Here is a 121,896-nt window from a genome sequence, read left to right as displayed (position 1 = left end):
TGAAGCCCACAGGCATTGTCTTCCGGGGCACAGTCCTCCTAAACTCCCATCATGCACCGCCCCTATGAGCTGCGATCTTGCGCATGTGCAGATCAATCCGCTCGAGCGCTGACAACCACTCAGGTCGCGCGAGATCTCGAGCCTGGGCGCCGTACAGACTCCTGAGAAATAAAAACAACGATCCCAGGAGCCCCTGCGGCCAACAGGAAGAAGTGACCTGCCATTGAAGCCCCGCCCATTTCCGCAGCGGCTCCGCCCCTTTCCGGAATCTCCAGAGGCAGAAAATTTGAAATAAGAAGAAAACAGAAGAAGACAGCAGAAAGGTAAGGGGGTTACCTAGCAATTAGGGAAGGGGGGATCACATACTGTAGACCTAGGACTGTTAATTAGGGTGGACCTCCGCTTTAAAAAGAGATCTGGTCAGCTGGTAAGCCTCAGTGGATCTATTGGTGGAGGATTTTCTCTTTGATGTACCTTTCTCACAGTTTGAGGGTGTATCACCTAACAGGACTGAAGTTTTATCTCCGTATCCTCCTGCTTCTACAATTTAATTGTGGATTTCCCATATATTTGTGGACTATGTGCACTTGGTTTTCACTATTGTCATTTCACTTTACTTAAATTTATGATTTTCTATATAGCTTACTACATGTGGAAAATGTATGTATTTTTGGCACGTTAGTAGTGAATTAATTCAGTATAATTTATAACATTATTTGTCATATGAATGTATATCACGTATCTTTATGGTTTTTCATTGCAGCTTCTTTTTTGATTAGTATGGAGGGGGAGAGGAGGGCGGAGAGGAGTATGCAGGGCGGAGAGGAGGATGGAGAGGAGTATGGAGGACGGAGAGGAGTATGAAGAGGAGTATGGAGAGTAGTATAGAGGACAGAAGATGGAGAGTAGTATGGGGGATGGAGAGTAGTATGGAGGATGGAGAGGAGTGGGGAGGGTGGAGAAGAGGATGGAGAGGAGTAGGACAGCAGTAAGAGGAAGATGCGATCTCTTTCTCTATATTAGTGATTGCTCCAGTCAGCTTTTATTAATGAGAAACTTTAGCAAATGTATTTTTCCCGCCATGAATGAGTCCTAATAATGAGTCGGATCCTCATCACCATCATAGTAAGTATTGATAATATTGGAAAGTGCGGAATCCCACAGAGGGGAGAAGAGGGAATTCACAATGGGAGGCGACCATTATATCCATGAAGAGTAGAAGACTTTCCTTTAGAGGGTTGCAGAGAAGTCCGAGGTGTCGGTGAGGAGATCCTCTATACATGGAAGAGGTCCAGCAGACCCAACACCGGGACACAATCACCAGACAAATCTCTGGCCGTCTACAGGAGATAATTGTACAATTACACAGAGATATTACATTGTATACATTCCATGAAATGTGTCATCAATACATATATACAGTGGTGTGAAAAAGTGTTTGCCCCCTTCCTCATTTTCCTGTTCCTTTACATGTTTGTCACACTTGTTTCAGAACATCAAACCAATTTAAACAATAGTCAAGGACAACACAATTAAACACAAAATGCAATTTGTAAATGAAGGTGTTTATTATTAAAGGTGAAAAAAAAAATCCAAACCATCATGGCCCTGTGTGAAAAAGTGATTGCCCCCCTTGTTAAAACATACTATAACTGTGGTTGTCCACACCTGAGTTCAATTTCTCTAGCCACACCCAGGCCTGATTATTGCCACACCTGTTCACAATCAAGGCATCACTTAAATAGGAGCTGCTTGACACAGTAAGGTCCACCAGAAGATCCTTAAAAGCTACACATCATGCCGAGACCCAAAGAAATTCAGGAACAATTGAGAAAGAAAGTAATTGAGATCTATCAGTCTGGAAAGGGTTATAAAGCCATTTCCAAAGCTTTGGGAATCCAGCGAACCACAGTGAGAGCCATTATCCACAAATGGCGAAGACATGGAACAGTGGTGAACCTTCCCAGGAGTGGCCGGCCGCCCAAAATTACCCCAAGAGCGCAGCGACGACTCATCCAAGAGGTCACAAAAGACCCCACAACAACGTCCAAGGAACTTCAGGCCTCACTTGCCTCCACCATCAGGAAAAGACTGGGCAAAAATGGCCTGCATGGCAGAGTTCCAAGGAGAAAACCACTGCTGAGCAAAAAGAACATCAAAGCTCATCTCAATTTCTCCACAACACATCTTGATGATCCCCAAGACTTTTGGGACAACATTCTGTGGACCGATGAGACAAAAGTGGAACTCTTTGGAAGGTGTGTGTCCAAGTATATCTGGCGTAGAAGGAACACTGCATTTCATAAAAAGAACATTATACCAACAGTAAAATATGGTGGTGGTAGTGTGATGGTCTGGGGCTGTTTTGCTGCTTCAGGACCTGGAAGACTTGCTGTGATAAAAGGAACTATGAATTCTGCTGTCTACCAAGAGATCCTGAAGGAGAATGTCCGACCATCTGTTCGTGTACTCAAGCTGAAACGAACTTGGGTTCTGCAGCAGGACAATGATCCTAAACACACCAGCAAGTCCACCACCGAATGGCTGAAGAAAAACAAAATGAAGACTTTGGAGTGGCCTAGCCAAAGTCCTGACCTGAATCCTATTGAGATGTTCTGGTATGACCTTAAAAAGGCCGTTCATGCTCGAAATCCCTCTAATGTAACTGAATTAGGACAATTCTGCAAAGATGAGTGGGCCAAAATTCCCCCAGGACGCTGTAAAAGCCTCATTGCACGTTATCGCAAACGCTTGGTTGCAGTTGTTGCTGCTAAGGGTGGCCCAACCAGTTATTAGGTTTAGGGGCAATCACTTTTTCACACAGGGCCATGATGGTTTGGAGTTTTTTTCACCTTTAATAATAAACACCTTCATTTACAAATTGCATTTTGTGTTTACTTGTGTTGTCCTTGACTATTGTTTAAATTGGTTTGATGTTCCGAAACACTTAAGTGTGACAAACATGCAAAGGAACAGGAAATGAGGAAGGGGGCAAACACTTTTTCACACCACTGTATATGTGAATGTGATGTGAATATCATTCCATGTTACACAGGGACTCGTCATATCAGTAATTTGGCTACTTTCCATCCACAGAAGAATTGGGATCATGTGACCTGAGGAAGATCTGCAGATCCCAATATCAGCAGCAGAGCCGACTGAGGAGACGATTGTATTCAGAATATTGAAGGTCGGCCCCATTCCCATCCCTGGAACAGCCAGGACGGGTTTTATTATTTTCTGTTAGGAAGTGATCCAGATTTATAGAGAGGAGAAGCGGGATCCAGGAACTGGACTTATCAGCACTAGAGATGGGCCAACAGTTCTATCCGAGCAAAAGTTCCCCCCGAACATCACCTGCTCACCCGTTCGCCAAACTAGCTTGGCGGGATGTTCGCCTGCTGAGCGCCCCACAATGCACTATGCCCTTCGCACTGCATTCTAGAGGACCTAATTGGATGAAGCCAGCGGTCAGGTGCAAGGCTTTGCCAATCAGCACTGTCAGGGCCCTGATTGGACAAAGTGATGATGACTTTCTCCAATCAGGGCTCAGTGCTCATAGTCCCACCCCCACTATAAATGATTCCTTCTCATAGGAAGCCTTTGCAGTGGCGATAGATAGAGCCGGACTCAGTTTACTGCTAGTGAGTTAGTGTGCTAATTTATTGTGACTCCGAGTGTAGAGTGTGAGTACAGTGTAGTGTGTGTGTATACTGTTAGTATAGTGTGTGAGTATAGTATAGTGTCAGTGTAGAGTGTGAGTGGATTATTAGTATAGTGTAGTGTCAGTGTAGAGTGTGAGTATAGTGTAGTGTCAGTATAGTGTAGTATACTGTTAGTATAGTGTGTGAGTATAGTGTTGTGTAGTGAAGTGTTTAACACCACATAACATTTAGTGCTGTATATCCTTCTTCTTGGTTGCTGCATGTTTTTTTTTTTCCTGTCCCCTTTTTTGTCAGCTGTAGTTTTTCTGACTGTGACGTTGATGTTCCCTTTTTTATTTTATTTTTTATAGTTTTTACATTTCTGTCAGCGGAAGTCCTCAATTTAAAGTGCACCAAACACCACTTCTCATTGAATAAAGTGCATCCAATCACACATTTCCCAGTTTATAATAAGTTTGGGTAATAATTCCCCATCATGTCTGGGAGGACAACAAGGAGAGGCAGACGTTCCCCATGGCACTGTGAGGGGTCCAGCAGCGTATGTGACCACAGGCAAAGGTGGACGTGGTCAGTCCTCAGGCAGGACATCATTTCCTCTGTATAGTGATGGTGCCCGTGCTATCCAGCCACAGCATGCAGAGGAGGTGGTGAAATGGCTTACTAAACCCTCCTCATCCTCTGTCATCCTCCTCATTATCATCATCCTCCGTCACCCTAGCAGAGACTAGTGCACAGTCCCCTGCAGCTGCCAGAGCAGCTTATTCTGCCTCCTTGTCCACATCTATTCCTGCCCTAGCCCCAGCATCAGGCATGGAGGAGTCAGCAGAGTTATTTGAACACAGCGTCAGCCACTTGCTCCTTGATGATGCACAGCCATTACTGGATTCAGATGTTGGTTCTGAGGTTGAGGAAGGCAGGAACATGAGCCTACAGAGAGGGGAGAACACTGGTACACAAATTGGCAGTCATGTTCCCCCAGCTGCAGCGTATTGCCAAGTTGTCTCCGGTGGTAATGAGGATGGAGGAGATGATGATGATGAGGTCACTGATGTGACTTGGGTGCCGGATAGAGCAAAGGAGGAAAGTGAGGGTGGAGCACAACCCTAACAAGGCAGCCATCATGGAAGAGTAGAGAGCAGCCGCCCTATTCCATCACATTGTGGAGCTGTTATCCCCTGGCCCACTTCCCACAGCTCAGATGTCTGGACGTTTTTTTAGCAGCCGATCGCACTGTTCCAATTTGCAAACTTTGCCTCAAGCACATTGAGCGTGGCAAAAACTCCAACCATTTGGGTACCACATGCTTAACAAAGGAATTTACCCTCCCACCTAAAATCCACATAAAAGGGGCACAAATCTGCCCCTCCTCCTCACCTCAGTCTGTCCGCACATCTGCCAGCAGCACACCACCAGATGCAGAGTAGTAAGGCTTGCTCAAAGTGGTGAAACAAATTTGTTATTTCCATCCAAAGTCTGCCAAAGAGACACCAGAATGTATCCAACAATCCTCTAATCTTGTTCCCAGTGCACTGCATTGTGACCTCATCATACAGACTGGCCCCAAGCCATTATTTATAAAAGAAAGCTTGCAGGAAAAAAATATTTAAATTACATTTTCTTTATTTATAAAGTAGTACAGTTTTGCTGCAGCAGGTTCTATACATGGTACAGATGTGCCACTTTACAGGCAGAGTAAAGACACCCCCGGCACTATATTTAAAGGAATTTTTCATTTTTTTTTTTTTTTTTGAAAAATGTTTATTCGGTTTTACAAACAAACAAAGATCACATTAAATAACCAGATTGTTTGACAGAAACAAAAAAAAAAAAAAATCTACACAATAAAGCAGCTGACAATACCCGTACACCAGTTCAACATGTTAACAGAGTAACCCTTGGAAGACATACAGTTATAGAAAGTGAGACAGATGATAGAAAATAGTCAAAATAAAACAAATATCAGCACAGTAGAAAGTTGAAGTCCTCAAGGAGGCTTGAAGATAGCCGGGTCTCCGCTTGAAAGTAATTTAAGTCTACCCAAAGAATCTGTTAGGTCGTGTCGGAGGTACCATTCCGTGTAGCGAAACGGTTGCATGGCCCCCTGAAGATCTGAGTGGGACAGCGTGGTTTCCATGTAATTGCGCCACCTCGCAAAAAAGTGGCGGGTGGGTTTAGGATTTCTGGTAATGGTGTCCAGTCTCTCCATGTAGAAAAGCGATTCAATGGCCTTTTGAACCATTGATAGTGAAGGTGGTGTCTTGGAGATCCATGTTTGCATTATGGTTCTGCGGGCAACAAGGAGGCTCAGTTGGGCCCATTTTGAAACTGGGGTCCAACTCTGATCCCCCGGCGGAGCAGTTTGAGGAATATAACCAAATAGGCATAGTGTAATCTCTCTCGGAATCCGTTGGTGAGAGACAGAGCTAATATAGTCAGTAACATCAGTCCAGTAGGTATCAATGGTAGGACAGACCCAAAGACGATGCAACAACGTTGGGTGAGGCTCAGAACACCAAGGACAAATTTTCAAATTGCCATTATCCTTATCTATGTATACAGGATAGTACGCTCTGTGAAGCAGCTTAAATTGCGTCTCACGCCATGTTTCAGAAAGGGTAAGTTTCCGTACCCGTCTGTATCCCTCCAATAATTTATCTGGAATATCTTCGTCTTGCAGAAGGGTCGCCCACTGCCGGAATGGAGTGAGATGATATTTGTCAGCCTGATGTTGAATGAGGTGAGAGTAAAGATTGGTGATCGAGTAGTCTCCAGAGGCCACCGCCGTATCGATGAAAGACTTCTGAAAGGGGTCCGTTTGCGGACCGCAAAGGGAGCCCAAGTAGTCAATCAGCTGATAATAGTAAAAAAGATGGGTCGGTGGAAGCGAAAATTCCCGAGATAGGACTGCAAATGATTTAAACTTGCGAGAACCAGTGTTAAAGACAGCTTTGGTAGATGTAAGACCCTTTATTCTCCACTGCTCAAAGATAACATGTAGCGTGGACGGTAAAAACATGGGATTCCCCTGAATAGGAAGATAACTTGACACGGATGTTGGCAATCCCAGTAGTTTGCGGATCTCCCTCCAGGCAACAACAGTATCCCTAATCAGCAGGTTAGATTTCAGATGAGACGGTAAAGCCTGTATTTTGGAGTGAAGAATTGCTGCCAATGAATATGGTGCCGTCATAGCCTCTTCCAGTCTAACATTGCAGTACCTAGAGTTGCCTGACAACCAATCTAGACCCTGACGTAGGAGGCATGCAAGGTTATAAAAGCGAAGGTTAGGTACCCCTGCCCCGCCATCAGTCTTCGGGAGGCACAGTTTGCGGAGAGCTATACGTGCTCTTTTACGAGACCACAAAAAGGCCGACAGTGCCTTGTAAATTTTCTGGACATCAGTGTGTTTCAGCAGAAGGGGTATAGTTTGCATGGGGTATAGCAGTCTAGCAAATGATATCATTTTAAACAAATGGCATCTCCCGAAGAGTGATATAGGCAAAGCTGTCCATAGATCTAATTCCTGCACTATTTTGGAAATAAGTGGAGGGTAATTCAACCCGTATAACGACGTCGGTTCCCGTCCAATGTGTATACCGAGATATGTGATGTGATGTTTGGCTATAGTGAACGGGGAGTAATGTATCCATTTATGGGACATCCTGGGGTTCAGGGGTAATATTTCACTCTTGTCAAAATTAACTCGAAACCCCGAGCATTCCCGAAAGGTGGCAAGGGTTTTTTGCAGCTTGTCAAAATCCGAAGTGGGATCAGTGGTGAACAACAGGACATCGTCCGCAAAAAGAGCGGATCGCAGTGTGTGCTGACCTATCGGTAGACCACTGATCCCAGCCTCCGAGTTGAGCCAGCGAGAGAGAGGTTCAATCGCCAAGTTAAACAGTAGTGGTGACAGTGGGCACCCCTGTCTGGTTCCCTTGGATAGAGGTATGAAGTCAGACATGGAATCTGGGGTAACCAACCGTGCTGTGGGGGACAAATACATCAGGCGTAAAAATTGCAGGACGGGGCCCCGAAAGCCAAATTGCTCTAGCACCCTGAACAGCCAAGGTAGACTCACGTTATCGAATGCTTTTTCCGCGTCTAGAGAGATTATGGCTACGTCTTGTGTGGGGTGACTTTTGGCATAGTGAAGGGCTAGAAGGACTTTGCGAATGTTAAGGGTAGCAGAACGTCCAGACACAAATCCTGATTGGGCCGAGTGGAGCAGCGAAGGGAGAAATTTGGCTAGTCTAGCGGCAATTATTTTAGATAAAATTTTCACGTCTACATTTATAAGTGAAATTGGCCGATAGGAGCCAGGCATAGTGGGATCCTTGCCTTTTTTGGAGATCAGTTTTATGTGAGCATGCGAACCCGTGGGCAAATAAGGACCTCCCTGCCACATGCCCGCATAAACAGTCTGGAGGGTATCCGGCAAGTATTCCACTGTAGATTTGTAAAATTCCACCGAATAGCCATCCGGACCAGGCGCCTTGCCCGCGGACATGATCGATATAGTGCGTTTGACCTCTTCGAGAGTAATGGGGGCATTGAGTTCAGTAAGGTGGTCATCCTGTATGGTCGGTAGATTAACGGAGGACAAAAAAGCGTCGGCCATATCTATATTAGTTAAGTCAGCTTTGTATAAATTAGAGTAGTAGTTGGTAAGAATGGCATTAATTCTATCCGCGTCTGATGTAACTGAGCCGTCTAAATCTCGCATAGAATGGATGCGAGTGGTTTTCCTGGGTCCCGCGCATAATTTCGCAAGGAGTTTGCCTGATTTGTTCCCGTATCTATGAAAGTATAGTTTGGAGTATGCCAGTTGAGACAACTCCTGTTGCTCAGCCCAAAGGTCAAATTCCCTTTTGGCTTGGGTCCAGTCCTGAATGTGCTTCGGCGTGCGGTGTGTGAGCAGGCGCTCATGAGCTGCTTTAAGCACTCTACTAGAGGCCTCATACTGGCGTCGATTGTGTTTTTTCAGTTGCGCAGTGTATGATAATATTCTGCCTCTCATGAAAGCTTTACCCGTGTCCCAAAAAAGATTAGGATCCGAGACGTGCGCGCTATTCGTGGTCGAGTAGTCAGTCCATGCAGTCCTAAGCATGTCTTGAAAGTCCGGGCTGTCAGCCAAATAGGAGGGAAACCTCCATAACTTCGGCCCTCGAAGGGTACCTGTGAGTGATAACTGCACTACTACCGGACTGTGATCCGATATCCTGGCATCTAGAATTTCTGAATCTCTAATGAATGGCGTCAATGCGGGTGATGCAAAGAAATAATCAATGCGTGAGAAAGACTGGTGCGGAGGAGAGAAAAAGGTATATTCTTGGCTCGTAGGGTGTTGTAAGCGCCATATATCAGTGAAGCTTATGGAAGACAGGGCTTGGGCTAATGGAGTAGGTTTGGGTGCAGTAGAAGTCAGTGCAGTCCCACTACCGGTGCCAGTCTTAGAACGGTCAGTTATGACGGACATCACCGAGTTGAAGTCTCCTCCAACCAGATGCTGTGAGTCAGGGAAGGCTAAAATCCATTGAATGACATCCTGGTAGAATGGCGAACTCGGAGAGTTAGGTGCGTAAATATTCGTGATGGCCATGGGGGTTGAGTCAATGATCAACTGTACTGTCACCTTACGACCCTCATTGTCAGCTTTAACAGATACTATTTCGTGCGGGAGACGTTTATGTATTAGGATGGCTACACCAGCCTTACGTCCAGTGGCAGGCGAGCCATAAACCTCACCCACCCATAATTTACGTAGCCGTTGTAAATCCTCTACCGTGAGGTGAGTCTCCTGCAGTAAAGCTATGTCCGCTCGGAGGCGTTTCAGGTGCCTCAGTACAGCCATGCGCTTACACGGAGATCTAAGCCCCTTGACATTCCACGAGATAACTTTCACGTCACATCCACCAGTGATTGATGGGACAGGAAAGATAGCCGGGTAGAAATACTAGTGGTTAGTGCAAGGACAGTCTTGCTGTGCTCAAGAGTCCCCGCGTTCGTATGTCTCAATATACAATCAACAGGCCTCAAAGGTCTAGAAACTAAAACAGGTGTCAGCATCTGGTGTACAACTACAAAAACTAGGTATCTATGCATCGATAAGGAACACAATGTGTGTGGTAACATCCCAACATATATGAACTTTCCTTTTTTCCACATGAGTCACAACTTTCAGACTCGGCTACCAGCCCCGTCCCGTCCCTCCCCAGATGGCAGTAAAGGGGCCAAAAAGGGAGACAGTGGAACTCAGAGAGAATGAATCGGATTTAAGGGTGATAAAAAGAGAAAACAAAAGATAAACAGGGTAGCGAGTGTACCCAGTACCCCACAGGGACACAAGACTGAGTGAATTGAGAGGAGAAGCAAAACCCTAGGGAGGGCAAATATACCAGCAATGAAACCCCAATTTCGCAGGGTAGGGGTAGAGGGTGAGGGAGCCGAGGTGAAAACTGCGATCCCCATTTACATAAAACGTACAACTTTTTAGCAAACAGTAGTGACAGTAAAAAGTGGCAATCAACAAGGCAACCTGTGGTGTATGCAGCCTCTGCTTGTCCAAGCAGAGCGGAAACAGAAAAAACTAGAAGCAGAAGAAAAAGTGCAAGTCCAAAATCAAAGGCGGGCTGAAGTCATGAAGCCGTCATTGGGGCACTAGGCGTTCAGACGGCATCCCTTCGTATGCATAGGCTAGTTCCACGACTTTTTAAAAGGGTCGAAGAGAAAGAGGGGGGGGAGCTCAATTGAACATAGAGTCTCACCATAAGGTCCTCCCATATTCGGCGAAACGAAGAACTTGTCAGCGGTTTCCGGAACGATCGTCCTTGGGTGTGACCCTTATGCGCTTGTGTGGAGGGTTAATGGTACTGCGGTGAGACTTAGGAGATGCAGTCGACCTGTTCCCTAAGTTTGGAGAAGATGCGTCTGACACGTTCGATTGATCCATGGCAGAGCCCAACGATTCAACGTACCGTTCGGCTGCTCCCGGCGTAGTAAAGGTGAGCTGCTCTCCTTCGTTGCTTTGGAGGCGTAGCGTGGCTGGATACGCCAAAGAGAACTTGACACGAAGGTTGTAGAGAGTCGTACAGACCGGTGAAAAGGCTTTGCGTCTGTGCATAACATCCACAGAATAGTCAGCGAATAGGAGCAGTTTGACCCCGTCGATCACTAACGAACGTGAAGTACGAAATTTCTGCATAATAGCCGTCTTGTCGGCGTAATTGAGATATTTCACGATGACATGCCGGGGCTTGGAGCGTGATTCAGACGGCTGACCGATACGATGCGCTCGTTCGACTGTGCACGGCGTACGAAGGCCCAGTTGTTCGGGAATCATAATGGCGCATAAAGCTGATAATTGGGCCGAGGAAACCGATTCCGGGAGGCCGATTATGCGTAAATTGTTCCTTCTGGATCTATTCTCCAAATCGTCCAGCTTCTCCCAGATCTCCTTCTGGGTATGAAGGACCCTGTTTAGCGTAGCAGAGGTACCTGCAGCTTCATCCTCCAGGGCCGAAATACGATCCTCAGCCTGTTGGAGTCTCTGAGCCTGGGCCCGTACTTCCAGGTGAAGCTGCTCCAGCCCCCTATTGACTGCTGCATCCACTGTGGCTGTGAGCGTGGGACCCAGTAGGAGGACAACGGCGTGAGCTATGCCCTCCGGTGATGCTGGGTCTGCCTGTGGTGGCGCCGCGGCAATCGGCGAGTCAGAAGGCATCGGGGCCTGTTCAGTCAGGTGCGGCGCGGCCGCCATGTTGGCCGCGTGTGTCTCTCCCCCAGGCGGGAGCCCCGCCGAGGCTGCTTTAGCGTAGGATCGCTCCACAAAACGATCCATGAGGGGTCACCCTGCCGCAGGTAAGGGGTCGGTTCTCTCCGAGGTCCGTAGCGGAATTTAGAGCAGTATTGGCGAGGAGGGACACGGGAGCTGAGGGTGATCACCTCCTCCTCATGTGGCGCCGGAACCGGAAGTCGGAATTTTTCATTTTTATTGTTTCACTTTAAGCATCATTAAAATCATTGCTCCTTTAAAAAAAGATTGTTTTTTTAAAAAAATGTTCATTGATCTCCCCCAGGGGAGTACCCGGGCCCCATACCCTCTTTATGGCCAATTACTTGCATATAAGCCTTCAAAATTGGGACAATGGGGTTTGCCATTTAGGCCGAATTTTTTGTGTTGTTCAAAAGTTCTGATATTGAATGAGCAAGGGGGTGTTCAGCCCATCACTACACGTAATGCTCTGCAGTGGGATGGGTGACACGTAATGCTCTGCAGTGGGATGGGTGACATGTAATGTTCTGCAGTGGGATGGGTGACATGTAATACTCTTCAGTGGGATGGGTGACATGTAATGCTGCTAGAATAGATGGGTCACACACAATGCCCTGGGGGGTGACACAGAATCTTCCTGGGGGGTGGCACGGAATCTTCTGGGGGGTGACAGATAATCTTCCTGGGGGTGACGCAATCTTCCTGGGGGGCAAAGAATCTTCCTAGGGGTGACACAGAATCTTCCTGGGGGGTGACAGATAATCTTCCTGGGGGGGTGACGCAATCTTCCTGGGGGTGACACAGAATCTTCCTAGGGGTGACACAGAATGATTGGAGGTGATGGTTAAAATAAAACTTTTTTTCCAATGAAAATTAAGTCAGTAAAATGTATTGTCAGTAAATTTGACACAACAGGACAGTGTCTTGTATGAATAAAGTTTGTTGTAATGTTTGTTCCTTGTGCCATTGTCACAGAACATCATGCAGGAGCCAATCCACCTGCAGCTCTGAAAGTGCGGGGGGCCGCTGTCACTCATAGAGAGGAGGTGGGGCAGAGGTGGGGCTCCAATCAGATGACAATGGAGGCGGAGCTGTAGCAGTGATGTGATGGGCGGTGCAGCCAGTGTGTCACCGCAGGCTTGTAGTACAATAGATGGGAGCGCGCATGCGCGGGTGCCCCTATCAGATCAGTGCTGTGAAGGGGGCACTGGTCACACAACAACACAGGAAGTGGGCAAGACTGAGCAGAAATGACGCCATTTAGAAGAGGAAAAGAAGAGAAAGATTACTGTAACGGCACCCCTAATATAAAGGGGTTAACGCCGTTTACGATGTTCCCTCTCCTAGACACACATCCACTCGCGACCAATATCCACAGCTAAACGACCCTTTCCTATAGGAGCCGACCCCTCTGACAAAAAGACGAGACGCACTCTGTCTCTTCTGTAGTAGGAATGACTTTATTTTTGAGAAACATTGTAACTTTATACACAATTCAAGGCATATGCTTTAACATGAACAAGGGCCCAGCTCCACCCACACATCCCAAGAATCAACACCTCATCCTGACGTCTGCTAGGCTTCAAACGATCCCACCCAATACACATCTTTTCACAAAGGGTTGGCAGCCAGTCTGTCTGGCACTTTACAATACACACAAGGACAGACTTAAATGAACAATAGAAATGCAAAACAACTTAATTCCTCACAGCAATGATACTTAACCCCCACATACAATATACATCCAATCTATATACAATGTATATACAGCCTTGAATATGGCTATCACAGACCATATCGGGGGTTTCTTTTATTCACCCTGTGTCCAAAGTGACCCCACTGTCACAATTACTATTACTGGAATTCTATATTTAAGGATCAGAAAGAGAAAATAAAAGCTGAGAGTTGATGTGACTTTACTCTGATATCATCCATTCCGGACATTCTCTTCATATCCGGATCCGTGTATTACCTGAGAGGGGGAGGGGCTCCCACACACCATCTTCTTATCTTCTCTCTATAGATACACTCCAGCCTCTTCCTTCATACCTTCATAGAAGAATAAAATGAGAGTGTTAGAGGAGGAAATGTTGCTGTGATGATGGAAGGGGGAGGGGCTCATACTGAGCTCTGTAAGAAATGATGGAAAAGTGAGGGGCCCTCACCATGGCAGGGGCCACACACTCATCTCCATCCAACCATTGGGATAGCAGACTGTATGCCGGGTGTGCTGGGCTGTCATGTGTACAGCCTGAGAACACACATCTGATTGGCTCAGTTATACTGACACATTGGATGGACCTCGGGGGATGGGGGGTATTTTTCTGTAAAGGTAAAACCTTGTGGAAGATTGTAGGACCTGACTAAGATTATTATTGGTGGATCTGATTTTCCCATCCCCCATCTGTAATGATAAAACTTGGGATGAGGAATAAATTCTCCATCATCTGGGAAATCTGTGACTGGCACAGGAAATCTCAATCATCTCTCTCATTATCTGTATAACTACAGAGACCTCCAATGGGCTCTACAGAAATTGTATAGAATGTTTGTCACCCGTCCTTCCATCTTCATTACAGAGCAGCCCGGGTGTCAGAAGACCTCCCAACAACGTCCCACCCCATCATCTCATCTCCATCATCTCATCTCCATCTCACCCCCATCATCTCATCTCCATCGTCTCACCCCCATCATCTCATCTCCATCGTCTCACCTCCATCATCTCATCTCCATCATCTCATCCTCATCATCTCATCTCCATCTCACCCCCATCATCTCATCTCCATCGTCTCACCCCCATCATCTCATCTCCATCGTCTCACCTCCATCATCTCATCTCCATCATCTCATCTCCATCATCTCATCTCCATCATCTCACCCCCATCATCTCATCCCCATCATCTCACCTCCATCACCTCATCCAGCATCACCTCATCCAGCATCATCTCACCCCCATCATCTCACCCCCATCATCTCACCTCCATTATCTCACCTCCATCATCTCATCTCATCCCCATCATCTCATCCCCATCATCTCATCACTGTCATCTCACCCCCATCATCTCATCTCCATCATCTCACCTCCATCACCTCATCCAGCATCATCTCACCCCCATCATCTCATCCCCATCATCTCATCCCCAACATCTCATCCCCATCATCTCATCATTGTCATCTCACCCCGGTCATCTCACCTCCATCATCTCACCCCCATCATCTCACCCCCATCATCTCACCCCCATCATCTCATCCCCATCATCTCATCTCCATCACCTCATCCAGCATCACCTCATCCAGCATCATCTCACCCCCATCATCTCACCCCCTTCATCTCATCCTCATCATCTCACCCCCATCATCTCACCTCCATCATCTCACCTCCATCATCTCATCTCATCCCCATCATCTCATCACTGTCATCTCACCCCCATCATCTCACCCCCATCATCTCACCTCCATCATCTCACCTCCATCATCTCATCTCATCCCCATCATCTCATCCCCATCATCTCATCACTGTCATCTCACCCCCATCATCTCATCTCCATCATCTCATCTCCATTATCTCATCTCCATCATCTCATCTCCATCATCTCATCCCCATCATCTCATCCCCATCATCTCACCTCCATCATCTCACCTCCATCACCTCATCCAGCATCACCTCATCCAGCATCACCTCATCCAGCATCATCTCACCCCCATCATCTCATCACTGTCATCTCACCCCGGTCATCTCACCTCCATCATCTCATCACTGTCATCTCACCCCGGTCATCTCACCTCCATCATCTCATCACTGTCATCTCACCCCGGTCATCTCACCTCCATCATCTCATCCCCATCCAATGTTGTCTACATTTTACTATTCACATTCTAAGACTTAGTATGTGTGTTACCTCCATTATAACAGATCTTACCCTCTATCCACAGAGAAGCCGGCATTCCGGACGACCTCACAACGTCGTCTCACTTCTGACTCCGACATCTTCTCATCATCCTCCAATGATATCAACAGATCGGTCAGAGTTCGGTTTGTGGAGATAACGGAACAAAGATCATCACAGCACCGTAATGTCACTTTACAGTCCCAAACACTGGAGGGAGAAGCAGGAAAGAGGTGAAATGTTCTTCCAGGGAGGGACAGAAGTAGACACATCCAATGAATAATCAGTGGGCGGGGTCTGAGAAAATGAAATGCAAAGCCACCTCATATGTGCCCTCAGTGCCCATTAATCAGTGCCCACCAATCAGTGGTGCCAATCAGTGTAGCCTCATCAGGCAATTTGATGGGGCATTTTTAATGATGGCAGTATAATGGTGCAATAGAATGGGGCCGTTTTATGAGGCAATTTTGATGGGAAAATTTGATGGAGCAGTTTTGATGGAGCAATTTTGATGGTGGCAGTATAATGGGGCAATTTTGATGGTGGCAGTATAATGGGGCAATTTCATAGGGCAGTTTTAATGAGGCAATTTTGATGGGGCAATTTCATGGCACAATTTTGATTGTGCCAGTATAATAGGACATTTTGATGGGGGCAATATGATGGGGCAATTTTGATGGTGGCAGCATGATTGGGCAGTTTTTGTGGGGCAATTTTGATGGTGGCAGAATAATGGGGCAATTTTGATGGGAGCAATTTCATGGGGAAGTTTGATGGGGGCAATTTTGATAGGGCATTTTTGATTGTGGCAGTATGATAGGGCAATTTTATGGGGGTCATTTTAAGGGGGAAATTTGATGGGGCAATAGGATGAGGCAGTTTTGATTGTGGCAATTTTGATGGTGACAGTATAATGGGGCAATTTTGATGGGGGCAATAGGATGGGGTAGTTTTGATTGTGTCAGTAAGATGGGGCAATTTTGATGGGGACAATACGATTGGGCAATTTTCATGGTGGCAGTATGATGGGGAAATTTTGATGGGACAATAGGATGGGGCAATTTCGATAGGGGCAATTTCATGGGGCAATAGGATGAGGCAGTTTTGATGGGGCAATTTTGGTGGTGGTAGGATAATCGGGCAATTTTGATGGGGGCAATAAGATGGGACAATTTTAATGGGGCATTTGTGATGGGGCAGTTTTGATGGGGCAATAGAATGGGGCAATTTTGGTGGTGGCAGTATAATGGGGAAATTTTGATGGGGCAATTTTTATGGGGGCAATTTTGATTGTGGCAGTATGATGGGGAAATTTTGATGGGACAATAGGATGGGGCAGTTTTGATGGGGCAATTTCGATAGGGGCAATCGGATGAGGCAGTTTTGATGGGGCAATTTTGGCGGTGGCAGTATAATAGGGAAAATCTGATGGGGCAATTTGATGGTGGCAGTATAATGGGGCAATTTTGATGGGGCAATTTCATGGGGAAATTTGATAGGGTAGTTTTGATGGGGCAATTTTGATGGTGGCAATGTGATGGGGCAATTTTGGTACTGGCAGTAAAATGGGGCAATTTTGATGGTGGCAGTATGATGGGGCAATTTTGATGGTGGCAGTATGATGGGGCAATTTTGATGGTGGCAGTATAATGGGGAAATTTTGATAGGGCAATAGGATGGGGCCATTTCGATGGGGGCAATAGGATGGGGCAATTTTGGTGGTGGCAGTATAATTGGGCAATTTTGATTGTGGCCATTTTGATGGTGGCATTATGATGGGGCAACATTAAGGGGGCAATTTTGATGATGGCAGTATGATGGGGAAATTTTGATAGTGGCAGTATTATGGGGAAATTATGATGGTGGCAGTTTGATGGGCCAAATTTGATGGTGGCAGTATGATGGGGCAATTTTGATGGTAGCATTATGATGGGGCCATTTTGATGGTGGCAGTATAATGGGACAATTTTGAGGGGGCAATAGTATGGGACAGCTTTTATGGGGCAATAGGATAAGGCAATATTTGTGGTGGCTGTATAATCAGGTAATTTTGATGGGTCAATAGGATGAAGCAGTTTTGATGGGGCAATTTTGATTGTGGGAATTTTTATGGTGGCAGTATGATGGGGCAATATGATGGGGCAGTTTTGATTGTGGCAGTATGATGGGGCAATTTTGATGGTGGCAGTATGATGGGGCAATTATGATGGGGTCGTTTTTTTTGGGGGTAACTTTAAGGGGGCAATAGGATGAGACAGTTTTGATGAGGTCATTTTGATTGTGGCCATTTTGATGTTGGCAGTATGATGGGGCAATATAATGGGGAAATTTTGATTGTGACAATATGATGGGGCAATTTTGATGGGGGCAATTTTGATGGTGGCAGTATGATGGGGCAATTTTGATGGTGGCAGTATGATGGGACAGTTTTGATTGAGGCAATAGGATGGGGCAATTTTGACGGTGGAAGTATAATGGGGCAAATTTGATGGGGCAATTTTAATGGTGCAATAGGATGGGACAGTTTTTTTATGGGGCAATTGTGGTGGTGGCAGTATGATGGGGCAGTTATGATGGGGCAGCATCTGGAAAAAAGTAAGTACTTTATAACCACTTTCAGACCGGACCAATTTGCTGGTCAAAGACCAGACCACTTTTTGCGATTCGGCACTGACAATTGCGCGGTCGTGCGACGTGGCTCCCAAACAAAATTGACATCCTTTTTTTCCCACAAATAGAGCTTTCTTTTGGTGGTATTTGATCACCCCTGCGTTTTTTATTTTTTGCGCTATAAACAAAAATAGAGCGACAATTTTGAAAAAAACGCATTATTTTTTACTTTTTGTTATAATAAATATCCCCCAAAAACATATAAAAAAAACATTTTTTTCCCTCAGTTTAGGCCGATACGTATTCTTCTACATATTTTTGGTAAAAAAAAAATCGCAATAAGCGATTATTGATTGGTTTGCTCAAAAGTTATAGTGTTTACAAAATAGGGATAGTTTTATAGCATTTTTATTAATAATTTTTTTAATATTATTTTTTTTTACTAGTAATGGCGGCGATCAGCGATTTTTATTGTGACTGCGACATTGTGGGGGACCCATCGGACATTTTTGACACATTTTTGGGAACATTGTCATTTATACAGTAATCACTGCTATACAAATGCAGTGGTTCCTGTGTAAATGACACTGGCAGTAAAGGGGTTAACCAGTGGGTGGCAGTGTAGGGGTTAAGTGTTCCTAGGGGTGTGCTACTAACTGTGGGGGGGTTGGGCTTTCATTTAGTGAACACTGATCTCTGCTCCAATCACATGGAGCAGAGATCAGCGTCACTAGTTGCTAGGCAGAATGAAGAAATGCTGTTTACAACGGCATTTCTTCATTTGGCCGCTCCGTGAGACCATTGAGGGTATGCCCGCAGTGATCAAGTCCGCGGGTCCCGCGACCGGACTCACGGGAGTCCCGACCAGCGCGGGAGCGCGCTGCCTGCGGCGCGCTCCCGATGGCAGGGCGGCAAATTTAAAGGGACGTACATGTACGCCCATTTGCCTGTCCGTGCCATTCTGTTGATGTACATCGTCGTGCGCTGGTTGGCAAGTGGTTAAACAATGCTAATTGTAAATGATATCCCTCTTTCTGTGTAGATGTTATATACACACACACATCTGCACATAAACAAGGGATATCATTTACAATTATCATCTTTTATAAAGTAATTTCCTTTTGCAGATTTTTGTATTTCTAGATTTATAATCTTTGTAAATGTAGATAAACTTCCTGCTTCCTGGAGGGGGAGGGGAGGTTTCCATAGCTAAGGGGCGGGAACTTCCTCTGGCATGGCTGTTGCTCTGGAGACCCGACCTATAACCTATTACATGGCTTGTGCTGCTCTGAGCATGTGCGAGATCTGGAGGTGCATGCTGGGTAACCATGGAATACAGGAAAAGATACAGTCTGGCTTCAGATGCCCACACATGAGATGGCGGCGGCCTGCTGGGACTTACAGAAGTAAGAAATCAATGCTGCAAAAATAGAAAGCGGCCCTTGGATTACAGCGTAACCTTTACTAGAATACATGAATCATGAGGATTATAGGGGGAGATTTATCTACAAAGTCACATTTCTCCGGAGCACCACTTTATATATACAAGTGCCATAAAAGCCCCCCTTAGGGGTATTTATTTTGCTTCTAACAAGTTTTTGGATGTGGCACTACTGAGAGGAAATCCTCAGCGACTCCATTTCTACAATTACCGGGATAAAGTTGTTAGTTTTCTGTATAAAGTGTATTAATAGCAATTCATTATTGTGCAGCACATTGTTCCAGCACTGAGGTTGTGGTAGTAGCAGACATATATTCTATGTAGTATTTGCTTTGTATTATCATTTTTGTTGTGTAATTATTATTTGGAAGTATCAGGATCAGGTGGTTAGGTGGTTTGTTACATAGTTACACAGCCGTATAGTAACACTGGGGTTGTGGTAACACTTACCTCTGTCTGCAGGTAGGTTGTCTGTCTGTGTAATATAGAGCAGAGCTACACTAGTTTGTTATTTAGTGTATAAAATATGTAGAAAGATAAAGAATGAGAGAAAATACAACAAAGACAAAAGGACAGACACAGTCTGGCTGTGAGAATAAAACAGAAATAAACTTTGTGAGGATTATCCTGTGACAGGAACATGTCAGCAATAGGGATGAGCTTCGTGTTCGAGTCGAACATACGTTCGGCGAATTCCGAACGTTATGGGCTGTTCGCGCCAAATTCGTGTGGCGCTCACGGCCCACAATGCACTGCGTCATCGCAGTGCATTGCTGGCTCATGATTGGCCAAGCATGCACTGTGACCCCGCATGCTTGGCCAATCACAGCGCCAGCAGCGAAGAGAGCCATGATTGGCCACAGGATGCCTGTGGCCAATCATAGCTCAGGCTGTATAATACACGCCCCACACTATATAAGGCCGCCAGCGTAGCGGCCTTGTGTAGTGTGTTGGCGTCTGAAGCAGTTAGTGGGTGTTCTGTGTACCTTCAACACAGTACACACCAATCGTTATCGGCCGATTTTCGATCTTGCTCTTCTGTAGTGGTTGTTGTCTGCGTGCACTGACCGCAGTATACACCGCTATATTCACCTCACCTATATAGCTAGTGATCTATCTTTTATAATAGAGCTTGCAGTCAGTAGTGTTAGGAGATAGTGCGTGCTGTCTGCGTGCTCTGTACCCAGTACACACCGCTATATCCACCTACATAGCTGTTCTGTATTTGAGCCCACTTGCCATCTGCAGGAGTTATTGGAAGTTGTGTGTGCCTCCAGCACAGCACAGTATACATCTGTATATACCCCTTTATCTCTGGTGTTCTAAAATAAAGGCATCTGCAGGAGTTAGTGGGTGTTTTGTGCCTCCAGTACAATATACACCTGTATCTACCCTTTATTGCTGTTCTCTAATAGAGCCATCTGCAGGGCTTAGTGGGTGTTGTGTGCCTCCAGTTCAGTATACCCCTTTATCTCTGGTGTTCTATAATAATGGCATCTGCAGGAGTTAGTGGGTGTTGTGTGCCTCCAGCACAATATACACTACCCAACTGCTGTTTTACCCAACTCCCTTCAGGCCATTACCATGTCTGGAAGGCCAGCAAGGAGAGGCAGACAGGCGCGAGACGATAAGAGATCAGCAGGCTCTGTGTCTAGAGACAACATTGCTGGTCGTGAACGCGGTGCATTGTCATCAGCACGTGGCCATGGGACACGCTTGTCCTTCTTTTTTCGGCAGCTGGACATGTTGAACCGCAACATGCCAACGACTTGGTAGAGTGGATGACCAAGCCCTCTTCATCCTCCTCATCCTCTCTCACCCAGTCTCAGGGTACTAGCAAAGCAGCTGCCAATGCATCGTCTTCCCTCGTCTCAATGTCATCATCAGTGACTCCTTCCCTAGACCCACCACGTCCTCCTGAGGAGTCTCCTGAACTCTTTCAGCACAGTGTTGGGTACATGCTCCAGGAGGATGCCCAGTGTTTTGTAGCCTCTGATGATGACACTCAGCTAGAGGAAGGCAGTAGCGTGAGTGCAGAGACAGGGGATGCTCAAGAAGGACAGCAATCTGGCAGTCATGTTCCACAAGCTGCAGCATATTGCCCGGTTTGCTACAGCGATGAAGAGGGAGGGGATGATGAGGGCACTGACTCCACGTGGGTGCCTGGTAGGAGGGAGGCCGGGGGCCAGCTTAGGGGCAGCACACCGACTGAATCACACCGCAGAGCTCCGCCTGTGCAGGGCGCTGCCTCTGCGCGTTATTCTAAAAGTTCTTTGGTGTGAGCCTTTTTTGAGACGAGTGCATCAGATCGCACCGCTGCTATTTGCAACATATGTCACCACATGCTTGACCAGACATATGTTGACCTGCCATGCAGCTCGTTGGCAAGCGTACCTCAAAGACCCACACCAAAGAACAAAGCGGACATCTCCTTGCTCCTCATCAGCTGGCATCTCCAACCCCACTAGACCTTCAGTCCTCTCTGAAACCTGCGCTGAGAGGAATGAAGGTGTAGAATTAGGTGTGTCACAGCCAAGTGCTTCCGGGCACTCTGCTAGCAGTACACCCACATCCGATTATAGCAGGCAAATGTCCCTGCCCCAGCTGCTGGACCGGCGAAAGAAGTTCACTCCCAGCCATCCACATGCCCAGCGGTTGAATGCTAGCTTGGCTAAATTGCTAGCACTTCAACTGCTGCCTTTTCAGTTGGTAGACTCGGCCCCCTTCCGTGAGTTTGTACAATGTGTGGTTCCTCAGTGGCAGGTCCCCAAACGCCACTTTTTCTCACGGAAGGCGATTCCGGCTCTCTACCGGCATGTGGAAGGCAATGTCCTTGCCTCGCTGGACAGGGCAGTCAGCGGTAAGGTGCATATTACCGCTGACGCATGGACAGGGACGTTACCTGTCTTTCACGGTCCATTGGGTCACTCTTCTGGCAGCTGGGAAGGATGCAGGACAAGGTGCAGTGGTGTTGGAGGTTGTTCCGCCATCACGCCTCCAAAATGCTACTATTGGTTGTGACACACCTCTCTTCTCCACCCCCTCCTCTTCTTCTTCCTCCATGGCCTCTTCCAGTGCTCTGTCCTCAGAACCAGCGGTGCTCCGTAGGCGTTCCAGGGGCTACGCAAGTACGCAGGCAAAATGATGCCATGCCGTGCTTGCGCTGGTTTGTTTGAGGGACAGGAGCCACACTGGGGCGGATGTTTTGTCAGCTCTGCAGGGGCAGGCCGAGAGGTGGTTGACGCCACGCCAGCTTAAGCCAGGAATGGTGGTTTGCGACAATGGCACCAACCTCCTCTCCGCCCTCCGACAGGGACAACTGACCCATGTGCCCTGTGTAGCTCACGTCCTTAACCTGGTGGTGCAGCGGTTCTTGGGCAGGTACCTGGGCTTACAGGATGTCCTGAAGCAGGCCAGGAAAGTCTGTGTGCATTTCCGCCGATCATTTAATGCCTGTGCTCGGCTGGCTGAGCTCCAAAAGGAGTTGAACCTGCCCAAGAACCGCCTTATATGTGACATGCCCACCAGGTGGAACTCAACTTTGGCCATGCTGCAGCAGCTGCACACGCAGCAGAGGGCCATCAATGAGTACCTGTGCGACTACGGCACCAGGACAGGGTCAGGGGAGCTCGGTTTTTTCTCACCACGCCAGTGGGGCATGATCAGGGATGCTTGCACTGTCCTGTCACCGTTTGAGGAGACCACAAGGATGGTGAGCAGTGACAGTGCATGCATCAGTGACACTGTACCTCTTGCCCACCTCTTGGAGCATACGCTGCCTGGAATAATGGACAGGGCACTTGAGGCAGAACAGAGGCAGGAAGAGGAGGACTTCCTTGCCTCTCAAGGCCCCCTTTATCCAGACAGTGTTCCTGCTGTGCCACCCATCACACAGGAAGAGGATGAGGAGGAGGAGGAGGATGATTGTGTCAGCATGGAGGTGGAGGCTGGCACTCAGCATCAGCAGCAGCAATCTTGTAGGGATGATTTACAGTCCCAAGAAACACGTGAACTTGTACGTGGCTGGTAGGAGGTAGCTGCGGATCATGTTGCCCTTAGTGACCCAGAGGACTCCGGACCGAATGCCTCAGCTAACCTAGGCTGCATGGCCTCCCTGATCCTGCAAAGCCTGCGGAAGGATCCTCGTATTCTTCGGATCAAGGAGAGGGACCATTACTGGCTGGCCACTCTCCTTGATCCACGGTACAAGGGTAAGGTTTCCGACCTTATCTTGCCATTGCAGAGGGAGCAGAGGATGAGACATCTCCGGGAGGCCTTGCAGAAAGGTCTGTGCAATGCATTCCCAGAGATTGGGAGGTTACAAACTCCTGGTCCTGGACAACGTGTTGCTGAGGCATCGGTCAGAAGGAGCGGTGGAGAAGGTGGCCGTCTGCCTGATGCTTTCAGACAATTTTTTAGTCCGCAGCCCCAAGGTATGATCGGTTCCAGCAACCATCGCCAGCGTCTGATTTACATGGTGCAGGAATACCTAGGGGCAAGGTCAGACTTCACCTCAGTGAAGTCAGTGCTGCTGGTGGCTTTGTTACTGATCACAGGGTGCGCCTGTCCACCGAATCAGTTGATCGACTGACCTTCATCAAGATAAATCAGTCTTTGATCACCCACAGCTACCAAGCACCTGAAGCTGATGTAACCGAATATTTTTTTTTAAATATCACATCCCTTCAAGACTGCCTATGCTGATGCTGAGTGACTGTCCTGTTATGTTGATTGTCTATCCTCTTCCTCCTCTGCTGATATGTTGGAAGAATATTTTTGGTTCTGGGTGATGCCACCAGCCCAATTTTTCTGCCCCTGTTTAACAGGGGCGTTTAATTACAATTTTTGATGCAATGCTTTACAGCAGGGCTAATTCCTGCACTAAAACTAGAGTATATGGAAGAGGTTGCAGTGTCGTGGCACCAGCACCAGTGCCTAAGGCCCAATTTTTCTGCCCCTGTTTAACAGGGACATGTAATTACAATTCTTGATATAATATTTCACAGGAGGGCCCATTCCTGTGCCCACCCAGAGTAACTGTGAGGACTTATAGTGTTGTGGCACCAGCACCACAACCACCAAAGGTAAATTTTTCTACCACTGTTCAACAATGGCATGTAATTACAATTCTTGATATAATCGTTCACAGCAGGGCGCTCCAGCGCCCACCAAGAGTCACTTTGAGGGCTTACAATGTTGTGGCAAAACCAACACCTTGTTCTGCCATTTCTGCAGAGCATATAGGGCAGGCCCCTACTTTCAAACATCCAACTTACAAACATCTCCTACTTGCAAACGGAAGGAGACAACAGCAAGTGAGATGAAAAAAGATAGACGACAAAACAAATTATACAGGGGTGATAACCCTTCCCTATGTTTTCCAAAAAGCTTAAAAATAGTTTTTTCGACTGGAGCTACACTTTAAAAATGTACCAGTTGAAAATTACAAACAGATTCAACTTAACACAACAAACCTACACAGTCCCTGTCTTGTTTGCACCGCCTGTATACTGCTCTTCTAAGTATATAGGGCCTGGGGGCCACACGCATTTCCTTTTTTTAATATGGGTACAGGGTTTCCCTTAATATGCGTACAAGACCCAAAGGGGCTGGTAATGGGCAGGGAGGGCTACCCATGCCATTTTTCTCAATGATTTTCAACCATATTGCAGGAACCAGATATAACATTAAAACCGCAAGCAGTTTTAAATTATGTTATTTCCGTTTAATGTAATTTTGTGCAGGGACTGTTATAAACACGGGAAACACGTGGCACTTCACAGGCATACTACAGACACCCCCCAGGCACCATATTTAAAGGAATATTTCACTTTTTTCACTTTAATCGTCATTAAAATCAGTGCTCCCGCCAAAACTGCCATTTTTAAAAACATTTTAGGCATTGACCCATGTCCCCTGGGGCAGGAGCCAGGTCCCCAAACCCTTTTTAAGACAGTATCTTGCATATTAGCCGTTAAAATTAGCACTTTTAATTTCGAACGTTCGAGTCCCATAGACTTCAATGGGGTTCTAAAGTTCATACGAATTTGGGGTCCGTTCGAAAGTTCTGGTGCGAACCGAACCGGGGGGTGTTCTGGTCATCCCTAGTCAGGAACATCTGCTATTCACCGGTTAGACCGGCACCATGGGAATCACCCCGTCCATATCTCAGGATCCTCAATTTATAGATGTGGGTGGAGTTTAGCCATCAGCCAATCAACCCTGGGGGATGTTCCCTGCCCAGCCCACAAGCCGGTCCTGTGTTCTGAAGGAACCAGAGCTAAATGGGCCATGAATGGTTCTGATGGATGAGGATTGGATTTCCAACAGCGGCATGTCAGTCTGATCCCAACAAGACCAATCAGTGCTTGTCTGGTGTGATCAGACCCCATAGAACCATTCTGGGGGTTCTCCTGGATTATATTCTCACTACACATACAATGTTATATGTACATGTACCCCAACATGTCTACAATCAGGGGCAATTATTTCCATCTCTCTGCAACCAATATTTTATTTTGTATGAGAGATAAAATAGATTCCTCTGATCTCTGATATAAATCAATGTCCGGCAGACAGTTCGAGGTCTTCTCCCTGTATCGGCCTCATCCCCTGCTGGGCTTGTAGATTAAATGACTAGGACTTCTCTTTGAGGCTCAGTGAGGTGACAATTTTATACCTACAAGGATGGAGGGATTTTATTGTCATCTAGGGATCACTTCTGGTCTAGAGACTCGCTCTGTGCTTCCAAATTCTAATTGAGGACCATCTGTCTATGATTGGTCACTGAATGAAGAGAATACGGAGTCCTGTGCGTCTTCTTCAGGTCCGAATTCAGTCCAAAATTAAGGCAGAAATCGGACCTGAAATGGTGAATGGAGATGCACCGGACCCCCTGCTGTGACCCGCTTTGACCTCCAGTGTGACCCCAGCCAAAGTCTGATCTCTGATAGTCAGTGGAGGGGGAGGGGATGAAAGCCAATAACAGCGAGTGACCTGAAGGACTATGATGGGAAGTCCCAGTGTAACTGGCCAATCAGAAGTCTGTCTTTGTATAACTTTCATCTAGGTGACATGTCTGGATCCCTCACATACAGATTTATACCAGAATCCTGCAGAATATTATATCATTTATAGGATAATTCTCACCTCAGCCTCTGCAGAGTACAGCCAGGATCTCTGAGCCCCTCACATAGAAGTTTTATTCCAGAGTCTTCCAGATTATTCCCTGATAAATCCAGTCTGGTGAGGGATCGATTATTGATAAGAATGGATCGGAGATCATCACAGCCGGAGGAAGTCACACCACATCCAACCAACCTGCAGAGACAAATCCAGACACATGATATTATATTATAAGATGAATATGAGGAATTATTCCCATTTAGTGAAAAGTAACATAACATCAGTAGAGCGGAATATCAGGATATACAGAATGTTATACAGAGGAAAGATCTTGTTATTAGGGAAGCTGATAAAGGTGAAGCTGTTGTAGTACTTATGTCTACACTGTATAAAGAGGGGATGCTGTGACGGCTCAGTCACCCCCTTATGTACCTGGTTATTAAGCAGGACCTCACATAGTGTCTCATACAGGGGCTTCTGAAATTGATAAAGGAAAGGATCTGGGGGGTTTATGAAATAAAACAGCAGAATTTCTGATGGTGGATACCTCAGTGACCCCAATATTGCATCACCTTCCTAAAGTCCACCAATCAGGAGTTCCCATTTAAGATCACCGGATTGTGGCAGGAATAGGGTCCCTTATAGAGAATGTAGGGGGAGGGGTGGATATACATTTCCAGCCTTTAGTGCTGAGATTTCTGGGATATATTAGAGATACAAGTACTATAATAGTGGATATTCCACATTTACAATGGGATTCTGCATTCACAATTCACATTAAAGCACTTTATTCTCCCATCCCCATTCTTTATTGTCTCCACCAATCAGATATAATCTCCATAGATATAATGATATACTAGGATGTTACAGGAATTATTACAGAGGATGTAAAGGATGAAGGTTTTTTTTTACCTTAACCACTTCAGTCCCGGAAGGATTTACCTCCTTAATGACCAGAGAACTTTTTACAATTTGGCAATGTGCTGCTTTATCTGGTAATTGTGCGGTCATGCAATGCTGTACACAAACAACATTTGTGTCCATTTTTCCTACAAATAGATTTATTTTGGTGGTATTTTATCAGCTCTGGGAATTTTTATTTTTTGCAATATAATTGAAAAAAAGACGAAAAATTTTGAAAAAAAAATAAAATTATATTCCTACTTGTTATAAGAAAAATCCAATAAACTAAATTTTAGTCACCAACATTTTCTCATCCTGAGAATCTAAAGAGGGGCCCTTCTCCACTAGATTCCTCAGAAGTGGAATCATCAGTTTCCTCCCGATCCTCTGAGGGGGGGATTCCTCTCCTTTATCCCAGAGTTCCTCCCTCTGAGGGTCCTGGGTGACAGAGGGGGGCCTAATGTGTTTTCTTCCACTGAGTGAAGATGCGATTGAGGCCACTAATCTTTCCTCTAAACCGTTTATGTTTGAGGAAAAAACCTCCTGTGTAATGTACACAGGGGCTGAAGTGCCAGAAGCAGCTCCAGCTCCTGACCCCGATGGCTCTCCCTGGCCAGCCTCCCCGGGTCCTTCAGGGGGGAAGGTGCTGCAGAGGGGGGTCCTCAGAGCCTGAAGGGGACCCCTTAGAGCTCCTATTCTTTGGGGTACTTGTGCCTCTTTTACCCATAGTGCAAAGCAACAAAAGGTAGAGGTACCACACAAAAATGCACTGACTGCTGAGCCCTGTAGTTCAGCAACTGCCGTTGTTACTTAAGACTCAGTCTGGTGCCTAAGTAAATGCTGCCTGGGAATGCCTGTGTCTCCCACACTCGCATGCGCCTATCAGCTCTGTATCCTTCCATAGGCTGTGTGCATATGAAAAAGAGTGCACTTTAAAGCCTATTTAACCCACACGAGCAGAGGCTGGGACACAGGAGAGGGAAGGGCTGGTGGATGTGAATCCACTGTAATGGCGGTGGACAGCAGTGGGTGGTGGGGTATATTACCGCTTTCTGCCCAGGCCTGTCTCAGCCCCCTAACCCGTGGAGGGAGAATCCCAGAAGGAAAAAGCCCTTGATTCATCCTTCCTGGAGCAAGGCTGTAGGAGCATAGAGTGTGGACATCAAGCAGACAGATCGGGCATGAAAAGGTATGTGCTCTTGGCAGCCCGTGGTGGTGACTATAGGCATAGCTTACATTTACTTAAAAGGAGAAAACCTACTAGAATTAGAAAAATTCTTGAGGAGTCTCCCTTACCTAATCCAGCTGCAGGGTCTGAATAGCAGACCCAAATCTTCACCTCTCACGGTGGGCTCCGTTAGGAAAACAATTCAGAGACTGGGGCCCCCTTGAATAGGGGAATCCGCAGTTCTGGGCCCGTAAAGCACCCTGCCAGGAATATGGTTGAAAAAACAAATACTGGATCCCAGGGTCCAGCTCTCTAAAAAGAGAAGCATTACATGTAAAACCTTGTTTTTTTGGACAGGAGGCCCGGGTACTATCCAATTCAGTCTGGAAAAGACACTTTGAATGGATCCAGTCGCATAGCTGGCCCCAGTAAGGATATTCCAGCATAGCCCAGCACAGTACATCTTTACTTGTGACCAACACCTAAGACACTGGCGAAAAAACTGAGGTACCTCCAGTAGGGGGAGGGGTTATATGGGGGATTGAACTTCCTGTCTAGGGTGTGCCAGTGTCCAATCTCCTAGTAATACCCTATAACCCACCAGTAATTACTGAGTCTCTGTGTCCCGTGATGTACCAGAAAGAAATACTTTATGCCAATTCAAATACCTGCTAATTTCTTTACAACAATACAAAAACAACTGTTGAGTTTTGAGTGGGGGGAAGCAGGGTGAGGTGCTCTCCTTTCATACAAAATAAACATAAAAATGCAGGGGGTATGGGCCTGCCAATACTGAAGGATTATTTCACAGCACTTGTTATTGACCAGATTAAAAACCATGGTGCCAACTAGAACTTACTAGATTTCGATCACTTTCACCCCTTTCATTTCTCATGGCCTCTGTCATACCTACAGCTAACCAAACCACAGACCACCCCACAGTTCAAGCAGCATGTAGGGCATGGCCTGAGATCAGCTTAGAAGGTTCAGCACATTACCCAATAGTCAAAGTCCCCATTCCTCTGGAATCCATCAAATGGCTCATCCCTAACATAGCATTGAATAAATGGCTTGAGAACAAAATAAGTGATATAGCAAATCTCACCACAGGGGATAAAATAAGGCCTTTCACATACATTCAGCAAAAATTCCGAATCCCAAACACAGAAATCTTTATCTACACACAGAGAGCTTCTTTGGTTCAAAGCATAAAAGTGACACATATCCCCAGCATAGAAAAAATATGGAAATTCCTTCAGTCCTGCAACACCAAAGCTAAAGGTATAACATTAATATATAATTCTCTTCATTCTAAAGATGTCTTTCAGTAATATAATCCAATAATAAAGTGGGAATCAGAGTTGGGAAAGACTTTCTGGGAAGCTCAATGGGAAAAAGCCATTAAATGCAACTATAAGTACTCTAGATGCTCAAACTATGAAGAATTAAATCAGAAACTTATGCTGAGATGGTACTTTACTCCATACGTTGTAGCCAAATTCTCAAGGGACAATTCCAATCTGTGCTAGGGGGGGGGGGGGGGGCAGGTAGGTGCTCTTTTACATGTGGTCTGGGCCTGCCCTCTGCTCCATAAATTTTGGTCAGATGTATTTAACCTGATTTCAAAAGTGACAAAGGTAAGTGTAAATCTGTAGCAAACCATTCTGAGTTTAAACACAGCGGATCATCCCTGCTCCATTAGATCCATATTTACACATATCCTATTATCCTATTATCCTATCCTAAGCAAATGGAAGTCCAGCGAAATTCCTAAACTGATTGAGGTTTCAATTAAAGTGAAGATGATTGCTGAATATGAAAATATAATAGCTTGCAGAGAGGGGACATACCAAGCATATCAGTCCAATTGGTCTTCTTGGAAGAATTTCTCCAAAGCCCAGGGGAGACCTGTTCAGAAATAGTCTTCACTGAGCGGACGCTACTTTTCATCTTCATTTTTATTTTTTGTTGTTATCTTGTCTATTCTTTTCCTTATTCATACTTCACCTTGTTGTGTCGGTACTTTCAAGATCCAGTGATCCTGGCTCCATTTTCAGTAAGTACTTAGTAGATGAGACTATATAAGTATAATAGAGGGAGGAGTGTGCCCCCTGAAGACACAGTGTGCCCCCAAAAGGGGTATCTGGGGGGGTGCCCTTATCCCTGTGACCATGGGATAGATCCTGGTAATTCCTAAAGAAGCAGAATATATGTTGGAGCAAAAAAATCTTGAAAGTAGATTACCCGTGACAATTAAGACCACCTCATACTGTTCATTGTTATAATTTTTGTACTACTTATTCTGTTAAGATTGTAAATGGAATTCTTCTGTAATCAGTAATTCTTCAATAAAAACCATTAAAATAAAATAGGGGATAGATTTATGACATTTTTATTATTTTTTTATTAGTAATGGCGGTGATCTGCAAATTTTTATCATGACTGTAACATTATGGCGGACACATCAGACACTTTTGACACTATTTTGACACCATTGTCATTTATACAACAATCAGTGCTATAAAAGTGCACTGATTACTGTATAAATGACACTGTCAGTGAAGGGGTTAAACACTAGGGGGTGATCAAGGGGTCAAGTGTGTCCTAGGGAGTGATTCTAACTATGGGGAATGGGCTACCTAGGACAAGATAGGGACCACTGCTCCCAATGACAAGGAGCAGTAGATCTCTGTCATGTCACTAGGCAAAATGGGGAAATGCCTTGTTTACGTAGGCATCTACCCATTCTTCCGATCCGTGACATGATCACTGGACACAGTCAAACATCGAGTCCAGGGGTCCCGCAGGCACAGAGCATGTGGCAGATGCACACGCACCCACAATGCTGCATCTTAAAGGGGATGTACCTATATGCCCATTTGCACAGCCATGCCATTGTGCCGATGTATATCGTCGTGCACTGGTTGGCAAGCAGTTAAAATCACGGCTCCTGAAAAAAATGGCCATTTTAAAAATGTTTTTGCATTGATACATGTCCCCTGGGGCAGGACCCAAGTCACTAAACACTTTTTATGACAATAACTTGCATATAAGCCTTTAAAATTAGCAGTTTTTATTTTTCACATTCATGTCCCAATGGTGTTTGCATGTTCACACAAAATTTCTGTGTGTTCACAAGTTCTGGTGAGAGCCGTACGGGGGGGGGGGGGGGGGGGGGGTGTTTGGCTCATCCCTAGTCAAGGGTACTACAATCTGCTGTTTACACCTGAATTCTGGGCTGGCCAATGAATGGGGGAGGTACAGGCACTGCAGAAATGATGGGCTGCTAGTCAGGATTAGCAAACACATCAGGAAGGGCACTTTGGGCTCTACGGGCTTTTCTTTGAATTCTTGGTGGCTGCGGGGCACTTCTTGTGCTAGCCACCGCACCAGTCGGGTACACCTGACCTTAGCGGGGACCAGTACCCCATCACCAGAGCTATCTGTCAGGGTGCTCTCTACCAGTTTCTATATTGAGCCTGAATCTGACAGCGAGGTCTCTTCAATGCTGTATATTTATAGGTACAGCTAGTGTGACTCACAGGTAAAAGAGCATCTGGTTGTCAGCGACTGCTTCAATCACTACAAAAAATGAACTGTTAGCGCTAGAAGGGATCAGGCGTGACTCTGCTAACACTGCAGTTTTGTGTGCTGTGTTTTGTTAGGGACAGTGATCTATTGATACTGCACTTGGGAAGGCTGGGCTGGGGGGGGCTAAATAGGGGCTAAATGCCGGTGCTGGCAGGTATCTGGGCTGATTCTAATAACGCCACATTTTTGGGAACATTATACTATTGGGAACGCTAATATAGATTTGATCAGATCAAAGATATTGATCCATTCAGATACTATACTAGTAATGGAGCTATATAGTGTGAGTGTGTGTTAGTGTACCTGGCACTAATCTGATGCTGTCTGGGATTGACGCTGACCCTTACTGACACTAAAACTGATGTCACCCGTGACACTAATACAGTGATCAGAAAAGAGATCTGTACACTATATAGTGACACTGTAACAAGGAGTGAAAGGGTTAACTCGGGGGGAGGTAATCAGAGGGTTAAACCTTTATTAGGGGGTTAATGGGGAGTACCCTAAACCTACCTGGGCCTACTACTAACTGCCCTAACACTGATTGGTGTCACAACTGACATCAATAGTGACCAGTGAAAAATCTGAAAACTGCACTTGGTGAGACTGTGACAGGGAGTGAAAGGGTTAACTGGGGGGCAATCAGGGGGTGATCAAGGGGTTAAATGTGTGCCTACGTGTCCTGGTGTCAGAGTAGTGTTGGTGTACTCACAGATGTCTTCTCCTCACTTGCTGGAAACTAAAAGGTCTCCACGAGGGGAAATTACATCACTTCCTCTGCCTGTGTTTACATTACACATGTAGAGGACAGTCTGCCATTCACCAGAACCGATCAGCAGGTCCAGACCAGAGATCATTGGAATGGATCATGTTTTCTGTCTTTATTATGGTCAGGACAAAACATTCCATTCATAGATTTATAAATATGAAATATTGTATATATAAATAATTAGCATTTTCATTTTCAGCCAGCAGGTGGAGCTGAAATCTCTTTTCCACATGTTTACCTGCCTGTCCTTCCCGGATCACTGTACAATCCATGTTATTTACAGAGCTCAGTAGCTCAAGCTGTAATTTCCCTTCATAACTGAATGACTCAGAGGAGGGGGAGGAGGAGCAGATTCCTGAAAACCACCAGAGGGACTTCACTGGACATTATGTGAAAATTGAGGATGAATTAATCAGTGGTGTCTGTAGCTACAGGGGTCAGTGAGGTCTCATTCACACGTGTGTCAGTACCATGTGATTATGAGACATTTATTCAGCATTTTTAAAGCCTGATAACCGCCTTCCATGCCTGCCATGAATATTACAATGGCGGCACACAGTGCTGGTCACACAGGAGCGGTAGCGTTGTGTCGTGTTATAAATGAAGCCGCATGTCGCTGTCATGAGACATCCACGCTTGTCAGTCGCCTCCATTCATTTCATGGTGATGTCCAATAATCGCTGGGCATTGGAGGATAGACAGCAGAGGCTCCGGTATCCCAGAATGCACTGGGAAATAATAGAGAAGTAGGACAGAGCAGCTCCAGTCACTTCTGGTTGTACAGAACAGCCGTGTGGTAACTCCAATAGCTTCTGTGTGCCGGCAAAATCACCAACCAGCCGGCAATACTGACAGTGCCAGTGTTAATATTTACATATTTTAAACAAACACAAATATACATGATGAAGCCCTGCCTAGGGCGTAACGTGTAAGGTGGAGACGTCATCACGCCTGTCAGATACACTAGGAGAGCCGCTGCTATACTGTTATGAAGGAGAGGAGGGTCGCCGGGCGCTCTGTGCATTCTTACATGGATATATTGTGATTCTATGTGAGGATATATTACATGTTATTATTAATAAACTATTAATGACCCGAGTATCCCAGCTATTGTGACACATACAAATAAAACAGATGTGGTAACAAGTCACCAAGCGGGTATTATCCTCAGACCGGGAAATCTGTCCTCCAGGGGGCAGCAGAGTGATAGTGAGGATGATGACATGGCGGCTGGTTTTCATTCTATAGAATTATTGTAATATATCCGAAATCCACATATCAGAGGAGATCATTTCCTCTATATCACTTCCCCTTTAGGCTCCTCCCACTAGAAGAACAACCCCTCCCCCGGACATTTCTCCAGCATTCTTATAGTGTTTTCAGAGCTTCATAAACACAATGAAGACACATGATAAATGTCATAGAAGTGTTACTGAGCATTGCTTCCTTCTACATAATCATCAGACGTGTGAGCGAGTCCTAAGGGGGTCTATTCCATCCTATTTCCTGCTTGTTAGGAATATGGATGGTCATTCCATATGTACAGAGCCTGGTCACTGTTCTACTATAAGGGGAACCCCAAATCCCATGGATGAGATTACAAAGAGAAAGATTCCCTCAGAGAGAGGAGAAGACATGAGAAGAGGACAGGTGATGGAAGATTCTACATGGGTGAGGATGGAGGACACCCAGAGATAGAAGGAGACACTGAGAGACGGGAACAATCACAAGACGTCACATTTCCCCATCACGGCACATCACACATTTCTCTTACTGTAATTCCTGAATTTTACTCTCCGGGTTCATCAGAAAGGAAAGAGAATCCGACTTCCATTCATATCCTGAAGAGGAATCTTCTTCTTCTGCTTTGTCCTCTCCCGGACAATCTTTACTGGAAATATTACACCACCAAAATCTAAAAGCAATAATGAGATAATAATTATCACCAAGAATGTATGACCTCTGACCCCAAGAATAACAATGTAACCCCCAACATTTCCCTTCCACATGGCTGCCTTCCCTCCGGCTCTACAGCCTCATACTGGACCTGATGAGGACTTCTCATTGGTGGCTATGAGTGGTCTTTGAAGTCACACTCCAGACAAAACTTAAAGGAGGCCCCTGATATGTATACGGGGTCTCCGGCCTTCCTACACAGGGGTCTCCATTCAGCTTCTGGGAAATCCTGGAACACCACTTTGGTTTCAGATATAAAATGCAGTCCAGACATTCCCATCTCCGCCCACTTCTGCAGACAATTGGCCCCTCCAATGTTGGGATGATGATGTCACACCCCTGACATTATTTCCCTCCCCCACATCTCTGAACACAAAGCTTTCCCTCCAAATGTTCTGTGTGATAAATGGTATAATTGGGGGCAGGGAAAGGGTTAATGTGATGTAAATGATGTGATTGTTCCCAGAAGTTGTGTAGAAGGTGATATGTGGGAACCACCATTTAGCTCTGTTTCACACAGCACAACATGAAAGTCACAGCCACTTCCAGCTTGACTTTGCTCTACAACTTCCCGGCGACCAGGTGCGACTTCAAAGTGACTTTACTGAGAAGCATTCCTATGTGACTTTGATGATCCGTGTTTATAGCGTGTTTTATCACATGACAAAACATGTGTCTGATAACCGTGATTGGGGCATCATTAACAATCAGGCTGCATTTACATCTGCATGATTCTGAATGCACATCCACCGCCAGAAATTGTGTGCTTTGCCGCATGTTTCAGAAATGAGCTGCGACCGTGTGTCACGCTTGTACTGCAAAGATGGCAAGGCGAGTGCGATGCATGTTTCCAAGACGTGTGGCAAAGCATGCGTTTTCCTGCAGGTTGCCGGGCATTCAGAAACATTCAGACGCCAACGAATGGTGTCGCAAGTGCAGCGTGTGTTGTCACACATTTTCAAAATGCACAGCTAAGCATGCGTTTTCTTATGGGTTGGCGTGCGTTCAGAAACATGAAGATGCAGATGAATGGTAACACAAGTGTGATGTGCATTGTCACACAAAACACACAGAAAATCATGCGTTTTCTTGCGGGTTGCTGTCAGTTGTAAATACGTTTCCATTCATTCACAGCTGTACATTTCCAATTGCACAGCAACCTGTAAGAAAATTCATGCTTTGCTGTGCGTTTCATAAATGTGCGACAATGTGCGTCACACTTGTGTTATTATTCATTTGCTTCTGCACATTTTTGAATGCATGGCAGACTGCAAGAATACATGCGCTTTGCAGTATGTTTCAAAAAAGCACAGCAAGGAGCATTTCTTTTGCATTACCATTCATTTACATCTGTGCATGCGTGGCGTGTGTTGTTGTGCATTTTTCAGACATATGAAAAAGCGCACATTTTCTGTGTGGGTCGCCTCGTATTCGGAAACACGCAGATATGAATGTCGGCTGATTGTTAATGACACCCCAATCACAGTTATCAGACGCATGTTTTGCTGCCAAGATGCATGACGCTCCATGACTGAGAAGATTCTTGAGCTACTTTGGGGTGTTTGTTGCATGTCGGGCAGAACATTCCAGTGAATGGGCTCCCTATACACAATGTGTGATTACACATGAAAAATACACAAATAATGGAAGTGGGAATGTGCGTTTGCGCTACGCTCAGGTGTGACTGGGATGTGATTGGAGGAAGATTTTAGGCAGCAAGGATGACCAGGGAGGAGAGGTGGGGGGTAAAGAAGCCTCAGAAGTCTCAGCAAAGTCTTAAAGATTCAGACAAATGTGCGACTTTCTGGTGAATTTACATTGAAGTCTATGGGAGTCGTGCAGCACAAGAATCACACAAAAGTAGTGCCGGAAGTATTTTCTTTTGTTGCAGTGACTCAAATCGCAGCAATTAAGACAACGCCCAATAAAATCTTTGTGTTTTCACCTGACCTGCGACTTTACATGTCATCAGAATGTCGCTGGAACATTGCTGTAGTGTGAAGCAGGGCTTAGGGCTGAGGAAAGTGTGAGTTCCCAGGACTTCTAACAAGTGTGGTAGATGGAGAACATGTCTGATAATCACCGTTATACTGTATGCAGGTTCCTGCCCATTCTCTGAATTCAGTTAGGATATCCTCACACTTACTTACCTGACCTTCTTACTCCTATGTAGGAATGGAGATAGAAGTTTCCCGCACTCTGGATCCACAGTGAGAGAATCAAAATGTAAAGACTGAAAACTTTCTCTCTTCAAAGTCTTCAAGCAATAGTTCAGCTGCTTGGAATAATTCCTGTCCATCCACAAGTGATCAGTATATGAGCCCCACAGAAACAAATCTGTACAACCCGACATGACTCTCCTAATGAAGTCCTCATCCTGAGTCTCATACAGACAGAAGATGGTCTGAGTATAGAAAGTCCAATCACTGCCCTTCATGGCCCATTCTATGATTGCAGGTTTGGCTCGGAGTGAGATGGGGATTCCTGTGACCTCTGAAAATGTCTTCACCTGATTTTCATTTAAGAGACCAAACAGGAATTGTACAGATAATGATAAATGTGAGGAATGTGGACTGAAGTCACGGAGTGATTTCCCTTTACAGATCTCCGGGAGGAAAGTACCTTCCATAGACCCCGACCCATCATCCATCCCATAATAGAGAGCGGCAAGGAACTCCTGTACACTCAGGTGGATGAAGCTGTAGCAGGTCTGGTGACGGACGTCCCAATGAAAGATGTTCTCATTCAGAAATACAGACTCCACCTCATCCAGAGAAAGTCCATGTCTTTCTAGATCTTTCTTCTCAAATAAGATTTGTTGGTTCAGAAGCCCCTGATTGGCCAGAGCACACAGCTTCTTCAGACAGGTTTGTTTCCGGTGTACAGACTGCTCCTTCTTGCTGTGATGGGTTAGTAAAACCTCCAGGAAGAGAAGATAAATTGAAGTCGTTGTCTTACACTGAATTGCATCCAAATCTTTTCTTATTTCTTGTTTCATTACAGTGCAGACAATCCAGCATGTGATGGGGACGGCACACATGGTGTACACAACGTCATTGTCTTTTATTATACTGAGAACCTTGTCTGCATCTTCTTTATTTCCATAGAATTTATGGACATATTCCTCTCGATCGTCCCTTGTAAATCCCTGGATTTCCACATTGCGAGAATCATCGATGAATGTGTTAAGTTTCTCCATGGCCAGTGACCTTGTGGTGATGATCAGAGAAGATTCTGGGAGAACATGTCTCCTGAGCAAGCTTTGGAGAATTATTTCTTTGTGGGTTTCCATAGAAATGTCAGGACAACCCTCAGATTTCTCCTCCAGAGTCCACCTCAGTTCATCAAACCCATCAACTATGGTGAGAAGTTTTCTCTGACTTCCAGGATCCTTCAGAATAGACACCAGGTCATTTGAACTCAGTCTGCAGGTTCTGGATAAAAGTCCCACAAGACTTATGTTTTCAGGGATGGTGTTGATTTCTCTACAGCTCAGATAAAACACAAAATCAAACTTGTCTCGGTAGAGATCCCCAGAGGCCCAGTCCAGCATGATCTTCCTGGAGGTCATTGTTTTTCCAATCCCAGCAGGTCCTTGTAACACCACAATTTTAGGGATGAACCCATATTTATCAGGGTCAAAGAGGGCCTGGATTGTGGTTGGGGATCTTTTCTCCATGATCTGTAGATGTCTTCTGCCTGAACTCCTTATTTCTTCTTCTTTTCCCTCTTTATTCTGGGGTCCATTTATCATCAATAAATTGGTGAATCTTTCCTGTAGATGAACAGTCTCCCCCATACGGGAATTATATTCTGGAATCCTCTGGAACTTCTCAGATTCTCTGTGTTCCTTACTGATGTCTTGAGAGAAAGGAGAATATTTTATTCCTCATACACACATGAAATATTACAATGCAGAAAAACCCACAATGGGGTATGGGAGGGAATTGGGACTAGGGATGGCAGAACCGTTTGCCCGGCGGTCGTTTCGCGGCGAATTTCGGCTGTTCGCGGTCCGCCCGTTCGGCGGACTATTGGCGCCGTTCGCCCGGCGGACTTCCGTGTTTAATGTGTAAAAGAACTTTGACCTATGATGACACATCCATCATGGGGTACAGGACAGCCAATTGAGACATTACAGCACATGGACACTTGGACATTCCCCCTAACTTATAAATACACCTGATCCGGTGGCCATTTTACATTCTTTCTTCTGTCACTATAGGGAAAGGTTGCTGTGTGGAGCAGGGAGAGATAAATCGCTAGCTATCTGGTACACAAAAGTTCTTTTCAGGACTGGTATAGGTGTTAGGTGTATATAGGTTTGCTGTGCTACTAATTGTTGCAGCAGCCTGAGTGTCTTTTGTCAGTTTAGAGAAAGGGACAGGACGGTGTGCGCTGCTGTAGGGACAGCCAGATTAGTCATCATCATCATCATTAGCTGTTACTATCAGGTCCACAAAAGTGCTATTCCAGTAACCAGTTATTGTTCCAGCAGCCTCTGTTTTGCCAGTTTATATAGGGACAGGCAGGAAGCAGTGTGTCAGGCAGTGAGGGTCAGTTTAAACAGTAGCTGTTACTATTAGTTCCACAAAGGTTCTTTTCAGGCCTGGTATCAGTGGTATGGTAATAGGCTTGCACACATATAATATTCTTTCTTCCAAATATAGAAAGAATATTATACTTGACTGCTGCCCTTCTGCTGCAGTCTGCTAATCATTCACAACTCACTTGTTCCACAAAGCTCTTTATCAGGACTGGTAACTTGGTCTGTCTAGGGTGCTACAGTACATAGGGTTGAGTGAGGTACAGTCTGCTATTCTATAAGGACTGGTATCGGTCCACAATACATAGGGTTGAGGTGCACTACTGCTGACCGCTGCCCTATACTGCAGCAGTCCTTCATCGGTATAGGGACTGACGTACAGACTGCTAATCACTCACACACAACCTACTTGGTCCACAAAAGTCCTTATAAGGACTGGTAACTTGGTCTGTCTAGGGTGCTACAGTACATAGGGTTGAGTGAGATACAGTCTGCTATTCTATAAGGACTGGTATCCGTCCACAATACATAGGGTTGAGGTGCACTACTGCTGACCGCTGCCCTATACCGCAGCAGTCCTTCATTGGTATAGGGACTGAGAGCTTTGTCACAGGGTCATTTAAAAAATGACAGGCAGAGGAAGAGGCAGGCCCTTCCGCAGGGGTGGTAGGGTTAGGGTAGGAGCAACAGGCTTGAGCCAAAGTGGGAAGTTGCAGAAGGTGTGTTCAATTACTTTAAAGGACGCACCAGACTTGGTTGAATGGCTCGCTCAGCCTTACTCTTCTGCACCCTCCTCATCCTCTCGATCTGCACCCTCTTCTTCACTCTCTGCTATGTGCACCCCCAAAGACACTACCATCAACAACACCACCACCACCACCACATACCTTCCGCTTGAGTCACAGGAATTATTTTCCCATCCATATCAAGAGGACATTTCTGATGCGCAGCCACTCTTGGTATTGGATCAGGAAGAGGAGGTAGCAACAACCGCTACTCAACAGTCTGACGACAGTACCCAGATCAGCCCAAGGAGGAGGTTGGTCCCCGGTGTTGCTGCCTACTCCGATATCTCTACTTATAGCGGTGGGGAAGGTGACGTTGATGATGACGTGTCTAGTGATGTCACGTGGGTGCCCACAAGAGAGGAAGAGGAGGGGAGTTCAGAGGGAGATATGGACCAGCAGATAGGGAGGAGAAGCAGGAATAACTTACATTGCACAGGAGGGACAAAGCAGACTGCAAATGTATCAGGAGAGAGTCATCGACCATGTACGGTCACATCTCACGCTCCCAGGACACCGGCACATGGCTCTGCAGTGTGGGCTTTTTTTTAACGTGTGCGCTGCTGACAATAGCGTTGCCATTTGCAATCTTTGGAGTCAACGCATTAGTCGCGGTAAGCCCAACACTCGCCTAGGGACGACCGCCTTAAGAAGGCACATGGGCAGCCATCACCAAGCCGAGTGGGAGCAACGGAACACACAAAGCCACACTGCAGGCTCTCACCGTCCAGCCTCGTCTTCTACTTCTCCTTCTCCTCTCTCCTCACAATTGTCCTCTACTCCACCTTCCATCACGCCAAGCTCACGTTTTTCTGCAAAAAGGCAGGCTTCCGTGGGTCTAATGTTCGAGCGTAAAAAAATGATGACGCCGGATACCCCTCTTGCCCAACGGTTGATGGCTGGCTTGTCAGAACTCATAGCCCGCCAACTACTGCCATATAAACTGGTGGACTCGGAGGCCTTTCGCAAATTTGTGGCCATTGGAACACCACAATGGAAGGTCCCAGGAAGGAAGTATTTCTCAGAGAAGGGCATCCCAGAGCTATATGGCCATGTTCAGCGGCAAGTGAATGTATCTCTGGCACACAGTGTCGGTGCCAAGATACATCTGACCACAGACACGTGGTCTAGCAAACACGGGCAGAGAAGGTATATCACTTTTACTGCCCACTGGGTGAACCTTCTGACGGCCGTCAAGCATGTAACCCGTGGCACCCGTGTAGATTTGGTTTTACCGCCACGGATTTCATGCAGGCCTGACTCTTCTTCTCCTCCTCCTCCTACTCCATCCTCCTCCCTCTCCTCCTCAGCTGACTCCTCCTTTTCCGCTGCTAGCGTCTCATCCGCTGTACCGCCCAAGCTCCCCAGAACCTATTCCACATGCCAGGTGAGACGTTGCCATGCCGTGCTGCGTCTGTTGTGCCTGGAAGCCAAGAGCCACACTGGCCCGGCACTCCTTTCAGCTTTGCGTTCACAGGCAGATCAGTGGCTAACACCTCTCAATTTGACAGTTGGTAAAGTGGTGTGTGACAACGGTGCCAAACTGCTTAGCGCATTGAAACAGGGCAAAATCACGCACGTGCCATGCATGGCACACGTCTTAAACTTGGTCGTGCAGCGATTCGTTGTCAAATACCCTGGGGTCCAGGACATCTTGCGGCAGGCAAGGAAAATCTCGGCCCATTTCAGAAGATCTTACACGGCCATGGCTCGCCTTGCTGACATTCAGCGGTGACACAATCTGCCGGTCAGACGTCTTATTTGCGATTGCCCGACGCGATGGAACTCAACCTTCTATATGCTTGATAGGCTGCTCCAGCAGAAACGTGCAGTTAACGTCTACCTGTATGAACACTGCGGCAGAACCGGTTCTGGGGAGCTGGGGTTTTTTTCACCGCGCCAGTGGCTGCTCATGCGCGACACATGCAGACTTCTGCGGCCATTTGAGGAGATCACCAAACTGGTCAGTCGCAGCCATGGCGCCATCAGTGACATGGTACCTTATGCCTTCTTTATGGAGCGTGCATTGCATCATGTCATTGATCAAGCTGTGGAGGAGCAGGAGCGGGAAGATGAGGAAGACGCAATGCTGGATGAATTCCCAGGGGGGGCTACTCTATCTGACTATCTGAGACAAGTCAACAACAGGAGTCTGAAGAGGAGTCAGAGGAGGATGGTGCCGGGGCGGATGAGGAGGAGCAAGAAGAGCATGCTTTAAACCTTTCTGGGATCCCTGTTGTGCGTGGATGGGGAGAGGAGAATGAAGAGGACGACATTATCCTGAATGATGAGCAGGAGCCAGGCCACCACACCGCTTCCACTTTAGTGCAAATGGGGGCCTTCATGCTCCAGTGTTTTAATAGGGGCCCCCGTATAAAAAGCATAAGGGTCAAGGACCAGTACTGGGTGGCAACGTACTTAGACCCCCGGTACAAACACAAAATGGCGGAAATGTTACCGCCGTCGCAGAGGGCTGTCAGAATGCAGCACTTCCAGGCCTTGCTTCGAGAAATGCTGCATTCTGCTTTTGCGTGCGCTGGCAGAGGAGCAATTCCCACTCCCAGAGGAGTTGCGGGTACCAATCCAACAGCGCCTGCAAGAAGAGGCTGGTTTGAAGATGTGTTGGTGACTTCGGATATGAGGTCATTCTTTCAGCCGACCCATCGACAGGTGTCATCGGGATCCAGCATCAGGGAACGCCTAGACCATCAGGTGTCCGACTACATCGGGTTAATGGCCGATGTGGACGCTCTGAGGAGTGATGAACCCCTGGACTACTGGGTGGGCAGGCTTGACCTCTGGCCAGAGCTTGCCCAATTTGCAATGGAACTGTTGGCTTGCCCCTCATCCAGTGTCCTGTTCGAAAGGACGTTCAGCGCAGCAGGGGGGATCGTGACCTATAAGCGTACTCGCCTAGCTCACGACAGTGTTAACTACCTCACATTTCTAAAAATGAATGAGGCATGGATCTCGGAGGAATTCAACACATGTGACCAGCAGACCATGTATATGTCTATAAACTATTTTTTTATCAAGCACACAGACCTTCTTTCTTCATTTGGCTCACTTCCTTGTCCAAAAAAAAGCACACCGTACTATATGCCCGTACCCTCCTCTTTGAAGAGGTTGAGCGGTGTCATATTTCTACTGGGGCTGCTTATTATGAGGGGCTTCCACCATCCCTGTGCTGTGCTGACATCCTCCTGGGGCTGTACCTCTGCTGTGCATATTATGAGGGGCTCCCACCATCCCTGTGCTGTGCTGACTTCCTCCTGGGGCTGTACCTCTGCTGTGCATATTTTGAGGTGCTCCCACCATCCCTGTGCTATGCTTATTATGAGGGGCTCCCACCATCCCTGTGCTGTGCTGACTTCCTCTTGGGGCTGTACCTCTGCTGTGCATATTTTGAGGTGCTCCCACCATCCCTGTGCTATGCTCATTATGAGGGACTCCCACCATCCCTATGCTTTGCTGACTTCCTCCTTGGGCTGTACCTCTGCTGTGCATATTTTGAGGTGCTCCCACCATCCCTGTGCTATGCTCATTATGAGGGGCTCCCACCATCCCTGTGCTGTGCTGACTTCCTCCTGGGGCTGTACCTTTGCTGTGCATATTTTGAGGTGCTCCTACCATCCCCGTGCTATGCTCATTATGAGGGGCTCCCACCATCCCTGTGCTGTGCTGACTTCCTCCTGGGGCTGTACCTCTGCTGTGCATATTATGAGGGGCTCCCACCATCTCTGTGCTATGCTCATTATGAGGGGCTCCCACCATCCATGTGCTATGCTGACTTCCTCCTGGGGCTGCTTACGGTGCAGGTGTCAGTGCTGTATATCACGGTGCTGATGTCAGTGCTCTCTGTCACGATGCTGCTGTCAGTGCTGTATATCACGGTGCTGGTGTGAGTGCTTTATGTCACGCTGCTGATGTCAGTGCTCTCTATCACGGTGCTGCTGTCAGTGCTGTATATCACGGTGCTGGTGTGAGTGCTTTATGTCACGCTGCTGATGTCAGTGCTCTCTATCACGGTGCTGTTGTCAGATGACTCTATCACGGTGAAGGTGTCATTGCTGTATGTCACGCTGCTGATGTCAGTGCTCTGTATCACGGTGCTGCTGTCAGATCACTCTATCACGGTGCAGGTGTCATTGCTGTATGTCATGCTGCTGGCGATCATCTCCTGCACCCTCTTCTTTGCCTACCCTGGTCCCTGACCTTCCCTCTCCTCCATTGCCTTCATGCGCTCCACAGTCCTGAATTGTCACAACAATTTCCCATATAAAAAAATAATGCTTGTAGTTGTCAATCCCAGATTCACCTCATACATGTGTTATGTCATTGGCCATGTGGTGGGACTATGTTTGCACAGCTAATAATTATTTTGTGGCTGCAAATTTGACCTATAGGTTTGCGAAGTTCGCCTCCCATTGAAGTCAATGGGGCCCGCCGCGAAAACGTTCCGGTTCGCAAACTATCGGCCACGTTCGCGAAATGTCCCCTCGGAAGTTCGTCCATCACTAGTGACATTGTGGCAGACATATCGATATCGGACACTTTTGACACTATTTTGGGACCATTGGCATTTATACAGCAATCAGCACCGTGATAGAGTCTTCTGACAACAGCACCATGATAGAGAGCACTGACATCAGCAGCATGACATAAAGCACTCACACCAGCACCGTGATATACAGCACTGACAGCAGCACCGTGATAGAGAGCACTGACATCAGCAGCGTGACATAAAGCACTCACACCAGCACCGTGATATACAGCACTGACAGCAGCACTGTGATAGAGAGCACTGACATCAGCAGCGTGACATAAAGCACTCACACCAGCACCGTGATATACAGCACTGACAGCAGCACCGTGATAGAGAGCACTGACATCAGCACTGTGACATAAAGCACTCACACCAGCACCGTGATATACAGCACTGACAGCAGCACTGTGACAGAGAGCACTGACATCAGCACCGTGATATACATCACTGACACCTGCACCATAAGCAGCCCCAGGAGGAAGTCAGCATAGCACAGGGATGGTGGGAGCCCCTCATAATAAGCATAGCACAGGGATGGTGGGAGCCCCTCATAATAAGCAGCCCCAGGAGGATGTCAGCATAGCACAGGGATGGTGGGAGCCCCTGATAATAAGCAGCCCCAGGAGTAAGTCAGCGCAGCACAGGGATGGTGGGAGCTCCTCATAATGAGCATAGCACAGGGATGGTGGGAGCACCTCAAAATATGCACAGCAGAGGTACAGCCCCAGGAGGAAGTCAGCACAGCACAGGGATGGTGGGAGCCCCTCATAATGAGCATAGTACAGGGATGGTGGGAGCACCTCAAAATATGCACAGCAGAGGTACAGCCCCAGGAGGAAGTCAGCACAGCACAGGGATGGTGGGAGCCCCTCATAATATGCAGCCTCAGTAGAAATATGACACCGCTCAACCTCTTCAAAGAGGAGGGTACGGGCATATAGTACAGTGTGCTTTTTTTGGACAAGGAAGTGAGCCAAATGAAGAAAGAAGGTCTGTGTGCTTGATTAAAAAAATTGTTTATAGACATATACATGGTCTACTGGTCACATGTGTTGAATTCCTCTGAGATCCATGCCTCATTCATTTTTAGAAATGTGTGGTAGTTAACACTGTCGTGAGCTAGGCGAGTACGCTTATAGGTCACGATCCCCCCTGCTGCGCTGAACGTCCTTTCGGACAGGACACTGGATGAGGGGCAAGCCAACAGTTCCATTGCAAATTGGGCAAGCTCTGGCCAGAGGTCAAGCCTGCCCACCCAGTAGTCCAGGGGTTCCTCACTCCTCAGAGCGTCCACATCGGCCATTAACCCGATGTAGTCGGACACCTGCCGGTCTAGGCGTTCCCTGATGCTGGATCCGGATGACACCTATCGATGGGTCGGCTGAAAGAATGACCTCATATCCGAAGTCACCAACACATCTTCAAACCGGCCTCTTCTTGCAGGCGCTGTTGGATAGGTACCCGCAACTCCTTCTCTGGGAGTGGGAATTGCTCCTCTGCCAGCGCACGCAAAAGCAGATGCAGCATTTCTCGAAGCAAGGCCTGGAAGTGCTGCATTCTGACAGCCCTCTGCGACGGCGGTAACATTTCCGCCATTTTGTGTTTGTACCGGGGGTCTAAGTATGTTGCCACCCAGTACTGGTCCTTGACCCTTATGCTTTTTATACGGGGGTCCCTATTAAAACACTGGAGCATGAAGGCCCCCATTTGCACTAAAGCGGAAGCAGTGTGGTGGCCTGGCTCCTGATCATCATCCAGGATAATGTCGTCCTCTTCATTCTCCTCTCCCCATCCACGCACAACAGGGATCCCAGAAAGGTTTAAATCATGCTCTTCTTGCTCCTCCTCATCCGCCCCGGCACCATCCTCCTCTGACTCCTCTTCAGACTCCTGTTGTTGACTTGTCTCAGATAGAGTAGCCCTCCCTGGGAATTCATCCAGCATTGCGACTTCCTCATCTTCCCGCTCCTGCTCCTCCACAGCTTGATCAATGACACGACGCAATGCACACTCCATAAAGAAGGCATAAGGTACAATGTCACTGATGGCGCCATGGCTGCGACTGACCAGTTTGGTGATCTCCTCAAATGGCCGCAGAAGTCTGCATGCGTCGCGCATGAGCAGCCACTGGCGCAATGAAAAAAAAACAGCTCCCCAGAACCGGTTCTGCCACAGAGTTCATACAGGTAGACGTTAACTGCACGTTTCTGCTGGAGCAGCCTATCAAGCATATAGAAGGTTGAGTTCCATCGCGTCGGGCAATCGCAAATAAGACGTCTGACCGGCAGATTGTGTCGCCGCTGAATGTCAGCAAGGCGAGCCATGGCCGTGTAAGATCTTCTGAAATGGGCCGAGATTTTCCTTGCCTGCCGCAAGATGTCCTGGACCCCAGGGTATTTGACAACGAATCGCTGCACGACCAAGTTTAAGACGTGTGCCATGCATGGCACGTGCGTGATTTTGCCCTGTTTTAACGCGCTAAGCAGATTGGCACCGTTGTCACACACCACTTTACCAACTGTCAAATTGAGCGGTGTTAGCCACTGATCTGCCTGTGAATGCAAAGCTGAAAGGAGTGCCGGGCCAGTGTGGCTCTTGGCTTCCAGGCACAACAGACGCAGCACGGCATGGCAACGTCTCACCTGGCATGTGGAATAGGTTCTGGGGAGCTTGGGCGGCGCAGCGGAAGAGATGCTAGCAGCGGAAAAGGAGGAGTCAGCTGAGGAGGAGAGGGAAGAGGATGGAGTAGGAGGAGGAGAAGAAGAAGAGTCAGGCCTGCATGCAATCCGTGGTGGTAAAACCAAATCTACACGGGTGCCACGGGTTACATGCTTGACGGCCGTCAGAAGGTTCACCCAGTGGGCAGTAAAAGTGATATACCTTCCCTGCCCGTGTTTGCTAGACCACGTGTCTGTGGTCAGATGTATCTTGGCACCGACACTGTGTGCCAGAGATACATTCACTTGCCACTGAACATGGCCATATAGCTCTGGGATGCCCTTCTCTGAGAAATACTTCCTTCCTGGGACCTTCCATTGTGGTGTTCCAATGGCCACAAATTTGCGAAAGCCCTCCGAGTCCACCAGTTTATATGGCAGTAGTTGGCGGGCTATGAGTTCTGACAAGCCAGCCATCAACCGTTGAGCAAGAGGGTTATCCGGCGTCATCCTTTTCTTACGCTCGAACATTAGGCCCACGGAAGCCTGCCTTTTTGCAGAAAAACGTGAGCTTGGCGTGATGGAAGGTGGAGTGGAGGACAATTGTGAGGAGAGAGGAGAAGTAGAAGACGAGGCTGGATGGTGAGAGCCTGCAGTGTGGCTTTGTGTGTTCCGTTGCTCCCACTCAGCTCAGTGATGGCTGCCTATGTGCCTTCTTAAGGCGGTCGTCCCTAGGTGAGTGTTGGGCTTACCGCGACTAATGCGTTGACTGCAAAGATTGCAGATGGCAACGCTATTGTCAGCAGCGGACACGTTAAAAAAAGCCCACACTGCGGAGCCATGTGCCGGTGTCCTGGGAGCGCGAGATGTGACCGTACATGGTCGATGACTCGCTCCTGATTCATTTGCAGTCTGCTTTGTCCCTCCTGTGCAATGTAAGTTATTCCTGCTTCTCCTCCCTATCTGCTGGTCCATATCTCCCTCTGAGCTCCCCTCCTCTTCCTCTCTTGTGGGCACCCACGTGACATCACTAGACACGTCATCATCAACGTCACCTTCCCCACCGCTATAAGTAGAGATTTCGGAGTAGGCAGCAACACCGGGGACCAACCTCCTCCTTGGGCTGATCTGGGTACTGTCATCAGACTGCTGAGTAGCGGTTGTTGCTACCTCCTCTTCCTGATCCAATACCAAGAGTGGCTGCGCATCAGAAATGTCCTCTTGATATGGATGGGAAAATAATTCCTGTGACTCAAGCGGAAGGTATGTGGTGGTGGTGGTGTTGTTGGTGGTAGTGTCTTTGGGGGTGCACATAGCAGAGAGTGAAGAAGAGGGTGCAGATCGAGAGGATGAGGAGGGTGCAGAAGAGTAAGGCTGAGCGAGCCATTCAACCAAGTCTGGTGCGTCCTTTAAAGTAATTGAATGCACCTTCTGCAATTTCCCACTTTGGCTCAAGCCTGTTGCTCCTGCCCTACCCCTACCACCCCTGCAGAAGGGCCTGCCTCTTCCTCTGCCTGTCATTTTTTAAATGACCCTGTGACAAAGCTCTCAGTCCCTATACCAATGAAGGACTGCTGTAGTATAGGGCAGCGGTCAGCAGTAGTGCACCTCAACCCTATGTATTGTGGACCGATACCAGTCCTTATAGAATAGCAGACTGTACCTCACTCAACCCTATGTACTGTAGCACCCTATATACCTTACCAGTCCTTATAAGGACTTTTGTGGACCAAGTAGGTTGTGTGTGAGTGATTAGCAGACTGTACATCAGTCCCTATACCGATGAAGGACTGCTGCAGTATAGGGCAGCGGGCAGCAGTAGTGCACCTCAACCCTATGTATTGTGGACCGATACCAGTCCTTATAGAATAGCAGACTGTACCCCACTCAACCCTATGTACTGTAGCACCCTAGACCAAGTTACCAGTCCTTATAAGGACTTTTGTGGACCAAGTAGGTTGTGTGGGAGTGATTAGCAGACTGTACGTCAGTCCCTATACCGATGAAGGACTGCTGCAGTATAGGGCAGCGGTCAGCAGTAGTGCACCTCAACCCTATGTATTGTGGACCGATACCAGTCCTTATAGAATAGCAGACTGTACCTCACTCAACCCTATGTACTGTAGCACCCTAGACAGACCAAGTTACCAGTCCTGATAAAGAGCTTTGTGGAACAAGTGAGTTGTGAATGATTAGCAGACTGCAGCAGAAGGGCAGCAGTCAAGTATAATATTCTTTCTATATTTGGAAGAAAGAATATTATACGTGTACAAGCCTATTACCATACCACTGATACCAGTCCTGAAAAGAACCTTTGTGGAACTAATAGTAACAGCTACTGATTAAACTGACCTTCACTGCCTGACACACTGCTTCCTGCCTGTCCCTATATAAACTGACAAAACAGAGGCTGCTGGAATAATAACTGGTTACTGGAATAGCACTTTTGTGGACCTGATAGTAACAGCTAATGATGATGGCTAATCTGGCTGTCCCTACAGCAGCACACACCTTCCTGTCCCTTTCTCTAAACTGACAAAAGACACTCAGGCTGCTGCAACAATCAGTAGCACAGCAAACCTATATACACCTAACACCTATACCAGTCCTGAAAAGAACTTTTGTGTACCAAATAGCTAGCGATTTATCTCTCCCTGCTCCACACAGCAACCTCTCCCTATAGTGACAGAAGAAACAATGTAAAATGGCCGCCGGATCGGGTGTATTTATAAGTTAGGGGGAATGTCCAAGTGTCCATGTGCTGTAATGTCTCAATTGGCTGTCCTGTACCCCATGATGGATGTGTCATCAGGTCAAAGTTCTTTTACACAGCCGGGCGAACTGTTCGGCCATCACTAAATGTCACAGTCACAATAAAAATTTTGTGTGGGGTCTCCTCTGTCCATAAGGGCCTAGTAAGGATTTTAAGGGGAACTTCATGCCAAAATGTAAAAAAAAATTGCGGGGGGCCCCAAAATCCATATCAGACCCTTTTCCACATGACCTCTGTAACAGAACCCACTGTCAGTGTTGTGTGTTTTGGAGGGGGCTGTGGGCTCGCCTCCTACCCACAGACTATGGCCCAGCAGAGAACGTGAAATTTGGAGGGCTATTTGCCATCTCCCACCACCTGGAGTAGTTTAGTTTTCTAAACCTATTGGCTCGGCTAAATATAATAAAATGCTACATCCCTTCTCCCCCACCCCCCTCTTGTTGTTGTGTTAATTGTGTTGGGTTATGGCATGTAGACAAAGGTCTGGACTGGAGACACATCTAAGCAGGAGATGTGTAAGCAGGGGCTGCCTGCTCATCATAATCCCTTCATGTGCTCCAACTGTTGTTGTTTGAATATACAATTGTTGAGTTCCCATTGGTCCTTCCTTGTCCCCTACCCCCTCTATGACAAGGCTAAGGGGTGTGTCCCTAACTGTGTTGCGGTTGTATACCCACTGAGGTATTTTTTTTTTCAGACCTGCAAGGGAAAAGGCATAATGAGCTAGTATGCACCGCATACTAGCTCAATATGAAATACTTACCTTAGAACGAGGCCCCGACATCTTGGCCGATCCATGCAGAGGGAGCTGACATGTTCCCTCGGCGTGTCTTCCAGTTATCGTGGCTCCGGCGCTGAGTGGCCGGAGCCGTGATAGCGTCAGTCCCGCGCATGCATGCAGGAGATTTCTTCCCGGAAGGGTCCGGCGCCTGCCGGGCTTTCAGCTGAGAATCCCCGGTGTGCATTTGCCACTGCAATCAGCGGCTCATTGCGAGGGGGAATATCACCTAAACCATACAAGTTTAGGAGATATTTTTTTTACCTGTAGGTAAGAATTATTATAGGCTTACCTGTAGGTAAAAGTAAAAAAAAAAGACTATACAACTGCTTTAAAGCTGGATATTTTGTATTTTCAATAATCAGTTTATGCTCTGGATGTTTTAACCCTCAACACCTGTGTGGCTTGTCTCGTGATTGAGGGGTTAAGGGCTGTTATGGTGAATCTGCAGGCTGCGGGTGCATTTGGAGGACAGAAGACAAAGGTCGGCGGGAGGTTCTCATACAGGGGAATCGAGATCCATCACACCCTCAACATGAGGGATGGATGCTTTGGGGCAGGGGGTCTCTGTACCCCCATCCCAGAGCACTTTGTCCCCATGTTGGGGACAGGGGCTTCTTCCCAACAACCCTGGGCTGTAGTTGTCAGGGTCTGCGGGGGGGGGCTTATTGTAATCTGGAAGCCCTCTTTGACAAGGGGGGCCCTGGATCCCTCCCCATATGTGAATAGGTATCAGGTATATTGTACCCTTACTCATTCACCAAAAAAAGTGTCAAAAAGTAAAAACCACAACATACAGTTTTTGACAATTCCTTAATCTAAAAAAAAAGTGTCCCGCGATGTCCATCCATCATCAATCATGCTGCCTTAAGGACCCGAAAAATAAAAATAAAATAAAAAAACTAGAAAATAGAAAAAAAATTAAAAGCTCGGCCTCCATGGGAGGCCTCCCAGCGTCTGCTGAGTTTTTGCTTTGACAGCTCTTATATAGACAAGGGCGGGGCCACCCGCTGAATTAACCTGATGACCCCACCCCCTCTGATGTCAAAGGACTTCAGAAGGGGCAGGGACACTCGGTTACTCCACAGGGTGGCCCCGCCCTTGCCTATATAACAACTGTTAAAGACAGCAGTTGCCAGGAGGCCTCCCATGGAGGCAGAGCTTTTAATTTTTTTTCTATTTTCTATTCTATTTTTTTTCAAAGAGGACTGGAAATTAGACAGGGTCAAACAAGCCAAGGTCATACACGTGGCGTCAGATCAGGTACAGATGAGGAGGCAGAAGAGGAGTCAAGGTACGAGCCAGGGTGGGTGCAGGTGGAGAGCAGGGGTAGTCAGAACAAGCCGGGTCAAATACTGGAACAGGAGAAGAGCAACAGGGAACAGGATATTCATGGGAACGTTGTAGACAAGACAACACTGATCCTGGGTACTGATCCAGTTTAAATAGCCCATTTGGGGCCATCATCTGACACAAGCTGCGCAGCGTATGCACATCCATCCACATATGATGTGCCGACATCTAAATATTGTATAATAAAGTGTAATTCATGGGAATCACACAACACATGTGCTGTGCATCTACAGTAGGTGCCGCCGATATTGTGTTTCCAGTGCGACAGTATCGTGCTGGTTCCCGGTGACAGGCTTCTCTAACCAGCGCGATACCGTTGCGCTTGCTGCAATAAGAAAATGTAATTTTCCTATAGCAGACAGAGCGAGGTGATAATGTCGCCTCACTCATGAAGCCCGCATGCCTTCTCTGGGGCATACCAGGCCCTTAAGTCCAGTATGGATTTTAAGGGGAATCCCCTTCGCCAAAAAAAACGGCGTGGGGTCCCCCCCAAAATCCATACCAGACCCCTATCCGAGCACGCAGCCCGGCCGGCCAGGAAAGGGGATGGGGACAAGTGAGAGCCCCCCCCTTCTGAGCCGTACCAGGTCGTGTGCCCTCAACATGGGGGGTGCCTTGGAGAAGGGGGGCCGCGTGGCCCCCCACCCCATAGCACCTTGTCCCCATGTTTATGAGGACAAGGGCCTCTTCCTGACAACCCTGGCCGTTGGTTGTCGGGTTCTGCGGGCGGGGGGCTTATCGGAATCCGGGAGCCCCCTTTAATAAGGGGGCCCCCGGATCCCAGCCCCCAACCTATGTGAATGAGTATGGGGTACAATGTACCCCTACCCATTCACCTGTGAAAAAAATGTACAAAAAAACACAACACACAAGGGTTAAAATAGTTCTTGTGCCCAAGAGGACAAGGTGCTTTGGGGTGGGGGGCCATGCAGCCCCCCTTCCCCAAGGCACCCCCCATGTTGAGGGCACGCAGCCTGGTACAGCTCAGTAGGGGGGCGCTCGCTCGTCCCCACCCCCTTTCCTGGCTAGCCGGGCTGCGTGCTCGGATAGGGGTCTGGTATGGATTTTGGGGGGACCCCTACCAGACCTAAGGGCCCGGTATGCCTCCCAAGGGGGAACCCACGCCGTTTTTTTTACATTTGGCATGGAGTTCTCCCTTAGGATTCATACCAAACACAGTGCCTGGTATTGGCAGGAATGCAATTCAGATCCCCGCACCAGTGTCAACCCGGCCAGCGATGCTTGTCGCTTATCAGGAAAGGAAAAGAAAAATGTTCCTTTCCCGATGCGAGCCAGCTCGGCGCTGGCTCCCACGACGGAGCTCGTAGGGTGTCAATCTGGCCGCTAGAAGCGGCCAGATTGACACAATATCGCGGTCACCTACTGTAAATATGAGATAATAAAGTGCAATTCATGGGAATCACACAACACACATGATGTGCTGACATCTAAATATGAGATAATAAAGTACAATTGTGTAATAATTGGTAAAGTTTGAAATTAAATGAATCAGAAGATATGTGTAATATAATATCATAAGTGCAAATACCGTGCAAATAAAAAGAAAACTTGATCGAATGCTCGGCAGCGTGATATCGATCACCACAAATAAAATTAAGTCTTACCAGAAAGCCCCGCCCCCCTTATTCAGAGAGGTCACAAAGCACTTTGTTGGGTCTGTGATCCCCAGAAAAGATCTCCGGACGTCTCTCTTCAGTATCCTCAGAAGATATACACAAGAAATGTCACAGTCGATCGGGGCGTGGTGTGATAGAAAAGCCCAGAGCCGGAGTATATAGAGACACAAAAGACCCCACATAGTATAAGATTGTCTCTTCTTTGCAGTTTATTAGCAGCAGTGCAAATACACAGGAGAGCAAAAAGTCCAAGCTGAGAACATGTCTCAATCCAAACACTTCCTTCAAATCCAGACATCGATCGAATATGTGCAGTAGTGTGTGTACGTATCCATCCCAATGATTGTTTTGTCATAAATGACATCATCAGGGGTATGTACACACACCTCTACCTATGCCAAATAAACTACAATAGGCAGACAAGGAAGCACAGCCATTGGTCGAAGATTAACTCAAGGACAGTCATTAGTAGACAGTCATAGGTGAAGTGAAAAAGACTGGCCTATGCAGTCATTGGTGGAATGACATGTCCATCATCCTGGATGAACGGATCCCTTGTAGACAGCAATACAAGAGGCACTAGAATATACTGTGCTATCTTGTGGAGCAAAATATAACCTGAATATGAATGATATGAAATCAATTAGGCTCCATGCACAATACAAACTAAAACTTGCGCTAATGGAATGATAAACAAAATTATAAAATTATGGGGGGGTGGCCTGCTGCCAACCGGAATGGCCGCCTAGATCCGAAGCTCTGCTCCACAGCTGGAGAACAGGTAACCTGAGGCAACTGATCTCCCTCCCAAGCCTGCTGCCTGGGAAGGGAAGAGCTGAGAATCTACCAAAATATGTTGAAAAAGCGGGTATGTCAAAAAAGCGTCAGAAGCTGCCTGCACCGCGCTGCCTGACTCATTATTATACTGCTGCCGTGGCCATGCAGACAGCCCAAGATGGCGCCGGCGCAGAGGACCCACACCGCGTTGTCTCCAGGCCCTCGCAGCAGATCATGCAGCCAGCTATGCAGCGCCCAGCAGAGGGACGATCCACCACCCTCAACGAAAACATGGATACCCTGCAACCACCAGCAGCAGCCCCAGGGACATCTCAGATGGACAGAGGTAAGAGGCTGGCTTCCTCTCCAGCTAACTCCCCCTGCGAAGAGCCCATTCTAAAAATCAATTATGGTCAGCAGTAGTGGCAGGGGGGCAGAGTACAGAACAAGCCCCCTTCACTAGCTGCAGTCCCTGTCACAGATAATCCAGTATCTGGAGCAATGCTTAAATCCATGCTGTTAACCCTTCAGAAGGATCTGCACAGAGAGCTGCAAATCTCCATGTCTCAGATTCATGATAGCATAGACTGCTTGGAGGAGAGAACAGATGTCATAGAAGAAAACTTGAAGGATTATTCCAAAGCCCATAATGAGCTATTGGACGCACATGAGCACCATACTGAGGAAATTCATCATTTAAAATTAAAAATGGTGGATTTGGAAGACCGCGCCAGGGGGAATAATATAAAGTTTACAGGAGTCCCAGAATCTATTAAATCACCTGATATTATCCCATACTTGCAGCAATTATTCACAACGCTAATACCGCACCTTGGCACTAGTGACATCTTAATCGATCGGGCGCATAGGATTTTTTAAACCCGCACATCTGCCTGATGACATCCCCCGAGACATTCTGGCCCGGATTAATTTCTTCCACATTAAAGAACAGATTCTCTCCACTGCCAGGGCTTCCAAATCCCTACCTGCACCGTATACAAACATTAAGTTGTTTATTGATCTCTCCCCTGCAACGCAAATCTTTCACTCCAGTCACCTCTATCCTGCAACAGAAGAAAATCACCTACATATGGGCATTCCCCACAAAACTCCTGGTGAACTATCAACAGCAAATGGCCCCCATCCTTACCCCTAAGGATGGATACAAGAAGCTAACCAACTGGGGTCTCCTTCCGTTAACCCCTAGAGATGCTTGTCAAACCAAAAAATACCCCAAGTCACCTCCCGCTGAAAAGCTGACGCCTCATCAAGAGTGAGATGTTTAACCTTCTATTACACCCGATCCTCATACCAACCTCCCTGCCATCCCACTATGCACGCAACCCTTTTTGCTTTGGTTTCTTTAAAAAAATGAAGGTAGAATCCGTGCTTCTCTTCCACCCCCCAGGATATGGTGTACTAAGCACACCAAGTGATACCCGTATTGACACGGTTTTATTCTAATTGAGCTCTGCTCATAACCTTATTTGTTGGTTCTCTACTGTATTTTATATACCATATTGTACATTACATATAATTTTGTTTTTCTTTTCTTTAACTTGTTTAACCAGTTCCTGACTGGTGCACGCCAATGTACGTCGTCAGAATGGCACGGGCAGGCATATTGGTGTACAGGTACATCCATTACTATATGCCACCCTGCCATTGCGTGCTCGCGTGCCGTCGGGACCCCCATGAGTCCGGTCGCGGGTCCCGTGGACTCAAACGCCGCGGGGATACCCGTGATCGTCTCACGGGGAGGCTGAACGAGGAGATGCCGTTGTAAACAGCATCTCCCCATTCTGCCTAGCAACAAGTGACACTGATCTCTGCTCCATGTGATTGGAGCAGAGATAAACGTTCACTAACACAAAGCCCAGCCCACTCACAGTTAGTAACACGCCCCTAGGAACACTTAACCCCTACACTGCCACCCACTGGTTAACCCCTTCACTGCCAGTGTCATATACACAGGAATCAGTGCATTTGTATAGCACTGATTGCTGTATAAATGACAATGGTCCCAAAAATGTGTCAAAAATGTCCGATGTGTCCATCATAATGTTGCAGTCACAATAAAAATCATTGATCGCCGCCATTACTAGTAAAAAAAAAATATTAATAAAAATGCCATAAAACTATCCCCTATTTTGTAAATGCTATAACTTTTACGCAAACCAATCAATAATCGCTTATTGCGATTTTTTACCAAAAATATGTATAAGAATACGTATCAGCCTAAACTGAGGAAAAAATGTTTTTTATATATTTTTGGGGGATATTTATTATAACAAAAAGTAAAAAATAATGCATTTTTTTCAAAATTGTTGCTCCATTTTTGTTTATAGCACAAAAAATAAAAACCGCAGGAGGTGATCAAATACCACCAAAAGAAAGCTCTATTTGTGGGAAAAAAAGGACGTCTATTTTGTTTGGGAGCCACGTCGCACAACTGCGCAATTGTCAGTTAAAATGGCGCAGTGCCGAATCACAAAAAGTGGTCTGGTCTTAAGCCAGCAAAATGGTCCGGTCTGAAAGTAGTTAAGACAATTAGACTGTGAACAGAGTGTAGTACAGAGGTATCTGCTTGACTTGTCTAGAAGGTGTGGTCTTTCTCTGAATATGCGCTCTCTGTTACATAACCCATGACTATGGCCCTCACAATTACCACTATAAATGCAAAAGGCCTCAACTCCCCCTTCAAACGCAATCTTCTCTGGAAGGAGGCATTGGCCCTCTGCTCTGGCATTCTTTGTGACCAGGAGACCCATTTCTCCAAGAGCAGACCCCCTGTCTCCACTCACAAATGCTACCCTCACTCCTTTTTTGCGAATGCCTTGCGCAATCAAAAAACGGTAATGATAGCCATTAGCGCCTCAGTTGGCTTCATGTTACACCACTCTGAGATTGATGAAGAGGGCAGATACATAATTTTATAAATCACAATTGACGCCCGTCCTCTGACCATAGTCCATGTGTACGCCCCCCACATGGCACAGAAAAAAAATATTCGTGACCCTCATGGCCAAATTGGCCCCCTACAGATCCTCAACTCTAATTATGTGTGGACACTTCAATGATATAACAGACCCCTCATTAGACTCATCATCCCCCTCTAAACGCAGACCCTCTTCCTTGTCCGCCCTATTCAGACTGGATGACCTCTACGATTCATGGAGGTGTGCACATGGCTCGGAGAGAGACTACACCTTCTTCTCTCCCCGCATCAGTCCTACTTGCGGATAGATTTGATCATTACAAATAAACATTTGTTACAGTCCATAACCGACTCACGCTTAGGAACAATCTTGTGGTCTGACCACGTCCCAGTCACCATCAAATTGGCCCCACTATCCCACGTACCCAGACATACCCTCTGGAGACTAAATTCCTCCCTCCTTAACAACCCATTGCTTGAGCCACAAATACAGTTGTAAATCCTCTCATATTTCCAGAATAATGAAAACTCGATTATGGACCAAGCCATTGTGTGGAACACCCATAAGGCTCACCTGCAAGGTCTCTTTATAAAACTTGGAGCACACTTAAAAAAGAGCAGAGCGGGCGCTACAGAGTCCCTGCTCCAGCAAATTCGTACATTCGAAAACACAAACAAACAATCCCCCTCGGATAAGGCCCCTGCCGAATTAAACAACCTTAGACTCCAACTCAGTGAACACCTCCAAGCTAAATTTGACTACTACATAAAATGCCTCAAACTTCAATCGTATTCCTCGGCTAACAAACCGAGTGCCTACATGGCCAAGCAACTAAAAAGACAACTAGCTAATAAAAATATCTCATTCTTGACAAACTCCCAAAAGGTTTGTATATCCAACTCTCTTGATATCGCAAAGGAATTTAGTAAATTCTACCATAAACTTTATAATCTCGCGGATACAGACCCTCCCCCAAAACCAAACGGACATCACAAAATTTCCATTGTCTATCTCCCTCCCCGTGATCACTCTGGAACAACTTGACTTTATATCAGCCCCCTTTCTACCTGAAGAAATACATCAACTCATTAGACTGCTCCCTTTACATAAAGTGCCGGGTCCTGACGGCATCCCCCACGAATATTATAAGTATTATGCAAATCTTATTGTCCCCCACCTCTGTAAAACCTATAATCAGTTCGCATCTACGGGAAACATCCCAAGAGAATCCCTAGAGGCACTAGTGGTCACTATTACCAAACCGGGGAAGTCTCTGGACAACCCTGCTAATTACCGCCCTGTATCGCTCCTCAATACGGACACAAAATTATATGCCAAACTCATAGCCCAACGTCTTTCCACAGTTATCCCCACCCTGATTCACCAGGATCAAATTGGGTTTGTCCCAGGATGGCAGACAGCAGATGGCACAAGACGGTTTATTGGGACTTCCGGTTCCGGCGCCGTATGGAGTAGCTGTCCTCTCCCACAGCTCCCGCACACCGGCCTCGAAACTCAGCATTTACACCGGCGATTTTGCCCCCAACACCGACCGGCAGCCACACCCACTTCACCGGCTCCACGATGGACTGGTTTGTGGAAAAAACCAGGCTGCGATCGTACGCGGCCACCACCGCACGGCAGGCCTCACCGCCAATCGAGGCCCCAGCTTCGGCCTACTCAGCTCCGGCCTGCGCGGCCCCTCTGGAGGAGACAGTGCCTGAAATGGAGTTAGGCGAACACGCAGCGGGTCAGACTGCTTCAAGGGACAAACCATCCCTACAGTCTCCAGCCCATCCGCATCTGCCTGGCTCTGCTTCACCTCTCTTCATGCGGCAGTCCCTGCTATCCCCACCATTACAAGACCATCACACAGAACTCTTGGCACAGGCTGTGGCTGCTCTCCTCTCCCCTATGATTGCTGCCTCAGTGGAAAAAGCTATCAGTACAGGCATGCAGAAATTTCAAGCCTAATTAGGGGAACATACTTCTAGATTAAATGAGGTTGAAAACCGCATCTCCAATTTAGAGGAAGAACTCTATCAGACACAGTCCCTGGAACAAGCCCAGGACAGAACCAATAAATATGCTGGAAAAGCTTGATGACCTCGAAAATAGGTCCAGGAGGAGCAACCTGCGATTTGTAGGAATCCCGAATCGCTTCCCCAGTCTACTTTGTCAGAACTTTGCGCACGCCACATCCCTGAGGCATTGGGTCTCGGGGGACCCTTTACAGTTGAAAGTGCACACCGTGTGCTAGCTTTAAATTCGGAACGTAAATCCCCTCGCCCAATAATAGCTAAATATCTCAACTACTCGGACAAAGCCTCCATTCTAAAGCAGTACCGACAATCCAGATCTCTTCAGATTGATTGAGCCAAAATCTTAATCTTTGCTGACTACTCGGTGGATGTTTCAAAGAAACGAAAGGCTTTCCAACACATCTTCATGGAACTCCATCAACGACAACTGAAATTCACTCTGGCGTTCCCGGCGGTTCTGCGGATCAAAGCACCTAATGGCGAACAACTTTCTTTTCATGACCCTGATGAGGCAACTCGCTTCCTGAAATCGCTATGCTCGGGCCCTCATCTCAGCCCCACACCCAAGACGGCTCCAGTCAACCGAGCCCTGGACCAAAGGAGCCCACGGAAAGGCTCTCCCAAGCACTTCAGGGCTGTGGGTCCAGCTCAACATGCCCAAACCTCACGTTGATGGGCTCCAGTGCCCTGCAGGTTCTCTCACTTTTCTCCTGGGTTTAAGGCCCTACACATACCCTTTCTCGCCTGGATGAAGTGACCCGTTTTGAACCCTCCCCCTCCTGGGCCTTTCACACTTCTTAGTATCAGAAAAGGGTAAAAAGGGCTTTGAGCCATCTTGATTTGTACCTTGTTCTCCTATGCAATTCATATTGTTCCTCATTTCAGATGTTTGTTCTTTTTCTTACTGTTCCTTTTTTATTACTTGAATTGTTTCTACAAGTTTGCACCTGCATTTCCCCTAGGGTTTCCTCTGTGCAGTCCGTCTTGCACGCCCTGGACCCTGCCTGGATTGATGGCGTACCCCGTTCCCTTTTTGTAGGGCGGCAGTACCTGCATCAAACACGAGGCTTGGTTATGGGAGCTGGTCTACACAGTGACCCTCATGCGGAAAAAAGTGAAGTTGGTAATTGTTCATGTTTGCTTCCTTTATATATGTACCTGGCACTCATACCCTTCCCTCCCCTACCTCCTCCACTTCCCTCCCCTTCTCGCTACGCTTGCTCTCGAGCAGTCCTTACTCGCTGTTACCATACCGAGGGCCATGTCGGCCCTCTATAATGTAACGTCCTCACTTTTGCATCTCTTTAGGCCCAACAGACAAATGATACTATTACGTTCCAGTCATGTCCCCTTTAATGCTCCATTATGCTTCAGATAGTCTCATGGAATGTTAAAGGGCTTCGTTCCCCCTCCAAAAGGCTGAAGGTACTGAGGCACCTCAAAAGGCTTAAAACAGACATAGCGTTATTACAGGATACCCATCTTTCTTCACCTGACTTTGACCGGATGAAGAAGCTATGGGTGGGTGATGTGGTTGGCTCTGAGGCCATTGGCCATAAGGCGGGAGTACTTATCCTTATTAATAAGAATCTTCCCTGTAAGATCTTATCTACAGACGCAGATCAACAGGGCAGACTTCTTTCTATTCGGGCCTGTATAGGGACCAAAGAGCTTGTAATATCTAATGTCTACGTCCCTAATAACCCCACAAAGCAATTCTTCAGCGCGTTAACTAGCTGGCTCCTGTGTTTTCCTCACCTTCCACAAATTGTAGGGGGCAATTTTAACTCCACTTATCACCTGCTCAACGTTAGGTCCTCGCTTCTGCGCCCTGTCTTATCTTCAGCCCCTACTAATCCCACGAGCCTTGCGTCGACGATGGACTCCCTCCACCTTCATGACATCTGGTGACTACACCACCCGACCGACCGTGAATTCTCTTTTTACTCCCATCCACACAATGTCTTCACTAGGATTGACTACATCTTCTGTACAAACGACCTAATTCCCATACTCCCGGGAGCGGACATCCATGACATAGCTATATCGGACCACGCACCCGTCTCATTGACCCTAGAGACCCCCGACCTTCACACCAACCCCAAAATATGGCATTTTCCATCCTACCTTCAACACAACACAGACTTTCAATCATACATGGAAAAAGAGTGGGTAATTTACACACAAATGAATGTGACGCATACTGATAATCCGAACCTGTTTTGGGATGCTGGCAAAGCGTTCCTCAGGGGACGCATTATCTCCTATGCATCTTCGTTTAAAAAACACGCCCTTCTTAACTACAAGACCTCCAGTTCCAGATTGCACCAAGCCCAGCCAGTACTCTACACCAATGACTCTCCCGAAAACCGGACGGCTTGGCACTTAGCCAAGCAGTCTTTTTGACACATGGGCTGAAACCTTGGAAACCACCAAAAGGGCTTACCTTGATGCTACTTTACATAAATTTGGTAACAAAGCTGGCAAGCTTCTTGCCAGACTTTGCAAAGGTCCCTACCACCCGACGGTTTTCCCATCCATACACGACTCAGACGGTCATGTGACGGCCACGCAGAAAGGCATAAATGCAGCTATGCTGCGCTACTATTCTGCCCTCTATGCAGCAGACCCTATTGACCAGCACACGGCACGCGACTTCCTTGGAAAAGTCGAGTTGACCCGAATATCTCCCACCCAACTCGACGCTCTAAATGCCCCCATCTCCCCTTCGGAAATATCCTCCACGATTTGGAACCTAGCCTCCTCCAAAGCCCCTGGCCCTGATGGCCTGACAGGCGAATTTTACAAATCTTTAGGTCCTCTACTGACTCCGACTCTTACGGATGTCTACCAACACATATGGTCTGGCAGCCCCTATATACCATCAGGTAACCAAGCGATTATCAAACTGCTAGAAAAAAAAGGGAAAGACCCACAAGAACCTGGGTCGTACAGGCCCATCTCGCTCCTAAACCTCAACATCAAGATCCTTTCCAAAATAGTAGCCAACCGCCTGGCCAACGTCATCCCCTCCCTGATACATTCTGCCCAATCAGGTTTTGTCAAGGGCAGAACAGTAACCATTAATATCAGGAAGGTGATGATAGCGCTGGAACACGCTAGATGCAACCCTAACAGTGACTCAGCCATTATTACCCTTGATGCTGAAAAGGCTTTTGAAAATGTTAACTTTGAATGGCTATCCATGGTTTTGGGCGAGATGGGCTTCTCTGGCCCCTTTCTTCACCTAATCAGCTCCATGTACACCTCCCCAGCAGCTAGGCTAGTCGCCGCAGGCCTCCTCTCAGACGAGTTTCGCCTGCATAAGGGAACCAGACAGGTCTGCCCCCTATCCCCACTCCTTTTTAACATTGCCCTTGAACCACTTTACAGATATCTGTCAAACGTAGCCCCGTTACATGGGATCAAAATAGGGTCACACGAACTGAGAACATCTCTTTTTGCAGATGATGTTCTTATTTTTTCCGCCAACCCATCCGCAGACATGCCCACAATTAAATATATTTTTGACCAATTCATAAAATGCTTGGGATTGCGTATAAATTATTCCAAGAGCGAGATACTCCCTTTGGGCTCCCGTCCACCTCCAGCATGGGCACAGCATTCCATTTTCATGATAGCAAAATCACATATCACATACCTAGGTATCAAAATAGGGAAACTCCCTTCTTCTCTCTACCACCTGAATTATCCTCCCCTCTTTGCCAAAATTGTTCAGGAATTTGAAAACTGGATGGATCTGCCTCTTTTGCTTCTGGGAAGGTGTCATCTAGTCAAAATGATCAGTTTTGCACTCCTATTATATCCTCTTCAGACGGTACCTCTACTCCTTCGACACAAGGATACCAAACTCAACAAAAAACAAAAGACCATGCATAGCCTTTTCATAGCACATATTCGATCGCTGTCTGGATTTGAAGGAAGTGTTTGCATTGAGATGTTCTCAGCTTGGACTTTTTACTCTCCTATGTATTTGCACTGCTGCTAATAAACTGCAAAGAAGAGACAATCTTATACTATGTGGGGTCTTTTGTGTCTCTTTATACTCCGGCTCTGAGGCTTTTCTATAACACCACGCCCCGATCGACTGACATTCCTGGTGTATATCTTCTGAGGATACCGGAGAGAGATGTCAGGAGATCTTTTTTGGGGATCACCGATCCAACAAAGCGCTTTGTGACCTCCCTGAATAAGGGGGTGGCTTCTTTTTTTTTTTTTTTTTTTTTTTTCAAAAAATTTTTATTGAGAAAAGAAAAGGGTACATTACAAATGGGTGAATAGTACGTACAAAATTTTTCTCATTTTTGAAAATTTACAGGTTATATAATAGCAATACATTGAGCAACAATTGGTGCCAGGGCACCGTCCCATAAACCACATAATGGAGAGTATCCCTCTCCCTGACAGTCATATAGAAACGAGGTAGTAATAACTGGATGGATCATGGAATAATTAGGCACTAACTCAACCTCGGGGAGAAGAACAATATATATATCAGATCATCAAGAGGGCTCTGAATGGGGGGGGTGTAGGAGGAGGGGGGGGTGGGGCCCATAATTGTAGTCTTGACGTGGGTAGTTACCCCATAGTGGAGGGGGTTGCGGTGGGCCATTGGCCATTGTAGATAAAAGAGTGTTCATCAAGGTGGGCTTGTTCCTGAGGAGTAAGTTGCGATTTCACAAAAGAGTCCCATCTGCTGTGGAAGCACTGAACGGCCTTTTTGTGGGCTAGATTAGCATTAATTTTGTCACGGAATAGGAGATGCAGGAGATCTCTGTGAACTTGCACGACTGAGGGTGGAGCAGTAGATGTCCAATTGGCTAGTATGGCCCGTCTTGCCATCAGGAGGCATATCAGGACCCATTCTTTGTCCCGTGGGACAGAAACTTTCGACCAGGGAAGTAGTGTGGCATCCCAATATCCAAAAATAAGAAGTAAAGGGTCTTTGGGTAGCTTCAGCAGTGTGATCTTAAAGATGAAAGCCAGAATTTGGTCCCAGAACCCCGAGATAAAGGAGCAAGTCCAGTAACGATGCGCGAGAGAGGGCTTAGGTTGTTGGCAGAGAGGGCATAGTGAAGACGGAGTGGAGTGGGGTTGTTTGGCATGGAGAAAGGGGATGTGTGCCCGGTGAGCGATTTTGAGTTGTGTTTCCCTCCAGGATTCATTAGGAACCAAGTTGTAAACTGTGCGAAGACCTTGAAGGATCTTGTCCACCATGTCGTCGTTCGGGAAGTCTTTAGCCCAATTAGACACTGATGAGGAATCCAAGGGAGGCGTCGTTTGGATGAGTAGTGGCTTATAGATATCTGAGATTTTGTATGAGTCCTTCTGTATAAGGGTCTCGAGGAATGACGATGTGAATCTCGTGGATGCATCTCTGCAGGTGTTGCGGAGAAAGCTGAGACATTGGCCATGATGAAACGATGAGGTTGCGGTGAGGGAGAATCGGGTAGCTAGAGTATGAAAAGGTAGAGCCTGGCCAGTAGCAGGATCACATAGGGAGAAGAAGGTGGAGAGACCCTTTTGCCGCCAGGAGTCATAGGGATTATGTTCCAGACCTGGAGAGAAGCTCGGGTTGCCTTGTATCGGGAGAAATTTGGAGATGAAAGGTGAGAGACGGAGGCTTTTCCTTACCTCCCTCCATGCTATAGCAGTGTCTCTCAGCAGAAGGTTATGTTGATATGGTGTTGGTAGAGATTTCCACTTACAGTGGAGAAGGGCTGTTAGAGAGTAGGGGTGGACCATTGCGGCCTCCAATTGGTAATTAGAGCATTTGGATTTTTGGGTTATCCAGTCCAGACCTACCCTTAAAAGACAAGCAAGATTATACATTCTAAGGCTTGGGAGACTAATACCGCCCTCGGTCCTGGGAATATGGAGTTTTGAGAGAGCTATGCGTGGTCGTTTGTTTCGCCATATAAATTTTGAGATCGCAGAATTCAGTAATTTGGAGTCTTTGTGTCTTAGCAGTAGGGGTATTGTCTGGAGAGGATATAACAGGCGGGCGAAACTGACCATTTTCACCAAATGACATCTTCCCAGGAGCGAGAGGGGCAGATCCATCCAGTTGTCTAATTCCTGAGTGATTTTAGTAAAAAGTGGGGGGTAATTCAGGTGGTAGAGAGAGGACGGGAGTTTCCCTATTTTGATTCCCAAGTAAGTGATATGTGACTTGGCCGTAGTGAAGATGGAGTTTTGAACCCAGGCAGGTGGGGGGAGGGATCCTAAGGGCATAATCTCGCTTTTGGAGTAGTTTATGCGCAACCCTGATCATTTCCTGAATAAATCAAAAGTGTATTTTATTGTGGGCATATCTGCGGAAGGGTCAGCAGAGAAGATGAGGACATCATCCGCAAAGAGGGACGTCCTCAACTCTTGGTTCCCTATTTGAATGCCATGTAGCGGGGCAACTGTTAAGAGATATCTAGAGAGTGGTTCCAGAGCTAAGTTAAAGAGGAGTGGGGAGAGGGGGCAACCCTGTCTCGTGCCTTTGTGAAGGCGAAATTCAGGGGGTGGCTTTCTGGTAAAACTTCATTTTATTTGATTGGTATCACGCTGACGGGCATTCAATCGTCATTCCCAATACACCCCTCTTCATGGGACTTCTTCTGATGAAAATCAGCTGCATATGAACTTTTCTTTTTGTTTTCAATTGTGATATTATATTGTACACATCTTATGATTTATTTCATTTCAAACGGTATAAATTATTACACAATTGCACTTTATTATACCATATTTGGATGTCGGCATATCACGCGTGTTGTGTGATTCCCATGAATTGCACTTTTTTCCCTATCGCTGTACTTTTATTTAAAGTGTTTGTTAACCCAAAAAAATTGATCCTGCTCCTTTAAAGCATGTTATACAGCACAGTGCTTGTCCCGTGTCATTTGACCCCTTGTAACACCTGAAATACCTGGCTGATCCTGCCAGTTTCTGCCCTCCCTTCTGTAAACTGACCACGGTGTATCATGGCTGCTGAGACCTGACACTGTGCTCAGTTTACGTACCTCCATCATTAGCCTTCTATCTGCTCTACTCGCTGCTCCTGTGTCCCTCCCCTCTCTGCTTGTGACAGTGCTGTTTTTTTCTTGGTGCTCGATATCTGGGTTATAGTCCTCGGCTGCTGGCTATTTTATGTATTAAGCACTTGTTCAAGAAACCATTAAGGCCCCCTGACCACAGGGGCCATTTCTGTCAGTCCCTGGCCCTTTCTTCTGGTCCCAGGGCCCTTCCCTCCAAGACTGGGGCTCTTCTCTCTGAAGCGGGGGGGCTTTTCTCTAGCCCTTTATAAGCCCAGGTTCCCACTGCTGTGACTTATCATTGGACTTGCAACAAAAGTCACATGCGTGATGTCCTAATCAATGCAACTTAAGTCACAGTAACAAAGAAAAAGGTTCCTGCAATACTTTTCTGTGACTTTGGTAAGATTTGAGTGCCATAGACTACAATGTTAAATCACAAAATCACAAGCAAGTCACAAGCAGGTTGCAAGCAAGTTGAACAACTTTGGGATCACAGCAGTGTGAACTGAGCCCATGTTCTGCAGTGGGTCCCCTTGCTGCCATCTTGGGCCCCCTACAGTGGCAGAATGCCAGGACCCAGTCTCAAGTGCAACCTTTCTGACCCTGGTAGTTCCACCACTGATCCAGACTACAATAAAAACAAAATGTTCATCCAGAAGAGATTTCATATGAAACATGGATGTCCTACTAACCTGATAATGTTTTGCTATGTGTCGTCTTCTTCAGTTTGGCTGGAAATAAGATTAGGGAAGTGATTAGTCCTGACAAACCTCTGAAATGTAGAAAATAATAACTAAGAGAATTATTAGTGTAGCAGATCCTCCCAGACACCATCATCCCACCAACCCCCTGTAGATTGGAGTCTCTCCTCCTCCAGGTAATGGGGAGAGTCTTTGCCTGGTAACATCTCAGCACATTGCAGTGACATGTGACCATGGTGGGGGGACCAGAAAAGCCCCCAATTCTCTGTGCAGGGATTACAGGCACACACCTAGAATCTGGAGCCTTGACTCCTCTTTCTGATGGAGGTTCAGGTAGATACATGGGGCACAAGGCTCAGAACCTCAAGTAACAATCATGAGGGTCTCCTAGGAATACAGCTATAAATATGGAGGTTCTGTATAATAAACAAGTGGCTGTGATTGTATTGCTCTGCCTGGCATGCTGAATGATGTCATAGTGTTATGGTGACTGACTGACGGCATCCTGGAGAAGTGTTACTCCGCTTCCCTTTTACATTGTTCCTGAACTCTGTAGCCTTTCCTTCATCCACAATTTTGCAACCAAATACATTGTATTCTGTAAACTCCCTCAGTAAAGATTATTTAACCCCTTGGTGACTGAGGGGAAAACAAATGTTAATGCCTGAACACAATTTTGCAACTTTGACCCGTGTTAGTAAATCTGTAAGTAGCGCCCCCCACCTTTAGGTGGGTGCTAGTAGGTAAGTGTTAGGTAAATTGCCAGTGCCTTACCCTTTTTGTTTAGGTCTGGTTGTTAATTTGGTTTGGGGAGGAGTAGTAGAATAGAGGGGGGTGTGACCACCTGTACTCTGAGATGAAAGATCTCCTTTGCTTTCTCCAAGAAATGTTCTGGAAAGGAGGTGGGTCAGGGACTGGAGTGCAGGCAGTTTATATGGCCCAGGCCCAATCATTAATTTGTATGGGCAGGGGTGGGACTGATATACATACTGAGGTCACATGCTTCCTGGGGGAGATGGGAAGAAACTGAGTCCAGAGAAACAGACAAAATGTGACTCCAAGGAGCAGGCTTGAAGGCTTAGGGGTTCAGAGACCCCAATGCTGGAGAGCAGGAACCAAATCTGAAGGCCTGAGGGTTCAGAGACCTCAGTGCTGGATGGTTCAACTACACCAAGTCATCAAAGAAACCCTGGGAGAAGTGAACCAGGCATCCCGGCTGGGATGGTTCTAACTACAAGAAACGGGAAGTAGCTGCAAGGAGGATGGAGTAGACCAGGATGTTAACCCGGACTTTCCTGAACTGACCTGGGAGGATCGCAGGAGGCAAGAAAGGCAGGTGAGGCCTGGGACTTCCAGCATCCAAATACCAAGGGGCTTTTCAGAGGGGCATCGTCAGTTCATTAAGGGAAAGGGACTTAAATACTCTAAGAAACCATAAGGAAGAGGCAACTCATACATTCCTTTAACACACTTGTAATGACTGAAACCAAGAAGAATAACGTTATCTGTTCAACCTTTATTGATTGCTTCTGTGGTGAATCGTGCAGGGGTGGAAGAACGGAGGTATGTTAGTGTGACAGAACCCACTGTCACTGTGTGTTTTGGAGGGGGCTGTGGGCTCACCTCCTACCCACAGACTATGGCCCAGCAGAGAACATTGGGGTTTAGAGGGTTATTTGCCATCTCCCACCTGGAGAAGATGCCACCTCCAGACATTTGTGTCCAGAGTCGCCAGTTCATCGGAACCGGGTGAATGTGGTATCTGTGGCTGGGCTTGTGGAGTCATTCCTGGCTACCTAAACTTATTGGCCCGGCTGGGTTAAATATATACTTTTATTCCACAAACAATGTACTTTTAGCTGATAAAGACATATACAAGATGCCACAGAGATAATGTAATGTAATGCTGCATCCCTTCTCTCCCCCCCTCTTGTTGTGTTAATTGTGTTGGGTCATGGCATGTAGACAAAAGGTCTGGTCTGGAGACACATCTCAGCAGGGGATGTGTAAGGAGGGGCTGCCTGCTTGTCATAATCCCTTCATATGCTCCAACTGTAGTTGTTTGAATATACAAGTGTTGAGTTTCCATTGGTTCTTCCTTGTCCCCTACCCCCTCTATGACCAGGCTAAGGGGGTGTCCCTATCTATGTTAAAAGTGTATATTTGGCACTTAATAAACAGTTTATACTCTGGATGTTTAACCCTCAACACCTGTGTGGCTTGTCTTGTGATTGAGGGGTTAAAGGCTGGTTATGGCGAATCTGCAGGCTGCGTGTGCATTTGGAGGACAGGAGACACAGGTCTGGTGGAGATGCTCAGCAGGAGTATCCGAGATCCGTCACAGTTAGCAGTAAAGTATGAACACACAGCAGCTCCCAAGGGAGTAGTGCGCTACATGTACATATCATCACTAGGGATAGGCCCGAGGTTCAAGTCAAACGTAAGTTTGACCCAAACATTGGGTGTTCACGCTTTCATCGAATAGCGAACATTATGGGGCGTTCACGGCAAATTTGAGCACCGCGGAATGCCCCATAATGCACTACGAGATCGCAGTGCATTGACGTCTGATGATTGGCCAAAGTATGTACCTGACCTGAATGCTTTGGCCAATCATAGCGTGCTCTGCTGTGAGAGACATAATTGGCTTGTTTTCAATCCTGTATTATATAATATATCCTGTATGTATACAATGTATTATATAATATATCCTGTATGTATACAATGTATTATATAATGGATCCTGTATGTATACAATGTATTATATAATATATCCTGTATGTATACAATGTATAATATAATATATCCTGTATGTATACAATGTATTATATAATGGATCCTGTATGCATACAATGTATTATATAATATATCCTGTATGTATATAATGTATTATATAATATATCCTGTATGTATACAATGTATAATATAATATATCCTGTATGTATACAATGTATTATATAATGGATCCTGTATGTATACAATGTATTATATAATATATCCTGTATGTATACAATGTATTATATAATGGATCCTGTATGTATACAATGTATTATATAATATATCTTGTATGTATATACCATTATATAGAGGATGCTGTGTGTATACAACTTATTATATAATGGCTTCTGTATGTATACTTCCCTGAGGCCTCATATTTGTGTACTGTCAGTGGGAAGTGGTTCATCCAGTTGGAAGCTCCTGATTGGTCACTGGCTTTCCCTGGGTGACATTCCTTGTTCTTCCTCACACAGATATTGATCGGGAATTGGTTGAAAATGAACATTATAGATGGGAACTCACCATGTTGTGCTCTCCTTTCCTTGAGCTCATTTGCGGGTCCCTTCAGATCGATGACTTCAAAGACATGAATGGTGACATCCAGAGCCTCTTCTCCATATTTGTCTATAAGGAGGTCCTTGGTGGTGATCCAGTCTGCATTTTCTAGTCTTCCTCGGGGGATGGGACGTGTATCTCCATAGGTGAAATCAGACAATTTGTTCCTAAATCTCTTGAAGTCACTTCCTTTCAGATCCTCCAGAGAATATATGAGAAGATCCCCGGGGGTTTGTGGGACCTTTCCCGGGACACCAGGAGCCGACCCTGCAGAGAGAACAAGCAACAACTATAAAAATTAATTCTGATTGGATGATTTCTGACACATGACAGCAGATACAGTGCCTTGAAAAAGTATTCATACCCCTTGAAATTTTCCACATTGTGTCATGTTACATCCAAAAACGTAAATCTATTTTATTGGGATTTTATGTGATAGACCAACACAAAGTGGCACATAATTGTGAAGTAGAAGGAGAATGATAAATGGTTTTCAAATAAATATGTGAAAAGTGTGGGGGGATTTGTATTACGCTGACTCAATACTTTGTATAACTACTTTTCACTGCAATGACAGCTGCAAGTCTTGCCACAAATTTGCAATTCGATTTAGGTCTGGACTGTGACTGGGCCATTCTAACACATGGATATGCTTTGATATAAACCATTCCATTGTAGCTCTGGCTGGATGTTTCGGGTCGTTGTCCTGCTGGAAGGTGAACCTCCTCCCCAGTCTCATGTCTTTTGCAGACTCTAATGCCGCATACACACGACAGGACTTAAGTCCGGCAGACTTTCGACAGAGTTCTGACGGAGTTCTGACAGAGTTCTGACGGACTTTCCGAATGAACGGACTTGGCCACACACAATCACACCAAAGTCCGACGGATTCGAACGTGATGACGTATGACTGGACTAGAATAAGGAAGTTCATAGCCAGTAGCCAATAGCTGCCCTAGCGTCGGTTTTAGTCCGTCAGACTAGCACACACACGAGCGGATTTCTGGGTCCGGCAGAGTTCTGGCGGAAAAATTTGAAGCATGTTCCATTTCTAAAGTCTGTCAGACTTTTGCAAATCAAAAGTCCGTTGCAGCCCACACACGATCGAATAGTCTGCCGGAATCATTCCGTCAGACTTTTGATGTTGAAAAGTCCGGTCGTGTGTACGGGGCATAACAGGTTTTCTTCTAAGATTTCCCTGTATTTGTCTCCATCCATCTTCCCATAATCTCTGACCAGCTTCCCCGTCCCTGCTGTAGAAAAGCATCCCCGCCACATGGCGCTGCCACCACCATGTTTCACGGTGTGGATGGTGTGCTCAGGGTGATGTGAAATGGTCATTTTCCGCCACACGTAGCGTTTGGTTTTTAGGCCAAAAAGTTAAATATTGGTCTCATCTGACCAGAGCACCTTCTTCCACATGTGGATCTCTGCAGCTCCTCCAGAGTTACCATGGACCTCTTGGCTCTTCTCTGATGAATGCTCTCCTTGCCCGGCCTGTCTGTTTAGGTGGACGGTCATGTCTTGGTAGGTTTGCAGTTGTGCCATACTTATTCCATTTCCCGATGATGGATTGAACAGAGCTCTGTGAGATGTTCAAAGCTTGGGATATTTTTTATAACCTAATCCTGCTTTGTACTTCTCCACAACTTTATCCATGACCTGTCTGGTGTGTTCCTTGGCCTTCATGATGCTGTACCTTCATGAATAATTCACATAATGTGTGTAATATGTTTATTTCCTGTAATCTTCAGCTCCATCTAGTGGCCATAATGTCATATATTACTGGTTGAGGTATATCAAGAAAATACTGTATTATGGCCACTAGATGGAGCTGAAGATTATAGGAAGTAAACCTGTTAGACACATTACGGGGATTATCAGTGATGGTTGTAGAAATGACACAAGCTCATAATATTTTTATGTATATATCTATATATATATATATATATATATCTATATCTATATCTATATCTATATCTATATCTATATCTATATCTATATCTATATCTATAGATATAGATATAGATATAGATATAGATATAGATATAGATATATATATCTATATATATATATATATATATATATCTATATATATATATATATATATATATATATATATATATATATATATATATATCTCCTAATGCATATGTAGGAATTTTAAACATCATGTTTATTGATTGTTTCGTAGTTAACTAAAATAAACTATCAATCCTTTAAGAAACCTTCCCCCTGAATAATGATGTGTCTGATCAGTGTGAACTAAGAACTCTGATTACCCCCAAATCTCCCAGCAGTATGTGTCATGTGACACAGGGATGTTTTCTCCTTAGGGTTATAGATAAAGAATTCCCCCGACCACTACACAAACAGCCATAACATTTGGGGTCCTCCAGTCATTATGGATCACTGGACCATCTCAGAAGATCATTTCCATCAATGATAAATAAAATCTGAAGAGATGGGAATGTGATGGTGGAATTGATGAAAAGCTCCTGAACTCTTCTAATGGGTGGACTGACCAGATGTCTACAGGAAATGTCCAGAATACGGACACATAAGACTTTCTATCCTCTAATTCCAATCTCTGGAGATGTGAGATGGAGGAACACATTGGAAAGGATGGTCAGGATCAGCAGTCATACCTTGTGGGGAGGAGGATGAGGAGAAATAGGCCCCCATTACATCAGAAGATGACCCGAGATGACATCACCTGGAAAGAGACCAAACAATAACAATCTCATTTGTAGTGCAATGAACAGGAATTTGCTTCCTTATGTGAATAACGATTGGCTGTCTAGTTGTCCAATCTGGGAAGATCTGAAATTGACTTCTGTTAGTGATGGCCGAATGGTTCACCCGGCGGTCGTTTCGCGGCGAATTTCGGCTGTTTGCGGTCCGCCCGTTCGGCGGACTATTGGCGCCGTTCGCCCCGGCGGACTTCCGTGTTTACTGTGTAAAAGAACTTTGACCTATGATGACACATCCATCATGGGGTACAGGACAACCAATTGAAACATTACAGCACATGGACACTTGGACATTCCCCCTAACTTATAAATACACCCGATCCAGCGGCCATTTTACATTTTTTCTTCTGTCACTATAGGGAGAGGTTGCTATGTGGAGCAGGGAGAGATTACAGTGACCCAAATCGCTAGCTATTTGGTACACAAAAGTTCTTTTCAGGACTAGTATAGGTGTTAGGTGCAGTTCAGGATAGGCAGTGCTGTGCTAGTGATTGTTGCAGCAGCCTGAGTGTCTTTTGTCAGTTTAGAGAAAGGGACAGGACGGTGTGTGCTGCAGGGACAGCCAGTTTAGTCATTAGCTGTTAGTATCAGGTCCACAAAAGTGCTATTTCAATTATTGTTCCAGTAGCCTCTGTTTTGTCAGTTTATATAGGGACAGGCAGGAAGCAGTGTGTGAGGCAGTGAGGGTCAGTTTAATCAGTAGCTGTTACTATTAGTTCCACAAAGGTTCTTTTCAGGACTGGTATCAGTGGTATGGTAATAGGCTTGTACACGTATAATATTCTTTCTTCCAAATATAGAAAGAATATTATACTTGACTGCTGCCCTTCTGCTGCAGTCTGCTAATCATTCACAACCCACTTGTTCCACAAAGCTCCTTATAAGGACTGGTAACTTGGTCTGTCTAGGGTGCTACAGTATATAGGGTTGAGTGAGGTACAGTCTGCCATTCTATAAGGACTGGTATAGGTCCACAGTACATAGGGTTGAGGGGCACTACTGCTGACCGCTGCCCTATACTGCAGCAGTCCTTCAGCAGTATAGGGACTGACGTACAGTCTGCTAATCACTCGCACACAACCTACTTGGTCCACAAAGGTCCTTATAAGGACTGGTAAGGTATAGGGTACTACAGTACATAGGGTTGAGTGAGGTACAGTCTGCCATTCTATAAGGACTGGTATCGGTCCACAATACATAGGGTTGAGGTGCACTACTGCTGACCGCTGCCCAATACTGCAGCAGTCCTTCATTGGTATAGGGACTGAGAGTTTTGTCACAGGGTCATTTAAAAAATGACAGGCAGAGGAAGAGGCAGGCCCTTCCGCATGGGTGGTAGGAGTAGGGCAGAAGCAACAGGCTTGAGCCAAATTGGGAAGTTGCAGAAGGTGCGTTCAATTATTTTAAAGGACGCACCAGACTTGGTTGAGTGGCTCGCTCAGCCTTACTCTTCTGCACCCTCCTCATCCTCTCGATTTGCACCCTCTTCTTCACTCTCTGCTATGTGCACCCCCAAAGACACTACCACCAACAACAACACCACCATCACCACCACCACCACATACCTTCCGCTTGAGTCACAGGAATTATTTTCCGATCCATATCAAGACATTTCTGATGCGCAGCCACTCTTGGTATTGCATCAGGAAGAGGAGGCAGCAACAACCGCTACTCAGCAGTCTGACGACAGTACCCAGATCAGCCCAAGGAGGAGGTTGATCCCCGGTGTTGCTGCCTACTCCGAGATCTCTACTTATAGCGACGGGGAAGGTGACGTTGATGATGACGTGTCTAGTGATGTCATGTGGATGCCCACAAGAGAGGAAGAGGAGGGGAGTTCAGAGGGAGATATGGACCAGCAGATAGGGAGGAGAAGCAGGAATAACTTACATTGCACAGGAGGGACAAAGCAGACTGCAAATGTATCAGGTCATAGTCAGAGGTCAGAGGTCAGAGTCATCGACCATGTACGGTCAGATCTGGCGCTCCCAGGACACCGGCACATGGCTCCGCAGTGTGGGCTTTTTTTAACGTGTCCGCTGCTGACAATAGCGTTGCCATCTGCAATCTTTGCAGTCAACGCATTAGTCGCGGTAAGCCCAACACTCACCTAGGGACGACCGCCTTAAGAAGGCACATGAGCAGCCATCACCGAACCCAGTGGGAGCAACGGAACACACAAAGCCACACTCCAGGCTCTCACCGTTCAGCCTCGTCTTCTACTTCTCCTTCTCCTCTCTCCTCACAATTGTCCTCCACTCCACCTTCCATCACGCCAAGCTCACGTTTTTCTGCAAAAAGGCAGGCTTCCGTGGGCCTAATGTTCGAGCATAAAAAAATGATGACGCCGGATAACCCTCTTGCCCAACGGTTGACGGCTGGCTTGTCAGAACTCATAGCCCGCCAACTACTGCCATATAAACTGGTGGACTCGGAGGCCTTTCGCAAATTTGTGGCCATTGGAACACCACAATGGAAAGTCCCAGGAAGGAAGTATTTCTCAGAGAAGGGCATCCCAGAGCTATATGGCCATGTTCAGCGGCAAGTGAATGTATCTCTGGCACACAGTGTCGGTGCCAAGATACATCTGACCACAGACACGTGGTCTAGCAAACCAGGCAGGGAAGGTATATCACTTTTACTGCCCACTGGGTGAACCTTCTGACGGCCGTCAAGCATGTAACCCGTGGCACCCGTGTAGATTTGGTTTCACCGCCACGGATTGCATGCAGGCCTGACTCTTCTTCTCCTCCTCCTCCTACTCCATCCTTTTCCACTGCTAGCGTCTCTTCCACTGCGCCGCCCAAGCTCCCCAGAACCTATTTGACATGCCAGGTGAGACGCTGCCATGCCGTGCTGCGTCTGTTGTGCTGGAAGCCAAGAACCCGGCACTCCTTTCAGCTTTGCGTTCACAGGCAGATCAGTGGCTAACACCGCTCAATTTGACAGTTGGTAAAGTGGTGTGTGACAACGGTGCCAATCTGCTTAGCGCATTGAAACAGGGCAAAATCACGCATGTGCCATGCATGGCACACGTCTTAAACTTGGTCGTGCAGCGATTCCTTGTCAAATACCCTGGGGTCCAGGACATCTTGCGACAGGCAAGGAAAATCCCGGCCCATTTCAGAAGATCTTACACGGCCATGGCTCGGCTTGCTGACATTTAGCAGCGACATAATCTGCCGGTCAGACGTCTTATTTGCGATTGCCCGACGCGATGGAACTCAACCTTCTATAAGCTTGATAGGCTGCTCCAGCAGAAACGTTCAGTTAACGTCTACCTGTATGAACTCTGCGGCAGAACCGGCTCTGGGGAGCTCGGTTTTTTTCACCGCGCCAGTGGCTGCTCATGCGCGACGCATGCAGACTTCTGCACCCATTTGAGGAGATCACCAAACTGGTCAGTCGCAGCCATGGCGCCATCAGTGACATGGTACCTTATGCCTTCTTTATGGAGTGTGCATTGCTTCGTGTCATTGATCAAGCTGTGGAGGAGCAGGAGCGGGAAGATGAGGAAGTTGCAATGCTGGATGAATTCCCAGGGGGGGGCTACTCTATCTGAGACAAGTCAACAACAGGAGTCTGAAGAGGAGTCAGAGGAGGATGGTGCCGGGGCGGATGAGGAGGAGCAACAAGAGCATGCTTTAATCCTTTCTGGGATCCCTGTTGTGCGTGGATGGGGAGAGGAGAATGAAGAGGACGACATTATCCTGGATGATGAGCAGGAGCCAGGCCACCACACTGCTTCCACTTTAGTGCAAATGGGGGCCTTCATGCTCCAGTGTTTTAATAGGGACCCCCATATAAAAAGCATAAGGGTCAAGGACCAGTACTGGGTGGCAACGTACTTAGACCCCCGGTACAAACACAAAATGGCAGAAATGTTACCGCCATCACAGAGGGCTGTCAGCATGCAGCACTTCCAGGCCTTGCTTCGAGAAATGCTGCATTCTGCTTTTGCGTGCGCTGGCAGAGGAGCAATTCCCACTCCCAGAGAAGGAGTTGCGGGTACCAATCCAACAGCGCCTGCAAGAAGAGGCCGGTTTGAAGATGTGTTGTTGACTTCAGATATGAGTCATTCTTTCAGCCGACCCATCGACAGGTGTCATCAGGATCCAGCATCAGGGAATGCCTAGACCGTCAGGTGTCCGACTACATCGGGTTAACGGCGGATGTGGACGCTTTGAGGAGTGATGAACTCCTGGACTACTGGGTGGGCAGGCTTGACCTCTGGCCAGAGCTTGCCCAATTTGCAATCGAACTGTTGGCTTGCCCCTCATCCAGTGTCCTGTCCCCGTGTTGTGCTGACATCCTCCTGGGGCTGTACCTCTGCTGTGCATATTATGAGGGGCTCCCACCATCCCTGTGCTGTGCTGACTTCCTCCTGCGGCTGTACCTCTGCTGTGCATATTTTGAGGTGCTCCCACCATCCCTGTGCTATGCTCATTATGATGGGCTCCCACCATCCATGTGCTGTGCTGACTTACTCCTGGGGCTGCTTATTATGAGGGGCTCCCACCATCCCTGTGCTATGCTGACATCCTCCTGGGGCTGCTTATTATGAGGGGCTCCTACCATCCCTATGCTATGCTGACATCCTCCTGGGGCTGCTTATTATGAGGGGCTCCCACCATCCCTGTGCTATGCTGACTTCCTCCTGGGGCTGCTTACGGTGCAGGTGTCAGTGCTGTATATCATGGCGCTGATGTCAGTGCTGTATATCACGGTGCTGGTGTGAGTGCTTTATGTCACGCTGCTGATGTCAGTGCTCTCTATCATGGTGCTGCTGTCAGTGCTGTATATCACGGTGCTGGTGTTAGTGCTTTATGTCACGCTGCTGATGTCAGTGCTTTCTATCACGGTGCTGGTGTCAGATCACTCTATCACGGTGCTGGTGTCATTGCTGTATGTCACGCTGCTGGTGATCATCTCCTGCACCCTCTTCTTTGCCTACCCTGACCTTCCCTCTCCTCCATTGCCTTCATGCGCTCCACAGTCCCGAGTTGTCACAACAATTTCCCATTTAAAAAAATAATGCTTGTAGTTGTTGATCCCAGATTCACCTCATACATGTGTTATGTCATTGGCCATGTGGTGGGACTATGTTTGCACAGCTATTAATTATTTTGTGGCTGCAAATTTGACCTGTAAGTTTGCGAAGTTCGCCTCCCATTGAAGTCAATGGGGTCCGCCGCGAACGTTCCGGTTCGCGAACTATCGGCCGCGTTCGCAGTCCGCGTTCGCGAAACGTCCCGTCGGAAGTTCGTCCATCACTAACTTCTGTCATTTACAGCCCATAACTATGATGGTCACTAAATAACTTAATCCCAGCATTCATCTATTGGTATCTCGGGGGTCACAAAGGAATGTCACTCTGTTAAGGGCCCCAATTTTTACAGGCTCATATATTTAGGTGTCCCCTCCACAAATCTGTGCCATTCATAGCCAAGACTGGTACTAACCAGCACCAAAGTATCAACCAGTAAGATGTCTACAGAGAGGTCAGGTAATAAAAATGAGAATACCTCAAAATAGAAGCGATGTGTGATCAGCAGAGACCTCCATTCAATAATAAGATGCTTCTAAGTGGATTCTTAAGGAAGGTCGGTAATTATTGTTCATAAAAAGGTTAAACACCATTAATGAATTTTGTGTCTCTTTAGTGGCCACTTTGTCAGGGAAAGGTGTATAGTACACTTTAATGGGTGGGAGCTGTGTGTGTCCTTCAGCCCAGACTATACTGTACAGTATACTGATATGTAAGGTTTTTTTTATATAATTATTCATGACCTATTAATATTCCTGGCCAGGGCTGAAACTAGGGGGCAGGGGGAGGCTGCCCCGGGTGCGGCATTGAGAGGGGTGCTGCAGCTGGTACTGATCCTCCTGCAACAGCTGAAAGGCTGCTTCTCTTCCTTTACCTCCCGCTAGCCTTTAACTGCTCCTGGAGGAAAATTCAGGGATCAGTACATACCCGTCAAAGCTGACCCAGCTGCCACTCCGGTTCCTGCCCCTTCTTCAGATCATGCCCCCCTCCACTCCTCTGTCCCCCTCCTCTGGTACCCCTGCATTGCTCACATCTTCTTCCTGGCTAGTCATGTAGTGCAGGCTGAATAAAAACATGATCCTGAGCACAGAGAAGCCCATAATATGATCAGGAAGACAGCCATACAAAGTTATAACTTTTCCTGGTCTTTCCTTCCCCCACTATCCATCCTATCTGCTGCTGCGGGAATCTAGATGGAGAGCGGGGAAGGAAAGACCAGGAGAATGGGTGCCAAGGAAGGTTATAACTTTGTTTGGCTGTCTTCCTGATCATATTATGAGCTTCTCCATGATGATGATCATGTTTTTATTCAGCCTGCAGTGCACACAACTAGCCAGGGAGAGGAGGTGAGTGCTGCGGGGTTACCAGTGGAGGGGGGGCAGAGGAGGGGGACCAGAGGAGCACGGGGGGAACCAGAGAAACACAGGGGGATCCAGAGGAGCAAGGAAGCCTCCAGGAAGCACACAGGGTGTCAGAGGGGGCAGGATCACCAGTTTACATCACCAGGTCGCCCGGCCCTCAGCTATATAAGAACTGTCACCCAGAAGTAGTGTCACTCAGCAGGAGCATCCCATGGAGGCGGAACGGTTTTGGCTTTTTTTTTTTTTTTGTTCGAACACGCAACCACCATTAAAGTCTTTGGGAAACGAACGTGAAAAATCAAAAGTGCTCATTTTTAAGGCTTAGGGAAAAAAGGTGCATATAAAAAGTGATGGGGACCCGGGTCCTGCCCCAGGGGACATGTATCAATGCAAAAAAAAAAAAAGAAAAGCTTTAGAAATGGCAGTTTTTTTGGGAGCAGTGATTTTAAGAATCAGAACAGTAGAAGCATTAAGAGTTTTGGTGTGCAACAGTCAGCCACCTTTCTATTGTGCCCCATCCCCTCAGTTTAATAAGGGCCCCCCCTGAAAAGCATTAAATTACTACTTAAATTACTGTGAGGTGTCAGATGTCGGTGTTTTGTCGAATACTGTCCCCCGTCAGATAGTGTCTGCCCTATACTGCGCTTGTGCAGTACGGAGGACAAGGAGAAGCCAAAGGTCTCCGAATATGAATGGCACCTGTGCACTGAGTCCATGTTCAAGCCCCACCATCCAAGTGGACATAGAGAATAAAAAATTGCAGAGCGAAGCGAGGCCATGCCCGAAGCATGGCGAGCGAAGTGAGCTCACGAGGGGCCCTCTTACTAAGTGCTGTTTCATCATCTACTGTATGTCCACTTGCATGGTGGGGCTTGAACCTGGACTCAGGGCACAAAGTGTACAGGCGTTGTTCATCTTTGAATACTTTCTGTGTCTCCTTGTCCTCTGTACTGCGCAAGTGCTGCACCTGCGCAGTATGGGGCGGACACTATCCGATGGGGGACGGTTCTCAGCAGAACACCGGCAATTGACTGTGTACAGTTGAGGGAACTCCTAGACTCCTCCTCGAGGTATCATATGACACAGCTGAAGAGAGACTGGGGATGCAGAAATTTTCCTACTTCTGTGCTGTGCTGAATCTGAGGTCTGGTAAGTGGGGAGACATCAATTTTTTTTTTTAATTTCATAATCTTTATTCATTTTCAACATACTTTTACATAATAAAAGCAAAAAAAGCATTCTCTATAGCATGTGTAGCACTTATTTCACCTTTACAAATACAGTAATACTTTAGTGAGTAATAAAAAAACCTTTAGAAAACATTCCTATCCATGATGTGTCAATATTTCTTCTATCTAACCCCTCTTTTCGCTCATTGCTCATATAATCCTCCTTCCCCTCCTACTTCCTCTCTCTCTACCCAGCTTTCACCTCTCCCATACCTCATTCTGGGTATCTCATTCTATCCAGCCAGGGTTTCCACATCTTTTTAAATTCTTTAAAATTTCCTCTTCTCAAATATATCACCCTCTCTTTCCATATTGTCTCCATAGTTGCTGTCTGCCAGTCCACTACTGAAGGAGCATTTTTTGCTTGCCACCTTTGAGCTAACAATCTTCTTGCCTGAAACAAACATCTCAGTATTGCTTTATTGGTATGTCGCGATCTCCCTATTGCTTCACCCAGGCCCAGCACACATATCCTTGGATCACCTCTGATCGTTACACCAAATGTTTCATTCAAGGTGATAACAATCTCTGACCAGTAACGAAACAATTTTGGGCATCGCCAGAACATGTGAGCTAGGTCTCCAGACTCTTGACATCTAGGGCACCTATCATCTGCTCTACGTCCAAAACTGAACAGTCTTTTTGGCGTATAATAGGCCCTATGCAGCAGCATTAAGTGTGACATCTTCTGGGCGGGCGAAACTGAGATTGAGTAACCATCCTCCAATATTTTCCTCCACTGTTCATCCGTGAATGTTCCCAACTCCTCCTCCCATTTCCTTCTGCATTTAAACCCTTCTGGGCTTCCTATACTTCCTTCACATATGACTGGATATACATCCGCTATAAATCCTTTTGTCCTCACTGGGGCCTTTAATCTGGTAAAAATAGGGGAGCTATTCCACACAGGACCTTGCCTATTAAATTGTTTCCCTAGGGCGTGTCTGATTTGAAGGTATTTATAAAATGATTGTTTGGGTATATCAAACTCTGATCTTAAAGCACTAAATGTTTTTAATATTTTCCCTGTATATAACTGGGCCAACCTATCTATCCCTTTAACTTCCCAATCTTTATATACCCCTATTTCTTCCATTTCCTGCAGGTTCCGGTTGTCCCACAATGGGGTGTACTGAGTTAAGCCTCCCAGGCCTTTAATCGCCTTAACTGCCTTCCACACCTTTACTACTAGTTTTATTGTGGGTATTTTTTTTTTGGGAAATGAATTTGCCTCCAGAGCTTCTACCATATTCTTATGGGGTGTCTCCGTTAATATTAAGGCCTTATTAATTCCTCCACCCATCTCCTCACTCATGTCCAGGTGTTGTAATTGCGCAGCTAAAAAATAGCTCCTTGGATGTGGAACTGCCATTCCACCTTTTCTTGTAGGTAATTGCAAGGTTTGTAGAGCTATCCTGGATACTCCCCCTTTCCATATAAGTTCTCGGAATAGTACCTCTATTTTCCTAAACCACATTATGTCTACCCAAATCGGGGAGTTATGTAACACATACAACAACTGAGGCATCCATACCATTTTAATCAAGTTACATCTCCCTGCATTCGATAATGGGAGTCTTTTCCAGATTTCGATTTTCTTCTTGAATTTAGCTATTAATGGAACCAAATTATCATTTATATATTTATTAGGATCTTTTTGTATGTGTATCCCCAGGTATTTCATGCGCTCCACAACTTCCAGCTGCGCGCCTGTCCCTGGGCTTTGGGCCCTACTTTTATCCAATGGCATAAGAACTGATTTTTCCCAGTTTATCTCCAGGCCAGAGAACCTCCCGAAATCTGAAATAAGTTTCATCCCTTGTCTGAGGGACTGCTCTGTGTCCCCCAGAAAGAGGAGAATATCGTCCGCATATAGCGCTATCCTCTCTTCCCTCGTCCTCCTTTGAAAACCGACCATATTCCTACTGGATCTAATTGCAATAGCTAATGGTTCTATTGCTAGGGCGAAGATCAGGGGTGACAAAGGGCACCCCTGTCTTGTCCCCCTCTCTAGAAAAATCCTATCTGAATATTCATTATTGACCCTAATTCTAGCACTAGGGCCGTTATACAGAGTTTTTACCCATGCAATAAGATTAGGGCCAAACCCAAATTCCCTCAGTACCCGCCAGATATAGGGCCATTCTAAACTATCGAAGGCTTTGATTACATCTAAAGCCATTATTGCCTTATTGCCATCATTCTCTATAGGTACCTGCATATTAAGATATAGTCCTCTTATGTTTGTGCTTGTAGTTCTGCCCGGGATGAAACCTGTTTGGTCGGGATGTATCAGCCTGGAAATAATTTTATTCAATCTAATGGCTAATACTTTGGCTAATATTTTAGCATCCGCACAGAGAAGGGAAATGGGTCGATAGGACTGTGTTTCCAATGGGTCCTTCCCCTCCTTGTGTAAGACTATTATTGTTGCCTCAGTCATTGAAGTTGGCAATCTCCCCTCTTTTTTTGCCCAGTTAAATACTTTCAGGAGCTCTGGAAGCAATATTTTACTGTAATATTTATAGGTTTCCAAAGGAAGACCATCTGGCCCTGAGGATTTCTTATTGGCCATTGCTGCTACTGCGCACTGGATTTCCTCAATTGTTAATGGGGCTTCCATTATCTCATTCTCCTCCTTTGTTAGGGAAGGCATTTTGATATTCGAAAAGAACCTATCCATATCCTCGCCAACCTCTGTCCCCCGTGAAGAATACAGTTTGGCATAGAATACCCTAAAGGTATCAGTAATCACTGAGCTCTGTGCTGATATTTCTCCTTTCTCAGTCCTTATTACTGGGACAGTGGATGGCGAGGAGTTACTTCTTACAATCTGTGCCAACATCTTTCCTACTTTTTCCCCTTCCCCATATTCCACTTGTTTCTGGAACAGTTTTTTATTCTCTATTTTCCTAATAACCACTGCCTTGTGTTCCCGTTGTTTCTCTAACCATGTTTTTTTTTTCTCTGGGGTGGGGTTTTCTATATAGGCTCTCTCTGCTATTACTAGATCCCTTTCAACCCTATCCTCCCATTCATTAGATGTTTTCTTAACATTCGCTACCTGTTGGATAAGAATACCCCTAAGATAGGCCTTCAATGCATCCCATATTACTCCAATCTCTGCAGACCCGCTGTTAAACTCCACAAACTCTGCCACACTAAACAGCACCCTCTCGGGGTCCCCAATTAGCTCAAACCACACTGGATTCATATTCCATACTCTTGGGGGCTTTATCCCTCCTAGATTTACCGAAACTGTCACTAGCGAGTGATCTGACACCCCTCTAGGTTGATAAACTATTTCCTTTACTACACGGCTTGCCTCCTCATTCCCAAGGACTAAATCTATCCTTGAGAGTGAGGAGTATGAGCTTGAGAAACATGAATATTGTAACTGGTCCGGGTTACGCTTTCTCCATATATCAGACAGGCCCCCCTCCAGCAAAAATCGAGACAGCCGAGTCTCAGCCTCCGTTTGCATATATATTCCTGGTGGAAACCTATCCTGGCTTTTATTTATAACCTCATTAAAGTCTCCCATTACTATAACAGGAATCCCCGATTTGTCCGCTATAAATTCCATCAAATAATATAAAACTTCCATTTTAAATGGGGGAGGAATGTAAACATTTGCAAAAACATACTCCTGATTTTCAATTACACAGTGTAAAAAGATAAACCGCCCTTCTTTATCTATATTGATCTGCCGACAGGAGAACGCCACCTCTCTCCTTACCAACACGGCCACTCCCCTCGAGTAAGAGGTGTGGACTGAATGGTACTGGACTTGAAATTTCCTACTCTGAGTTTTTAATATAGTTTCTTTACTTAGGTGTGTCTCCTGTAGGCAGATCAATCCTACTCCACACTTTTCCAAGGTGTCGAACACTACTGCTCTTTTTACAGAGGCTCCCAGCCCTCGGACATTCCAAGAGCCAATATTCAAAACTCTGGACTGCATAACTCTAGGAAGTGTGGAAAAAGAAAAAAGAAGAGCGAGAAAAGAGTAAAACCTGAAGGCTCAAAATTAACATTTAAATTGCTTGAATTCCCTGACGTTGAGCAGAAATAATCCCTGCTTCTCCCTCTATAGTTCATGCCGAAGAGGCGAATGCAATGGGGGGATGTAAAAAGAAAAGTGCAATCCCACTTAGTGAGTACTTTAATAAAGCTATACCATCTTTTATACTCCCTAGTGTCAACCCTTCTCAGTCTCCTCTTGTGAGCGTGAGATCCAAACCTTCTATCTACACACACCATTACCCCGTATTTACTCATTACTTTTAAATTAACATCTATGACTGTGCAAATATTACCTATTTCCTTTTCCTGAATTTTGTATGCTTCCATCTTCCCTGTTCCCTCCCCCCTACCCTCTCCATACCTATCTAGGTTACCCCTAGGGGTTTTTACCGTGACCACTACACTCCCACACATACCCTCATGCTCCCCCCTCCCCACTCCTTCTCTCATGCTTCCATCCCCACCCACCTCCCGCTCCCCCCCAATACTCAACAACCCCCCCTTTTGACCCTCCCCTTCCTCAAGCATAAATTCTTACTATATTGTGTGTCATTCTCTGCACCCTGACTTTAGTGTGTCATCTTCCCTTACTTCATTTACAGTGCACCCATTACATCCCCCCTTCGCTAATCTTCCCCTCTCCCGATAAAAGAGGGAGGGGAAAGGAGAAAAAAAAAAAAAAAAAAAAAAAGAAAAGAAAGGATAAATGAAGTGAAAAGGGGGTCATACACATGCATATATAAAAAAGAAAAACACATCATTTCTTCAATAACTGATCTCCCTTCTCCTGCATCCATGCTTCTACCCTTGCAGGCGTATCAAAAAATAAAGTCTCTCCCAATGCTACTACCCGTAACCTTGACGGATAGAGCAGAGCATATGTAATGTCCAATTTCTGGAGTCTACGCTTGACTTCTATAAACTCCGCTCTGCGCTTCTGCAAATCAGGGGAAAAGTCAGAGTAAAACGAGATTTTAGCGCCCTTGTAGCTGACACTCCCCATCTCCCTGGCCCTCCGAAGCAAAACAACCTTATCCCGGAAGTTCAAAAATTTGATTAGTACAGATCTAGGCTGACCCCCCCGATGCATAATTCTAGGCGGAACTCTATGTGCCCTTTCAATAGCAAATTGTTGGGAGAAAGACTCTCTGCCAAACACTTCAACAAGCCATTTTTCCAGAAACTCAGCTGTATCAGAGCCTTCACACTTCTCGGGGAGGCCTACCAGTCTTATATTGTCCCTGCGGAGTCTGTTTTCCAATTCATCCAGTTTCCCTTCATATTTGCCCATCTGTATTTTTAAATCTTTGACCTCTTGATTTAATGGATACACCTCATCTTCAATCTGAGAAATTCTACCTTCTGCTGCTGTTAATCTGTCAACCGTTAACTGAAGTTCCTGCCGTATAAAGGCCAGCTCTTCTTTAATACTTCTTGTTTGATCGCATAGCTCCAATAATGATTGTTTGCAAACGTTAACAGCCCCAAGGACCTCCTTCAGCGTCGGCTCTTCTTCACCATTTATTGGGTGTACCAGCATGGGATCTGACTCTGATCTTCCAATTGCACCCGCGTTTTTGTTATTTATTTGTTTTACGCCTGTTTGTGACAGTTGCCCTTGACTCTTTCTGTCCGTTGGAGGTTTTACTAGACTCCCCTGTCCCCCCTTGGTTGGCGTATTATCGGGAGTATGAGCATGGGCATATTTTTCCAACTTGGCCGCAGCAGCTATCCCAGCGGTTGTTGCAGTGAACTGGGGATCTTTTTCTTTATCTTTTTCTTTGGCGGATCTCAAAGATTGCGCCCCCACATTTTCCTGCCTGGCATGCTCCTCCCCCCTCCTCCTTGCAGACATCGTTCAGATCCGTAAGTGTCCCCGGGAAAAAAAAAAAAAAAAAAAACAATAACGTTTTTTGAAGGGGGGTAATTTCCCTAGGCCAAGGCAAAAAAAAAAAAAAAAGGAGGAGAGGTCGGCTTCAGCTACTCCGCAGTCGGTCCAGAACTTCAAACATGAGTGGATTTGATTTGAACTAATTTCTTAAAGGGAAAGCAGCAGCAGGAGCTATTTTTTCCAGTATATGTATTTGTATATTTCTTTCTTACTGCAACGCTTTCCCCAAGGATAATACAGCGTTCACAACAACTCCCCTCTTATTTCTCCTTTAAATCAACTCAAACGGGGCAATGATGGGGGGGATCTGGCTTGAAATAAAACGTCTCTCCACAGTCACTGCATAACAATATATAATATATCTATGCCTTTAAATTTCTTCGCTGGGTTTAGCTGGCTTTTACCTGGAAGTGGCTGTGCCTCCTCCCCAGTCTCAGTGATGTGGCTCCTCTCTCGAGCGGATCTCACGGGATTTCACCTCCAGGGGCTGAGCTGAGAGATCTCCCCTCCGTTCACCCTCCTCCACACACCGCCGGTGCTCAAAAGATCCCACCGCTCCGCCACACTCTGCCTCTCCCGACCGTCAGCAACCACTGCTGGGCACCACAGGTCTCCCCAGCACACCGAGCCAGAGCCTTCTCCGTTAGGGAGATCAAACGGGGATGTCACAGGCGCAGCTGATACCAGCTCCCGTCAGCGTGCAGTGAGAGCACACATCTCTCTCACACTCACTCCTCACACACCGCCGCCATCACCATCCGGTCACGCCCCCCAAAAATAAGGGAGACATCAATTTTAGGAAAGTTTTTGGAAGGAGGAAGTAAGAATTGCAGTCTGGGGAGTTTCTTTTTTTGGGGTTAAGGAAAGGGGTGTGTGTTTGATTTTGGAGAAGGGGGGAGTTTCTTGTAAAGAAATTTACAGGGGGTGGTTAATGGCAGGGATTTGCTTCTGGGAGGGAGGTTGATTGGATGAAGGGAGATTTTTTCATAATTATAAATATTTACTGGGGGAGAGGGTATTGATTGAGGGAGATATTTTTGCATTGCTGGGTCGGGCGAGAGACAGGGGGGTTTAGTTTTTTTAGGGGGGATATTTGAGAGTGGGAGATATTTTACAGTAGGAATCTTTGCTTGGGGAGAAAGGGTTCTTAGGAGGGAGAGGGGGATTTTTTTTCTTTAAAAGAGGTATTTTCTTTAATTATACTTACCTAGGTGGATAGAGCATTGATCCAATGTTGCATCTGTCCCCACTGATTACTCAGTTCCCAGCCTTCAGTGAGCAAAGAGGCCTGTTGACTGTCAGTCCCTGGCTCTGCCCCCCCTCCCCCAAACTCACTGGAATACCAGGCTGTGGAGGAGGAAGGAGCGGCTGGCTCAGGGTCTCTGCGTCCCTCACTGAGAGGCTGAGTGAGCTGCTGGACCAGGCATCTGGGTGAATCCTGACTTTAAAGTTAGGATCTTTCCACAGCCTGGACCTGCTGAGCGATATCAGCTGACGACGGGCTATAGCTGGCTGTCGGATAAAAATGGGTCACAAAAGTGTAGAACGAACTGCGCTCCTCCCCAGGAACAGTACAACCAAGCGGTATGCCGTCCCTTCAGAGCGCATGCACCAATGACATCACCGGCTGCTTTCCATGTGAATATCCCCTAAACACCACCAGATTTAGGAGATATTCACTATACCTACAGATAAGAGTTATTATAGGCTTACTTGTAGGTACAAGTTCAAAAGCTGGGTTTGCTACAGTTTAAAGAAGTAGTAAAGGCATTTTTTTTAAAAGCACACCCTGTAAGGCAAAGGCATAATGAGCTAGTATGCATAGCATACTAGCTCATTATGAATAACCTGAGAACGAAGCCCCCGAAGCGGTCCTCCGCCTTCCTCTTCGCCGCTGCCATGGATCCCGGAGCGACTTCCGGGTCTTGCAGCTCCGGCGCTGTGATTCGCCGGAGCCGCGATGACGTCACTCCCGCGCATGCACACGGGAGCCGACACTCACTGCATATCGCCGCAATCTGCGGCCTGCCCAGGGTGCCTGTGGCTGTCTTCGGATAAATATCTCCTAAACTGTACAGGTTTAGGAAATATTTCTTGGACCTACAGGGAAGGCTTAATCTAGGCTTACCTGTAGGTTAAAGTTGGTTGTAAGGGTGTTTTCAAGCACTTTAAGACTGAATAAAAGCAAACCATATTGACCAGATGCAAAGGGCGCCATCCTGTGGTAGGCAGTGCACAATATTTTTTTATCTCTTAAAACATTTCTTTTTTTTTTTTTAGGACAGTTTTTAAGGTTTAAATAAATCACTGAATTTACTGCCCACCACAATATGTTGCCCCTTGCACCTGCTCAACTTGCCCAGTAAGGTTAGCTAAAATCCTTGGGTGTCATTCATACATCCTACATAACCATGGCGCAGCAAGTATACTGCAAGTACCTTCACCCGGGATCAGATGTTCCAATATCTGCTCAGCCTGTACACCTGAGTGATGAAAAGAGCCAAGGCTGTCTGCTGCTGTAACCATGTATCCACCTGTATCTGGACATCCAGTGGTGATCTGCAGGTAGGGATACATTTTTGCCCTTGGATAAAATCTCTCTGCATCCAGGGTCAGAAAATTGTCCCCAACAGCCGGTAACCACTATGACCTGAGGTTTGTTAGTGTGTCGCTCAGGCTCAATCGATGTGGGGAGTAATGTAGAGGATACCGAATGTGCTGCAGGAGTGCTGGCGAGGGATGGAGCTCATCCCAGATCCTGTAGTCACTGAAGGGAAGAGGGAGAAAACAATCCCTGGTGCCGCACGGAGTCCTATGGTAATGTAGTAGTGATGGGAGAGACCTCAGCCTGGGTTTCCGCCAGGCCACACCCCAATGTGTTCTTCTTTGTCCCCCGGAGCTTAAAGCGGTTGTATACTCAAAATGATGATTTTCATTTTATACAGTATTATAATAATACCAATGTATTGCCATTATTTATTTTTTACCTACCTGCTTCATTTCCGACTTATCGATATATTGCACAGTGATTACGTCTAACGCATCCTCGATAATTCCAGCAAGCCGAGACCCTGCCGGAAACATTCTGTGTCTATGTCGGGGCTGCGTCATTTCCTCTTGTAGACATCAGGCCCGGCATCCCGTGATGCTTTCTCTGAATTTTCATCTCCAAGAGGATCATGGTAACCTTGTGAGCAAGCTGTGAGTTGCTATGCCTCGTTTTCGTAGTAACCGGAAACAAAGAAGAGGCTTGGCTTTGTTACTAGTGTGCATGCGTGGGATTACCGAGACTATTATGTACTGTGGGCGCGGAAGACCACAGTGGAGATGGCTCTAGCTAATATGCAAGATAAACGTGGAAAAAAAATCTATAAATGCAGTAAGATAAACTTTTTATGAATATACACAGTGATCAATTGTTTCTTAACCAGTTGCCGTCTGCCGCACGACGATGTACGTCGACAGAATGGCACGGGCAGGCATATGGGCGTACATGTACGTCCCTGCCTTCCCGCGGGTGGGGGGCCCGATCGGGACCCCCCCCTTGCCAGCGGCGGTCGGAATCCGTTCAGGAGCGATCCGGGATGAGGGGGCGGCCATTCATTCATGGCCACCCCCTCACGATCGCTCCTGACGAATGGAAGTGCAGCATGACATCACTTCCTCTCCTGTAAACACAGGCAGAGGAAGTGATGTAATCTCTCCTCCGTGTCGGTCTTTTTCGTTCCAGCACCGAGGAGAGAGGATCGGTGAGTTGCACCAACACACTACACGTACAGTAGAACATGCCAGGCACACTTTCACCCCCCCTTCACCCCCGATCACCCCCCAATCACCCCTGCACCCCCAGTCACAGTGACACCAATTGCATTTTTTTTTTTTTTTATTATTGCATTGGTGTCATTTGTGCCTGCAATAACTGTTAGGGCAGTTAGGGTTAGCCCCCTTTAGCTCTAGGATACCCCCCTAACCCCCCCAATAAAGGTTTAACCCCGTGATCACCCCCCATCGCCAGTGTCACTAATAAGCGATCGTTTTTCTGATTGCTGTATTAGTGTCACAGGTGACGCTAGTTAGGCAGGTAAGTATTTAGGTTCGCCGCAGCTTTTTATAGCGTCAGGGACCCCCATATACTACCGCATAAAGCCCCCTGATTGCCCCCTAGTTAACCCTTTCACCAGTGATCACCATATGACTGTTACAGGTGACGCTGGTTGGTTAGTTATTTTTTTATAGTTTCAGGGCACCCGCCATTTATTACCTAATAAAGGTTTAACCCCCTGATCACCCAGCGGGTGATATAAGTTTGAGGGTCAGATAAGGTCTGCGTCGCCCCAGGCAGCGTCAGGTTAGTGCCAGTACCGCTAACACCCACGCACAAAGCATACACCTCCCTTAGTAATATAGTATCTGATCAGATCTATATTAGCGTTGCCAGCATTTTAGGTTTCCCAAAACGCATTGTTAGCGGGATCAGCCCAGATACCTGCTAGCACCTGCGTTTAGCCCCTCCGCCAAGCCCAGCCCAGCCCACCCAAGTGCAGTATCGATCGATCACTGTCACTTACAAAACACAACACACATAACTGCAGCGTTCGCAGAGTCAGGCCTGATCCCTGCCATCGCTAACAGTTTTTTTTGTAGCGTTTTGATACAGTCGCTGACAGCCTAGGTGCTTTTTTACCTGTGAGTCTCACTAGTGTACCCCTAAATTTAGAGCCCAAAATGGCAAAGCGAAGGTACACTAGTGAAGAAGCCTACATGTTTCTGAGCATGACAGATAGTGAAGAGGACGTCACTCATCTGTCAGATTCAGGCTCAGAATACAATCCTGTAGAGGACAGCGGCTCCATGACAGATAGCTCTGGCGACGGAGATGAGGTCCCTGTTAAGGGCAGGTGTACCCGATCCCGAATGTATTCTGTTGTTCAGGTGGAGGAACCGCAGGTCACTCGTATGGAGCAGAGACGTACTAGAGACGCTCATCCTTCTGGTGAACTGGCAAGCACCAGCGGCCTAGTACACCCTGGATGTACATCCAGCACTGCAGTAACACGTGGTGACGTGGCGAGTCCCATAAGTGCAGTTCAAGCTGGCGAGGTGGCAAGCACAAGTAGTGTCCCGCTGCCACCTAGACAAAGACAAAGACAGGCCCGTCGTACCCATAGTGCCCTTCCTGCAGAATTCGCCAATCCTGATTGGGTGCCCACCACTTCTGCAGAACCCATACTTCCCCCATTCACTGGCCAACCTGGCATTAACGTGGAAACAGTTGATTTTACGACACTTGATTTTTACTCACTGTTTTTCACCGAAGATCTCTATAGATCTATTGTGGACCAAACCAATTTGTACGCTGGTCAACACATCGCCACTGTTCCCCAGTCCACCCTTGCCAGACAATGGAAACCAATTATGGTTTCCGAATTCAAGATCTTTCTGGGCCTTTCCCTCAACATGGGCATAACCAAAAAGAGTGAGTTGCGGTCATATTGGTCCACTGACCCAATTCACCATATGCGCGTGTTCTCTGCTTCCATGTCCAGGGCACGATACGAGATGATTTTGCGGTTCATGCACTTCAGCGACAATGAACTCTGTCGTCCTCGTGGAGACCCTGAATAAGATCGGCTCTACAAAATTCGGCCCCTCATAAACCACTTCAACCAATGTTTTGCAGACTTGTTTACTCCCCATCAAGTTGTCTGCGTTGATGAATCCCTGATTAAGTTTTCTGGTCGCTTGTCATTCAAACAATATGTTCCCAACAAGCGTTCCAGATATGGGGTCAAGATGTATAAGCTCTGTGACAGGGCCACAGGCTATACACGTAGTTTTATGGTTTATGAGGGTAAAGATAGTCACGTAGAGCCGGAGAACTGCCCTGACTACATAGGAAGCGCTGGCAAGATAGTGTGGGACTTGGTGTCACCCTTATTCGGAAAGGAGTACCACTTGTACGTGGACAATTATTACACAAGCGTGCCACTGTTTAGTCACTTGTTTGATCAGCAGATTGGAGCATGTGGCACCGTGCGACCTAATCGCTGGGGCTTTCCCCAGCGGCTTGTAGAGTCCCGTCTTAGGCTGGGGGAGAGAGCCTGATTGCGCAGTAATAATTTGCTCACTATGAAGTGGAGGGATAATAAGAATGTTTTCGTTCTTACCTCCCTTCATGCAGACATGACGGTCCAAATTCCTACGGCGACTGGTATTGTGGAGAAACCCCTCTGTGTCCACAAATATAACCTTAACATGGGAGGGGTGGACCTCAATGACCAGTTGTTGGCGCCGTATCTAGTTGCCCGTAAGGCCAGACGCTGGTACAAAAAAAGTGTCTGTTTATTTATTCCAATTGGCTATACTGAATGCTTATGTACTACACAAAGCTTCAGGGCGGACTGGATCCTTAAATTCCAGGAGGATATCGTCAGAGCCCTTCTGTATCCAGGCGGTGCTCCACCTCACCTTCCCCTACCAGATGCAGTAAGCCGGCTGCATGAGAGGCATTATCCTTATGTCCTCCCGAGTACCCCTACCCAACGAGCCCCCCAAAGAAAATGTTGTGTCTGCAGAAAGCGCGGATATAGGCGTGACACCCGTCATTATTGTCCCCTCTGCCCTGACAATCCTGGTCTTTGCATTGGTGAATGTTTTGAACGCTACCATGAACTAGTTGAGTTTTAGAGTAGGGTACAGCATTGCACAGGCTAGGCACACGTTCACAGGGTCTCCCAAGATGCCATCGCATTTTGAGAGACCCAAACCACTGGAAACGTTACAACAGAAGTGTTAAAGTTACATAAAAAAGTTTTAAAAAAAAAAATAAAAAGTAAAAAAAAAAAATATATAAAATAAAAAAAAAACAAAAATAGTTGTCCTTTTATTGTTCTCTCTCTCTCTATTCTCTCTCTATTGTTCTGCTCCTTTGTACTGTATTTTTTTCTGCAATGTTTTATTGTTAACCATTTTTTGTGATTTCACCACCACAGTTAAAAAAGAGCATATATGCCGAAGCATGGGGGCATAAGGGGTGGAGGAGCGATCTGCTCCCACCTTTTGCGGGAGGATGCCCCCATGCTTCGGCATATATATATTTTAGGCACAGATTGTGTTAAATGTGTTATTTTTTGCTATTTTTTTTGTATTTGCTTTGCAAGTATGGTAAGTCCTACTGTTATAGTGTAATGTTACTTTGTTTTATTGTTAACCATCATTTGCTTAGCAGGTATGCCATTCTGCTGCAGCGCGGATTTATTTATCTTGACAGCAACAGCGTTTTGCTCCCACGATACATAAAGCCGCGACTCCAGCACTGTCGGAGGTGATATCACCACCACAGTTAAAAAAGAGCATATATGCCGAAGCATGGGGGCATAAGGGGTGGAGGAGCGATCTGCTCCTACCTGTTGTGGGAGGATGCCCCCATGCTTCGGCATATATAAATGGTGCATGTATGCCCACCATTAGAAGTGGATGGATGAAGGGTGGTATCTAATGGTAGGCATACCCACCGATCAATATTTTTTTTTCGTTCAGCCCACAGGCTGCATGAAAAAAAAATTACAATATATGCCCAACCAGTTCCAGCAACATACTGGTATGTTGCGGGACTTTGAGTGCTTATACCAGAATGATGCCTGCAGGTTTAGGTATCATCTTGGTATCATTCTTTTCAGCCAGCGGTCGGCTTTTATGTAAAAGCAATCCTAGCGTCTAATTAGCCTCTAGACTACTTTTACAAGCAGTGGGAGGGAATGTCCCCCCCGCACCATCTTCCATGGTTTTCTCAGGCTCTCCTGTCCCAACAGGGAACCTAAGAATGCAGCCGGTGGTTCCGCCAGCTGACCATAGAGCTGATCAGAGACCAGAATGGCTCCAATCATCTCTATGGCCTAAGAAACCGGAAGCTATGAGCATTTCATGACTTAGATTTTGCGGGATGTAAACAGCGCCATTGGGAAATTGGGAAAGCATTTTATCACACCAATCTTGGTGTGGTCAGATGCTTTGAGGACAGAGGAGAGATCTAGGGTCTGATAGACCCTAATTTTTTCAAAAAAGAGTACCTGTCACTACCTATTGCAATCATAGGGGATATTTACATTCCCTGAGATAACAATAAAAATCATAAAAAAATATATAAATGAAAGGAACAGTTTAAAAATAAAATAAAAAAGCAAAATAAATAATAATAAAAAAACAAAACAAACACCCCTGTCCCCCCTGCTAAGGCGCAACGTCGAACGCAAGCGTTGGTCTGGTGTCATATGTAAACAGCAATTGCACCATGCATGTGAGGTATCACCACGAAGGTCAGATCGAGGGTACTAATTTTAGCAGTAGACCTCCTCCGTAAATCTAAAGTGGTCACCTGTAAAGGCATTAAAGGCTTTTAAAAATGTATGTAGTTTGTCGCCGCTGCACGTTTCTGCACAATTTTAAAGCATGTCGTGTTTGGTATCCATGTACTCGGCCTAAGATCATATTTTTTATTTCATCAAACATTTGGGCAATATAGTGATTTTTAGTGCATTAAAAAAAAAAAAAGTGTGTTTTTTCCCCAAAAAATGCGTTTGAAAAATCGCTGTGCAAATACCGTGTGAAAAAAAAAAAGACATTATTATTTTATTTTTTTTATTTTTTTTGCACAAAATTGTCATTAAATTATATATTGCTCAAACATGCCATGGTTATATGTGAAATTACACCCCAAAATACATTCTGTTGCTTCTCCTGAGTACGCGGATACCACAAGTGTGAGACCTTTTGGGAGCCTAACCTGCGTACAGTACCCCAAAATCCAAGCACCACTTTCAGGATTTCTAAGGGTGTAAATTTTTGATTTCATTCCTCACTGCCTATCACAGTTTCGGAGGCCATGGAATGCCCAGATAGCACAAAATCCCCCCAAGTGACCCCATTTTGGAAAGGAGACACCCCAAGCTATTTGCCGAGAGGTATGGCGAGTATTTTGCAGACCTTCATTTTTGTCACAAAGTTTTGAAAATTGAAAAAAAGAAAAGAAATATACATTATTTTTTTTTCTTCATTTTCAAAAACAAATGAGAGCTGCAAAATACTCACCATGCCTCTCAGCAAATAGCTTGGGGTGTCTACTTTCTAAAATGGGGTCATTTGTGGGGGTTTTGTGCCATCTTGGCATTTTATGGCCTTCAAAACTGTAATAGGTAGTGAGGAGTGAAATCAAAAATTTACGCCCTTAGAAAGCCTGAAGGCGGTTCTTGGCTTTCGGGGCCCCGTACGCAGCTAGGCTCCCAAAAAATCCCACACATGTGGTATCCCGTACTCAGGAGAAGCAGCAAAATTTATTTTGGGGTGTCATTTCACATATGCCCCTGGCATGTGTGAGCAATATATCATTTAGTGACAACTTTGTGAAAATAAAAATAAATAAATAAAAGTTTGTAATTTTCCCGCGACTTGTGGCAAAATATAAAATATTCCATGGACTCAACATGCCTCTCAGCAAATAGCTTGGGGTGTCTACTTTCTAAAATGGGGTCATTTGTGGGGGTTTTGTGCTATCTTGGCATTTTATGGCCTTCAAAACTGTAATAGGTAGTGAGGAGTGAAATCAAAAATTTACGCCCTTAGAATGCCTGAAGTCGGTTCTTGGCTTTCGGGGCCCCGTACGCGGCTAGGCTCCCAAAAAATCCCACACATGTGGTATCCCCGTACTCAGGAGAAACAGCAGAATTTATTTTGGGATGTCATTTCACATATGCCCATGGCATGCGTGAGCAATATATCATTTAGTGACAACTTTGTGAAAAAAATAAATAAAATAAAAGTTAGTAATTTTCCCACAACTTGTGGCAAAATATAAAATATTCCATGGACTCAACATGCCTCTCAGCAAATAGCTTGGGGTGTCTAATTTCTAAAATGGGGTCATTTGTGGGTGTTTTGTGCCATCTTGGCATTTTATGGCCTTCAAAACTGTGATAGGTAGCGAGGAGTGAAATTACAAATGTATGCCCTTAGAAATCCTGAAGGCGGTGCTTGGTTTTCGGGGCCCCGTACGCGGCTAGGCTTCCAAAAAGTCGACCACATGTGGTATCCCCATACTCAGGAGAAGCAGCAGAATGTATTTTGGGGTACAATTCCACATATAACCATGGCATGTGTGAGCAATATATCATTTAGTGACAACTTTGTGTAAAAAAAAAAAAAAATGAGGCAAAAAAATAAAATATTCAATGGGCTCAACATGCCTCTTATCAATTTCTTTAGGGTGTCTACTTTCCAAAATGGGGTCATTTGGGGGGGTTTGTACTGCCCTGCCATTTTAGCACCTCAAGAAATGAGATAGGCAGTCATAAACTAAAAGCTGCGTAAATTCCAGAAAACGTACCTTAGTTTGTAGATGTGACAACTTTTGCGCAAACCAATAAATAAATACAGTAACCAATAAATATACAGTTATTGACTTTTTTTTTACCAAAGACATGTGGCTGAATACATTTTGGCCTAAATGTATGACTAAAATTGAGTTTATTGGATTTTTCTAATAACAAAAAGTAGAAAATATCATTTTTTTTCAAAATTTGCGGTCTTTTTGCGTTTATATCGCAAAAAATAAAAATCGCAGTCGAGTCAGTCAAATACCTTTAAAAGAAAGCTCTATTTGTGGGAAAAAAAGGACGCAAATTTTGTTTGGGTACAACATTGCATGACCGCGCAATTACCAGTTAAAGCAGCGCAGTGCCAAATTGTAAAAAGACCTCTGGTCATTGACCAGCAAAATGGTCCGGTCTGAAAGTGGTTAATTAACATGTCTTTCATAATATTGTGAAAATCTTATTGATGTGGGAGGGTTTACTACCGCTTTAAACATGGGGAGCACTAGATGTGCAGATACATGTTACCAGCAGTGGCTCTTTTCAGTTCATCACTCAGGTGAACAGGCTGATCAGCTGACAAAAATCTGAACATCTGGGATCCTGGCTGTAGGTATTCATGGTGTATTTGCCATTCCATGGCCAATTAGAACATATGAATGAGATCTAAAGCCTGGTTCACACAGTACGTTTTTTTTTTATTCCAACTCAGTGGGCTTAAGAAAAAAAAAAAACTAGGGAGCTTAGGAGGAGCACGCTGTACTAATGAGTACACTACCGCACCACAACTGCGTGCATTGCGTTCTATCCAGTGCATTGCCTTCTATCCAGTGCATTGTGTTCTATACAGTGCATTGCGTTCTATCCAGTGCATTGTGTTCTATCCAGTGCATTGCGTTCTATACAGTGCATTGCCTTCTATCCAGTGCATTGCCTTCTATCCAGTGCATCGCCTTCTATCCAGTGCATTGCCTTCTATCCAGTGCATTGCGTTCTATCCAGTGCATTGCGTTCTATCCAGTGCATTGCCTTCTATCCAGTGCATTGCCTTCTATCCAGTGCATTGCCTTCTATCCAGTGCATCGCGTTCTATCCAGTGCATTGCCTTCTATCCAGTGCATTGTGTTCTATCCAGTGCATTGTGTTCTATACAGTGCATTGTGTTCTATACAGTGCATTGCGTTCTATCCAGTGCATTGTGTTCTATCCAGTGCATTGCGTTCTATACAGTGCATTGCCTTCTATCCAGTGCATTGCCTTCTATCCAGTGCATCGCGTTCTATCCAGTGCATTGCCTTCTATCCAGTGCATTGTGTTCTATACAGTGCATTGCGTTCTATACAGTGCATTGTGTTCTATCCAGTGCATTGCCTTCTATCAGGTGCATTGCCTTCTATCCAGTGCATTGCCTTCTATCCAGTGCATTGCCTTCTATACAGTGCATTGCCTTCTATACAGTGCATTGCCTTCTTCCAGTGCATTGCCTTCTATACAGTGCATTGCCTTCTATCCAGTGCATTGTGTTGTATCCAGTAGAATGAGGATCATTTTTGCTGCACTGCATTGCAAAGCCTTGTGGCTCCACTTTGCTGTCACATGTTTTTATCTTCCCTCCCCCAACATAAAAGTGTAAATGATGCCTTTAAGTTTGAAAGACCTGAATCCCCCCAGGAAAAAAATGCTGTCCCTCCATCCCTCTTTCTTTCCTCCCTTCTCTCTCCTTCCCTCCCTATTTCTTTCTTTCTCCCTCCATCCCTCATTCATCTCAGACTTGAAAAGTCAGAAAGATACAACAAATTCTTACCTCTGTGACACGCTCAGACGAATCTCGCAATGCTTCACTTCCTTACAACAGCCTCTTGTATATCTCTCTCACACCCATAGCAGGAAATCGCATGTTTCCTAATCTGTGGTCTCCGAGAGGGCCATGTACAGAGCTGGAGGTTAAAGAGGAAGTAAACCCTGATGGATTTACTTTTTCTTTATTTCCCTGCAAAAGTAAAGGATAATGAGCTACTATGCATCTCATCGCATCGCATAGTAGCCAATTATGTGTCACTTACCTGAAACCGAAGCCTGCAATGTCACTGCTGTCCCCACCAGCAGCGAGTGTCCATCTTCACCCCTCTTCCTTCCGGGTGTCACAAACTCCGACTCCTGTGCATGGGAGCCACCAGTCACAGCATGACCCCTTTAGAAAACAGCACAATCTGCCCGTAGACATAGTAGGCACACGGCTTTATTGTAAATATTTCCTAAACCGTGGAGGTTTAGCAGATATTCCCAGCACCTACAGGTAAGCCTTAATGTAGGCCTTAATATTATTATTATTATTATTATTATTATTATTATTATTATTAATAACGATTTATATAGTGCCAACAGTTTACGCAGCGCTTTACAATGTATAGGGGAGACAACACAATTACAGTACAATACAAAAGGTACAGGAGGTTAATATAGGCTTATCTGTAGGTAAATGTGGTTGTACAGGGTGCGCAGGGTGTACAGGGTGTGCAGGGTGCGCAGGGTGCGCAGAGTGTACAGGGTATACAGGGCGTGGAGGGTGCACAGGGTGTACAGGGTGCGCATCGTGTATAGGGTGTGCAGGTTGCGCAGAGTGTACAGGGTATACAGGGCGTGGAGGGTGCACAGGGTTTACAAGGTGCGCATGGTGTACAGGGTGCGCAGGGTGCACAGGGTGTGCATGGGGTACAGGGTGCGCAGGGTGCGCAGGGTGTACAGGGTGCGCAGGGTGTGCAGGGTGTACAGGGTGTGCAGGGTGTACAGGGTGTGGAGGGTGCACAGGGTGTGCAGGGTATACAGGGTGCGCAGGGTGCGCAGGGTGTGCAGGGTGCACAATCACTTTAAACTTGTTTACAACACTCAGATGCACTCAAATGTTTTTTTTTTTTTTAACACAGTACAAATGCACTTTTTTATGTATTTCAATAAACCTTGTTTATACCATTGTGTTGCCTTTATGCGCATTTAAAAAAAAAGTACAGCTTTCTGCATTTTGTATGATTCCATCAAAACAATCAAGTGCACAAACAATTTAATAGCCTTAAGCTCTCATCCGATCAATTTCGATAGGATTTGATCAAACTGAGTTGATTGTCAGGGCGGAATATTATCATTTGCAATCAGCCAACAGCACTAAGAAACACTATATTACCAAAAATATTGGGACACCTGCCTTTACACGCACATGAACTTTAATGGCATCCCAGTCTTAGTCCGTAGGGTTCAGTATTGAGCTGGCCCACCCCTTTGCAGCTATAACAGCTTCACCTCTTCTGGGAAGGTCGTCCACAAGGTTTAGGAGTGTGTCTATGGGAATTTTTGACCATTCTTCCAGAAGAGTGTTTGTGAGGTCAGGCACTGATGTTGGATTAGAAGGCCTGGCTCACAATCTCTGCTCTAATTCATCCCAAAGGTGTTCTATTGGGTTGAGGTCAGGACTCCGTGCAGGCCAGTCAGGTTCATCTACCCCAAACGTGTTCATCCATGTATTTCTGGACCTTGCTTTGTGCACTAGTCCAAATCATTTGGTGGAGGGGGGAGTATGATGTGCAGTGGCAGCTGGTATTTTTTTTAGGGGGGCAAATAACTACCCCCCCTGGTTGGCCAGTGGCTCCACCCCCTGCTCCCAATAGGTTGAGTCACCCTCCCCCCTGGGAGTCTTGCAGCCAGTCATCCAGCCCCACCCTTACCCCATGTAGGTTGTAGGCAGCGTCCCAACAGGTGATGGGTGGTGGGCAGGCGTCTCCTCCTCTGTATCACAGTGGCTTCCACCATGCGTCTTCTGCCTCCTCCTCTAGGCATCCAAAAGGATTGAAAGGAAATGAATACTGTGCTATGACTAAAAAATAATACTAAAATGAAAATAAATGGCTGCAGCTCAAATTTGTAAGATATATGCAAAGTGATCTTGGGAAAAAGGAAAAAGCTGCGCAAATAAATTAAATTATATGTGAAGTGACAAAATGTAGTATGTTCCACCAACTAATCAACCCATATAAATAACAATGAATAATAAATGAATATTAAATACGATTATTAAATAATGAATAATAAATAATAAATAACAAATCCTCCAAAAATTTTAATTTGAAGAATAAAGAAGAAACAGTCCAGTGAAGTGAATGAAATTGAATAAATCCTTGTATACAGACAAAAAAACACTGATATTTGTGAGTAGGGATGAGCCGAACACCCCTGGTTCAATCCGCACCAGAACCTTTGAACGGACCGAAAATTCCATGAACTTTAGAACCCCATTAACCACTTCCCGACCGGCGCACGCCTATGTAAGTCAGCAGAATGGCATGGGCAGGCATATTGGCGTACAGGTACGTCCATTTTTAAATGCCGTCCTGACATCGTGTGCGCGCCGCCGACGGCGCGCTCACGTGCCGGTCAGGACCCCAGTGAGTCCGGTCACGGGTCCCTTGGACTCGATTGCCGCAGGGGTTCACGCGATCGTCTCATGGGGCAGCTGAATGAGGAGATGCCATTGTAAACAACCTCTCCCCGTTCTGCCTAGCAACAAGTGACGCTGATCTCTGCTCCATGTGATTGGAGCAGAGATCAGTGTTCACTAAAACAAAGCCCAGCCCCCCACAGTTAGTAAGACGCCCCTAGGAACACTTAACCCCTACACTGCCACCCCCTGGTTAACCTCTTCACTGTCAGTGTCATTTACACAGGAATCACTGCATTTATATAGCAGTGATCACTGTATAATTGACAATGGTCCCAAAAATGTCCGATGTGTCCGCCATAATGTCGCAGTCAAAATAAAAATCGCTGATCGCCGCTAAACGCTATAACTTTTGCACAAACCAATCAATTATCGCTTATTGTGATTTATTTTTACCAAAAATATGTAGAAGAATATGTATTGGCCTTAAACTGAGGGAAAAAAATGTTTTTTCATATATTTTTGGGGGATATTTATTATAACAAAAAGTAAAAAATAATGCGTTTTTTTCATAATTTTCGCTCTATTTTTGTTTATAGACCAAAAAATAAAAACCGCAGGGGTGATCAAATACCACCAAAAGAAAGCTCTATTTGTGGGAAAAAAGGTCATCAATTTTGTTTGGGAGCCACGGCGCACGACCGAGCAATTGTCAGTTAAAACGACGCAGTGCCGAATCGCAAAAAGTGGTCTGGTCTTAAGCCAGCAAAATGGTCCGGTCTGAAAGTGGTTAAAGTCTATGGGACTCAAACGTTCGAAAATCAAAAGTGCTAATTTTAAAGGCTAATATGCAAGATATTGTCCTAAAAAGAGTTAGGGGACCCGGGTCCTGCCCCAGGGAACATGGATCAATGCAAATTTTTTTTTTAAATGTCAGTTTTTTCGGGAGCACTATTTGTAATGAAGATTAAAGTGAAATATTCCTTTAAATATTGTGCCTGAGGGGTGTCTATAGTATGCCTGTAAAGTGTCACGTGTTTCCCGTGTTTAGAACAGTCCCTGCACAAAATAACATTTAACGAAAAAAGTCATTTAAAATAACTCTCGCCGCTCTCTCGTCCCCCCTCTTTTCCTGCAGCCTGCCTGGTTGCGTGCTCGGATAAAGGGTCTGGTATGGATATTTAGGGGGACCCCCACGTCAATTTTTTTTAAAAATTTGACCCAGGGTTCCCCTTAATATCCATGTCAGACCTGAAAGGCCTGTTAATTGAATTTAGGGGAACCCCCACGCTTTTTTTTTTTTTTTATCAATGAATGAATGAATTGTCGGCTAATACAGAGAACACTCATTGAGTGTTCTCTGTATTACGGGGAGCCGACAATTTAGCCACAAGTGATTTTAAAAAACTTTTTTTCCTGCACAAATGACACTTTGTGCAGGGACAGTTCTAAGCACCAGAAACATGCGCCCCTTCACAGGCACACTATAGACACCCCCCAGCTATGAAATTTAAAGGAATATTACACTTTTATTGTTTCACTTTAATCATTATTAATATCACTGCTCCTGAAAAAACTGCAGTTTTTAAAACTTTTTTTTGCATTGATCCATGTCCCCTGGGGCAGGACCCGGGTCCCCAAACACTTTTTAGGACAGTAACTTGCATATTACCCTTTAAAATGAGCACTTTAGATTGTGAACGTTCGAGTCCCATAGACTTTAATAGGGTTCTAAAGTTCACACGAAGTTTAGGTCTGTTCGCAGGTTCTGGTGCGAACCGAACAGGGGGGTGTTCGGCTCATCCCTAACCAGGAACAACATTACAAGGGTCTCACAATAACTCTGAAATAAAGAAGGGGACTACAACACAACAGTAAGCATACTTTACATAAACTGAGTGAGAAACTTGTAAGTATGACAAATAACAATAAGATCTTCAAAATGGAAAATGTGAATTTTGAATAGGTATTGGGTGCTCATACATACAACTTCCTAATGGTATAAACACCCCCCAACAATATTTTTAAGTCATACAGAACCATTACTATATAGTTTGACTCCTATACCGCAACTAAGACCAATGAACGAGAATAGAGAGCGCTTTTTCTAGATGAACCATAAGGAACTGAAAATAGCTGACCATTTTCTGTGTGACAAATACGTTTTTCCACGCTACTAGTGATATTTTTCTCACTATGAGAGAACAAAGTTTATATGCTTGTAACATTGAGTTCAACTTATGGTTATAAATATACAAACAAGGTTGATACTGGCTAAGTTCATCCATAGCCCAGATACGCAGTTGATGTTATAAATGTAATGACAAGAATAGATGGACTTTCTAAAAGCTAAGGTCTGGATTTGAACATGCAAGATGGGATGGTTTAACCACTTGAGATCCGCGCTATAGTCAAATGACGCTACAGCGCGGATCTCAATTTCCGGGACTACGTCTATTGACGTCGTCCCCTTTAAGAGTTCCCCGCGCGCTCCCGGGAGCGCGCATCGGGGAAAATCTGTGTTGGCCGTGTCCGCTGGACACATCCAATCACAGATCGCTGTAAACGGCCAATCACAGCGGCCGTTTACAGCGCGATCGCCTCCTCCAATGGGTGATGATCTCAAATGTAAACAAATGAGATCATCACCCATTGCCGAATGTGTCTCCTCACACAGCGATAGCGTGTGAGGAGACAGCGAACAGTGAGTGAGCTTCTCTGCCAGTCCAGTCAGAAATAAAAAGTGCCAGTCATACTAATAAACCCTGCCAGTGCCCAGATCTACCCTGCCAGTGCCCAGATATACCCCACCTGTGCCCAGATCTACCCCACCTGTGCCCACCTGTGCCCACCTGTGCCCACCTGTGCCCACCTGTGCACCGCCAGTGCTCAATCTGTGCACCGCCAGTGCCCGCCAGTGCCAATCGGTGCCCATCTGTACCAATCGGTGCCCATCTGTGCCGCCTAAGCAGTGCCCATCTGTGCCGCCTCAGCAGTGCCCATCTGTGCCGCCTCAGCAGTGCCCATCTGTGCCGCCTCAGCAGTGCCCATCTGTGCCCATCTGCTGCCTTATCAGTGCACATCCGTGCAATAAATCAGTGCACATCTGTGCCGACCTATCAGTGCCCATCTGCCGACTCAGCAGTGCCCATCTGTGCCGACTCAGCAGTGCCCATCTGTGCCGCCTCAGCAGTGCCCATCTGTGCCCATCTGCTGCCTTATCAGTGCACATCCGTGCAATAAATCAGTGCACATCTGTGCCGACCTATCAGTGCCCATCTGCCGACTCAGCAGGGCCCATCTGTGCCGACTCAGCAGTGCCCATCTGTGCCGCCTCAGCAGTGCCCATCTGTGCCGCCTCAGCAGTGCCCATCTGTGCCGCCTCAGCAGTGCCCATCTGCCGCCTCAGCAGTGCACATCCGTGCAATAAATCAGTGCACATCTGTGCCGACCCATCAGTGCCCATCTGCCGCCTCAGCAGTGCCCATCTGTGCCGCCTCAGCAGTGCCCATCTGTGCCGCCTCAGCAGTGCCCATCTGTGCCGCCTCAGCAGTGCCCATCTGCCGCCTCAGCAGTGCCCAGCCGTGCAATAAATCAGTGCACATCTGTGCCGACCCATCAGTGCCCATTTGTGCCACCTCAAAAGCGCCCATCTGTGCCACCTCAAAAGCGCCCATCTGTGCCACCTCAAAAGCGCCCATCAGTGCTACCATGGCTAAACGCGTCTTTTCCGCTGAGGAGGCGTACCAAATTATTTCCGCGGCCAACGAGAGCAACGGGGAGCTCTCCTCTTCCGATTCCTTTTTGGATTCGGATTCTGAAGCCGACGTAACTTATGAGCCAGTCCTCAGCAGTGAAACACTGACTGATGAATCCGAGGAGGAAGATATCCGGCCCATCAAGCGAAGGCGTTCTAGTGAGGCAGTGCCGTCCACCAGCACCGCAGTGCCGTCCACCAGCACCACAGTGCCGTCCACCAGCACCACAGTGCCGTCCACCAGCACCGCAGTGCCCCAGCAAGAAAGGCCCCAAAGGGTTAGGAGCCATGCTGGCCTTCCCTATGCCCTTCAGAACCCCTTGTGGCTTCCTCCTAATTCAGGAGAGGCCAATGTTCCCCCTTTCACCGCCCAGCCAGGAGTCCAGGTGGACACGGAGAATTTTAGCCCTTCTCGTTTTTTTTTATTTAATTTTTACGGAGGACATGTTGGCGTCAATTGTGGCCCAGTGCAACCTGTATGCACAACAATTTATTTTTCAAAATCCGACCTCCTATTATGCCCGTCCCTACGAATGGAGAGACCTAACGGTGGAGGAGTTCAAGCTTTTTTTAGGCCTCACATTTAATATGGGACTCAACAAAAAAAAACAATTACGTACCTACTGGTCAACCCACCCCCTCCACCACTCACCGCTCTTCTCCGCGGTAATGCCCAGAACCAGATATCAGATGATCCTGAGGTTCTTACATTTCAGTGACAATTCCCAATGCCTTCCACGAAATGATCCAAATTATGACCGCCTTTACAAAATTCGACCAATACTAAATTATTTTTCAGAAATATTCCCCAAATTGTTTACCCCGGACCAACACATATGTGTGGATGAGTCCCTTATTAAATTTAGTGGCAGGCTTAGGATGAAGCAATTTATGCCCAGCAAAAGGGCCCGCTATGGGGTGAAGGTCTACAAATTATGTGACCGAGCCACAGGGTACACATATTCCTTCAAGGTGTACGAAGGGAAGGACACCCAGCTACAGCCCCGTAATTGTCCGGACTATTTGGGATCCAGCGGAAAAATTGTTTGGGACCTCATATACCCCCTACTGGATAAAGGCTACCACCTCTATGTAGATAACTTCTACACATCTCTGCCCCTGTTCCACAACCTTCACCGGAAAAAGACGCCAGCATGTGGCACTGTAAAAAAGAATCGGAAGGGCTTTCCTCAAAGTCTGGTGAACAAGAAGCTGCGGAAAGGAGAAACCGCAAGTCTAAGAAACAAGGAGGTTCTGGCAGTGAAGTGGAGGGACAGAAGGGATGTGTATATGTTGTCTTCTATCCACAACGATACCTTCGTGGAAATCCCCAGAAGGAATGGCCCCGTAAAGAAACCCAAATGTATTTCCGAGTATAATTTGTTCATGGGAGGAGTCGACTTCAACGACCAAATGATGGAACCATATCTGGTCACAAGACGGACATATCATTGGTACAAAAAAGTAACAATTTATTTTTTTCAATTGGCCATTTATAATTCATATGTAATTTACCGCAACGCCACCCAAAACCCCAAACGTTTCTTTGGCTACCAGGAGGAAGTTTTCACAGCCCTTATTTTCCCAAACGGCCCACCAGAAAATATCAGATCAGACGTTGTTAGTCGACTCTCCGAGCGCCACTTTCCAGATAAAATTCCCCCCACACCAACAGGCAAAAGACGCCAAAAAAGATGTAAGGTGTGTACCAAAGCAGGAGACACATCTTATTATTGTGCACAATGTCCTTCCCAACCAGGCCTCTGTATAGGCGACTGTTTTCGGCGTTACCATACTTCAATAAATTTTTTGTGAAGTATGGTAAACATAATCCTCAGTTCCTGCCTTCATACACCTTCACACCCCTTATGCCACTGCCTGCTTTGTAACTGACCCTGGCTTGTTATTTGACCACTCTTATGCCTGCCGATTCTGTACATACCGCTGCCTGATCTGGAACTGACCCTGGACTGTTATTCGACCACGCTTCTGCCTAACGATTCTGTACATACCTCTGCCTGATCTGGAACTGACCCTGGACTGTTATTCGACCATGCTTCTGTACATATCTCTGCCTGATCTGGAACTGACCTTGGACTGTTTGACCACGATATTTGCCTGCCTCTTGGACTGATCTTGTATTCTGCAACTGGACTAGTGGGATTCAACACGGGGTCTCACATATGTGAGGGGCTCCAGTATAGTTTTTCTGGAAGAAGAAAACAATTTTCTTTGTTTTCTTATTCCTAGATTAGGGTCTGGAGACTCGGAGGCTTCAAAGAGATTTGGAAGGGAGAAGCCTCTACCCCTATCCCCATTCTGTCCTGAACGAGGCTCTACTTCTGTCTGCTGCCTGTAGGACTTACTGCCATCATGCCGCACTGACCACACCACAAGGACCTGCCTACTACCAGGACCAATATTTTTGGCACTGCTGACATCTCTGCACTAACCCTGGACTGTAATATGGACAGTATCCCTGCCTGCTGCCTGAAAAACTGTGTTCGCTGTTGCTGACCAAGTCCCTGCCTGCTGCCTGGACCAGTGATATCCTCCTGTGGACAACTGCGCTTCTAAAACCACAGGTAATCTTTTCTTTACCCTTTGCTCAGCATAATGTATTTGGGGGTGTAATTCTTGGTATGTGCAGGCTATGTGTCCCTGGAACGCCGACGGTGTTTCTTGCATGTTGCGCCTCTGTATGTGGCCAGGCTGTATAAACGTCTCACACATGTGGTATCGTTATACTCAGGAGGAGTAGTAGAATGTATTTTGGGGTGTTATTTTTGCTATGTAAATGCTATGTGTTGGAAATATCTTATAAACTGACAACTTTGTGTAAAAAAAAATGCGTTTTCATTTTTTTCCACATTTTCCAAAAACTTCTGGAAAAAAATGAACCATTGAAAAGACTCATTATGCCTCATAGATTATATGTTGGGGTGTTAGCTTTCCAAAATGGGGTCATTTTCTGGACGTTTCCATTGCTCTGGTGTTCCAGGGCCTTCAAAACTGTAATAGGTGGTTGAGAAATGAAATGTGTAATTTATGCTCCTAGAATGCCTGAAGGTGCTACTTCAAAATTAGGCCTCTGTATTTGGTCAGGCTGTGTAAAAGTCTCACACATGTGGTATCGTTATACTCAGGAGGAGTAGTAGAACGTATTTTGGGGTGTTATTTTTGCTATGTAAATGCTATGCGTTGGAAATATCTTATAAACGGACAACTTTGTGTAAAAAAAAATGCGTTTTCATTTTTTTCCACATTTTCCAAAAACTTCTGGAAAAAAATGAACCATTGAAAAGACTCATTATGCCTCATAGATTATACGTTGGGGTGTTAGCTTTCCAAAATGGGGTCATTTTCTGGACGTTTCCATTGCTCTGGTGTTCCAGGGCCTTCAAAACTGTAATAGGTGGTTGAGAAATGAAATGTGTAATTTATGCTCCTAGAATGCCTGAAGGTGCTACTTCAAAATTAGGCCTCTGTATTTGGTCAGGCTGTGTAAAAGTCTCACACATGTGGTATCGTTATACTCAGGAGGAGTAGTAGAACGTATTTTGGGGTGTTATTTTTGCTATGTAAATGCTATGCGTTGGAAATATCTTATAAACGGACAACTTTGTGTAAAAAAAAATGCGTTTTCATTTTTTTCCACATTTTCCAAAAACTTCTGGAAAAAAATGAACCATTGAAAAGACTCATTATGCCTCATAGATTATACGTTTGGGTGTTAGCTTTCCAAAATGGGGTCATTTTCTGGACGTTTCCATTGCCCTGGTGTTCCAGGGCCTTCAAAACTGTAATAGGTGGTTGAGAAATGAAATGTGTAATTTATGCTCCTAGAATGCCTGAAGGTGCTACTTCAAAATTAGGCCTCTGTATGTGGTCAGGCTGTGTAAAAGTCTCACACATGTGGTATTGTTATACTCAGGAGGAGTAGGAGAATGTATTTTGGGGTGTTATTTGTGGTATGCACAATCCGTGTGGGAGAAATAAGCTATTACAATGAAAATTTTGTGGGAAAAAAAAAAGAAAAAAATTGTAATTTTGCAAAGAATTATGGGAAAAAATGACAACTTAAAATAACTAACCATGCCTCTTACTAAATACATTGGAATGTCTACTTTCCAAAAAGGGGTCATTTGGGGGGCATTTGTACTTTCCTGGCTTGTTAGGGTCTCAAGAATGGAGATAGGCCTTAGTACATCAGATGTGATCTTTTTTTGCAAATCTTTATGATTTGCACCATAGCTTGTAGACTCTATAAATTTCACACAGATCATATAATATGCAAAAATTTGGGTTATTTTTACCAAAGATGTGTAGTAGTATAAATTGTGGCCAAAATTTATGAAGAAAAATTGCTAATTTGCTAAATTTTGTCACAGAAACGAAGAAAAATTCATTTTTTTTCAAAATTTTCGGTCTTTTTTCATTTATAGCGCAGAAAATAAAAAACCGAGAGGTGATCAAATATCACCAAAAGAAAGCTCTATTGGTATGAAGAAAATGACAAAAAAATCATTTGGTTACAGTGTTGCATGACTGAGTAATTGTCATTCAAAATGTGAGAGCACTGAAAGCTGAAAATTGGTCTGGGACTGAGGGGGGTTTAAGTGCCCAGTAAGCAAGTGGTTAATCAGAATCGCATTCACCACAATAGCCTACAGACAGGCTTTTAAGCTCTGATTAAAGATATAGTACCAAATAGTCAAAGTTTGCCTAACTTTATAAACAAAATTACACGGTGTATGATCACACAGGCCATCGTACCTTGCATGCTTGAAAACCGGATCAGAAGTAAGAATGCAAAAATAGAGGTGAAGAATATCTTTTATCTCTATTAGTACTCTGAATACTTACCTTGGTTAACGGTACAATCTTTGTTTATGTTAATGGTTTCTATATTAATACACACTAATCCATGCTTTTTACATAATACATTAGTACTTAGGCCTTCTATAGTGGCTAAACTATTCTAATACAGGAGGATTACAGCTCAATGAACTACTCAGGTACCTCTAATGTCCTATACTGTAAGTTTGACTTTTATAAGAATTGCACCAGCATGTTTTCTTATTGCTCCATATGTGTTCGAATCACTCCACTCCAGGCCTAACACTATTTAATCTACTGCAGATCAATGTTCAACCCTTTCTAGAGTCCACCTCACCTTACAAACACCCTGTAATCATAAAATAACATATTTAGCTAGTTTCTTCGGGGTGCTAGATAATTCAAAAGAAACCTGTTGAATAACACCTCCCTATTATCTACAATAATATAAGATAATTAATTTAGAACCGAGGGGGGCGTGGCCTAACTCCGGACGAAGATGGATGCCTGATCCCTTAGCTCCGGCACTCGGGAGTACAATCCTCTGCAATCAGGGCGAATCCTGCAGCATCCACGCCAGGGAACATAAGATCTGAGTCCCCCAGCACCCCAGGCTTAGATGGAGCAGCAGCAGCAGCCGCCGGTAAGCATTCCGGCGATGTTCCGGACAGCGCACGGAGAAGGCCCCAAAACCGCGGCCTCGCCTAAACCGCCCATGCCGCCCGGCGGCTCCGCGGCCTCCGCGGACGCCGGTAATAGCGCGAACGGCGCTCAAAATCAAGGGGCATATCAACAACACTCGTTCACCCTAGCAGACCTCCAGACCAACCTGCAGGCCATGTCAATGGACATAAAAGCCTCCTTTTCTGCTGCTATTAATGACATCAGATCTGACATACAGAGCATTGCAGCCAGGACAGGAGCAATAGAACAAACAGCAGCTCACCAGGCAGAAGCAATAAAGCAGGTGCAAAGACATGCAGACATCCATCTCAATCACATTATTGATATGCACCGTCGCATAGAAGATTTGGACAATAGGGGGAGGAGACACAACATTAGAATCAGAGGGGTCCCTGAAATGGCTGATCAAAACCCAGTTGAACAAATGGCAGCCGCTCTATTCAATGACATCCTGGACAGACCCCCTGACTCCCCTATTGAATTTGAGAGGATACACAGAGCTCTTAGACCCAGGGGTAGAGATGATGATCCCCCTAGAGACATAATATGCTGCCTTGTTAATTTTCCCCTTAAGGAAGCAATCCTCAAGAAAGCCAGAGAAAAAGGTAGAATCATATTTAATGGAAATGAAATCAAACTGTACCAAGACCTATCAAATATCACGCTACAGCAGCGCAAAGCTCTACGCCCGATCACAGAACAACTGCGCACCAGAGGCATTCCATACAGATGGAAATTTCCGTTCTGCCTCTCAGCTACATGGAGGGGCCACACAGCACTACTACGCACACCAGAAGACCTCCAGACTTTCTCTGAAACTCTAGATCTTCCCAGAATTGAAGTTCCGGATTGGTACAACACCTTCACTCCGAACGAATCCTGGATTGCAATCTCTAACAACCTCACTCCAAGATCCCAGAGGAATAGAGACCGCCGTCGCAGATCACCGTCTCCACACTTCAGCAGAAGAAACGCTCACCAAAGAAGTCCCGGAATTTCTCCACCCAGACGCAGAGATCGCATAGATCACCGAGAGCAAATGGACACCTGAATACTTACCTCCCAGGATAAGTTTTACTCTTAGAAACCCTTAATAACTTTGACTTTGTTCACCTCACGCTACTAAGTCTCACCTCTTTTCTCTCTAATTGCTATATTTCCACTTTGTCGCTCCTTACTCAGCTCCGTGCTGGCTTATTCCTCTCATTTCTCTCCCTCTCTCTATGAAGGACTCCTTAAGCACCGACTGGTAAAAAACTTTGGGAAGGGATCAAAGGTTCTTAAGGGGGAGGCGGAGGGGAAGTGTGAGGGCATATCTTCTTTACTTAACTGTTATGATCCCCGTTGATTAAATGTGGTTTTAGATCACCCCATTAACTTAGTTTAGAAACATCCCCTCCCCTCCATCTGATGTGGATCTTTCGATCATTCATGGTAATAATCACCCCGGTAGTTGAGATAATTATCTAAACAACCCAGACGTGCCAAACCCCAGATTAGATAACCAATGCTTAATGGTATGCTATGATACCAAAAAGAAATAAGGAGGGCAAGGAGAATAAGGAAAACAGGGAATACAGAGATTTCTAAGGCAATTAGATTACCTTATTGCTATGTCAGCAATTCTCACTAACCCTCAGGGACCTTATTTTAGGGTTAACGGAAGAAAACAAAGGTAAAAAAAAAAAAAAGAAAAAAAAAAAAAGAAGGGAGGGTGTGTGCAGTACCACACTCATTAAGGTTAAAGAACATATCGCTCAGCTTACAAATTAATAGATATATATTTGCTTTTTACGAAATGTTTTTTTTCTTTTTTTCTTTTCTTACACGCTCTTTATCTCAAAGTTAAGACTATCTAGTTAAGAAAACTGGGTATAAGTTGTTTACGATGTTTACAATGTTATTACGGGTTAATATTGTTGTGCAGTTCGAAATGGCAATAGAGTTGTTTCTAATAGTGGTAACCCCGAGGGTGCGACTTGCCCCCTAGGTAGTATGGAGGCGGTTCCACTAGTCGTTGGAAAGCAACCCAAATCCATTTTTTTTTTCCTTTTTTTCCCTCCTGTATTCCACCAGGAGCGACACTACTTTCAGAACGGAGCCAACACAATCAGTTTCTCCATTTTGGACAGTTATTACTAGCATTTGGTAAAAATTTCTGTGACTACATTACACAACACACACCATCTCCAATGTTTTAAAATAAACACAAAGATATGGTCAAACACTTGTTCCTAATGTTATTACGTTGATTACAAATATGGGTCACTGGAGTGGCTTAAAGCGGGCTCCTTGTTTTCATCACGATATTCATCTGGTGAAACCATCCTTTAGACCGGACCTATAGCCATACTCCAAAGACCAGTTTATCGCTTTATTAATCCCCTTAGGGCGCTAGTCATACAAGAATGCATCGTTAAAAGGTATACGTTTTGGTACATCTAAAAAACAAGCTTCCAAATATGTTTCTACAGGTATACACATAAGTTTGTAACACAACATATCATTTCTAAAGCCATCCAATTGATACGAGGTTGAACACCCCCCCTCTCCCTGGCCTACAATATTGATAAATGTCCTGAACTACCCAATTTTATGTTAAATGACTTCTCCCAAGTGCAGGAAGTTACTATCTGTTAGAAAAAGTATCTTTAAGGAAGAAAAGAAAGGAAAAGTACAATAAGAGTTAAAAGAAATCACTTCCTTTTGATTAATATTTCAATAATTAACAAGCAAACATTAGCATCCATTGAACCCCGAGTGGACCCCGAACTCACACAAAGGGCAACTATCTTTGCCCTTTGAACATACCGGATTATTCGTTGGGTAGACTAGCAGGTCTATATCTACCCCCGGTCTAACACCAATCACATACCCCTATCCCCTCCCACCCTATCCCCACTCCTTTTTTTTTTTTTGTATCTGGAACTGAACATCAAAACTCCAAGATGCCTGATTACAAACAAACACTAACTCCACTAACGATTAAATTTCTCTCAATTAATGCCAAAGGTCTTAACATACCTGAAAAAAGGTCTAGACTTCTTGATGAGCTTCATAAGCACAGAGCAAATATTATTTGTATCCAAGAAACACATTTCAAATCTGAAAAAACCCCAAAATTACAAGACAAAAGGTTCCCATTCGCATACCATGCCACAAACCCAGAAGGTAAAACAAAAGGGGTCTCGATTCTGATTTCCAAACAGACACCTTTCCAACTCCAAGACACTATGACAGACCCTGGAGGCAGATTTATTTTTCTGAAAGGCAAAATAGGACATCATCCCATAACCATTGCTAACATATATGCCCCTAATATTAAGCAGGTAGCTTTCTTTCGCCGAACCATAGACCTTCTAACAACCTTCGCGTCGGGAATTATTATTCTAGGGGGAGACTTTAACACCCCCCTTAACCCCGCAATAGACACCTCAAATGGAACATCGAGTCTCCCATATAGAGCACTGAAACAAATCAAAATTCAGTTACAAAACCTTATGCTACATGATTCATGGAGAACCCTTAACCCCCTATCCAGGGACTACACATTTTTCTCCAATGTTCACCAAAAATATTCAAGAATTGACTACTTTTTTATAACACAACCGGACATTCCCCTTTTGAGCAACAGCACTATTGAACCGATGACGATATCCGACCATCATACAATCACCATGACACTGACCTTCCCAGAGAAAATTACCAGCACCAAAACATGGAGACTGAACACATCCTTACTGAAAGACCCCAAAGATATTTCCGAGTTTAATGACACATTAAAAGATTACTTTACAAGAAACGACAACGGGGAGACCTCTTCAATCACACAGTGGGAGGCTCACAAATGTGTTATTAGGGGCGAATTTATAAAAAAACTATCCAAAATAAAGAAGGAAAAACAAGCCAAAATAAACTCATTGATATCCCACATCCACAATCTGGAAAAAACGCATAAACAAACTATTGCAGTCTCAACATTTGAGGAACTTACAAACGCACGAAAACAGCTTGCAGAGGAACTTAATATAAAAACCAAACGGCAATATATACTAAGACACAAAATTTACTACGAACAAGGCAACAAGAGTGGGAGACTACTCGCTAAAGCAGTACAAAGCAAAAAGTCCTCAGCAACGATCCATCAGATAATGGATAAACAAGGTAAATTACGATCCTCAAATGAGGAGATTGCAAAACAATTTGAACTCTACTACCAATCTCTTTACAATATCCCCTCCAATCCCAAAAGCCCACAAAACTCTGACCTAAGAGCCAACCTCATTCAGGACTTTTTAAGTAAATATAGTCCGCCCCGAATTTCAGATAAAACAGCCCAAAAACTAGAAGAACCGATTTCTGGCACAGAATTAGATAAAGCAATAAAAGAGATGAAGATAGGAAAAGCCCCAGGCCCTGACGGATTACCCCTACAATACTACAAAACTTTCATTGAAACATTAAAACCTCATTTCCTGAATTCTTTCCATTCTCTACATACGGAAAATCATCCCCCTAAACAATTATTAGAAGCACATATAACTGTAATTCCCAAAGAAGGTAAGGATTTAACCCAAGTCACAAATTATAGACCAATTTCATTAATTAATGTAGATGTAAAATTATACGCAAAAATCCTAGCAAACAGAATCTTACCTTTACTAACATCCTTAATAACATTAGACCAAGTGGGCTTTATACCCGGCAGAGAGGGTAGAGATAATACGACCAAAGCGTTAAACATTATCCATTGGCTAACCTCGAAACAAAAACAAGGATTCTTTCTCTCCCTCGATGCAGAGAAGGCGTTCGATAGGGTGGCATGGGATTTTATAGACGCAGTATTAACTCATATAGGGATTCTACCCCAAATGAGATCCTACGTCAAGGCGCTCTATTCCAATCCTACAGCACGAGTCTGCGTAAATAACCACCTATCGAACGCCTTCAACTTACGAAACGGCACCCGTCAAGGATGCCCGCTTTCCCCACTCCTATTTGTTCTTACTCTAGAACCACTGTTAAATAGGATCAGAGCTAACAATGACATCAAAGGAATAGAAATTCAGAACAACACCTACAAAATTGCAGCTTTTGCGGATGATATGCTCCTCTTCCTATCAGAACCACACACATCCCTACCCAACCTCCTTAAAGACCTGGAACATTTCCATCTTCTCTCTAATCTCAAAATAAATCATTCCAAGTCAAATGCACTTAATGTTACATTACAGGCGAGCTCAGTGGAACTATGTAAGAAAAACCATCCATTTACCTGGGCAGACAAAAGCATCACTTATTTGGGCATTGAAATTCCCTCGGACTTAGAAAACCTATTCCAGCTTAACTTTTTACCCATTTTAAAAGAAACTCGAGAAGACTTGAAAAGATGGAATGCCCTAAACATCTCGTGGTTCGGCAGAGCCTCACTGATAAAAATGACAATTTTACTTAGATACCTTTACGTTATGCAGACAGTTCCCATCAGAGTGCCCTCATCTTTTTTCACAGCCTTCCGTAAAGCATGCTCCTTGTTTATTTGGAGAGGCAAAACCCCCAGAATAAAATTTGCCAGATTAAACCTCCCTAAACACAAGGGTGGCATAGCTCTCCCAGATCTTAGGAAATATTACCAAGCTACTCTTTTAACGCGTATAGTGGATTGGAACATTCATCAATCTGTAAAGGATTGGGTGACGCTAGAACAATCCCAATTTCCCCTACCAATTAAATCACTCCCGTGGATTAACCCTAAATTTCATTCTAGCGATATTAGGACACATCCCCTAGTTGGACCCACTTTAGAAACCTTTAACAGTACATTCAAATCCAAAAACTCTACCCCCTGGTATGGCCCCCTCACCCCCTAGCAAACAATCCTGATTTCCCACCAGGTCTAGAAAGAAATTTTCTCAAACAGAACTGGCCATATAAGGAAATCCTCACCAAGCATTTCTTTAAATATGGGAAATTACTCTCTAGAGAAGACCTACAGGACACTATAGCACCCTTCCAAATACCCCCTTGGTCTTATACCCAAATTAGACATTTCCTAACCAACAAACAGTTAACACATCATTGGACAAAACCCCTAACGACAGTGGAAGACCTTTGTTCGAAAAATACACCACATAGACACCTCATCTCAATCATATATAACTCACTATTCGAGGGTGCACCAGACTTAGCCAGTACAACATGCAAAAACTGGGAAAGAGACCTCGACATCTCGATCTCCGAACAACAGTGGGAGAAAGTACATATTTATGCACACAAAGGGTCTCTAAATGTAGCTACTCAGGAATGCAGCTATAAGATCCTATCCAGATGGTATAGGACACCCTCCATCTTACACAAATTTTCCCCCACAATCTCAGAAAAATGCTGGAGATGCAACCGAGAGGAAGGGTCGATGATCCACATATGGTGGTCCTGCCCCTGAATCCAGACTTTCTGGGAAGCGGTTCATGATACCATTAACAAGATATCCTCAGAACCCCTGAGCTTTAATGCCGCACAGTACCTCATTCATGTAAACGATATCCCTAGGAAAAAATATCTAAAATCATTACCAATGTTTATGGTCAACGCTGCACGTCATTGTATCCCCTTCCACTGGCGCTCCGAATCCGTTCCAACGAAAAAGGAATGGTTTCGGAGAATAAATAAGATAGAGCAAATTGAAGAGCTTATTAGTATTTCTCAGGAAAAAATCACCAGATTCTATGCAACATGGCATGAATGGATAGAATACAAGAATTCTCAAGAATATAAATCAACTATTACTCAGTAATGAAGCAAGGTTTTAGGAGATGTACTCGTTTATTAACGAAATTGTATCTGTAAATTTCAGTATTATTGCTTTTTTTTTTTTTTTTTTCTTTCTCCTCAACCCTCCCCAACCCCCCCCTTTCCCTATCTATTTGTACTCAATTTAACAAACAGCTATTCCCCATTAATACGGTTTATTATTATGACTATTCGATCTCTTACTTAATGTATTACCTATTTGAATATTGTCCATTTGTAACAATGCAATTGTACCCGACATGTGTTACATATACAATATGCGCTTCTATGTATTTTGTTACTTTAAGTTGTATTTTATCCACTTTTTCAACCAATAAAAACTTGTGAAACAAAAAAAAAAAAAAAGAACCGAAAGGGGAGTGAAAAAGAAAAAAGAGAAAATTATAAGAAAGGAAAAAACCTTTTATTAAGGTAAGAAAAGGTAACTCCATTTCATCCGGATTAGACCACGTTTCCACAAAAAGGGTAAGAGATTATTTTTTTTTTTCTTTTACCCTTTGACTTTACCGGATCTCTATTAGGGTAGACTAGCAAGTCTATATCTACCCCCGAAATACTTTTTTTTTTTCCTCTCATCTTTTTCCTCATATCAGGTTCACTTAAAAAATAGAACCCCCTTCAAGGACAAACAAGGTACCGCTCCCCTTAGAGCTATAGCACAAAGATGGCCAATCACGATCAACCATCCCATTAACGCTTAAGCTATTATCAGTAAAGGACTCAACATACCTGAAAAAAGATCCAAATTCCTTAATGAATTTCACAAACAAAAAGCTAATTTAATTTGCATTCAAGAAACACATGCTCAAAAAAATCCCGAAATTGCAAGATAAAAGATTCCCAATAGCATTCCATGCCACAAACCCAGAAGGGAAAACAAAAGGTGTCTCAATATTGATATCCAAGCAGACTGCATTTCAACTACAGGACACTATGTTAGATCCCGGTGGCAGATACATATTATATAAGGGGAAAATAATCGCCCCATAACCGTTGCTAACATTTACACCCCGAATTCAAAACAGGTAGCTTTTTTTCACAAAATTAAAGACCCTCTAACAACATTTGCCTCAGGAATTCTCATTCTAAGAGGGGATTTCAATATACCGTTGAACCCCACCATAGATACATCGAATGGAGCATCAAGCCTTCCATACAGAGCACGGAAACAAATTAAAATCCAGCTACAAGATCTAATGCTACATGACACCTGGAGAACCCTTTACCCTCAGAGTAAGCAGGGGTAGGGAACCGTGGCTCTCCAGCTGTTTTGAAACTACAAATCCCATCATGCCTCTGCCTCTGGGAGTCATGCCTGTGATTGTTAGGGTCTTGCAATGTCTTATGGGACTTGTAGTTTCAAAACAGCTGGAGAGCTGACGTTCCCTACCCCTGGACTAAAGACTTCACGTACTTTTCCAACGCCCATCAAAATACTCAAGAATTTATTATTTTCTCATATCACAACCAGACCTATCTCTCTTAACTAACTCTACAATCGAAACAATGACTATTTCAGAGCATCACCCAATTACCATGTCAATTACCTTTCCAGAGAAACATACTAGTACTAAAACTTGGAGACTTAACACTACTGTTCTAAAAGACCTCCTAGATGTATTGGAATATAAGGAAAAATTAAATGACTACTTCTCACGAAACGAAAATTAAGAAACCTCATCAATTACACAATGGGAGGCACACAAATGTGTTATTAGAGGGGAGTTTATCAAAAAACTAGCCAAACTCAAGAAAGAAAAACAATCCAAAATAAAGTCACTGGTAGAACTTATCCACAAATTAGAAGCCTCACATAAAAAAAATTATTGCGATCTCCACATTCGAAGACCTAACCAATGCGAGAAAACTCCTTGAGGAAGAATTAAGCTTAAAAACTAAAAGACAGTATATATTAAGGCACAAGATCTACTATGAGCAAGGAAATAAAAGTGGTAAACTGCTCACTAAAGCAGTCCAAAACAAGAAAAGCTCAGCAACAGTACACCAAATAAAGGATAAACAAGGTAACTTGCAGTCCTCGAATGAGGAGATCACTAAACAATTCAAACTCTACTATCATTCCCTATATAACATACCATCAAATCCCAAAAGCCCACGAGATTCAGACATGAGAGCCAACCTCATCCAAGACTTCCTAGAAAAATATAGCTCACCCAAAATCCCAGAAAACAAAGCACAGGAACTTGAGGAACCAATTTCAGCCCCAGAATTCGACAAAGCTATAAATGAGATGAAAGTAGGAAAAGCCTCAGGCCCTGATGAAGTGCCCCTTCAAAATTATAAGACATTCACGGAAATACTGAAACCGCGATTTCTGAAATCTTTCCAATCACTACACACTGAAAAAAAACCCCAGAAACAGTTATTAGAAGCTCACATCACGGTGATACCCAAAGAGGGAAAAGACACAACGCAAGTCACAAATTATAGGCCAATTTCTTTAATCAATGTAGACGTTAAAATATATGCCAAAATACTAGCTAACAGAATTGTACCTTTACTGACTTCCCTTATTGCATTAGATCAAGTGGGCTTTATACCAGGTAGAGAGGGACGGGATAACACAATTAAAGCTCTAAACATTAGCCACTGGTTAACTTCAAAACAAAAACAAGGTTTCCTCCTCTCCCTAGATGCAGGAAAGGCATTTGACAGGGTGGCATGGGATTTCATAGATGCAGTTCTAAAACATATAGGCATCTTACCTCTGATGAGAGCTTACATAAAAGCACTATATTCTAATCCAACAGCAAGAGTCCGAGTTAACTGCCACCTGTCGAACGCCTTCATCTTATGAAATGGCACCAGACAGGGATGTCCCTTATCCCCACTTTTATTTGTCCTAACCCTGGAACCACCACTAAACAAAATCAGAGCCAACAAATACATCAAAGGTATCAAGATTCAAAACAATACATATAAACTTGCAGCCTTTGCCGACGACCTCTTTCTCTCTGAACCAAACATATCTATACCCAACCTTCTAAAGGATCTAGGTCAATTTCACCTGCTCTCAAACCTAAAGATAAACCACTCTAAATCTAACGCACTCAACATCACACTACAACCTGACACAGTTGAACTATGCAAAAAAAAAAAATTCATTCACTTGGGCTAAACAAAGCTTCACATATTTGGGAGTTGAAATCCCCTCAAATCTAAATAATCTCTACCAATTAAACTATCTACCCATTCTGAAAGAAACACATGAAGACTTGAGGAGATGGAATTCTTTAAATATATCTTGATTTGGAAGAGCTTCACTAATAAAAATGACAATTCTACCCAGTTTTTTGTACGTCATGCAAACCATCCCCATTAGACTACCACCCTCATTCTTCGCAGCCTTTCGGAAAGCTTGCTCCTGCTTCATTTGGAAGGATAAATCTCCCAGAATAAAATTCGCCAGGCTGAACCTACCCAAACACAAAGGTGGAATAGCGCTCCCTGATCTCAGGAAATACCATCAGGCAACCCTCCTAACACGTATAGTGGATTGGAATATCCATCAAACAGTAAAAGACTGGGTAACCTTAGAACAAATCCAATTCCTCCATGAAATTAAATCTCTACCTTGGATTCACCCCAAATTTCACTCTAAGGACATCAAATCACACCCCTTAATAGGCCCCACCTTAGAAATCTTCCGACAAGCATTCAAAGCTACCAATCCAACACCCTGGCTAAGCCCCCCTCACACCACTCAGCAACACCCCCAACTTCCCACCAGGTCTAGACAAAAACTACTTTACACATAGTTGGCCTCACAAACAAATTTTAACCAAACACTTCTTTATAAATGGGAAAATACTCTCCAGGGACGAGCTTAATGGAGATATTAAATCATTACAAATCTCACAAAGGAATTACAACCAAATTAGACACT

General features: G+C 45.5%; 1 protein-coding gene across 2 annotated transcripts; it reads right to left on the bottom strand.

Annotated features, from left to right (window-relative positions):
- Positions 1–858: 858 nt before the first annotated feature.
- Positions 859–73,518, bottom strand: LOC143963516 (NACHT, LRR and PYD domains-containing protein 3-like). 2 transcript variants are annotated; one of them, XM_077473173.1, is made up of 9 exons: positions 73,451–73,518; positions 70,770–71,069; positions 67,461–67,499; positions 37,037–38,747; positions 34,705–34,845; positions 26,524–26,694; positions 15,357–15,533; positions 13,409–13,485; positions 1,203–1,340 (listed from the first exon to the last, which is right to left on the bottom strand). In XM_077473173.1, the coding sequence occupies exons 1-8, from the start codon at positions 73,485–73,487 to the stop codon at positions 13,443–13,445; spliced, it is 2,619 nt and encodes an 872-aa protein (XP_077329299.1). In that variant the 5' UTR covers positions 73,488–73,518; the 3' UTR covers positions 1,203–1,340; positions 13,409–13,442. The 2 variants fall into 2 exon arrangements, with proteins under 2 accessions (XP_077329298.1, XP_077329299.1); XM_077473172.1 differs by lacking the exon at positions 13,409–13,485 and having other exon boundaries at positions 859–1,340.
- Positions 73,519–121,896: the final 48,378 nt, after the last annotated feature.

This window comes from Lithobates pipiens, unplaced genomic scaffold (genome assembly GCF_037356315.1).
Source record: "Lithobates pipiens isolate NorthernLeopardFrog02 unplaced genomic scaffold, aLitPip1_a1.2 Scaffold_8, whole genome shotgun sequence".
Lineage (NCBI taxonomy): Eukaryota > Metazoa > Chordata > Amphibia > Anura > Ranidae > Lithobates > Lithobates pipiens.
Note: the sequence above shows the minus strand (reverse complement) of the source record. Positions and strands in the feature narration are given on the sequence as shown.

What these genes read in the sequence shown, in the direction of transcription:
- LOC143963516 (XM_077473172.1), bottom strand. Translation starts at nt 73,487, where the DNA reads ATGGGGGCCTATTTCTCCTCATCCTCCTCCCCACAAG. An exon ending in ACATAGCAAAACATTATCAG is followed by an intron (nt 38,748 to 67,460) that starts GTTAGTAGGACA and finishes CTTTCTCTCAAG; the next exon opens with ACATCAGTAAGGAACACAGA. An exon ending in AGTAAAATTCAGGAATTACA is followed by an intron (nt 26,695 to 34,704) that starts GTAAGAGAAATG and finishes TTGTCTCTGCAG; the next exon opens with GTTGGTTGGATGTGGTGTGA.